Source organism: Medicago sativa, chromosome 2, assembly GCF_051527215.1.
Source record: "Medicago sativa cultivar Bolivia chromosome 2, Bolivia_mono, whole genome shotgun sequence".
Taxonomy (NCBI): domain Eukaryota; kingdom Viridiplantae; phylum Streptophyta; class Magnoliopsida; order Fabales; family Fabaceae; genus Medicago; species Medicago sativa.
In genome coordinates, this window is record NC_140750.1 from 20,824,074 (window position 1) to 20,964,725 (window position 140,652).

A 140,652-nucleotide genomic window follows, 5' to 3' on the forward strand; every position below is an offset into this window, starting at 1 on the left:
AGTCAGATATGCCTTTTAACTTTTTTATTTTTTTTATTAATTCTCCGGTTTTTAGGAAAAGGGGGATATATAGTAATTTAGAGTTCGGTCAAGAGGTGTGTAAATTTGATCAAGAAATGTTTCCAATATGACACACCTTTTAACGTACATTACATTGAGTTCATAGTTAGTTGATTACTGCTTCATCCGTTCTTAAATACATGTCGCAATTTCACGATTAAACTCATACAATACTTTTGAATTGGAAACAGAGATTTTTAAAGTTCATTGATTTCACCACTTTCAAACATACTATTGCTATACTCGTTTATTAACCAATGCTCTAAGGGCACTTTTTAACATTTTCCTAAACAAAATTGTCATAAAACAAATTAATATTAGCTTTAGATTATTTAACTCGTTGAACATTCATTACATATATAAGGTTGATTTGTGTTACGAATTTGGAAAGTGTTTTAACATATGGTGATTCAGAGCGTTATGTAAATGAAGAATAACATCATTTTTAATGATATTAGTTTTATAAAGAAAATTTCAAGATTTACATTAGATAAAAATAAGGTTTGAAATGATTTTACAAAGAGTGTAGCACTTCCTTTTATAAGTTGATTTCGCAAAGATTGTAAAGATGAATTAAACTCAATATAAAAAATCTAATATGATATTATAGTTTATCGGTCTGAGCCACCTATCATTTCTATCACGCACCAAATTCAATAAAATAGGATGTGAGGGGGTGTAATGTGAAAACTCAAGGTCCATATAAGATAAAGATCATGTCTTAAATGAGTTTATAAAAAGTAATACGACGACTTAATCACAATGTTAATTTTTTTTTTCTAGGTCAATTAGCTTAGTGGCTAGAATTCACCTATCAAGTGTATTGCTTTTGTGTATTTTGAATCTTTGATTGTTTGTGTATAAAGATTGGAATATCCCTTGTACTTTTATAACTACATTTTTCTTATTAAAAATTGTATAACTTCATTTTTCTTATTATTAAAAAGAAAGCAAAAAAAATCTTTCACTTAGAAAACAATCGGAATATCCGATACACACATGTAGTCATTATTACTATGAATGTACTTCAACTTTAAAACAAAATTAACCAATAAGAAGTCAATTATTATTCAAAAATCAATTAACATGGAAGTGGAGCATGCGTGGACAGGGAGCATCTATCTATCTATATAACTAACAAGTAACAACCATTAACATTGGTAGATATATTAGTGGATTAATATATCTCATCTTTAGATTGAGGTAATGTGATATATAGGCCCCATATACAATTTAATTGGTTACTCTTTACCAAATTCTTTAGCCATTATTCAAATAAATTGATCATCAAACTATGGTTGAAACTCATGGGGAGCAGAAAGCATAAAGATGTTAGTTGTTGGAATTTATCGATACATAAAAGAGAAATTGGGACCGAAAAAGGGCATTTCAATATATTGAATAAGACTAAATATTCAAAAACCATTTGAAGGATGTGACATTTGTATACGTTATCATTCATTCCTAGCAACCACTATATAATAGATGTTAACATTATATTGGCTTAGGAAGGTATAAAATCCCATCTTATGAGTTTGATATATATGCTAACTGTCGACAAGATTTTTTGTGGGTGGTTCCCCTCTTGCATTTGGTGCAACTAGATTTCACATGTGTGGTTCCATTAATGTGAGACAAATTTAAGAAGCACTAACACTTAATAGTATCTCTAATTAACACAACGGCAAGAGCATTACATCCACATAAACAAAAGCAGTGATAATATCCGAGATTTTGTATTTTAAGCTAAGTCCATAATAATATACACACACAAAGGTGTACATATACAAAAGATTTAATATCATTGAAATTATTAGCAACATTGCTTTATATAAGCGGATCAAAACCTAAGAGCGCTTAGATAAGATGACACAGTTCTCTTCTAACTTAATCAAGACCTTGAGTTCGAATCCAACCTTGTGCATGCAGTAGTGTTAAAACTTTTAGGAAGAACTTGCCGTCTATTTAGATTCCACAATGCTATAGGAATTAGTATCCGCAGTTGCACGCAGAGGATATCCGATTTACACCAAATACAAGCGGATCAATCTAATATATGTGTTTAATTAACACCACGTCACTACCTATTCTTGCTTTAAACCATGATGACTAAGATAAAACTTTAATATGTGGTCCAAGACCCTAACCAATTAATAAAAGAACACTAATGACACTTTTGTCCAGTATTCCACAAATTCTTAATTTGAACTATTTATAATGTAACAATTTTACAAGCGAGAAGTTCAGTCTATTTATAGAATTCTTAATAATAAAAAAAAGATTTAAAGACTATTGTAGATAGTCCCCAAGTCATGGCAAAATGTGGAAATTGATATGTCGGACATCATGATGGGTGTTTGAACCCTGACCACTCAACTTATGTGTGAACATTAATGGTTATTCGTCATTTCGTCTATCTAAAAAAACTACGGTAGACATGTAGTGTAAATATATCAATTAGTTTTTTCTTTGACACGTAAATATATCCAATTAGTTATGTAAATATTTAGTTTACAAAATTAAAAAGCTTAGTGATTTCATGTAGAGATCCGACTGGATAACATGTATATATAAAAATAGAATATGACTGAATGGATTAGAGTGAAATTCAAGAATAAAAATAAGCAGAGTCAAATTGGACCGAATAATTTTACAAATTGTCATTTCCATTTTTAATTGGTGTTTAGCTCTGTGCTTTGGAAGTACATTATGTATTTAATGAGCTCAAACTAAGAAAGAATTCGAAGAAACTGAATTCTAACCGAAAATTTTTTGAACCAAATTTTACTTATTCGACCGAACATCAGATTAACAAGGTCCCGTTTCACATGATACCGGAGATAAGTTTAGACTAAAAAGAGTATACTATGTATTAGAAAAAATTCCAGTGACACATTAGAAAAAAAAAACACCTAAAAAGAGTATCATCCATCACAAAACAAATAAGTTTTGTAAAAATGAAACATTGATTAAAAAAAACACAAATCATCAATACTCTTATAAAAAAACCCTACTACGTTGAGTTTGTTCTAGCTTGGCACATCTTGTGCTTCTGCTTGATTGTTACTGCTAATGCATTTTGGCTGATTAAAAAAAAAAATCATATGTGTGCGTGTATCACAACTCAGTCTGGTCATATATGTGTACCTAATTTGTTTGAGCTTGTTTTTTGTTTTATAAAATTGTAGAGAGGATCTAAGTGAAGTTATGTTGTTAGGCATATATCATGCAGACAGAAGAGACTGTTATTTGAACGTGTTTAGGTGATTGTTAGGTAAGTTAGAATGTAAATAGCAATCTAGATACTTATTATGATGTGAACTATACACTATAAAGGAATATATTATAGATCCTAATTGTAGCTAGCACGAGAAGTAAAAGAACTAAAAAGAACACGATCACAAGGAAAATTTGTTAAGAAAGGGAAAGAAATTGGCGAAATGTTTGACAATATGACTAGTACTTTTTGGGTGGCAACGGTGTAACATTGAATTTGAATCATAATGCATATATCTAAGTGTTAAAGTCATAAAAGGGTGAATTAATAGTCCTAAAGATCCTTCTAATTCGGCGGTCATGAAGTTTGAAAGTACATTTGCACGCCTAATTTCATGTGACTCAAATTTCAATATACTTACAAGGCTAGGGTAGCCATGCATGAGTTGTTGCTAGCTCCACTCACACCGTCCACGTTCTATATTGGGTTCACTAGTGTAAAACCACCTTTAATATGTCGCAAGCAATGTGTGCATGTAGGATCAACATGGAACACATAAGGACAAGGATGAGCTACAATAATTTTTCTAGTTTCCCACAATTTTAAATCTCATATTTAAACTTAAGATTGAGCTGCTCAGACTATACGTTCTATTTACATAACAAAGAGTGTATTGTGTTAAACGTTACTCATGACCGTGGTTTATTTGTAAGGAGGGTGTAAATAAGAATTCTATCTTTATAGATCCGTGAAACAATCCACTTTTTGTTTAACTAAAATAAGTTAGGGTTTTCTTATTATTGTTTCTCTTTTTTTCAAGGGTTCAAATATTTGTTTGCTTTGCACTTTTTTTCTTCACTAAGATTTTATCTCATTGGATTTTTCTAATAATATTTTTAAACTAACCCTTTGGTGTGCCACCCCATTTTAAACCTATGTTTCAACGGGTTAAATTGGATGAAAAATTTAAAAGATCGAGTTTAAAACTTCAACTCAATCCATCTAAAATAACGGCTTAAATTAAACGGATCGGTCTGATGGACTCCGTTCATTTTGCCACTCCTTTATAAAACTTAAATGACAACCAACTATGAGTTGATTAGCCCAAAATATTTGTTTAAGTCTAAATTGAAAATTGAGATAAGGATATCTAAAAAGCATAATTATTATAGTTGATGTAAATTTTGTTGTAACTATTGAGTACTTCAATCACATGCAATTTTTTTTAGTAGTTCATTGCTTAAAATTTTATACTGCTTTCTGGTTAAACATAAACGACAAAAAATTATGTAAGAGCATAAATTTGGAGGGATAGATTAATAAATAAAAAGTAAGAAAAAATTTGAGACCTAACTCGTTGCCAAGTGTATGGTTCCTTTTTTTTTTTTTTTTTTACGCAAGTGTGTGGTACCTTGCTACCACGTAAATGGAGAAGCTACAATATTTTTTTGGGGGGGTGGTGTGTTACATATACGAATTACAAGCTAAGGTGTAGTAACTTTTGAGGACAAGGTGCGTGCTCCAATAGGAAAGGTGGTGATGAGGTTTGATCAATTTTATGATTTTGGATCTACATCAAAAATATCTTGTTGCTTGGTGCATACATGTGATAAAAGCAATTTTTGCTTACGATACAATCTAATTTTATTACATTGTTTACTGATGTGGACTTGAAGGCCCTAAAACCGTAATGTTGTTAGTTTCAAAGGTCCTACTTGGTCGTAACTTAATGAAGTGAAGTGACCTCATACTAACAAATTAATTAATCAATGAATTATTATCAAAAGCCATGAAAATGGGAGTTTATGACCATCATTGCTAGACCAATGAATTCATATGATAAATGAAAGCTTTTCAAATAATATATCAAAATAATAACAAAGATGATTCTTAAATTGGGGTGCATTTAATATGGGACCTCTAAATAAGGGATTCACTTACCATTTTTAGTAAAATTTAATAAAAGGTCTTGTTAACTTGTACCCTAAAGGTATAAGATAAGAAACTAAATGTAAATTTATTTATTTTTGGTACAAACTAAATGTAGATATTTAATCTTGAAAATTGTGATTTATAAACTTAAAAGTTTAAAAACTTATATTTTCAATGCAAATATTTACTATTTTTTAATTCTAACTTATATTTTCAATGCAAATATTTACTATTTTTTAATTCAATTTTAGTTCTTTATCTTGTATTCTTAGGGCACAAGTTAGCATTTTCTTTGTTTTTTTTAATTCATATTTTCATTAAAAATGGTAAGTGTCCACATTTGACCCTTTTTGAAAATCATATTAGACAAATCCCTTAATTCATTGAAAACTTGATTCATTGAAAAATGAAGATATTTTGATATTTATATTCTACTTTTATTTTATATATTAAAATTGGTTTTCAATCTTGAATGTCTTCACCCCAAAAAAAAAAATCTTGAATGTGATAAACACTTTTCCTAAATTTTTTTCACTCTTTCAATTGTCATTATTTTCTTTCTTTCTTCTATAGACGAATTGGTAAACACACTTAAAACGCGCACACACATCAAGATTGCAGATTCAAACTTTTGCGAAGGTGGAACCTAATAATTTCGACAATGACAGTTAAGTTCACGATATTTTTATACGTCACATTTCATAATTTCTTCAAATCTATTAATCGAATTTCATAATTTACACAATCAATTATTTTAAATATTTCTTTCCTATGTAATGTAAAGCATTCAAAATACGGTTTTTTTTCTTTCTTTTTACCACACATGCTATACTTACTGTGCGAGTTTTTCTAAACATTCAAACTTTTTTTTTGGTACAAAAGATACCAATATTTTTTTAAAAAAAAATTATAAATACCAGCAAGTAGCCATATATTCGTTGTTTCCCAAAACACATATATAGACGAGTGTAGTATTAGCCCCCAAAATACGTACATCAACCATAGCCTCAGTAGCAGTATATAGCAATAGTCCTTCATCACATGCACAATTAATAGCTTCTTTTTAAACGTGAACATGAAATTTCTGGTAATACAAACATATATGCATTTCTTATGGGGCAGAGAAGATGCCTATGCTTCTACATATTTGGTAAAACGACAAAATAGGACAAGTAAAGAATAGAGCTTTTAGCACCCGTTGATAAATACATATATCGCACGGTTTAAATAAGGTCCTTTTTTTAATGACAATATAGAAAATTAGGGTTATGGATAATGGTATTTAGTAGGAAGAAAAATTTAAAGAGTTCTTGTATGGTTGATCACTTGATTGGTCAAATTGTCAAATATGTATGTACTTGATGAAGAACATGGTAGGGTGGGTGAAAATTAAGGGTTAAAATAGCCTTTATCTTTGTATTATTTGTTTTGACCAAATAGTACTAAAAAACATTCCTCTTAAGGTTATTGGTGTAAATCACTTTACCCAATTTGGATATCTCTTTAGGAGCAAGAAGAATAGGAAGATTCATTGTCTACCGTGCGGTCAATTTGGCTCCATCAAAATGATATCATTTTGAAGGGAAGAAGGTGACTTGCAAGGATGGGATTAAACATATAAAAGTTATTTCATGGTGTTTGATATCTCTCGAGGGGTGTCCGAGGTTCGAACCCCAACCCCTGCATATATTGTGCATTGCCATACCAAATGAGCTAAACTCACGAGGACATAGACTCTTTGCTTCATGTATGAGTTAGAGTAATCGTTCTACTCTGTTTTTATATCATTTAATTGAGTGTATAGACTCTTTGCTTTATCTATGAGTTAGAGTACTCGTTCTACTCTATATTTATATCATTTTTGCTTTACATATATGAGTTAGAGTACTCCTTCAACTCTATATCATTTTGCTTATCTAAAAAAAAAAAGGAGTATTTAATCTGATAGAATTTGTAATATCTAAAGAGTGCTTATCTAAACAAAAGAGTATTCAATCGGATAGAATCTTTAAGATCTAAAGAATAATGACTAAGAGGTAGTCGTCTAACCAAAGAAAAAGCTCAAACTCATCTCCTACATCGATATAGGTAGAATGTCCTTCCACATTACAAAAACATGGTTATGAATCCCTTACACTAGACAAAGAGCATTTGTGCTCTTACTCTTGCAAAAGTCGCGTCGCACATTCTTGAGGGAATACACTTTTAGATTTTATGTTATACTCAATATATATATATATGTGTGTGTGTGTGTGTGTGTGTGTGTGTGTGTGTGTGTGTGATCCTGATCCCATTAAACTCTATTGTGTTATTATTCACTCGAGATTGGTCTACCTTTACAATATATACATAATACTAGATTGTTCTACCAATGCTCTTCATTATTGTGGCTTATTTGTCCTAAATTCACGAATTGATTTTGGCCAATCTAGTATATGTATATTTTAGTGTTTTTTCCGTTTCTTTTTGCAACATAGCTTTGTCGAGTTTAGAAGTAACAAAAAGAATATTTGAATATTATTTTCTACGTGGGAACGCATTTGCAAAAGTTTTTTTTATTTGAGTTTTTTTTTTTTTTGACAAATTTTTATTTGAGTTTGAGTATCCCATGATGGAAACACTGATATAATAATGATTATTAGATTTCTTTTTCCATTAAAAAAAATTACATAATTACTTTTGGGCCTTTCTTTCAAAATTAAGAACTTTTTAAGGAGAAACTCTTGTGTGAACCAGGACCAAGAAATTTGGTTTGGTCACACATAAAGTTTTTGCCTTCTCTCTTTCTTCACAAATAAATAAATACTTTCCATTTTTTCTCTCTTCTCTCTTCTCTCTCTTCTCTCTTTGGTTGTGACCAAAGAAAATTTCTTGGTCCTGGACCACCTAAGAATTTCTCCTTTTTAAGTTTATTCTTGCACATTATTGTATGTAGTTGTATGCTTCAAATAGTTTGGCCTTTTGGAACCATTATCTCTTTTGATAATAATGCAACATAACTTTATAACTTCTAAAGAAGCCTTGCTTTTAATGTTAAGGAAAGCATATATATACACTTATACACACACCACCAAACTAGTGTGAAAAAAGAACAAAAGAAAAAAAAAAATTAAAAGTGATATGAGGGAAACAAAAGAGTAAAATAGAAAGAAAAAAGAGGTCCAAAAATGATGTAAAAGAAAGTGAGTGCGAGAATATAACAATTCATACACGTACACACCCCACCACCTTTAAATTCCTTATATAAAGATATATCGTCTTACTTATTGATCTCACACTCAATTTAATTGCTTGTTCTGGTCCCCTCTCGTATCACTTGTACTTGAAGGAGTGTCTTGTGGAGAAAAAAAGACATCGTTATCTCATCTTGTTTCTCCTTATTATATACCTCAAATCACCCACACGGAAACAAGATAGGAAAAGCTAAAGATTTTAAGATGGTTGCTCAAGAGAAATCCCAAAAGACATACCCGACAACTGCTGAGGTACGATATATACCATACAAAATCTCCCATGGTTTTCACATTTTTCATACATATCACTTCTTCATCCCTCATACTATATACTCATAGTATATACTTACATGGATCCTTTTTGCTGCCTCTCTCTCTGGTCAAATGTCATCAATTGCTGACATTTGATCAGAGAGCTGGTATAGCCGACCTTTAGTCGGAGGGAGCATAACATATTAAAATTCCATAGTTTTCATATGCCATTTCTTCATCAATATCATAGCATAGCATTAGTCCAAAAAAAAATATATATCATAGCATAGCATAGCATAGCTTAGCATATATATTAACATGGATCCTTTATGCAGCCTCACTCTTTTAAACTATGTCTTATATATACTTGTAAAAGTTCATATTGTTTTTGTTTTGTTTTTTCAGGTGGTGGACGAGCTAAAGAGAATGATGGACATAGGTTTCCCAATAGCAGCCATGAGCATAGTAGGATACCTCAAAAACATGATCTTAGTTGTTTGCATGGGAAAGTTAGGAAGCCTTGAGTTAGCAAGTGGTGCTTTGGCCATAGGCTTCACCAATGTAACCGGTTACTCAGTCCTTTCAGGTCTAGCCATGGGAATGGAACCTCTATGTACTCAAGCCATTGGTTCACAAAACTTCTCTTTAGTCTCTCTCATATTAAGAAGAACAATTCTCATGTTATTAGTAGCTTCATTACCCATTTCACTCTTATGGCTCAATCTTGAACCATTCATGTTATCCCTTCATCAAAATCAAGACATAACAAGAATAGCAAGCCTCTATTGTCGCCTATCGATTCCCGATCTTATAGCGAATAGCCTCCTTCATCCGATCCGCATCTATTTACGTAGCAAAGGAACAACTTGGCCATTATTGTGGTGTACTTCACTTTCCGTTATCATTCATATCCCTATCATCATTTTCTTAACCTTCAAACTTCACCTTGGTGTACAAGGTATTGCTATTTCAGCTTTTGTTGCCAATTTCAATACCCTTTTCTTCCTTTTATCATACATGTTCTACATGCATGTCTCACATGTTTCAATCTCCATACCTATCCCTAGTCCTCCCTTGTTATCATCACAACAAGAGAAACCAACAAGTGTCAAAACCCTAGGCAAAGAATGGGGCATGTTAATAAGGTTTTCCATTCAAAGTTGTCTTGGAGTTTGCTTAGAATGGTGGTGGTATGAGTTCATGACAATTCTAGCTGGTTACCTTTACAACCCTCGTGTAGCTTTAGCCACAGCGGGAATAGTAATACAAACAACATCACTTATGTACACTTTACCGACGGCACTTAGTGCTTCGGTTTCAACAAGGGTAGGGAATGCACTTGGAGCTGGTCAACCATCAAAGGCAAATTTGTCAACTATGGTAGCAATTGGAATGTCACTAGCAAGTTCAACATTAGGGTTATTATGGACAACATTAGGAAGAGAAAAATGGGGGAAGGTGTTCACAAATGATAAAGAGGTGTTAGAGTTGACAATGGCGGTTTTACCTATAATTGGTGTTTGTGAGTTAGCAAATTGTCCACAAACAACTAGTTGTGGAATGCTTAGAGGGAGTGCAAGGCCAGGTATTGGGGCAGGGATAAATTTTTACTCATTTTACTTGGTGGGGGCGCCAATAGGAATAGTGTTGGGGTTTGTTTTGAAATTAGGGTTGGTGGGGTTTTGTTATGGTTTGTTGGCAGCACAAATAGCATGTGTGGTATCAATTCTTGTTGTGGTATATAACACTGATTGGGAAAGAGAGTCATTGAAGGCAAAAAGCTTGGTGGGTAATGATACATGTGACACATTATTTGCTCATGTTGAAGACCAAACAGTCAAATGTGAGCAAGGTATTGTCTTTCTCAATGAGAACAAGTGATATCTTACACTTATATATATATATATATATATATATATATATATATATATATATATATATATATATATATATATATATATATATGTGTACATTGAAATATGGATGGAATATTGACAACATTTGATTATTTTTGTTGTGATCATTCTCTTGTGTATATGTAATTTGCATGTAACCCAAATATTTTACTTGTTTTTTTTCTTGCTGGCTTCGTGTGCAAGTTGGTCTTGCTTGTAATTCTATACCTAGCTAGTTGGTTTGGTTTTCATGGTCAGCAATTGTAATAGTTGGGTTATCTGATAAATTAAATATAACTGGGTCTCCTTTTCCCTCATTTCATTTTGTTTATAAAAGAGAACGAAAAGAAGATAAAAAACAATGAAAAGAGGCAAAGTTAAACTAAGTTCTAGCAAAAAAAATTATATTTGTATGATGATCAATATAAAAGACAATAATCACACATTTAATAATATTACATATAGGGATTTAAGATAGACAAAATCAAGCAGCTAACTACTAATAAAGTATTTTTTAAAAGCTTTTGTTGACAAGAAGTATATATATTTTAATTAAAAGTTGAAGACCAACTTTCTTTTAGTCAAAGTTGAAGACCAAATATCTTAGAAAGATACTCAATTTTTTTTACTAATATTGTTGATGATACAAGTGACTTTTTTTATGCGTAAAAAAGTCAATATATTTTACGATATTTTAAATTTAGACCTCGTTGAAAACGAGTACTATATCCATGACTTGTTAAGATTGGGTTGCCTATTTTATAAAGATTTGAGCATGTGCTACCATGTGTTATAGCCAAATGGAGTGTGCATGTGGAGCGACACATGCCAAGAGGAATATTATATTGTACCTTTGAATTTAACAAGGAAAACACCATTCTCTTCTAGGTCACTTCTATGTAATATTTTTAGAATAAATCACTAAAATGATTATTGTTTTTATAAGTCATTATTAAATTAGTCCCGACGTTATCAATATTTCAAACTAACATCTATCTCTGTCAAAAGTTTATTTATTAAGTCTCTATCATTATGTTTTTGTCATATGAGAAGAGACCTAAGAAAGTATTTCCTTGACAAAGACAAAAACTAATTTAAAATATCGATAGAAGAATTTTTTTTAAGAAGTATTTGTAATGAGACTATTCATTAATAGACTTCTTAGGAATGTCATGCTATATATTTCCATTTGAACATGTACTCGGGTACATGCAATGCAATAAAAGTTCAACTTTATACACGTTTATATATGAAAATAGAAAATAGAGAGGGGAAAAAACAAAAGAAAGTGTATGGTACAGTTTGATGTAGCTAACTCCCCAATGTAATGACATGTCCCCTCTTCCCCACCACATATCATTTCCATTGGAATGGACCGGACAATAGACATATATGAACAAGTTCGGCAGAAATGTACCAATTTGTAAGCAACCAGCATTTCTCTAGTAACTGTCCATTCCTAATAGCATAAAGTAGTAGTTTCTTTATTAATTATTTTGAGTGTGAGTCAATTAATAAATTAGAATGGCCAGCTAGCTGTGACCAATTTAGAACATGGGCAGCTTTTTGTATATTTTTGTTTGAGTAAACCGTCAAATTAGTCCCTGAATTTTCACGCGTCGGCCAACTTAGTCCCTCAATTATACGAAATTTCTAATTAGTCCCTGAATTTGTCAAACGTCGATCAAAAAGGTCCCTCCGTCAAAGTGCTCTGTTAGCCATGCTGACATGTCACCCTGCATGCTGTGTTGTCTTGTACGCGTGGCAAGAAGGAAGCCACGTGTTCTGGGACTAATTTGATTGATTTGGAAAAAGTTCATTTTTCACTTTTCAGTTTATTTTTTTCCTGCTTTTCCCATTTTGCCCCTGCATTACATATTCCTCCTTCTTCACATTTCAGTCAGAACCATCAAACACATCCTTGAACCTTCTCCTTCCCGCTAAAAATTTCTCCATTCTCACCCCTCCAAAATCATCATCATCTCTGGCGATTCTGACGTTGGTAATGAAGAGGAAAATGTTGGTGCTTCTGATGAAGATTTACGGTGGCTGGCTTTGTGACCACCAAGTGCTTGATAAGATGGAAAAGCTTTGTCGCAAACACTGCACTTGTGGTTCAACTTCACTGGTGATGGCGGCGACTGCAACGGTTGTTGTTGCTGTGAAGATGATGATTCGATTTGGTGATGAGATTCAGAGATGTTGATTTTTTCATTGGTGTTGCTTTGTGAGAGCATGATTTTTTCGTTAGTAGCTCCTGTTGGAGAAGAATTCAAAGCTTGCAACTCTAAAGCCACTAAGCAATAATCAAATGATTAATTGAGGTTAAGTATGTTTGGTTGAGGATAGAAAATGAGTTGTGTTGGTTGGGTAGTGTTGTTGTGTTGTGTGTTGATTGATGAATGAATATGAATGAGTTGGATGAATGACTTTTTCAAAGTCAAATCAAAACTAGTTATGTTAATGCATATGCTTTGCTTTACTTGCTACTACGTGATACGTCTGCGCTACCTTTCCTTTTTCTATCTCTTTCTAGGTGTATCATGTCATGAGTGATGTATGTGTGAACTACTACTAGCAGTAAATTTGTCTGTTATGTAATTTCAAGGATCTATTTGATATATGATTAAAAAATTCAGGGACTTATTTGATGGTTTTTAATATTAAGTAGGGATGTATTTGAAGGTTACATTTCTGAATCATCTTCAACCTCTTTTCATCACCATTAAACTTGGACATAGCTTGAGGAGTTTCATTGGCAGCAGGATTAGGCACTGTCTTGGCCTTTTTTACCTGTGTTATGCCTTTAGAATTGATATTTTTTAATCCTTTAGGTCTCCCCTGAAATAATATGAACACAATAATGCATAAGAAAATATTTTACATGAGCCATATCAGATAATGTAACACAATTTTGCACAGTTTTGCACATAGTTCTGCATAGTTTTACACACAAATTCTGCGCAGTTTTACACACGAATTTTGCACCATTTACATACAAATTCTGCACGTAGATAATCATCAAAATCTGCACATTTTTACGCATAATTCTGCGCAGTTTTGCATACAATTTCTGCACATTTTTATGCATAATTTTGCGCAGTTTTGCACAATTTTACATTTATTTTGCCCATTGATAGGTGTGATTCTTTCTTCATATCATTTCTTATAAGTATCTTTATGGTAATACCTTTGCACATAGTTGACAGGGTCGTCAACCTTTTTATGAATTGCCGAGACTGCATGCCGGCATGGTATTCCAACTAATTCCCAGAAATTGCATGAGCATGAATGTTTTTCCAGATCAACAGTGAAGCTATCAGTCATATTAACATGAGTCACTTGAAAGGATAATCTACCAGCATAATGCCTCAAAATTGGGTTGCTTTTGCTATGTAATTTCTCAGACTTATGACTTATGACCTATGCCTTTTACCTATATAATATTTCAGTTTCAATTTGTGTGTTCTGTAATTTCAAGGATTTGTTTGATATATGATTAAAAAATTCAGGGACTTATTTGATGGTTTTTAATATTAAGTAGGGATGTATTTGAAGGTTACATTTCTGAATCATCTTCAACCTCTTTTCATCACCATTAAACTTGGACATAGCTTGAGGAGTTTCATTGGCAGCAGGATTAGGCACTGTCTTGGCCTTTTTTACCTGTGTTATGCCTTTAGAATTGATATTTTTTAATCCTTTAGGTCTCCCCTGAAATAATATGAACACAATAATGCATAAGAAAATATTTTACATGAGCCATATCAGATAATGTAACACAATTTTGCACAGTTTTGCACATAGTTCTGCATAGTTTTACACACAAATTCTGCGCAGTTTTACACACGAATTTTGCACCATTTACATACAAATTCTGCACGTAGATAATCATCAAAATCTGCACATTTTTACGCATAATTCTGCGCAGTTTTGCATACAATTTCTGCACATTTTTATGCATAATTTTGCGCAGTTTTGCACAATTTTACATTTATTTTGCCCATTGATAGGTGTGATTCCTTCTTCATATCATTTCTTATAAGTATCTTTATGGTAATACCTTTGCACATAGTTGACAGGGTCGTCAACCTTTTTATGAATTGCCGAGACTGCATGCCGGCATGGTATTCCAACTAATTCCCAGAAATTGCATGAGCATGAATGTTTTTCCAGATCAACAGTGAAGCTATCAGTCATATTAACATGAGTCACTTGAAAGGATAATCTACCAGCATAATGCCTCAAAATTGGGTTGCTTTTGCTATGTAATTTCTCAGACTTATGACTTATGACCTATGCCTTTTACCTATATAATATTTCAGTTTCAATTTGTGTGTTCTGTAATTTCAAGGATCTGTTTGATATATGATTAAAAAATTCAGGGACTTATTTGATGGTTTTTAATATTACTTAGGGATGTATTTGAAGGTTACATTTCTGAATCATCTTCAACCTCTTTTCATCACCATTAAAGTTGGAGCTTGAAGATGAAGCTCGACTTTAATAACAGTTTTTTCCCATATTCCCATTTAATTAGAATGTAGATTGCATATTGTTTAATTAGGGTTCCAATTTTATACAATTGGGGAAGACAGATACGTTGGGGAAGAAAAGAGCTGTTTGGGAAGAAGCCAAAAAAATTTCTGCAAATCAATCAATTTAGTCCTTCAAAATGTTTGTTATTTTCGGCCAAATTAGTCCCTGCCTACATGGCGTATGACATGTGAGAGGTTAACGGCCACGTCAGCCCGTTAACCCTCCGTTTGGACAGAAGGACGAAATTGATTGACAATTTACAAATTCAGGGACTAATTAGAAATTTCGTATAATTGAGGGACTAAGTTGGCCGACGCGTTAAAATTTAGGGACTAAGTTGAGTATTTACTCATTTTTGTTTGTTGCGATTTATCCTTGAAAAGAAAATGAGACAAACTAGGTAGGCTTAATTGCATTTTTTCCCCTATCTTTTGTTAATGGTGCCATTTTGCATCTCCTCTTTTTTTTTTTGGCGATTTTGCACCCTATTTTTTTGCCTCCTTTTCAGTTAGATGAACCTTCTTGTGTTTAATTGCAATTTTGCCCCCTATCTTTTTGACAATTGTGTGATTTTTCACCCCCTCTTTTTTTTGAGCGATTTTGCACCCCATTTTTTGCCCCCTTTCCCCTCTTTTAATGATGATTTTGAACAAAACACAAATAACAAAAGATGGGGTGCAAAATCGCTTAAAATAAAAAAAAAAGGTGCAAAATCGCACAATTAGCAAAAGATAGGGGGAAAAATGCAACTAAGCCAACTAGGTATAATAAGTGTGATAAGTTAATATAAGAATCTTTTGCCATAATTAATCTCTTCTACATTTGTACTTTTGTAAGGCATTCTATCTACGCTTATACTTTTTCTTGATGGTTACATTTGTACTTGTATCTTGCTTTCATTCATAAACAAATCATCGTTTCAGTTTTATTTTAATAGAATAAGGTGCTTGAAATAATAATTTAATTCAATAGAATAGCATATCATAGACCTAGTCAAACCATGCATAACCCTAGTAGATAATGAGTTTTTACTAGCATCTTTCACCATGGAAGAATTTAGACGGGCACTGTTCCAAATGCATTTAAATAAGGCACCTAGACCAGATGGATTCAATCCAATGTTTTACAGGCGTTTTTGGCACATATGTGTGGCGGAAATTTATCACACCGGCGTGCTATGGTTGGATCTAGGCGAGTTCCCAGAAAAACTTGTTGAAACAAATATAGTGCTCATTTTAAAGAAGGACAACCCATAAACCAGTCGACATTTTAGGTCAATATCTCTATCAAATGTATTGTATAAAATCATATCAAAGGTACTAGCAACTAGACTGGAGAGGCTCCTTCGAAAATGTATTTCACAAGAGCAATTTGTTGTTGCGGAACACTGTTCTATTTTGGATAATGTGTTGGTAGCGTCAAATTTTTTACATCATATGAAGTGTAAGAGTTTGGGGAAGAAAGGTGAAGTAGCTTAAAGATTAATGCCAGTAGAGCATATGACCGAGTAAATTGATTTTTGTTCAAGGGATGATGCAGAAGCTGGGGTTCAACGAGAAGTATCAAGTGCTTGTGAATGGTGATGGTTTGCAATACCCCGGGAGAGTTCTAAGGCAGGGAGATCCACTATCTCCTATCATCATGTGTGCAAGGGGCCTTTCAAATATTGTGAAGAGACAAAAGGCTTACAATGATCTTTTTCAGCAAAAACGCGAATCAATGAGATGGTCAAAGGCATTATCCAGGTGTTAGAGAGCATTAGTACCGACAAGTATTTAGGACTACCATCAATTGTTGCAGGAAAAAGATAGCAGTTTTCAATCATATTTGTGACAGTGTATGGAGGAAAATTCAGATATCGAAAGAAAATCACCTGTCAAAAGCTGCAAGGGATGTACATATCAAATTTGTTGATCAATCTATTCCAATATATTGTAAGAGTTCACTCATCTTGCCGACAACTTTAGGGATGAAATTCAAAAAAAATTGAACTTGGGGATCGAATAGACAGAATGGAAAAAGGAATAAATTTGTTAAGATGGGAGAAGATGACAATGAGAAAGGAACACAATGGTAAGGGTTTTCGTCATCTGTATGGATTTAATTTGGCTATGATAAATAAGCAATATTGAAGTTTAGAAACCAACTAAGATACTATAATAGCGTGAGTCTTCGAAGCTAAATATTTTCCAAGGCGGAGTTTTGTTAATGCTAGGCTAGCTCATAACCCGAGCTTTTGTTTGTGTAGTATCCATGCTTCACAGTTAGTGGTCAGATGAGGTCTCAGATGGCGAGTACTGAATGGTTTGAAAGTTAAGGTGTGGTAAGGTCTATGGTTGTGAGATGGAGATATGGGTTTTGCAACAAGTTTGATAGCTATATGATCAGCGGACTTTGTTGTGGGTGATTAAATTGACCATAATACACATGTTTGGCAGACAAACATCATTAACATGCTACTTAATGTAAGAGATGCACACACTATTATTGGCATGCTTGTCATTGATGAGTTGGATGAGGACAAATGCATATGGAACTTTACACTCCATGGTGAATACAGTGTTAGCTCTGCATATAGATACATCATGGAAAAATTAGTTGATAACACGAACTTACGTGTAAAGAGTAACTGGGATAAACTATGGCATCTCAAAGTACCCAAAAAAGTGAAGGTTTTTCTATGGAATGTGACGTGTGGTTTCCTACCAACTAGATACCACATCTAAACATGCGCGGTTCGAGGCAACAGGTCGTATGAAAATGATTAACATTATTTATTTTGTTGTGGAAATTTAGAAGAAGTGTGGGAAGCGGCGTGGTTGTGCCATGTCATCAAAGAGAATTTGGAAGTAGTGGATAGTTTTGTATCCTTCTTCTTTCAACAACTCGAACAGCTAACTCATCAACCAATCCTAATATTTCTAATGACTCTATGGTGCATAAGAAAGATAATAAATGAGAAGCGTAGGAGTGATATAGATATGAATCATCGCATGTATGTGCATAGGGCACGTGAAACTTTGTTAAAATGGCAACAAGTTCGTGAACACACAACCCGCATGAAAGCAGGAGGGTGTAACTCTAACAGTAGAGAAACAAGCCATAACCATGGTAGGTGGGAAAACGGTTATGGGAGAGGTTAAGTGCAATATCGGCGTAGCAAGCTTTAAGGAACATGGTTGTTGTGGAATATGAATGTGTATCAGAGGAAAGGCTCGGAGAACTCATCAAGGAAAAAAACATCTAGGTTCTTGGGAGTACAACAACCATAGGAAGTGGAGGTCAGGTGACTAAAGGAGGCGATAAAATGGCTTGCCAATATGGGTCTATCAAAGGTGTCTATCAAACTCGATTTCAAGTAAGTGGTTGAATGACATTGCTAGGAGACTCAAGACCAACTCAATGTTTGGCGCTATTCTTGATATTTGTAAAGCTTCACTTAGCGTCTACCAAAACTTTAAGATAAGTTTCATTATGAGACAAACAAGTAGTGTCGCCCATTTTTAGCAAAGACGTCATTATCTTATTCTAGTTTCCACGTTCATGATCGTATGCTATATTGTATTGAGATTATTATTAATAATGAAATGAGTTAAGTTTGCTTCTGTCAAAAATTAAAAAAAAATATATGAAATACTTGACTTGTATGCAAGATCCCGCAAATAACATTGTTCCAAAGGTAGTATGAATCACGTATTTAGAGATGAGTTAATAGGGATTCCACTTGTGTACAATTAAGGTACCAATGGTATATACCATTGGCCAATTAGAGTGTGTCACCTACCAATGTTACTTTATAAATGCTTTATTTGATATATTTTTTAAAAGGTGTGCCACGTGGCACATTCTAATTGGGCAATGGTCTATACCATTATGGTACACAAGTGCTATCCGAGTTAATAGACATCCCAAATAACATAATCTCAAAGCGGAAATTGATTTTTTTTTTCTTCACGAAATTATGAGCATTTTGAAAAACACGTACTTGATATTGAATCAGATAAATGTGAAGCACAAAATCCAAGTCAAGGTGTCAAAAAATATAAAACCAAAATTTTGAAAATGCATGAGATGAAATGCTTGTTGTGAATCCACATATATTGATCTTCTGTAGTTTCCTTCACCAGGGAAATTTGTAGGATTGATATTTGTCTATTTGCAAGAAATTATATTAAAGATTTGTTCTACTCAACTATATCACCCACCAAAAGGTCACTAACCAAGAAAATATTGGGGTTGCCAACATTTACGGGTTAGGCTATAGTTTGTAGCGCACCTTCCAGTGGTTTTAATTAGTTGTTATGTATAACTAGAAGCCTTGACGGGGGTTTAGATATTCCTCGCAGTGATAAAAGGTTCGTTGGTTTCGACAAGGAGAAGAAAGAGCTTGATGCTGAGGCTAGCCGTAAAAATATCCATGGTGGACATGTTGCTTACTATATGAAGGCAAATGGGAAAATTGTACTTCGTTCTCCTTATTGTAGGTGTTGATGGAAGATGAACCAGATAAATACCAGTCACACTTCAGTGAATATATCAAGCATGGGACAGAGGCTGGTGGGATTGAGGAACGATACAAAAAAGGTGCGTTCTGCCATTCGTGCGGATCTAACCACAGAAATCTGAGAAGCAACCAGTCAACCACCAAAGGAGCACAAGAGGTACGTAAATACATCATGATCTTTTTGAATCCATCTTGAATCTAATTGAATCTATATAGAATTTGATACGACATATTGAAGGTGTGTTAGGTGTCCGTCACTCACACATGTTATATATCTCAAATTATATTACCTATGTCGATTTGTCAGTGTCGTGTGTGTTAATATCTATACTTCATAACTATTTGCTTATTTGATGTTTAGAAAATGTAATTGCTTGTTGCTAGGTGAGTGCTATTTCAGCTAACTTTCATTGGTTTTCTAGTAAGTTGTTATTGTGATTTTGCTTGACAAATGATCAAAAGAAAATTTTACTATAGAGGTATGAATTTGTCGTTTACCTTGAGCAGATACAACCTGAAGAACTCACGTATAAGGAGAGAAAGAGAAAGTTGATTGCACGATTGCAGGCTCTGAATTCTCCAGTTATAGCTGAAGATTATGAGGAAGATGATGATTAATTAGTGAAGTTGAATTGAGAATGCAGGCAAGGCTGCATCTCTCAATGTCACAACGTGGATTTTTATGTTTTCTTTAACATTTTGTTGCTTGTACTTAATTTATGTAGGATATTTTGAATTAACCGGGATTAAACCACCCTAGTTAATTATGATCAAACTTTTTAGGGTCTGCATGGGTTTAGAAATGTCTATAAATTATGTACCAATACAAAGACACGTGATTTGAAATTTTTATACTGTCATGTAGTATGAATGTATTCCCTAAAAAAAATGTAGTATGAATACATAAACTTTAATTGTTTATGATAATTGTTTTTAACTTGTTAGTGTCGTACACTTGAGGGACTAGGTTATTGTTAAGAGTTTATCATTGGAACATTAAGATATTGAGTGGTAAGTGTTTAGCAAAATGCTCCCACAACTTTCCATGATTTTAACCTTTGATATATGCTACGTTTCGTGGGAGCAAATATTGTTACCCAAGGTTGCTTGATTCAACAAAAGCAATAGGGAAGGTTGTTGATTTAAGCAGAGTTATCTTTGGCTTAATGGCTGCACCTTTATCAAGTTCCTTACTATCATTTGCAACTAATTTTCGTAACATGAGTTACATGACAAATTCAAAATCACTGCAACATACATTTGACGGGGTAAATGTTGTTTTTACATCATTACATGCATAATTCTCGAAACGAAAACACCACTGATTTTGGTGAAAACGATTGGGTTAAAAGCAATCTTCTGCTCAATACCCGCTCAACATGTCAAAACAAAGAGGTGATACTACACTCTCGTGGTAGACTTCTGCAACACCATATGTTGAATTTCTAGAGTCTTGAGAGTACCATCTATGGGATTGTAAACAACCAACTCAGATTGAAATTGGAGCAGTACTTTCCCATCCTCAAAAACATACAGTAACCTTTCATAAAAACAAAAACCATAAGGATCTTCCATGCTAGGAAGACGGAACAATTTAATCCAGAATTCATCATTTCCAAACTCCTTCAAAAGCCAAACATCCGAAAAAGTATTAGCAAAAGCAAGAGTGCACAAGCAATCCTTGAGCACCTCTAAGGTTGATTTAACCACAACCACCTCTCCGTAATAAGGCAACAATAGCTTTCTATAAGATTCCTTCTCCAAATCAAGAGAAACAATGACATGATCTGAATCATAAAGTGTCAGCCAATTAACAGATCCGCATACAAACTTTCCTGATTCATCAGCAGGGAGACCATAAGGGAAATCCGGAATCCTTCTCCATGTCTTAGTACCGACAGTATGAACCTTCACCTTAACTTTGAAAACCTTGCCATCCAAACTGCCACTACTATAGCCAGAAAAGGCAACAACCTTAAAAGCACCACTGAAATAATCATAGCCAAAGCCATATGTTACGTGAGCTCGCAGTCGGTGTGGATCATCCAAAGAGGAAGGCAACTCGGAAAATTTTCTTATGGAAGAGTTCCACAATAGAGTGAAACCTCGACCCAGGTCGAAACATATGATTCCGTGGCAAGACCCAACAATGAGATCAAGGTTTTGTTTGTTCGAAGGGTATGGTGTGGCAATGGCAGTAGGGGTTACTTCCGTGAAGACGGAAGAGAGAGGGTAGGTTGTGTGGAAGAACTCGTCAAGCGAGGGATTAAATAAGGTTAAGATGAGGTGGTGGGGCATTTTTGACATGTGAAAGTGCTTCATCGCAAATTTGGGATCCGAAATCAGAGATTAAAAGCGGCCGCGAAATCCGCTTTCTCCAAACTCGCCAAGGCGGAGCGCTGCATAGCGGTAGGCTGATTTTGGCCGCTCCGCACCGCGATAGCGCCGGTAGCGGCCGCTATTGACAACAGAGACTAAAAGCACAATATATTATTATGACCATAAGGTAATTGAAACTAACTTAGCAAGGCCTAATTACATATGTCCTTTATCCTTATTCTAGATTTAATGTCCTAAATTCATATACTCAATTTTCAAAAAGTTCATCTTCTATATTCATAGTCTATAATAAAACTTAAATAGTTAGTTCAAAGTCTTTATGCTTCCTTATTTACCAAAATTAATATTCCATTAATCTAATTTATACAATGATTAAAAAAAATGCGCCAACGGCGCAACCCGTATGTACGCACGGGTACAACACTAGTTTCTACCAAAAAGTGGCCCACACATTGTAATACATCAAGAACAATAACTAAATGTGTTTTCTCTACACTACACGTTTAATCTTAATTTGGTTTTGTTGGCTACATGTATGAATCAAACAATGCTAAATATCTTATCATGAATCATACTAAAGATGTGGACCGTTTAACACAGGAATCTTTATTTGGTTTTCCTCTAATTTTAAATCAAATTATTGATCAATCACTGCTAATTCATCTAACTCCAAACCAAACTAATTCATCTAACTCCAAACCAAACTCTAGAACAAAAACTGTAACAACTTAACAGAATCAAAAAAGGAGAAACATGAAATATAAATGGTCACTTTATGAGTGAAAGTTCTATAGTTTTTATTTACCAAAAAAAATTATCAACAATCAAACCATGAAGGTTTTAAAGTAAGAAACAAATACTACAAATGAAGCATCCTTGGATAAAAAAAAAGGTTCTAAAGTTTCATAATTATTCAAACATACCGATGAAGGTTTTTTAGTGGCAGAAGAGGATTCAATAAGCGATTGGGCGAGATTTTGCACATTGAGAGCGTTAATCGTTTTATTATTATCTGCAATTATTTTTTCCCGCTCCTCCTCATATGGTGTCATCTTTTTCACAAGGTTGAGGCTCCAAACACACTCACACTGCAAGCATTGATGATAAACAAGTCAAAACTATGCAAATAGCTAAGCATGATAGGATAAGAAAAAACTAGAAAAACAATTAGGCTCTATGCACAATGGAGTTAGGCTCTGTGCAGGTCCTTCAATATATCAAGTGTGCAAGTCCTTCAAGAAAGAACTGTGTTTAGGCTCTGTTCATGTTATTTGTATTTCTATTACACGAGCTTAAAGAACTCTCCCGATGTGAATCCCAAAAAAGAGATTGGGATTGAAATTCTAAACATGAAATGTTTACTGCTTAATTTTTGTTTGTAGAAAATCAACATTTGGTTATTCTTCAATCTTCAATGCATAAGATATTTACAATTTCACAAAAACCATATTTTCATGCAATGAAGTGATTTTCAAATACTTCTACAAGCCAATCCCACCTCACCTACACCACAAACCTTAAAATTGTATGTATTCATAGGAAGGTCCCAATAACAAATAAATCTGATCATCATCAATAATAACCAACATAATGAAATTCTATACCCTAAATCACTGTATCACTAATCCTGAAAACCCAAATAAGTAAACTGTAAAATAAAAGAAACCCTGAAATAGCAGCCATTGCTGGGAACTATGCTAAACTGTTGAAGACGGCAAGGGAAAGAGGAGTGTCGGAGAGGATGGAGAAGAAAGTGCAAATTTTGGGGAGAGATTAGTAGATTGGTAACAAAGAGAGAGTAAAACCCATACCTGAGAATCTTCTGAAGACAAGTTTTGGAAAGAGAGCTGTTGAAATTAATTTGGGGTTTCAAACTTCCTTCTCTCAAATTGATTTGATTTTTTAGGGATATATGATTACGAAGATGAAGAATACTGGAGTGAGATATCACTTGGCGAGGAATTTTTTACATTAGGCGGGATATGAAAACAAATTTTATCAATAAAAATTAAAATAAAAACTTTAGGTCCCTATGAATTCCATCCCAATATTTCCAACGGTTTTCGGACAAACTTACTTTATTTAACAAAATCCGTGCAAAATCTATTAGAAATGATTTTGATAGAATATGGTCTAAAAAATTCACACAATTTTAGGACGGGTTTGGGACAAAAATTGTGTTCTTTTAAAATCGTCCTAAATCTGTCTGAAAAATTAAAAATAGTTTGGACGGAAACTTATCCGTCCGAAAACACAATTTTTTTGGTAGTGAGACATCCTTTTTTTGTACCATTACGTAGAAAATTTAGTGCAAGATATCACTAACAAAAGACACACTCTGGAGTCTGGACATGTACACTAAAAATTTATTCATTTTTAGTGCCCTTAAATGTAGAGCTGTTAAAACGAGCGGCCCGGCCCTACACGGGCCGCGGGCTAACGGGCCGGTCCGTATTAAAAATTACATATTTTTATATAAAAAAAGTACTATAAAATACTCATATAAATTTTTTTATAAATAATATTTTTAATATGTTTAAATAATGTCTAGCACAAAAATAAATTGTAAACATTTTCGTACACCAGTCGTAAACTAAAACGGCGAGGAAAACAATTTTAAATAAATTAGATACGTTATGGTTATAGATATTTATATATTCAATCTTTAAAACTATAAATAACGAAACGAGTGAATATAATTTTATATTACATTTATATGTGTTAATTCCCTGAATTTTCACTTTTATTTTTTATTTTGATAATCAACTAAGTAAAGAATTATTTGAAAAATATATATAATTTATAGGATTGTTTTTGTTATGCGGGCTAACGGGCTACCCGCGGCCCGTTCGGGCTAGCCCTAACGGGTACCGGTTTTTAGGGCCGGGCTAAAAAGCCCTATTAAAATTCGGGCTCAATATTTAAGGCCCAAGCCCTATAATTAATCGGGCTAACCGGGTCAGCCCGTACGGCCCGGTCCGTTTTGACAGCTCTACTTAAATGTGTGAGACTGAGTGTGTTTTTCGTTAATGATATCATGCGTTAAATTTCATATAACACTGGGCACCTCTTGCTCATCGATTTCTTAAAACGCTTGAAATGGATTATGAATACGACGTAGAGGTATCAATACTATTTTTCTATTTATTTATCCATCAATTTTACGGTGTGTATGTTGATTTTTGTAGTTTCATATTCAGGCCACCGGAGAGGATTATTCAGTTGATGTTGGTCTTGTTAAGACCACGACTAACAATCGTGTTTTTGGTGTTCTCAATGCAGGGCCGTATTTGAGGCAGGGCGAAGAGGACAACCGCCTTAGGCCAAAAAAAATAAGTACGAAATTTGGGCCACAATAATTTATTTTTAGGCGTCTATTAGGCCCTAAAAAATTTGCTTAGCTTTTAAAGGAAGGTGTGTGCTTGTTAGTAATGAGTTTAGTTTCCATTTATTGTTTTGTATGAGCATTTGAATATTAAATAAAAAGTTCAAAGTTTTTTGTATCATGTTTGATATTTACATATATATTTATTAGTTAGGACCCAAATTGTAGGTTCGCCCTAGGCCTCCAAAAATCTCAGAAACGGCCCTGTTTCAATGTATTCAATGTTGTGCATCTGAATAGCTAGAATTGGTGGTATAGGGTAGAATGGAGTGAAATGAAATGGAATAGGCTAGTTTGTTGCGCTCCCGCAAGTGCTTTTAAATGGTTGTTATGGATTACGAGGAGCTTTGGATGGGGAATTTAGATATACCCTTCAGTGATAAAAGGTTTGCTGGTTTTGACAAGGAGAAGAAAGAGTTTGATGCCTAGGGTCACCGTAAATATATAGTTGGTGGACATGTTGCTTCCTATATGAAGGTAAGTGCAAAAGTTGTATTTTTAGTGCATTCTTTGTAAGGTTTTCTTGAAATTTTTGGTTACAATCTTTATACTTTATAGTATTTAACGTAGGTTCTGATGGAAGATGATCCAGAGAAATACCAGTAAGGTGCATGCTGCCATTCGGGTGGATCCAACCATTAAGAAGTCTGAGAACCAACCACCAAAGGAGCAAAAGAAAATAAATACATCACGGCGGTCTTTTTGAATCCATCTTGAATCTAACTGAATCTATCTAGCACCTACACGTCATATTGAATGTGTGTTTGGTGTACAACACATATTATATTTTTCAAATTATTACATATGTCGACATGTCAGTGTCGTGTTTGTGTTTGGTGTGTATACTTCATTACTATTTGCTTAGTTAATGTTTAGAAAATGCAATTGCGTGTTGCTAGCTGAGTGCTATTACAGCTAACTTTCATGGATTTTCTAGTAAAGTTGTTGTGATTTTGCTTGATAAGTGATTAAACGAAAATTTTACTATTGAGGGTATGAATCAAGCAGAGATCATTTTTTTCTTCTTATAGCAATTCCCAATGACTCACTCATGTCAAGTTCCTCATTCTTCATTCCATTGGGACGCTTCCAATCAAAGTGGTAAAGTAACACGGCAAGTGGCAACTCAACATTGGTACAACAAGGTGTAGTCTCAATGTTTCTTTGATGATAGACTTTAAGTAAGCCAATTGGTGCAACTCTATCTCATCCACACACCCTTTTCTATCAAACACCTTTCTTACCTCAACATGTGCTTCTTCCATCATCTTTGGGTTGTTTACCATCTCAGTCATTGCCTATGACAAACATCTGAAGATGTTTCACTACCAGCAGTGAACATGTCCTGCATATGAATTATCATTATCTATTACTATATATGTGAATCATCTTGGATTATATTATGTTCAATTCATACAACCCAAAATTTAAATTATTTGATTGCCATACATATGTTCGAATTTTTCATTTATTTTCGGCACAATTATTTTCGACAAATTTTTCATTTATGTTAGAATTTTTATGGGTAAATTTTTATTAGATCATAATTCAAACCTCCTCTTTTGTGATATTATTTAACTTCATGTGGTATCAGAGTCTGGTTTCAAGGTAACAATGTACGAGAAAAGGATTTAGGAGAAAAAGAAATGTCTAAAGTTAAATATATCTTAGAAGGAGAATCCTCACCCATACCTCCTCTCTTTCAAGGAGCTGTTATTATTTATGGAAAGGAAATATGAAATTATTTCTTCAATCACAGGGTTATAGTATGTGGTTTGTAGTAGAAACTGGAAACTATATTCCACGAGATAAGGATCTAAATACTAAGAAACAAGAAGATTGGACAGAAGATGAAGGTAAGGTGTTCTACTAAATTTTAAAGATAAATTATTTCTAACAATTGGCTTTGAGTAGGGAAGAATATGATAGAACACAAGAATGCAAAACTACAAAAGAAATTTGGGATACCTTAAAAACTCATCATGAAGGCACTAGTCATGTGAATGAAACAATAATTGATATCGCACTATCAAAATTTCAACTATTCAAAATGAAAGAAACTTAAAACCATAGATGAAATGAATTGCAATCTCATGAAAAGAATTTTACCACTCATGAAAGAGTATGAAAAAAACTTTTCCTAAAAAAAAAATTAGGCTAAAACCCACTTTTTGCCCCCTAAGTTTGCAAAAGTTACGATTTTGGCCCCCTATTAAAAAAAATGGCAATTGTGACCCCCTATGTCTACCCCCTTTTGCAAAACGTCAATTTTGACTTGGTCAAGCCTATGTGCCACGCCACATCACTTAAAAAATCGCCAGCTGTCTATTTTTTGAATTTAAAATAAAGGTAAATGCCACAAGTGTATTTGTAGAATTAAAATAATAAAAAATAATAAAAAAAAGGAAAGAATTATGGAAATAAAAAAAATATCAAAAAGGAAAGGAAAAAAATAGAGGGCACGTGATTCATTCCAAAACACCACCATGTTCATCATCCACCCAGCAAGTTCTTCTTTTCACCATCAATATTCATCATTTACCAAAAACACAAATCACCAAACACAAACTCATAAATTATCTTCTTAACATCTTCTTAATCATAACCCAAAAAATCTAGAAAGTACAACAACAAAAATAAATAACATCCATCAAATTTCACAAGAGGGTTTGAAGAAACAAAAGCACGCAGCAGCTAGGCATAGTGCAGGAAAAAATACAGCAACAGGGAAGTGGCCAAAACAGAGCCAAAACACCAAAAAACAAGATATACAAGACCAACCCAAGTTACCGTACCAACTAAGCACAACCTGCACAGACAGCCTAAAACCAAACAGAGCAAACCCCCAAAGCCAATCCAATAAAGACAGCGTCACCGTCAACTTCATCAACTTTTCCTTCTTCTCCGCAGCCGTCACCTTCTTCTCTGCAAAACCAGAATTTCGATTTTTCCTTCTTCTCAATTTCTCATTCATTCATGCATGGCATCTGAAAATTAATGAAGGAAATAAAACATGTTCCAAACTTTTCCTTCTCAAACATGACACGAAGGCTACTGATATGAACTTATAAAAAATGAAAGATGAAAGTGAAGAGGAACAACCAGAATTTATGTGCTTCGTGAATTGAATTTGGGTTGGATTTTAAGATTTGTTTGTATGAATTTTGTTTGGGTTGTGGTTGAAGATGATTTTTTGGGATTTTTCATGAAGATTGGTGTTGTTGTTGTAGTAGTGGAAATGGAAAAGGGTGTTGTTGTTGTTGGTATGAATTCACGTGCTCTTTCTTTTTTCTTTTTTTTTTTTTGCTTTTTGATTTTTTTAATTTCATTTATATATACATGGCATTTTTATTTAATTTTTAATTGAAAAAAACACATGTGGCGTGACACATAGGCTTGACCAAGTCAAAATTGACGTTTTGCAAAAGGGGGTAGACATAGGAGGTCACAATTGCCATTTTTTTTAATAGGGGGTCAAAATCGCAACTTTTGCAAACTTAGGGGGCAAAAAGTGGGTTTTAGCCAAAAAATTAAATCAAAAACCAAAAGTTGACAAAAGTTAAGTCATCTACTATGAATGATACATGCCTGGACATTACAAATTCGAATGACCACTTAACTAAAGGAAATCAAAAGAATTTCAATTCAAACAAAAATTCATGATAGCTACTTGGGATGATCCAGACGAACAAACAAACGAAGATGAACAAGCAAACTTATGTCTAATGGCAAATTCAGGTAATGAATAGGTAAATCTTGAAATATGTCCATCTTGTTAAAAAAAAACTGAACATCTATTTGATAAGGAAAATGCTACTTCTCAAGAAAAATAGCTTCAAGAATTTTTCAAGACACAGTTGGTAAATCTTAATTGGATGATTTATTTGTCCACTTCCTATTTTTCAGCCACACCTCCTTGAATTGTGGCAAATAGTACATTGTGATTGGCTATTCTTTATTCTTGAAGAATTCTTGATGTTATTTTTCTAGAGATATAGCATTGCTCATTTGATAATATTTTTTATAACTCTCAAATTCTTGAAAAAACTTGTGAAAGATTAAGAAAAGAAAATTCTGAACTTAAAAAGGAAAAAGAGAATTTGATAAGCATAAATGAAAATCTTCTTAAAATCATAAGAGATTCTCAATCAACAAAAATGAAACTTGTAAGTTAAATGAGATCATTAAAGAAAAAGAATCCTCTAAAGAAGAAAACATTGTTGTAAGGAAAATGTTATTCAATTAAAAATTACATCACCGATTTTGTAAAATCCACTGAAACTTTTCAAAAAATTATGGGATCTCAACCAAGGGTTATTTTTAAAGCATGTAGAGGTTTTAAAAGTAATCATAAACAAAAACTATACGAAAACTTTTTTTATCCTTAAAGAGAATATAAAAAAAGAATGAAAGGTACATATGTAGATATTGTGAAAAATATGGACATCTTTGAATCTTTTTGCTTTAAAATGAAGAAAGAACATGCTTTACAAAATTCAAGACATACTTATAAATTCAATTTTAAAACTATCAGGTTTCACAAAGAAAAATTTCCTAGAAACAACGTTAACCACCAAGGACCCAAAAAGATATGGGTACCCAAAACATTACTAACCTCTCTTGTATGAATGACTTATGACAGTAAGAAAAAAAGGACATGGTAATTAATGGACAATGGATGCTCAAAACATATGATGGAGATAAACAAAATTCTCTCTCCTTCGTGGAAAAAAAGGAGGCTTGGTAAATGTAACAGCCCGATTTTTCGCTAGATTTGTTTTATTATTTATTTATGTGTGTTTATATGTGCTCTTATGCGATTAATTGTCTCTGTGTGTATTTTTGGTCGGGAATTGTAGAATTCGGTGTTAGAATGGTATTTTAGTCATTTTGGACTCAGGGGTATTTTGGTCATTTTGTGAGTAGGGTAATTTAGTAATTTGATGAGGATTATTTTTAGTGTTTAGTGAGAGCCGTTATTACTTTACTAAGCATTAGAGAGTTGTAGTGAATTATTTTATAACCGGTAAGTGACCGTTATTATTATATTTTACCGTTAAGTGGGTAGAAACATTTTGAATTAGATTAGTAAATGGGTTAGGTTCATTAAGGCATTGTGAGTTGAGCCCAATTATGTAGAGCCTATATAAACTCTAGTCTTTAGAGAAAGTAGGGTTCCATAATCATTTTACACATTTTTTAGAAGAGATAGAGAGAGAAAGAGCAAGAGAAGATAAGGGTTTGAAGAGGAAAGCTAGAGAGAGCTAGAGGAAGGTAGAGGATTCAAGGATTGGAGCTAAAGTGAAGCCTTAGCTTGAGTTGTGAAGAATTAAGGTAAGGGGGTTAGATTTCAATCCTAATCTTTAGTTGTAGCTTCTTCCCTAATTCTATGCATAAGTGCTTAATTGAGATAAGTGATTATTATGAATTTAATTGATGAAATTCGTGCTTATGTTTTGATGTAATGTTTGGGTACAAGAATTTGTTGATAATCAAGTTGTTGTTGATGAAATTACATTTTCAATATATGTTTATGTGTATACTTTGTGGATTTTGCTCAAATTGGTATGAATTAGTGTTGTTGTGGTTGATTTGTGATGAATTCATGTTTGAATGAAGTTGTTGTTGAGTTAGATATGTTGTTGTTGTTGATTTATACCATGGGTATTCCATTTTGTGAAGTTGTTGTTTAGCTGGTGAAGTTTGTGCTAAGTTGTTCATGTGAAGGACCAAAATGAACTTTTGAAATATGAGGTTGTTGACTGAGTTTTTGATGTTGTTGGATGAATTGGACTTGGTAGAATTTCTGTTTTCATGTTGTGATTGTGTTAGTTGAGTCGTTTGGGAGAAAACAGGTTTTTCGTGTGAAATGTCAGTGTTTAAGCGTTTTTGCAAATAAGTGATTATGTGAGGTTTTGGAAAATGATTTTGGGGTGGTTGAAACTTGAATTTTTCTGTACATTATGATAGAGCTAAGTGTCAGGAGCGTGTAGGCAAAAACGACATCGAAATCCGATTAACGGTTTGAATTTTATGCGAGAAATGGTGAAAACGGAAAAACGAAGAAAAAGCTGTGTCGAGCACGGCCGTGCGTGTGCACGGCACGGGCCGTGCGTACACTCTGCCCTTTATGGCACGGTCGTGCACGTGCATGGCACGGGCCGTGCATGCTGACAGAACTTCGGTTTTTGCATTTTTTGTGCTTTTTCACCCATTTCTGTTTTGAATTGGCCTTTGGTGTAAACATAGAAGTTTTAGATAATTTTGTTAGCTTTCCAATGGCTTTGGTTTGACTTGAAAATGTTTTGTGGATTTTGAGTTATGATGAAAACACTCCAAGTGGGTCTTGGAGAAATTTTAAGGAAACTTAGCATAACTATTTCCAAGTCAACCCAAAACTTAGGGTTTGTTTCCAAGCTTCACAACTTGAGTATTAAGAGTCATATTGGGATGTTTAAGAGTAATTAACCTATGTCTTGTTGAATCAAACTTAGTTTTCTTTTGATAATGTTTTGGCTTTGCAAAATGATACGGACTTGTCGTAACTTTGTGATTTTGTTTATTTGGTCGTAGTTGGCCGGTAAAACGCACATGTATACTCTACTGCACTCATATGTGGTCTAGGTGTATACATAGTTGAGGCATTGGATCTTGTTTGATTGGTCTTGGTTTATTTGTTCAATTATTTTAAGTTGTAAATGAGAGACAAACTTTATAGAAAATAATCTTTAAGACCAAATGCTTGGCAAATCTTGTGTGGATAGTTTGATATGATTATATGAAGATGTGTGAATGGTTGTTAGGTGTTGAATATGATGTTTATCATAAGGTGTTGTATTTTCTCCTTTACTTGGATTGTGAGAAAGTGTATGGAATTGTTGAGCTATATTATATAGTTGATGTTGATTAATGGATATATGACAATTGATGTTGATGTTTGTTGATAATGTGGTGATAACTCTTAATTGAATTATGACTTGGTTGATTGTGTGGACGTAAATACTTGATAATGCAATTGTTGTTGAGTTGATCAATGTAAATAGAGGTGTACTTTTACATTATTGTTGGTGGATATATATGTTGGAGATTTTGCATTATTGGATTTTTGCTTGTATATCCATGTATCATAGTCATATTGAGTCATATGAGAAATGTAAAAGGAGGTGTACTGTTACATAGGTGAATTGTAAGAGGAGGTGTACTCTTACATAAGATGTTCTGTTGGCATCTTGAGGTGACAACCTTTGTTGTTGGTGACGGTACCGCATGCATCTAAAAGAGTCTAGAACATTGCATGCATTTGAATGGTTGATGAATTATCTCATAATTGAATATGTGATTTGATGAATTTGTACATTGGTGAAATTCGTTGAATGTTGTGATTTATGTGGATTAGTGTGTATGTACATTGGTGGACTTTGTTGATGGTTGTGAATAATTGAATTGTGCTCTAATTGCATGTTTTACTTGCTTGTGCTTATACACTTGGTGAATCTAATTGAAGATAACCATTTGGTAATAGCAATGAGGTGAGAATTGTATATGTGTGTGTGTCTATATATATATGATGTTGTGATTTCTTTGTTGATGATGATTGCTTGCTTATAACTTTAAAATGATGAATTGTACTTGTTGAGTTAAGTATGCTAAATGAGGAATGAGGTGAGTAATCCTTTCCTTGGTTGATGTTGATAAATGATGGGCTTATGTCGATTACTTGATTAGAGATTGAATATGCATGTTATGCTATGTTAGTAATGTGATAGCTTGAGGTGTTTGGAATGGGGGATAATAATCATGTGATGCTAGTATTCTAGGAGGGACGGTTATGTATATGTGTTATGCACGAAATCCTTGAATGCTTATGTTTGTTTATATTGATTATGATTGATGTAAAGCTAACCTCCAGTGGTTTTGACCGCCTACCTGTCTGTATGGATGGGTAGACGCTGTGCAGGTGTAGTTCGCTTTTGGTGAGTGCTTGGATAGCGGGAGCTAATCTCCGTTATCGTTTTGGAGTCGTAGGTTTAGGCTCTGATTAGGTTGTCGGTGTCTTTATGCTTTTGTTGGATTTATTTTATTATTGAGGTTTACCCACTTGTCGGGATTTGGAGGATTTATATGATGATGTATCTTGTTATCATGGCATGTATATTTTGGAGATGTATGATTTGTATCCGCTGCGACTGTTGAGATTTTATACATGCATGTTGTTGATTTGGGATTTTGTTGAGACGTAGCGTCTATTTCGTGAATATATGCTTTATTCGCATGTTTTATCGCTTAAATAGAAATAAGGCGTTACAGTAAACATTGATAATAATGAAAAAGCTCAAATAAAAGGTGAAGGTGTCATTGGTAAGATAAACTTTGCAAAAATTGAAAATGTTCATTATGTAAAAGGTCTAAAACACAATTTGATTAGCATCAGTCAACTATTTGATAGTGGTTTTGAAGTAACATTCAAACCTCACACTACGAAGTGAGACAAGAATCTTCAGGAAAACCTTATTCATCAGATCAAGAAAAATAAAAATGTTTATGTTTTATACTTAGATGAATTCTCATTCGAATCTTGTTTTATATCTCTTGAAAAAGATAAATTGGATGACATAAGAGGATAGGACATGTAAGTATGAAAATTATCTCTAGGATATCAAAACTTGATCTATTAAGAGTACTTCCTAAGATTAATTTTGAGAAGGATAAAATCTATGAAGAAATAAAACAATTTAAGTGGGGTGTCTGAGGTTCGAAACTTGAACAATAAAGACAATTTAAGCAAGTTTGATTGAAATTAAAATCATTTTATTAATTTTGTATGATATACTTTACATAAAGGAAGAAATAAAAAACTATATTCATTTTATTAATTTGAATAAGTGGGGTGTCTGAGGTTCGAACCTCAACTCCTGTATTTATTATGCAATGTTTCTATCAACTAAGTTAAGCTCACAGGGGAAATTGAAAAAGACTTTCTAAATGGGTCAAAAATAAATTAGACTTTTGAAGCAAAACCATTCGAGTAGACGAAAACTTGCGAGTTTAAACGATTTTACAAAGTTAAATTGCGTAAACGCATTTTCACTTGGATTTCATTCATAAACGATTTTAGGCTTAAATATGAAATTCGTCCTTGCAAATATAGTCAGTTTTGGTTTTGGTCCTTGTAAAAAAAAATTAAAAAACATCCGTGCAATATATTATGTCTTTTAAAAAAGCCCATGGGTCCACTATTTCGTTGAGTTGGCATGTTTCAGTCCACGTAATAAAAAAATAAAATAAAAATTCTGAAAATTATTTTTTAAAATTAAAAAATCTGAAAAAAGTTTTAAAAATAAAAAAAATTCTGAAAAAAGATTTCCGACAAAAGATCTGAAAAGCATTTAGAAAAAAAAACCGTCAAAATTATAATTTTTTCGAAGATACTCACAATTATATTTTCAAAAATTTTAAATTTTCAGATTATAATCATTTTCATATTTAATTTTCAAACATTTGTGGCCAGTTTTTTAAAAAAATCTAATTTTTATTTCATATTTTAAAATCATACAATCGAAAAAAATTTGAAAATTTATTTTATGATTTTTAATTTTAAAAAACAATTTTCAGAATTTTTTAAAAAAAATTAAGTTTTTAATTATGTGGCATGCCACGGAATCGCCATGTGGCAAAAGTTGCATAGTCAGCAACTGCCACGTGGCGAAAATCATGCCAAATTAGCCTAAAAGTAGGGCTAGTGAGAGTGACTTTTTTAAAAGACAATATTTTACAAAGGTATTTTTAAAAAAAAAAATACAAAGACAAAAATCTAAATTTATCATATTTGCAAGGTCGAATTTTATATTTAAGCCATGATTTTAGAGAGAATTACACGAAAAGATAGCTAGAAACCTAGAATCAATGAAGTTTAAGATATAAAAAAGGATTTTAACATGTGTGATTATTTTATTTTTTTAGGGATTTAACAACATCTGTGATTATTATTTTGACAATTGTGTTTTCAATAATAACTACATTATTTTATGGATAATTTTTTTATGGAAGATTTTAGCCGGTGACTTAGTATACTAGTTAGCATGACTTTTTTTTTATTAAATATTTTCTTAATCAGACTTAAAATACTACGCCTAGAGAAACTTTTACTCCTTTAACAAATAAAAAACAAACACCAAAGTTTGACCGTGTAGAATGACCCTTTGTTTTAACTAATGATGAATGACAAACCGAACTAATAAGGGTTATACACTTATATACTAATAAATGATTAAGAACTTTGTTTAAACAATGGTCATGCTAACTAATGTTTGGTAGTACTCGTCAAGGAAATAAAAAGAGAAAATTTTACATCAAAAATATTATTTTTTATACTTTTAAAAATTTAATTACACAAATTTCAAAAAAAATTGTTATATTTATCTCCTTAACTAGTGTATCTGAAACACTAATTCGCATTATATCATTTTTATGCAAAAGGTTTTTCATATAATTTCTCAAACATATTAGAGCAATTGTTATAAGGGTTAATTATGTTTTTGGTCCCTACAAAATTGCGACCTTGTAAGTTTAGTCCTTACTTAATTTTAATAGCATTTTTAGTCCCTACAAAAAAAAATTTACTTATAATTTTAGTCCCTGCTAAAATAAATTTTGTTTAATTATCCTTAAACTCTTAAATTTTTTAACAATTCTTTTTATACAAGTTTAGAACACTATGAAAGGTTCATTTACTAAAATCTACTCCCTCCGTTTCAAAATGAGTGTCGCTTTAGCCAAAAAAAATTGTTTCAAAATGAATGTCACTTTTGGTTTTCAATGCAATAATAAATTTTTCTTTTCAATTGTACCCTTCAATTAATACTACGTTACACTACTTCCAAAGTATTATTTTTTCTTTAATGAAAAACAAACCAATAGTTGATTAGGATAATTTGGTAAAATTGCTATGACATTTGACTACTTTATTCTATTTCTTAATCTGTGTGCAATTGGCTAAAGCGACACTCATTTTGAAACGGAGGGAGTATAATTTTTTAACATGAAATAAATTAAATATGAATTTTTTAAAACGACAAAAGTTTAAGATATAAGTAACAAAAATATGGACGTAGAAATCAAATTTTTGCGATATTTTTTTCGGAGGACCATTTAATAACGTTCTTAACACGCCTGTAAAAAATTGTTGAAAAACTTAAGAGTTTAAGCATAAATTAAACAAATTTGGATTGAGTAAGGACTAATATTGAGTGCAGAAATTTTTTGTAGAGGCTAAAAATGCTATTAAAATTAAGTAAGGACTAAACTTACAAAGTCGCAATTTTGTAGGGACCAAAAACATAATTAATCCTTGTTATAATATTGTCCTAATAATAACACATTATTACAACCCATGCATAGGGCTGGACAAAAGGCTCCGACCCGCCCGAAACCGGCCAACCCGCAAGAAAATAAAGGGAAACGGGCGGGTCCAAACGGGTTCGCGGAATCTAATTTTTTGTTTGTTCATTTGTTTCAAAAAAGTTAATTTTTTGTTTGGTTTACTAGTGTTAAGTGTTAACCTGTGTTATTGGAATTTGGAAACTTAAGTTGTTTCTTATTTTGTTACTAAGTTTTAACCTGTGTTATTGGAATTTGGAAACTTGTTCTGAACTGAATCATTTGTCAAGAAAGGTTGCTTTGTTTTTTATTTTTACTAAAGTGTCAATCTGTTTATTACTTGCTACTTAAATCTAATCTGTTAAGTTTTGTTAGGATAAGCTACTTGTATCGAAGCTGCACCTATGGAAGGGATTAGCGGAGCTGCAGCTGTGGAGGAAGTTAATGGAGCTATAGCTGTGGAGGAGGTTCATGGAGCTGCAGCTGTGGAGGAGGTTCATGGAGCTGCAGCTGTGAATTCGCTAAATGGAGCTGTTGTCAATCGTAAGTTACAACTTGTGTATATGTATGATTGTGCATACTGTAATATGGTTATAAATTTAATGTATGCTGGATATGATTATGGTGCAGCTGCTGCACCCTTGCAAGGTGATGCATTTAGGAAGGCAATTGTTAGATTTGTCATCCTTTCTAAACTTCCCTTTGGGGTAGTAGAATCTAACAGCTTCAAGCGCATATGTAACCATTTTTTATGGTCTAACTTAAAACAACATTATCCAAGGTTCTTGTTTCGCCATGTTGAAGCAGCAGCTAAAGCATGCAGCCTGTGCTGTTAAAGCCAGTTATTTTAATTTTTATTAAATTTCATATTGGATGAATGTAATTTATTATGACTTCTTAGTTTGAACTTCAGCAACTTATTACTGTTGGTTGTGTTGTGCCAGTTTTAATGGTTGCTTAAATATTGGCCATTCTTACAATATTATGGCTTTGACCTTGGTTGAAGCTAGTATGATATTTATTTTCTGTATGCTGCAGGTTAAAAATTTGTTTTAAGAATGTTCAAAATAAATTTTATGATTGCCAATAGCTGCAATTTTTTGTTGACAATCACATTTTATTGAAAAAATAATTTTATAGAAATAAATAGTTGGCCAACAAAGTATTGGTGTTTTTAATGGCCCAATTTCATTCTATTATTTACCCAAATTTTTTTAAAAAATAACGTTTTAAAAAAATTTCAAATCTGGTGGTCTTGGATAATTTTTACTAGAGTTGACCCGAAATACCCGCCCCGCCTACCCGATTAACCCGAAAACCCGTAACCGAACAAAACCGAACCCAAAACCGGACGAGTTTGGGGCTGGGTTCCTCACCCGCGGTTTTTGACGGTTTTGGGTTTTGGGCCCGAAACCCGCCCGGACCCGACCGCTGTCCAGCCCTATGCAGTACTGCTTCACCTAAAAGCCTCCAAAGTTAAATGAGACTCTGCATTGGATTGGGTCATTCATTCTTTCCTTTCTGCTTCAAACCAAAAACATTAACACAAACGACAAAACAAAAACCATAAAAATAAAATATAAAAGTAAAACTCCCATACGTGGCGTTTATATAGCAAAAGCAGTCAAATTACTGATTGTCCTTTCTTTTACTGCCCCAACCATAGCTGTATGGGACCCACCTCACTACTCTAACCCTTTTTACTCACTCTTCTTCTTTTCATTTCTCTCTTCACTCATTTTTTGTACTCTCAAATTCCTCATACACTTTCCATTCACTAGTAACTACTAGCCACAAAAAAAGTGATAGAATAAAAAAATGGTGGGTTTGAGTGTAGTGTTAGAATCTCAAAAAGGTGGTGGTATTAGCAATAGCAAGAAGAAGGAAACTCCAAAAGTGATTAACAAAACAATGATGCTTAGTAGCAACAACAACAAACAATCTTCTATAGTTTCCTTGAGTTCTTATTTTCATCATGAATCTCATTTTCAGGAACAACAAACAACGTTTCTTGAGCTTTGTTTTCTCTGTAGGAAAAAGTTGTTACCTGGAAAAGACATCTACATGTACAAGTAAGTCCTTCTATATTTTATAACCTATGTTATGAAACTTTATATTATTATTATTTTCTGTTGAAAAAACCTAGATCTTTGTTTTTATTTTTGTTCTGTCTAAAAAAACGTTTTTTTTATTCTATGTTTGAGTTTTTTAGCTCATTTTTGTGTTTATTTTTTTGTGAAGAGGGGATAGAGCTTTCTGTAGTGTGGAATGTAGATGCAAGCATATTGTGATGGATGAAGAAGAAAGTAACAATATTCAGAATGAGAACTGTTACCATGCTGCAATTTCTTCATCTTCTTCAGAAGCTTCTTATCATCATGAAAAAGGAAGAAGAAACCAAAACGGTGGTTTTGCTTATTGATACATGAATGAAGAAAGGAAAGTTAGATTAGAGTGAAAATTATATTGTGAGATAAAAAAAATGGTTTTTTTTTTTTTTTAGAAAAAATAGTTATGTTCCAGTTTTACCCTGCTTAATTAATGTTGTTAGATAAGGTCAAAGTGTTTTGTCTTTTGTTTCCTTGTATGAAGCTGAAACGTCCTTTCTACTTTTTATTTTATGGGCTCCATTCTCCAACCTCTTTGGTAATGTAGTGTGGTTTTGGTTATTATAATTATCTGGGTGGGATTTAGCATGGGAAAGGGAAGTTGTTTCCCACCATGGGAAAGCTAATTTTAACCATCAGATCAAGTAAGGAACACTGTCTTATTATGCACCATCAGTGTTAGATTATTTTTCCATCATCTTCAACCACTATCTCTCCTTCAATGCCATGTCACATTCAATCTTCAACTCAACAATTACAGAAATTAAAAACTCTTCAAAGTCTTCATCACCTATGGTCCATAAATCAAATTAAAATCCAACAACTCAAGTAAACAAAATCAGATCTTGGAGGCTAGCTAGAGTTGGCTACACGACAGATTGCAAGGACCGAAGATCCTATGGGGAACAACATTCATCATCACAGAAAGAATTTTCTTGAAAATCCTTTCAAACCATCACTTCAAAATATCTCACACGTTCCAAGATGATTGAAGATTAAGAATTGATGGTGGTGGTGGGTGAGCACGTTTTTTAGTTTAAGGAAATTTTTTAAGATTGTTGCTGGTGGTGGGCTAGTAGAGATGGAAGAGAGAGTGGTGGCGGAAGATAATTTTAAAAAAAAATCTAGTGTTGAGAAAGGATATTGACGAATAGGCTTCATATGATGATGAATGTTGTTATTGTTTTGTTATTGTTTTCAGATTGTTGATGATGTAGAAGAATTTAGTTGATGTTAATCATCACAGTTTCCTTCCTCAAATTTTTTTCGTCCTTTTTAAACAAAAAAAAATGTTTTATTTTTTGTTTGAAAAAAATTCTAGTGTTGAAAGTCCATGATAAAACTGTGCTCTCTGATTGATCTAGTGGTCTAAAATTAGCTTTCCCATGGTGGGAAACAACTTCCCTTTCCCATGCTAAATCCCACCTTTTCTTGTACTCTAAATCTTTCTACATTTAGTTTAGATGTAATTGATGAAAATTAGCTTTAATGCGCCTGTTTTTGTAAGTGGGTCAACTAATTGATCCTATTAATTGTTGTGTTTATCTTTATCATAAATTGAGTCTTTTTCTTTGAAGAGAGATCGAGAAGATCTTAACTATTTAGAGGTGAAACGATTATATGTTATAAATTGTATGATTTTATGTCTATGATTACTTTAGCTCTCAAAAAGTGAATTTAAACATCGACTAAATGATCCGACTAAGAGCATGTTGGCTTAATTTTATAGAATCAAGTTTATTCAATATCAAAATTGTTATCCCTTGGATTTTAAAAATTGACTCATAGGCACACAAATTTGTGTGAATGGTTGAGAGTGCTCATGTGTATTGCAAAGTAATATTGAATATGATCCTAGAGTAAGTATTTTATATTTAAATATGACTTCTCTAAGGTTTGCTAACAATTTTAGAGAGTGAAATAAATAATTTCAAGTGTTGATGATCACATTGATTATTGATGTGTTGTCGCGAAAATGTTTCACTTCACAAATGAACTCAATAGATCAGTCTAGGATTCAAGTTAGACCTTTAAGAGGGTTTTTAGTTGATAATTTTAAAGTTACAAGCACGTAATTATGAATCGAAGAAACATACGGCCTTAAATAGATAAAGTAAAAAGGAAAAAGAAAGGAAAATAAAGGCACAAAGCGTGCAAATGGAGAAATATAGTAATATAGATATGTTTGAGTTTCAAACCATTCGTTCAACATTGTCAGTAAGAAGTTGTCTTGTAAGGGCAAATGTATTATCTGTTTAGGCGTGTGATTTTATCGAACGGAAATGTACTCTTTTGCATGAAGTTTGATTTTACAATTTATAAACTGCAAAATAAACTAAGTCTCTACATGCATGGATACCATGTATCTTATAAAGTTCCATTAACTTTCCTTTGCAAGTTTTTTTGGTTTGAATTTGAATCTTTGAAGTGGAAAGACTTGTAAGTGATTGCTGGAAAGGCTTATTCAACACACTTGATAGGACTATTTTAGAAATTGTGTAACTTGAATTTTTTAGTAGCTCTAGTGGTTTATTGGTTAGAATTTCACCTATTAAAGAGAATAAGTGAGATGTTTGAAATTCGAAATCAAACCCTATATATAATGTCTCTAACCAATCGAGCTAAAGACTTTTAGCTTGTTTTCTAATCAATATAAAAATGTTGGTTAAATCCATTTCATAACTGTTTTAAAAAGTCCTCAGTTTGCAAAACTTCGGGTTTTATAACACGCGCAAATCGATTTAAAAACTCCAAAATGTACCTTAGAACTAAATATTTTGTAGTTAGGGTACATTTTTGGCATCTTCTTATTATTATGGTTGTGACTTATGTCGACCATTATTATTACCGCTAGTATAGGGTACATGACTCATGACTATATGAGTCCACTTTGTCGCCATCCTTAAAATTATGGAAGGGATTGTGGTGGTGGTGGTTTTACAAATAAGGGCATCACCCTTCCTCCTTGGTATTGGGAAATTGAATATTGTTTTTAACCAAAACGACAATGCAAAATATATACTCGTCATTATTGGTTGAGTTTTGTGTGACTAACATTTAAAGGAATATTTGTCCGGGCAAGCAAATAATAATGCAAGATTCGTTTCGCAGTTGGCGTTAGCATATATTACCACCAATCTATTTTTCATAGAAGCATATACTAGTAATACTTTAAAAGTGAAAAAAATAATTAATAGTAATATTATTACACATTATTCATTATATGTTATGCATGTATATTTTTATGTACGGGTTAGAAAGTCAATCCAACGTTCACACGTGGATCAAATGCCCACCGGACCAAGGCGCATCATCTAGAGGAATATGCAAGCAATAGTGGACCCTACTTTACTGGAGCACGTCACATGTCCTTCAATGGCCTCCTGATGAGGCGCCGCACTTCACGGGGAAGGTTATTCTTAAACACGCCTATATAAGGGTGACTTAACTTCATTCCCAGGGTATGATTCATTTTTCCCATACTTTTCACACATTCCATCTCATTTCCCATACTGACTTGAGCGTTGGAGTGTTAACGTGCCTGCAGACACCTTTCGCCCCATCGTAAAGACTCGTCGCTACCGTACTAGAGCACAATCGTCACTGTTGCCTCCATCAATTCCTCATTGGACCGGTCATATACCTATATGGTGTAGTACTGTTTCTTGTTTACCTTTCATTTTAACTAAATATTTACAATTTTATTAATTTTATAGTGCTTATTTAATTTTTTTATTCATATAATTAGTTAATCTCATTGTAATAGAAACAGTCTTGCTGCAACAGAAACATTATAAAAAAAAAGTTTAGTTTGATCTTATTTATAAAAGTCAATTGATTATGGTATACCTAAAAAGTATATATATACAATTAAAACGCAATAGAAAAACTAACGAACAAACAACAAGTGATCAGTGTATGTCTTTTTGTTGGTATTTCTATAACATTAATGAACTCATTTTATCATGATTCATGAATATATATATTAATTATGAAAATTACATATGTGGTCTTTTATCTTTCTTTTTCCACGTCAATTTACTCCTTTCGGTTCGTATACATATGAATTTTCAAACTGCAAATATGTTCTTTTGTTTTTCCGTGAGCTCTCAATCTTCAAACATATGGTCCTCCGCCCATGTTTAAATATGAATATCATATTGAATACTTGAAAATTCAAATACAAACGGAGAAAAGTGACGAAATTAACATGAAAAAAAAGACCAAATCATAATTATCTAAAATTAAGGAACCATAAATATAATTTTGTTTTTATTAACTAACTTTTGATATGATTTGAATATCAAAACATAGATAACATTACTTATTTCGATTCCAAAGATTTCATCTATACTTGTGTGCCTTAGGTGGCTAACTCTGAATAGAATATCTTGCAATGCCATGTTTTTTTTCCAATAGCTTCTTAAAGTTCTGCCAAGAGCCAAGATAACATGTTGGTTCACTCTAAGTTTGGATATTAGTAAACTTGAAAGATTAAACAGGATGCATGGTGAAATTATGATAACATTTTTTACAACAGTTTTAGCTTAGGAATTTACATTGGTAATTCTTAGTCCTGATTGTGTTATTTATTTAAAGTATATATTTAGAATATACTAGTAGTATATACTGCAATATTTATTTAATATTTCTTCAAATAATCTTTCGTTAAAGTTATAAAAACTACCGGCACAATCAATCCTAATTAACCTAATAGTCGTTTTCATAGAAAAGTAAAAGGACAAGTAGTTGAGTGCCTTCTGTTTTTATCTAGAACTAGTCTTTATGAAAAATACAAGAGTTGCGGTGTGTTGGAGAATATAGGTACATTATTAATGTTTTCTTGAATATATAAACTTTAGTAGTAACGTTTTAATAGTACAGGAAGCCAAAATTAAACATGGAATTAAAAAAAATATTGATATTTGTCGGGTTGAAACCAGTCTAGGTTTGCAAAGTGGTAATAAAAAACAATGGTTACCAATGTTGGGGGGTTTTTTTTTTTTTGACAAAACCAATGTTGGGGTTGGGACCGTGGCGATCTAGCTTTAAATATGTTGAGTTTGAAATCAATAATTTGATGTAATTTTCGTGGCTGAAATATGTTTTGTACGTCATTTATCATTTACTCAGGGCTCGGATACGTTAGATTTTCTAAGACCTAAGTCTGATTTGTAGTTTGTTATAAACTTAATTTTTAAGTATTAGATTGATTTTTTTAATGTTTGATATGATTTTTTTTTGTTGATCCTTCGATTCTTAGCAAAAATAAACTCTGATATTCCAAATTCCGATCGAAAGATAAGTAAAGTTTGATAAAAAAATTGTTTCACAAAAAATGAAACCGATGTACGTACTCCTGAAAGTTTAATATAATTTAATTTGTTAATGAATATATTGGATGAAGTCCATGTAAGTACTATACTCTGAAGATGGATCCCCCATAAAGTGGTGAGACCTACATGGATTTCATTCAATGAGAGAGTGAATGTTAGAGAAAATGTTAGAAAGAGTTCATAACATTTTCCAAATATATTTTATATGAATGTAGAGAACTCAATTAATGTATCAATAATCAATGAGATTAAAATCATTTTTTATATTTAACATCACACTTTAAAAACTTTGACTATATGCCTCTAAAAAAAAAAAAAAAACTTTGAGTATATGTGTACGTTATTAATGTTTCCTTGAATATATAAACTTCAGTAACGTTTTAATAGTACATAAAGCCATAATTGATCACGGAATTAAAAAAAAAATACCGATATTTGTCGGGTTCAAATTAGTGCAGGTTTAAAACAAAAGAGGTGTGTTATTTGAACAATCACTTGTGTGACAACTTTTTGTGACAACCATAAATTTACAAAGAAAAGTAAATAATGTCACAAAAATCAAAACAATAGAGAGATAAAGTAAAAACGTAATGTGAGCATGAAATAAAAAATATCACATAAGTTGTCACAAAATAGTTGGACAAATATCATTTCTCAAAAAAAAAAAAAAATTAGAGAAGGTCTAAAATGGTATCCATGTGTATTAATCTGTCGTAACTTTCGTGGTTGAAATATGTTTCCAGATGTCATTTATTTTTTACTCAAAGTCAGGGTTGGGACTGAGTCAAGCTACACTTTTTAAAATCTAAGTTTAATCTGTTAAAAACTTAAAATCTAAGTTTGATCTGTTAAAAAATTTAAAGTATAAATATGATCCATAGTTTGTCATAAATTTAATTTTTAGGCATGAGATTGGCTTTTTTAAATCCTGATATTATATGTTAGTTTGTTTATAAATCTATTTTATATTTTTTTTTATGGTGGCCGAGGTTTGAACCCCGGACCTTGCATATTACCATGTTTTACTCAAAATCGGGGTTGGGACTGAGTCAAGCTACACTTTTTAAAATCTAAGTTTGATATGTTAAAAACTTTAAAGTATAAATATGATCCATAGTTTGTCATGAATTTAATTTTGGGGAATTAGTCACTTTAGTCCCTGAATGGGGAACGATTCGTCAATTTAGTCCCTGAATGCAGATAAATTGCAAAATAGTCCCTGAATGTAGACTTTGTTAGTCAATTTAGTCCCTGAATGCAGACTCCGTTAGTCGATTTAGTCCCTGAATGTAGACTTCGTTAGTCACTTTAGTCCCTGAAATTGACCATGCAGGGACTGTTTTGCATATTATCTGCATTCAGGGACTAAATTGACGAATCGTTCCCCATTCAGGGACTAAAGTGACTAATTTCCCATTTAATTTTTAGGCATTAGATTAGCTTTTTTAAAGCCTGATATTATATGTTAGTTTGTTTATAAATCTATTTTATATTTTTTTTATGGTGGCCGGGGTTTGAATCCCGGACCTTGCATATTACCATGCATTGTCCCTATCAACTGAGTTAAGCTCACGAGGACATAAATCTATTTTATATAAAAATATTTAAATAAGTATTTTTTTTTGAAGGAAAAAAATAAAAAAAAATACTTATTTAAGTATTAGTATCTATATTTAAATAGACTAATAGATTAATATGCCAATGAGGTTATACTGCTTTATATATATATATATATATATATATATATATATATATATATATATATATATATATATATATATATATGGGGTTTGCTACAATAGACCCACTCATTTTCATGAAGGTCTATTTTAGCAACCAACACCTTTTTATTTAGACCAAAATATCCAATTTTTGTTTTTTGAACAAATTGAAGCACAAGGATAAAACTGTAATTTTCACTTTGTCCTTATTATTCATGGTCTTCCTCTCTCCCTGGTCTACGTCTCTCTCTCTCTCATCCTGTAAGTTTATTACCAGAAGCTCACTTAAAATACCCAGATGTCAAACACAAATTAGGATTAAACTTTAAGGCCAAAAATCATAAGAAAATAAACTTAGAACAATGAAATGGGTATCAATTATCAAGCTTACTAAAAATTCTATCAAATTCCACCAAATTATACAGATTGTTCCATGAAAACAAGAAATCAAATTAAATGAATTGTTCTTTGAGAATGAGAAAATAAACCCCCCAAATAAGGGTACTAATTCCAGCAAATAATTGTTAAGTTTTGAATATGGGGCTTCATTAATTTTGAATGAGTTTAGTGATTTGGTGCCTTACTTGAATTTTGAACCGATTTCTTGTTAAAAAAATTGGTGTGTTTTAACCACACACATGCTACACTTGATTTCAATGAATGGGAAGAGTAGAAGAAAACTCAGGAAAGGCGAAACAAGAAACACATAATAGAAGAAGATGTTGGTGGGAGAGTGCTGATGAAAGAGAGAGAGCACGTGAGAGATAGCACAAGAGAAAGAAGAAAGAGAACGGTGGACTGTACAGATCTCGTAAAATTAAAAAGAAAATCCAACATTTAATTGGAAATTACATTTGTATCCTTTAATATTAATTTTCTCAAAAAACAAAAACATGGGCATTTGTGTCCAAGTAAAATGGTGTTGGTTGCTAAAATAGACCTTCATGAAAATGAGTGGGTCTATTGTAGCAAACCCCTATATATATATTTAACATGACAATATAGAGAATTTGACTATATATGACATCCTATTAAAATTTTAATTTATAATTATAGTTAAATTTCAAAGTAAGTTTCAATATACAACAATGATTTAATTTTTTTTTGTACATTTCAAAATAAAATAAAAATTATTGTAGACAAATAAGCTTAAATTATTAAAAAATAAGTTACTTCAAAGTACATAATCTAATATAATAAAAGTAATGATTTTTTTCTTCATATTTACTTTAATCTGAAGAATCCACAAAGAATCTTAAAAAAAGTGTTTAATCTAAAGAACAAGTGGAGAGAGAGGTTTGGAGACTCTAGAATGTTATTTGCAGTTGATTCAGTAAGTTGAAAGGTGTGTGGGTATAACTATATATGGATAAGAGTGATAAGTGCAATATTTGTGGCAAAAACAACGACATAATTCAAATCACACAAGTATGCTTTGATTCAGACATGTAAAAAAGGATAAATCTTTAGTTACGAAGGTTAATACAATTCAAGCAATGTTTTGATAGAATCAAGTGGTTTCCAGATGAAGATTGATACGATTCAAATGAGCACGTGCAGGAAAATGAATCGATTAAAACCAACCCAGATGAAGGTTGATACGAATGAAGAAATAGTGATATGATTCAACAAGGCAAAACACATGACCAAAGAACACAAATGATACGAATCAACAACTTGTGATTTGATTCAAGCATGATATGAATCAAAATATTCATGAAACGGTTCATATTGACATGATCTCCAAAGGTCAAGGACAGAGAGAACAAATTATACGATTCAAATTTTAAATCGAATTAAAGGCTTGGAAAAAGAGTTTTGCCACACAAAAAAAGGAGTTTTCCCAAACAAAAAGAATCTTGACACACAAGACATATATGACACAATGTGAAACAAGGATTGTTATGTGCTTTAACATATTCTAATCATGAACTAATATGATCAATAAACATCATGAAAAGAAACTAGAATCCAGCCTAATAAAACATCATCAAAACACAAACCTAACACTAAGGGCAACTTCATTCTCCCCCTTTTTGATGATGTAAACCTAATGTTGATGATGTTAGTTTAGCTCCCCCTGAAACTTAGCATACAAGAAACCAAGCACACATGCACATATATCTATGTACAACTAAATCTCATAAAAAGCAAGCAAACAATATTTATAACCACATAAGTCATAAGTCATAAACCAAGGAATCCATCACAGTTATTGCAATCAAAGCAATTTATAACACTAATGGCAGGTCATCTTAAGTTATTCTTAGCATGTTTTTCAGTCATTTTCAGTAGATTTTACAAGCATAATAGAGGAGAGTTATATCAATTGCTTATGATTTCAGGACATTTGTAATGTTTTCTATATTTGAGTCTGTAATTCTATTCTTCCCGAAACATAGCAATTTTAGGGTGTTTTGTTGTAATTCATGAAGAAATCATGCATATCGGCAAAGCAAGACATCTGAAGATTTGTGAAGTCCTTGGGAAGATGAAGAATGATGATTTAAGAGGCCTTAGAAGACGTTACAGACGGAGGAATTCTGTTCTCAAATTTATTACATTTGAAGAAACTTTTGGCTCTTCAATAATACACAAAAGTTATTAGACTCGAAGAAGCTTCTGGCTCTTCAATACATATTCAAAAAAATCAATTATTTTTTCTTCGCATCATAATATATTGAAGATGACCCAACCAGTCTTGCCAACAACAAACTTAATATGATTTTGTAGATTTTTGGTTTATAACAATATGTACTTCAATCTCAATAATAAAAGTGTAGTACAATTCAAAGGAAAAAAGTATAATATTTTCACTACACTTATTTTATCCAAAATATGTCTCGTAATATAGAGATATTCAACATCTTCTTCGTTTCTTACTTCAATATGATATCCATTTAGAATGGTATCCTTGAAGCTTAATATATATATATATATATATATATATATATATATATATATATGAGACTTAGAGGAATATATTGTGCTCTCAATGTGCAATTATATTCCTTCATATATCAATATATTGATTCTTTTGGAACCTTCAATAATTTTCGTAGTGTCAAATGTAAAACTAAAATCAGTTTCTTTGTATCTGATGAGTCATTAATTAGTCTATTTTATTGCATTATTTAGTTTAGTTTTATTTAAGATTTGATTTTATTTTATTGCATTTTATTTCCTTTTTGAATATTTTACTTTAAATTGCTTTTTATTATATTTTAGGAACGAATATATGGTGGAAGGTGTCTTGGAGCAAAAGAAAGAGGACTGGAGCAAATACAGTGCGAAAATACGAAGATACGGGACAAAAATATATTCCCACATAGTCAGAAGCTTGGCACGGCCCGTGCCAACATGTGGCACGGCCGTGCCACCTCCCAGAAGTCTCTTTTGCTGCTTTTCTTCGAGCCCAAGTTACTCTGTTGTAGTTTTACTGCTTTGCCCTTGTAGTTGCTTAGATTTTAAGTCAATTGTAAAGCTATAAATAGAGTAGCACTCCATCATAAACATTCATCTTTTGTTCTAGGAATAAAAGTTCACTTTTATATTATTGTTCTTTTACTTTATTGCTTTCTCTCTTCTTCCCCCATGTCTACAATGAACATTAGTGAGTAGACTTCTTCGTCTTGGGATTGTTGGGAAGTCTAATGACATAATCCTAACGAACCAAGCTTTAACCCTAATTCTATGTAGCCGTAATTTCTAATTTAGATTCACCGTTTTAACATGAATTAACAATTATCAAACTGTGGAAGCGAAAACGGAGGGTTTGATAATTGTTAATCCATTATCCTAAACATCAATTCATAAAGCGAGAGCGGAGCTTTGATGTTAGAACAAGTGAATCTAGACAATAATTGCAAGACAGTGAAATAGTCCTTGCAATTATTGAGACACAGGTAGTTTCAATCCTTATAAGCATCTTCTAAGTAATCAAGTCAGCGAAATAGGCTTGGTTACTAGAGGTAAACTCTCACCGGACTTTCATCGGAAAGGTGAGGGGCTAAAGGGAAACCGGTCTTTAGAAATTAAGGTGTAAACCATGGAATTAGAAGTTAAAGTCTTGTCTAGTGAAAGATTTGTTATTATGATGAACCGATAATCCCAAGGCTCTTTTATATTATTGTTATTTACTTTCAGCAATTAAACCCCCTTTTTATAAACCTTTCTTCTCATCTAATCATTTTCTAAAAGTTAATTAAATTCATAACTCCCTAGCGGAACGATACTCTCTCTTACTACTATTACTTCGATAGACCGTGCACTTGCGGTTTGGCCTATCAAGTTTTTGGCGCCGTTGCGGGGGAGTTATTGCAATTTGGTTAATTTTTTTTAACGATTAGACTCTAAAAAAAAAATCTTTTGCTTTATTTTATTCTATTTTATTTTATATTTTTTCTTTTTATAGTTCTATCCAAATATATATATATATATATATATATATATATATATATATATATATATATATTTTCTTTCTATTTCTTCTTTTTCCTTTAACTTCTTGGGAAGATAATAACAATATGACTAAGGAACGCTCTCTCATAGAGTATGCAATCCCATCTTCAAATGAGTCATATGATGCTATTGTGTACCCAACGGTTGAGGATAATTTTGAAATAGAACCTGCACTTGTTCACCTAGTGCAGCAAAATCAATTTTTCGGATCACCCACTGAGGATCCGAATTTTCATATTTCAACCTTTTTAAGACTCAGTGGAACCTTGAATGCAAACCAAGAGGCCGTAAGGCTGCACCTCTTTCCTTTCTCCTTAGGGGGTAGAGCTAGTGCTTGGTTTCATTCATTGGAAATTGGTTCTATCTTTTCATGGCAACAAATGAAGCAAGTTTTTCTTGGCCGATTCTTTCCCTATTCTAAAACAGTCAATTAAGGAATCAAATCACACAATTCACTCAAAAAGATGGAGAATCTCTTTACGATGTGTGGGAGCGTTTCAAAGAGATGCTTAGACTTTGTCCCCGTCATGGTTTAAAGAACTGACTTATTATTCATACTTTTTATAATGGTCTTTTGCATCCCACAAAAATTTATGTTGATGCAGCTGCTGGTGGAGCTTTGATGAACAAAACATACACAGAAGCATATGCTCTGATCGAGGACATGGCACAAAACCACTATCAGTGGACCTACGGAAGGGACACCACTAATGTTGCTCCTTCGCCCTCTCAGAAAGAGGTAGGTATGTATGAAAATTCTTCCCTTGATCATCTAGCTGTTAAGGTTGACGCACTCACACAAAAATTTGATAAAATAAATAATAGTGCTGTCACACCTGCCCATGTATCACCTCTTTGTGACGCTTGTGGTGTTTTTGGCCATATTGCCATTGATTTCCAACTAGGTAGTGTTGTTAGAAGTCCTGAGCAAGTAAACAATGCTCAATATAATCAAGGGTTTAAAAAGAACCAATTTTTTTTTCAAACCCCTCAAAATCTTTTTGGACAAGAAACAACACCACTCAGTTATGCAAACAACCAAATAGTCCCTCAAAAATCCAGCTTGGAACTTTTTTTAGAAAATTTTCTTATAAATCAATCTGAGCAGCTCCAAGAACTTAAAAACCAAACTGAATTTTTGAAGGGCTCTCTTGCCAAACATACATCGAACGTAGACTCCATAGTTACTCATAGTAAGTTGATAGAGACTCAGACTTCTCAAGTACCCCAACAGGTGGCTACTCCCTCTCAAACCTCCGAAGTCCTTCTAGGCCAAACCGAAACCAACCCCAAAGACCATATAAGTGCTATTATTTTTAGGGATGGTAACCAATTAGAGGACCCCGTTGTGAAAATTAAGAACAATGAAGGAGAGCTAGGAAGTGATGAGCCTCAAAGTGAGAAAGCTATAGGAGAGAATGACAAGCCATTTGTTTCACCATCTCATGAGCCTAAAATTCCTTTAACACAAGAGTTTGCTAAATCCAAGTTAGATGAGCAGTTTAGAAATTTTATTGAAATACTTCCAAAGAAATTGCCACATAAACTTAAGGATCCAAAGAGATTTTCCATACCTTGTGTCATAGGATATAAAACATTTGAGAAAGCAATGTATGATTTGGGAGAGAATGTTAGTTTGTTGCCATTATCCCTTAGTGAGAGATTGGGTATAGGATAGTTAAAACCACCTTCCAACCGTCAAGCTAGTGACTCTAAACAAGCGCTTCGTGGGAGGCAACCCACGCATTTATTTGCCTTATTTTGTTTGTTTTCCTTTGTTTTAAGTGTTTTGTAGGTAATTGTCCGATTGTGATTCAAGAAAAACTGAAAATTTTTGAAGTCCCATGTCCAGAAGGTTGGCACGGCCCGTGCTAAGGTTGGCACGGCCGTGCCAGATTTCCAAAGCCAAAAACAAAGCCAACTTCCAGAATGTTGGCACGGCCGTGCCCGACCCCTATGCCTCTATAACCACAATTTTTCTCTTCTTCTTCCTCATTCTCACACACAAACCTCTTTCATCTTTCAAACTTCTCTCTAAACATCCATAACCATCCACCTTCAAACCTTCAAATCTGCCTCAAAACTTCACCAAACCAATCAACTCTTTAACCCAATCAACTCTTAACTTCATTCTACACAAAACCCTTCCATCAAAAACAACTTTCATCCACCCAAACCCATAATTCACCAAAGCCTTATTTCCCTAAAACCTAACCCAAAAACCACATACTCTTAACCAATCTCCACATCTAAACTCATAACCCTTACTTGAACATCAAACCCAAACCTAAACCAACCTTTCCTACCAAAATTCTTCCCAAACCCTAACCTTTACCCAAACCACACAAAGTCAACCTAAGGTTAATGGCTTCAAGAAGAGGTGGTAAAGAAGTAGCAAGCTCTTCTGGAGGACCTCAAGCAAAGAAGAAAGCACCGGCAAAGAATCATGGAATCCAATTCAAAGACAACACACAAAGGGATAGGTATCTAGTTCTAACTTCTAAACCTTTACATCCTTGTCGATATCCTGATTCTCATAGTTTGAATGTGCTAGGCATTAGAGATAATGTGTATAAGTTGCTAGGAAACTTAGGATGGATTGAGATATTGAAACCTATGAGAGGGTGTGAGAATTTCACCTATGAGTTTCTAAGTTCAATTGTTTTTTCTAAAGATAGGTTGAATTTTGATAATCCTAACCATAGAGTTTGTTTCCACTTAGGCTGTGAACACTTGTTTCTACTTGCTTGATTATCTTGCCGATGTAGGTAATAGACCTGCCGGAAAGGGGGAGATAGTAGTGGGTGGCATCATCACATACATAACTAGGCAATTTTGAGTGGGTGAAAATGAGGGGGTAAATCCAATTGAGGGAAACAATAGGCTAAACATAGAAACCCTCATTGCAATGAACTTCATAAAACATCATCCGCCCATGCAATATTCACTCAAGCTTAATGTGTCTATTTTGTTACTACTTCCTAACCCATCTCGGACTAGCATCGAGGTGGAAGCAAATTTGTTGTATGTTGATGATAATCAGGTACATGAAGAGAACAATCTTGATGAAGGAGACAATGCTAACTAGCACCAAGAGGAGGAGCACCATGGCCATAACACCGATAATCTAAATAAAGATCAAAGATGGACATGGATCCACAATGAGATTGAGAGGATGAGCACCGAGCAACAAAGGCAAGGTGTTGAGATCTTCGGGCTTCGAAATGATGTTCAAAGGGGCAACCGCTTAACACAAGAAAATAATGAAATGCTCCGCCGGATGATGCAACACCTTCATCTCCAAGGTCCTCCCTATGGACCTCAATGAACAATTGTGAGCTTTCCTCTTCCTCTCTTCCCTTATCTCTTCTTCTTCATCTTCTTCTCCTATTCTTCTTCTTCTACTTCTTCTTCTACTCCTTCTTCTTCTTCTCTTTTAATTTCTTTTTCTTTTGAATCATTGAGGACAATGTTTCACCTAAGTGTAAGGGGGCCTACTAAAGTGTCTAGAGTCGTAGTGTTAACAAACTCCCTTGAACTTTATTCTTTTGTTTTGTTTTTATAGCGAAAGGCATGACTAGTAGCTTGTTTTTAATGTAAAATATGGCATAAATTTTTTGTTTTGTCTCTTCTTTAAAGGTTGTTTCTTGTACATGAAAGTGGTTTCTTGTGTTTCTTGTGTTCTTGCTATACCCACATCTTGTTTTATTGTGAAAAATCTCCAATGAGAAAAGCACCCAGTTGCAATCTTTGAGTAAATGTATGAATAGGTATTTTAAGGAGCACGTTCTATCTTTAGTGTTAACTTAGACCCTTTAAAGTCTTCAGAGTAAAAGTAGTATAAGTTTGTGTGGAAAAATAATCAATGTTCTTAATTGTTATATGCTTAATTGTTAAAGTTATAATGGGGCGGGAGAATGGCACCAACATGTGGGGGAAAGGACAATCCCTAACTTCCTAATTGTGGTGGTGACTCCCTAATTTGAACTTAAAGTGAAACAAATTCATCAATGCTAGGGGGAAAGGACAATTACATCCAAAAAGACTTCCTACGCGGAGATGAAATAAATAAAATTTTGCAGCACTGCTTAGGGTGATTTTGAATCTAGGGGGAAAGGACAATTACATCCGAGAAGACTTCCTATGAGGATAGATAGCCCCTAAGCATCTGCAGCCCCTTGTGCTTAATTGTTAATCTAATCTAATTTTAACTTAAATTCCCATCACTCTTATATGAAATGAAGAAAGGACTTTTCTCGATTACTTTAGCATTAAGGATAGAACCTGTTCCTCATAATATCTGTCTTATACAGGAGCAAGAAAAGGGTTGGACTGCACACACACACACTCACTTGAGACTTGATGTTGGGTAGAATAGGTTCATGAGAAGTATTTGAAATTGTAATTAGTGTACTTGAAGCAAAACCTTTCTTTTGAGACATGTGTTCTTAATATTGCCATGAATAATCTTTTGTTGCTGCTATGTCTGTTGCCTTTTGCTTGAGGGCAAGCAAAGATTTAAGTGTGGGGGAGTTTGATGAGTCATTAATTAGTCTATTTTATTGCATTATTTAGTTTAGTTTTATTTAAGATTTGATTTTATTTTATTGCATTTTATTTCCTTTTTGAATATTTTACTTTAAATTGCTTTTTATTATATTTTAGGAACGAATATATGGTGGAAGGTGTCTTGGAGCAAAAGAAAGAGGACTGGAGCAAATACAGTGCGAAAATACGAAGATACGGGACAAAAATATATTCCCACATAGTCAGAAGCTTGGCACGGCCCGTGCCAACATGTGGCACGGGCGTGCCACCTCCCAGAAGCCTCTTTTGCTGCTTTTCTTCGAGCCCAAGTTACTCTGTTGTAGTTTTACTGCTTTGCCCTTGTAGTTGCTTAGATTTTAAGTCAATTGTAAAGCTATAAATAGAGTAGCACTCCATCATAAACATTCATCTTTTGTTCTTGGAATAAAAGTTCACTTTTATATTATTGTTCTTTTACTTTATTGCTTTCTCTCTTCTTCCCCCATGTCTACAATGAACGTTAGTGAGTAGACTTCTTCGTCTTGGGATTGTTGGGAAGTCTAATGACATAATCCTAACGAACCAAGCTTTAACCCTAATTCTATGTAGCCGTAATTTCTAATTTAGATTCACCGTTTTAACATGAATTAACAATTATCAAACTGTGGAAGCGAAAGCGGAGGGTTTGATAATTTTTAATCCATTATCCCAAACATCAATTCATAAAGCGAGAGCGGAGCTTTGATGTTGGAACAAGTGAATCTAGACAATAATTGCAAGACAGTGAGATAGTCCTTGCAATTATTGAGACACAGGTAGTTTCAATCCTTATAAGCATCTTCTATGTAATCAAGTCAGCGAAATAGGCTTGGTTACTAGAGGTAAACTCTCACCGGACTTTCATCGGAAAGGTGAGAAATGACCTTGTTTTCTTTCTCAGTTGAAAAGAGATGTCTTGAGCAATCGAAGAAGCACTTTGATAAACAGATTTGATCTTGACCGACTCAATTAAGGTATTAGTGTTTGTTCTATTAGACAACAAAGATCGCATTTTTTTCACTTCGTTCAAATAAGAGTTGTACCCGTACAGAATTTTTCTGTTTCTCAGTATGATCTCTATCATCATCTCTATTCCCTTTATCCACTCTCCTATCCTATCTAGGTCTATTAATTTATCTATCAATTCCATTACCTTATCCTTACCCATGAGGTTCCAACATTTGATCCCTAAAGGGAAACCGGTCTTTAGAAATTAAGGTGTAAACCATGGAATTAGAAGTTAAAGTCTTGTCTAGTGAAAGATTTGTTATTATGATGAACCGATAATCCCAAGACTCTTTTATATTATTGTTATTTACTTTCAGCAATTAAACCCCCTTTTTATAAACCTTTCTTCTCATCTAATCATTTTCTAAAAGTTAATTAAATTCATAACTCCCTAGCGGAACGATACTCTCTCTTACTACTATTACTTCGATAGACCGTGCACTTGCGGTTTGGCCTATCAAGTTTTTGGCGCCGTTGCGGGGGAGTTATTGCAATTTGGTTAATTTTTTTTAACGATTAGACTCTAAAAAAAAAATCTTTTGCTTTATTTTATTCTATTTTATTTTATATTTTTTTCTTTTTATAGTTCTATCCAAAAATATATATATATATATATATATATATATATATATATATATATTTTCTTTCTATTTCTTCTTTTTCCTTTAACTTCTTGGGAAGATAATAACAATATGACTAAGGAACGCTCTCTCATAGAGTATGCAATCCCATCTTCAAATGAGTCATATGATGTTATTGTGTACCCAACGGTTGAGGATAATTTTGAAATAGAACCTGCACTTGTTCACCTAGTGGAGCAAAATCAATTTTTCGGATCACCCACTGAGGATCCGAATTTTCATATTTCAACCTTTTTAAGACTCAGTGGAACCTTGAATGCAAACCAAGAGGCCGTAAGGCTGCACCTCTTTCCTTCCTCCTTAGGGGGTAGAGCTAGTGCTTGGTTTCATTCATTGGAAATTGGTTCTATCTTTTCATGGCAACAAATGAAGCAAGTTTTTCTTGCCCGATTCTTTCCATATTCTAAAACAGTTCAATTAAGGAATCAAATCACACAATTCACTCAAAAAGATGGAGAATCTCTTTATGATGTGTGGGATCGTTTCAAAGAGATGCTTAGACTTTGTCCCCATCATGGTTTAAAGAACTGGCTTATTATTCATACTTTTTGTAATGGTCTTTTGCATCCCACAAAAATTTATGTTGATGCAGCTGCAGGTGGAGCTTTGATGAACAAAACATACACAGAAGCATATGCTTTGATCGAGGACATGGCACAAAACCACTATCAGTGGACCTACGGAAGGGGCACCACTAATGTTGCTTCTTCGCCCTCTCAGAAAGAGGTAGGTATGTATGAAAATTCTTCCCTTGATCATCTAGCTGCTAAGGTTGACGCGCTCACACAAAAATTTGATAAAATAAATAATAGTGCTATCACACCTGCCCCTGTATCACCTCTTTGTGACGTTTGTGGTGTTTTTGGCCATATTGGCATTGATTTCCAACTAGGTAGTGTTGTTAGAAGTCCTGAGCAAGTAAATAATGCTCAATATAATCAAGGGTTTAAAAAGAACCAAATTTTTTTTCAAACCCGTCAAAATCTTTTTGGACAAGAAACAACACCACTCAGTTATGCAAACAACCAAATAGTCCCTCAAAAATCCAGCTTGGAACTTTTTTTAGAAAATTTTCTTATAAATCAATCTGAGCAGCTCCAAGAACTTAAAAACCAAACTGAATTTTTAAAGGACTCTCTTGCCAAACATACATCGAACGTAGACTCCATAGTTACTCACAGTAAGTTGATAGACTCAGACTTCTCAAGTACCCCAACAGGTGGCTACTCCCTCTCAAACCTCCGAAGTCCTTCTAGGCCAAACCGAAACCAACCCCAAAGACCATATAAGTGCTATTATTTTTAGGGATGGTAACCAATTAGAGGACCCCGTTGTGAAAATTAAGAACAATGAAGGAGAGCTAGGAAGTGATGAGCCTCAAAGTGAGAAAGCTATAGGAGAGAATGACAAGCCATTTGTTTCACCATCTCATGAGCCTAAAATTCCTTTAACACAAGAGTTTGCTAAATCCAAGTTAGATGAGCAGTTTAGAAATTTTATTGAAATACTTCCAAAGAAATTGCCACATAAACTTAAGGATCCAAAGAGATTTTCCATACCTTGTGTCATAGGATATAAAACATTTGAGAAAGCAATGTGTGATTTGGGAGAGAATGTTAGTTTGTTGCCATTATCCCTTAGTGAGAGATTGGATATAGGATAGTTAAAACCACCTTCCAACCGTCAAGCTAGTGACTCTAAACAAGCGCTTCGTGGGAGGCAACCCACGCATTTATTTGCTTTATTTTGTTTGTTTTCCTTTGTTTTAAGTGTTTTGTAGGTAATTGTCTGATTGTGATTCAAGAAAAACTGAAAAATTTTGAAGTCCCATGTCCAGAAGGTTGGCACGGCCCGTGCTAAGGTTGGCACGGCCGTGCCAGATTTCCAAAGCCAGAAACAAAGCCAACTTCCAGAATGTTGGCACGGCCCGTGCCAAGGTTGGCACGGCCGTGCCCGACCCCTATGCCTCTATAACCACTTGATATTAATCTATCCGTTCTTGTAGAACTATATCTCAAATCAATGAATATATATATATATATATATATATATATATATATATATATATTTGTTCTTTGAGCAATCCTTCAGGGATGCTTTATTATTAAAAGGAAAAAAATAGTTCTTCGAGAACTATATCATAAAGTATCTTCATTGTTAAGCAGTCTTTCAATGATTCTTCAATGTTAAATTCTTCCAAAATTTAATTAGAATAACAAATAAAAATATGATAATTATACAATTCAAAGAACTTTTCAACAAAATTCATGTGCAAAATTAAATAAAAATAATAATTAACATGAACCATATATTTTTAAGCTTCATGGATGAGAAGATAAAACTATTCCTTGCCTAATTATCAAAGTTTGTACACTGAGAAATTAAAAAGTTGTAGATAATTCACTCAAACAAATTCAAAACAAAATGAGAAATTAAAAACATAGAGATGTAATGAACCATTAGCAAACCTGAATCTTTGTCTAAAACCATCAAACATTCAAATTGCTTTTTTAGCTTCTTCAACACTTTTCACTGTAACAATTGTGATTGATCTTCTGCTCCTGTTTAGGACTAGATCATACTTATTATCATACTCAATCTATGTAATTGAATCATGATCTTCTGATCTAGTTTATGACTAGATCATTCAATCGATGTAATTGAATGAAACAAATGCAAAAATAAAAACAACGAAAAAAATAAGATGATATCATGATCAAATTATTAAACTAATCGATGCAAAGAAATGAGAAGAAGAGAAATTCTTAGAATATAGCCTCTAAGATAATTAAATCATTGCTTTGGTAGAGTAACGTGTTATGAAATTTATCAAAAGTATAACAATATATTGAATATATTACACAAGAATAGAGTGAAAGAGATAAAGAGAGAACAAAATAGTATATTATATTACTTCACAGGTGTATCTTTACATTGTAATATAGGTCCTATTTATAGGACACAAATAGGTAAAGTTAATGGATGGACATCCACTAATTGGTATTTTTATAACAAGTCAAGATATATAAATACATATAAACGAGTTGTTTTTATCCCTCTTTTTTGTACCAAAAAGATTAATTAAAAGAAAAAAGATATCTCAATGTACCAAAAAGATTAATTAAAAGAAAAAAGATATCTCAATTTTATCAGAGCCTGGTTTCGATCCAGGGACCTGTGGGTTATGGGCCCACCACGCTTCCGCTGCGCCACTCTGATTATTGTTATTAATTATTCTTTGATTATTGATTTATTTTTCATACACAACATACATTATGATGTTAATTTCAATGTTAATAAATTTCTTAACAATTTACCTTAAATTACTAAGAATATGATAATTAATAATAATATTTAACTATGCCCAATATCATTACACTTGAGTCATCAAACCATGAACTGTTGTCTTCACCAATTCAGTCGTAGATCTGGTTAATTAAACAATGCTTATACCAAATTATAATGGAATAATATTGTTTAAATTCATAAATCCTTTTTTATTTTATCCTTTTTTTTTGTTTACATTCATAAATCCTAAAGTAATGTGCATTTAGTTTATTTTCAGGTTAATTTTTCTTACTACTCACAATACTATCTCCTTATAATCTCTCTACTAGTATGGACACCCGTGCCAAGCACGGGCTAGAATTTCGTCATACTTAATAGAGATAATATTTAGATGGAACAAATGTCAGTTAAAGTCGAACGTTGGATAAAAGAGTGCAGGTTGAACAACAAATAAGTAAAAAATATCATACTTAAGCCTTTTGGATGGAGATGTGGTATCATTTTCACTTATGTGGTTTCTGTTTTTAAAACGTGTGGATCCACGTCAGTGTTGGCTCGCTCAGAATGCACAACAGTTGCATGATATCCCGGTTCAACATTTTAAGGGAGTGGGAGTGGTTCTTGGTGGTCGATCACGGGCACGGAGAGTCTGACACTTAATGGAGAGATGATAATGTGTCAAATGTGAGTTAAATTTCATATTTTATGTAAGAGTAGATGTTGAGAGAGATGTTAATGCGTCATGTGTGAGTTAAACTTCTACTTTTAATGCAAGAGTATATATTGAGCAACATATATGTGAGATGACCAATATACCTAATGTCTTCGGGTTTGAGATAGATATGTGGTGTCTATCTTACTTGTGGTGTTTCTCTTGTTCAAATGTGATGATCCAATCTATTGTAAGATCCCTCTGAAATCCAAACATTATAATGAATTTTTTTAGTTTTGGGATGTCATTTGGTTAATTTTGTTATATTAAATATAAGATTTTAGATGTCATTCACCTTCATGCAATATCTTTGTCTAACTTTTACTCCCTCCGTTTTAAAATGAGTGTCGCTTTAGGCTTTGACACACAGATTAAGAAATGGAATGAAATAATCATTGGATATAACACTTTTACTAAATTGCCCTTACTTTATAAGAAAAAGACAAAATTAAAGTTGCATTGAAAATTGTGTGAGAGAAAAGTTGGAGAGGGTAAAGTTGGAAGAAAAAAATTAAAGTTGTATTGGAAATGTAAAGTGACATTCATTTTGAAACAATTTTTTTTGGCTAAAGTGACACTCATTTTGAAACGGATGGAGTATTATTTTAAATTCTTTTGCTTTGGTCTTTGGTGGGATCACAATATAAAAAAATTGTTGATGTATTATGATTAGGTAACAAAATACATGCTTATTCGACATTTTCAGTGAATATGCGATGTCAATATCACTTGTGTGGTTGCTCTTAGCCTAATACGGTGATCCAACCTAATGCAGGCTTCATCTACCGTTCTAACATTAAGATGAACAACTTTGCTAGGGTTTGGATGTCATTTGTTTAATTATTTTATCAAAAAAATTAGTATTTAGATGTCATTCGCTTTCATGCTATTTTTTATTCAACCTCTATCATTTCAAACTCATTCATGTCTGGTCTCTGGAATTATTTGACAATGGAAAAATCCATATGATGTATGTTGATTTGACAAAATACATGCTTATTAAACATTTTAAAACGATGTGACATTTTTTTAATTAAGTTTAATTTTTTGGTAAAATAATTACCCAAAAATCTACAAATCCTTCATGAAACCACTTCCAGTCCACCTTCTTGAACACGTTGTGGCTCTGTTTGACCTTGTTTGACTATGTCACATAATTACAGGCACGGATGGTCGCACACTTGATTAAGAGATGTCAATGTGTCAAGTGTGACTTGACATTCTACATTAGATGGAAGAGTAAATTTTCAACAACATATAAATGAGATGCTCCATGTAGTTAATGCCTTAAGGTTTTGTGTTGAGATGCGGTGTCAATCTCACTTGTATGGTTGATATTGACCTAATATGAATATCCATCTCACTGTAGGCTGACCAGGAATCTCAATATTATGATAAACATTTTTGTTAGTTTTTGGATGTCATTTGCTTGATTTTTTTTATCTCAAATTTTATTTATTGGATGTCATTCGCTTTCAGGCTATATTTTTTATTAAACTTCTATTATTTTAAAATCCTTCACTTTTCGTCTTTGGTGGGATTTGACAATGGGAAATTGGATACGTGTTATGTTGAGTTGACAAAATACACGCTTATTACAGTTTTTACAATAATGTGACTTTTTTATTTTAATTTTTTGGTAAAAAATTTACCCAAAAATCAACAACTCCTTCAACAAACACGTAAATTACCAGCAACTACTTTATTCTCTATATTCTCACAGACAACGCACAAACCCTTTTTTTTCTTGTTATTTTGTTCATTTCAAATTCCTTTTATGCCTTCTTTGTTTTTCTAGTTTATTTTTTCTCTTCATTTCTCTCTTTTCATGAAAGGAACAAAAATCTCCCTTCATTAAATCACCACTAACCCACCTTTTTTTACCATGTTACACCTTCCCTAGTCTTATTTAGTTGTGTCACCGGATCATAGATGCAAAGAGTCTCAAACTTAAGGGATAGATATTAATATGTCATATATGACTTAAAGTTGCACATTAGATGGAAGAGCATAAGGTGATAAACATATAAGCGAGAAGACTCCATATACTTAATACCTTGAGAATTTGGATGTGGTGTCAACCTTACTTTTGTGGTTATCCTACCCTGTTTAGGCCCATCCGAAAGTACCAACATTGTGATGGACTTTTTTTTTTATGTCGTTTGCTTAATTCTTTTATCTTAAAATTTAGTTTTTGATGTCATTTGCTTTGATTCTATTTTTTTAATCCAACCTATATTTTTCAATTTCCTTTACTAATGGTCTTTGATGAGATGTGACAATAGCAATATAAAGATGTGTTAAGTGGAGTTAACAAAATACATGCTTATTAAACATTGTAAGCGAAGATGTGATATCAATCTTACTTGTGTAGCTGCTCTTATACAAATTTAATGATTCAATCCAGCATAGGCTCCTCCCTGAAGTATCAACATTATGATGAACTATTTTTTGAGTATTTGAATGTTATTTTTTTTTTTAAAAAAAAATTATCTTAAAATTTATCTTTTGGATTTTATTCAGTTTCATGATATTTTTTTATTTAACCTATATCATTTCAAATTCCGACATATTTGGTCTTTGATTGAAATTCTGATGTGTTATTCTAAGTTGAGAAAATACATTCTTATTAGACATTTTAAAAAGATTGTTCTTTTATTAAGTCTAATTTTTTTCCCTAAAAAAAAATTAAGTCTAATTTTTTAGTAAAACATTTACTCAAAAAACTCAAACCATGAAATTACCAGTCACTCAGTTTATTCTCTTTACTGTCACAGACAAACAACACACTCCTTATTTTTTTTCCATATCATTTATATCAACTTCAAATTCCTTCTTTATCTTTTTCTTTTTTCTAATTTCTTTTCTCTCTTTGCACGAAACCACTACCAACCCATCATTTTTAGCATGTTGTGCCTCTGTCTAATACTATTTGGATATGTATCTATATACCATAGATGCAAAAGGCTCGCACTTAAGGGAAATATGTTATCGTCTTAAGTGTATCAATCTCACTTGTGTGGCTGTTCTCGTTTTTGTGGTTGTTCTTAGCCTAATATAATGATACAACCATTGTAGGTTTTCTTGAAAATCTGAACATTATTTTGAATTATTTTCTTAGTTTTTTTCATGTCAAATGTTTAATTTATTTTATATTAAATTTAAGTTTTTCTATGTTGATGTGTTATGATGAATAACAAATTACATGCTTATTTGGTATTTTTAAATGATATGACATTTTTTATTTGAGTCTAATTTTTAGGTAAATTAATTATCCAAAATTTTCAATTTCTTCAACAAACCCATCAGCAAGAACAATTAAGAAGAGAGATGATTCAGGTATAAGGAATATGTCATTTATCATGATTAATTTGAAAGAAAAATCCACTTCCTAGTTCTTTGAGATTATCTACTGTTCGATGGTCAAGATAGGGAGACATGATATAATATATTAATCACATCCTGCTTAAATATCATGTTTGATGCACCAAAGAGACATGATAAAATAAACCATTTTCCTATCCTATTTCCTTTGTAATTTTTATCCTAGGTATATGCTGGATTAGAAACTATCCTGAATTTCTATAGAATTAGAAGATCATTCTTTATTTATTATAATGATATTCTACCATTTTTAAAATGTTGTCTTTTTTAAAATAATATATATATATATTTGTTATTATAAACATTTACATGTCATTTTTATAATATTTAATTAATTAATTATGAGATTAATTTTTTCATTTAATTATAATGATATCATGTGCGCATCAAACACATGATATGATTAATGTTTATCATGTCCATATAAGTCTATATCTAGTTTCATACCTTATCATGTATCTATCATATCCCTACCATCAAACATGGTTTAGTCTAGCAGTGTAAAGACATACTTTAGATTTAAAGGTTACAGGTTTTAAGCCCTTCGAGTATCTTTGGAGCTAGGTAAACGTAAATATCTTAGTGAGTGCTCTTTTATCTCTAAGATTTTTCCTACCTTATACAAAATTAACATTCATTCACCATAACCTTTTTTTCACCAAAAAGAAATTCATTGTTGTGACTTTTGTTTTTTTAATAACGACATTAAATATCATACCCAAGAATCATTATGGTCCAATGATCATTAAGAAGTTTTTTGTGTTAAAAGACACTTATGTGCATTATTATGCTATTAAAAGACGCGACATACATAAAAGACTTTTACTTTGCATTCTTATGTCAAATTTAGTAACTACATAACATCAAAGAAGTTATTTGTCCCAAATTTTTTATCAAGATGAAGTCCATATTTTGATCGATTCTCTTGTAATAATTTTGGTTGGCATACTTTTTTGCAGGATTCGATAAAAAGAATAACAATGAAATTAGGTCATGTCTCGACATCTTATTGTGTGAGTATAGGTGCTATATATTGGATCAAGACAACCCAAAAATTGCAACTTTAAATAATCATGAAAGATACATGAGTAGAAGAGCAATGAATTGATCTATCAAACACAATAGAAAGTCAATCCCATGAACATTAGTGGTTAAAAGTATGTTTGAACTTTTTGTACACAAATACTAATGGAAGAACGATTAGCACACATCTATGAACATTAGACAAATACAGGCATCAAACCAGCACTAACATGTCGACATCGTCAATAATCTAAGAAAATAAAATATTTGAATCCACTTACCTTGTTACACTTGAGACTATGATTTTCATCTAATTGATTTTTACTATATCATATCTTCGTGATTGAAAATATGATCGTGATTTAAAATATGCTACCTAACAACCGGAAGAGGAAAAAAAATGGTGTTAAAGCTTGGAAGAAACGTATGGAAAAGAAGAAGGATAAAAAAATATGTTCATTTTTTCAGGTTTGACTATGAAACAAATTAAAAAAATGTAATGAAAGTTAATAGCATTTACACGCCATTAAATCATCCATTTTTTAGTCAACATTTACGTTTTAATCACATAAAAATAAGAAGGAATATTCTTTGATGAGAGAGATGAAAAATGCTAGATGAATAACATTAAATGCTAGATGAAAAATATGATGCCAAGTGTACTATGGCTCATAGAAGTATCATTTTGTATTATATAAAGATTAGCTTATTTGCATTAAATGTATAATCTTGTAAGAGAAATGCTAATATCAGTTGCTCAGACACTCGCTAACCAACACACGCCTGTTTAATGGTGCCACGTGGTCAATTTTTTTTAACTCTTACCCTTTAACCGCTTCAGCCAGTAGTTAGTGTATTATTTTATTTATTTTTTTCAATTATTATTGTTTTGCGTCTCTCACTTGTTTATGATCTGAGATAAACTGCCACCGCCGCCATCGGCAGAGTCTTCCTTTTCTAAGATAGATTCAGTGGTCGCGGTTGTGATGTTAAATCGCTGAACATGGTGGCTCATGAAAAATACATAAGTGTGTCTTTGTTGTCATCGTCTTGTTATTGCATACGCCGCCGCAAGTGATGGGTTGTGAGCACGACGACGTTCTTCCTACAAGGTGGTGCAGTGGTGGATCAATGTTGTTGGATCTGTGATGTAAAGTTGGGTGTTGAGGTGTTCACGTAATAGATGTTGAAGGAATAAGGTGGACACAGATGGACTGGATAATTGAACTTGAATGGGTTTTCATGGTGGTTTTGAATGATGGTTGGAAGGAGAAGACCTTCAAATTACAATTGAGTTCTGATTCCCAAAGCTAGAAGACAGGACAAAAAAAAAGTAAAAAAATAAAAAAAATAAAAAAAGTAAACAAGAGCCGGTGACCAGTTCGTTTGTTTTAGAAATTGGATGACGTGACCCAATCAAATAGAGTGTGACAAAGAGAGAGTGTTGGAGCATCTGACCCTAGCATTCCTCAATCTTGTAATCACACGAGACTGCAGAGAATTCCTGTCCAACTACACTATTGAATTGATAATTTGAAAAGAAACACTTGACCATGGAAGCAGTTTTCCTGCTGCAAGATGTTGTAAGACATCTGAGCCGTCCAATCAAATACTAATAGTTGAGATCAAACTGTGTGAAAACTAGCCGAACAAATATGAACTGCTGGATCATTTTTCTATGGCCGAGATCAACTACTACGTGAAACTACGTGAAACAATTACAACAGAGAATCCAGGTCCCTTGACAGTAATATACCTCTCACTTTATTCCTATGTCACTACACTTGGCCTATTATTATTTCTTTCACTCTCTTGTTCTATAATTTGAGATATAATAACTTAATTAGCACGAATTGCTAAATAAATTAGAAATGCCATTTTTATAGCCATGTAATTTTGGGTGCGTTTGTTTCAGCTTTAAAAAAAAAAAATAGATTTTGAGTTGAAAGAATCTGAGATTTTTTGTTTAGAGATTTTCAAAAAAATCTAAAGCTATTTCTGTTTGTTTACTCTCATAAAAATCATTTTTTAAAATTTGAAGCTCTTACACTTAAGTTCCTTATGTTTAGAAAAAAATAGATTTTGGAAAAGCTACTTGAAATAGCTTTTCATTTTGAGGCTAAAAATGATTTTTTTAACAAAATGGATTTTTTAAAAATCTAAAACAAACACTACAAAATTAAAAAAGTAATTTTTTTAGATGAAAAAATATATTTTTTTTTTCAAAAAAATCCAAAACAAACGGGCCCTTTGTAAGTGCTCCGATTAAACATCACACATATCAATATTAGCGTACTTGCACGCTACATAGGCAAACTATATGCTAAGTTGAAATTTTGCAAAAGGGACTAAAGCTTGAAACATGCATGATCAAAATGGAACCTTTAATAGATAAGGAACCTAAACAAAACCTAAATAAACATTAAGCCAATAAAATGACATAACATGAACAAACATTCATCAAGTTAGTCTGGTAAACCCCATCCTTAATTACCATATTATTAAAATTATGAGTGTTGGACAAGTCACGTAACTTTCGATCCTCTTTTATCAATCACTAATACTCTTGTATCTGTGAGCAGGCCTGGCCCTGAGGGGGTGCAAACAGCTCAATAGAGCTGGGCCTCCATCAGCCATGGGCCTCAAGTTTTATTTTAATACTCACTAGTACTACTGCCCTCCAATTGTTTTTAATACCCCCAACCATTTTATGTCCTCTTGTTTTAGCCTTTTAGGCCTATTAGAATTACGTCCTCTTGCTTTTGGTGTTAGGTGGGGGTTCCTCATGTATACAGTAGTCATTTTCACCTTTAGGTGTACCGCACATATACGGCACCTTGTATTTATCTTTTAAAAAATATAAATAGAACATTGCTCTTTTAAAAAAAAAAAAACGTTTTAATTTTATCACTGGCCTCTTTTCATTCCTAGAGCCGAGCCTCCGAATTCTTAGGGACGGCCCTGTCTGTGAGATATGTGTAACACACGCAATACATGTAAGAACCAAGTTAGTTTGAAGAACGATAGGCTGTGAAGAAAGTCTACATCATTAGAACAAACTCTCTCGCATGAAAGAGTGAAAATCTAGAGAAATCCCTTCATCAATATTCAAGCACTTTGCAACTTTAAATACAATCATCATAAGTACAAGATATCAAGAGAAATCCCTTCATCAATATTCAAATCACTTTTATATCCATTCTCTTGATAGTAAACCTTTATTTTTCAAAACCTTTTAAAACTTGTAACTTACCCAATAGTGATATTAATCCTCAAAAAGGCATGACGGAACTAACCCAAAAGTTTTGAGAAGACTATAGTATATTCAGGTAAATAAAAGTATACTCCTCCCCGTCCCATAATAGATGACATATTTGACAATATACATTATTGACTTGACATACTTTGACAATATTTTTCTACTGATTCATAAAGATAAATAATATCATGTAAGATGTTGTTGGATTCGTATCGATGAATATTGTTAAAATATGAAATTTTCATAATTTTTTTTAGTAGAGAATTGAAGATATCAAAGATAAAACATATGCATTGGTACGTGTGTCGGAGTCAACTAGGTCATCTATTGAGGGACGGAGGGAGTAATAGTTTTGGTATGTGAGACTGTTAGTTGAAAATTTTTTAGGTTGAGGGAAATACTAATAAATGCTCCTAACAAGTGCCTTTAGGGCATTGTTTAAGCAACTAAAAGTAGTAATTTTCACGTAGAAATTTGTGTAATTATTACTTTTATATATGTTTGATTTATGTTTTCAAGATAAAATTTCTTATAATGGAATCCTTAGAGCATCCACAATGGAGACCCTCAAATTGAAGGTCTTAAGTGGGCCCCACTTGTACACATCACTTTTTTATTATTTTATAATAACAGTACCTAATAGGTACTTGGTCACTCCAATAGAGATCTTCTAACAAAAAGTCTAAATGGGTCCCACCACTAACTCTTAATCATTTAAATTCCACCACTAGCACATTATTTTAATAAAAAAGTGTGTGGGGACCACTTAAAGATGGAGGTCTTAAGTTAGACCCCATGTCATAGAAGACCTCCAAAAAATTTTCCCACAATGGGAGTACCTATTAGGTACTAGGTCTTAAATGGTGAAGACCTCACCATTGTAGATGCTCTTAAACAATACTCTTAGAGCACTTGTTAGCATAATCCTTAGGATTAAGAGACTTGCCTAACTATGAGATTGTTAGTGAACGGGTATAAATCTTTTGTGTTGATATTCTCTTTCCATATACTCTTTATTTAGTTTTACTAAGTTTTCATTATCGGTTAAAAAGAGTTTTTATACAGGCATTCTCTTTCCATATACTCTTTATTTAGTTTTACTAAGTTTTCATTATCGGTTAAAAAGAGTTTTTATACAAGCGTTTAGCTTTTCTAACTAAAGTTTAAAGAAAATATTTTAAAAACTCATTCAAAACCCCTCTTTCTTGTATTTTTCACTATATTAAGTACCTAGTAATATTCCCTAAAAAAATACATTGTAATATCACACCACCAAATCATATACACACAACAAGGATGCGTTATTCCTTCAAAAAAAAAAAAACAAGGATGCGTTGTCACAATACTTTTAAAATGAGTAAATAGGCAATTACCTCTCTGAAATTATAAGTTTCGTCAATTACCCCCTAACATTAACAAAACTTCAATTACCCCATGAAATTGCACAACGTTAATCAATTTACCCTTTCAGTCAAATTCTTCTGTTAGTCAACATGACGTTTTGCAAATAACCCCTGAAGTCTTGCACTTATGTGCAAAATGCCCCCCAAACTTAAAAATTTATATATTTTTTTCTTATCCTTGACACAAAAGATATTAAAGACAGACAATTAACAGTTAACTTTAATACTTTAAACTCTACAATATTACAATTCAATATTACAATTAACATTTGGATCCTTTATTACAATCCAATATTTTAGATAACAAAAAGCAAAATAATATTTATTACAATCCATTATTTTAGATAACAAAAAGCAAAATAATATACTAGTCCATAACCACTTTGTAATACTTTATTAGATATGGAAATCCAAACTCAATAATACTTCGTTTGTGAATACAATGAGCACGTGACAATCAACATAAACATTACCCTATGAAGCCTAACACTATTTGACAATATTGATGTGTGTTGACACCTATGTTGGGAGTCATAAGCTAGAATTCCAAAAAGAATTTCAATTCAACATTGTTTTGATAGAAAAAAAAAGCAGTTCAAAATACTCATTAGATAGGATTGCTTACATGGATACAAAACAGGATTAGCCAGTTTCTATCATGATAATTCAGAGAATGTGTCTTAAATAACTTAAATATTAAAGTTAACCGTTAATTGTTTGTCTTTAATATCTTTTAAGTTAAGTATAAGAAAAAATATATAAATTTTCAAGTTCAAGGGGAGATTTTGCAAATAAGTGCAAAACTTCAGGGGGGTATTTGCAAAACGTCGTGTTGACTAACATAAGAATTTGACGGAGGGGTAAATTGATTAACGTTGTGCAATTTCACGGGGTAATTGAAGTTTTGTTAATGTCCAGGGAGTAATTGATGAAACTTACAATTTCGGGGGTAATTGTCTATTCACTCCTTTTAAAATTCTCAAGAATTTTGTGTGTACTGTGATTTTATTCGGTTTGAGTGATTAATTTATTAAAAAAGTTTATATATAAAAATCAATAATTTTGTTAATTTTGTTCCTTCTATAATATTATAAAAAACCAATAATTTTGTTCCTTTTAAAGTTTTCTTTCCTTCTATAATATTATAAAAACCAATAATTTTTTTTACAAATAAAAACCAATAATTTTATTACCTTTGAAGTTTTTTTTCCTTCTATATTATCCTCACCTATTAAACAATATCTTATCCTTAAGTATTTAACAATATCCTATTTCACACATTTTTTCCTCTATGTCTGCAATAAATTAAATTATTAATCTACAAAAACTATATAGATAAAATTGAAGAGATAATTTACCATTGGTGGAAATTTACTGTCTCATAATACCAGTTGATTTCTTTCTACATATGGAGGTAAACTTACTATTTGGGGAAGATGATACAGGAAGTAAGTAACACGTGCAGTTCAGTGATAGTGACATTGACCGCCATTTATATCTATCCATTCTTGTTTTTGCGTACATATTTATACACATTCAATAACATTAATAATCTTTCCAACCAATTTTTGACTCAAACCAATATACAAACATCGTTTACGTCACTCTTGAAAAACAGGATCAACAGAATCAAATCAGAAGAAAGAAAATTCGCATATTCATTCATATTGAAGGAGGAAAAAAGATAACTGAATCAATGGCGAAAGGACACACAGTTTTGGAAGTTGGAGCTGATGGTGTTGCCATCATCACCATCGTCAATCCTCCTGTCAATTCTCTCTCTTTTGATGGTACTATTCTTCTTTTTCATAGATCTGTTTCCTTTATCTGATTTTATCTTATGTATAGTTTAGTTTTTACTTGATTCATGTTTAGTTTTATATATATGTTTAGTATTTATTTGTTGGAATGATCTGATTCATGTTTGGTTTTACGATGACGAGAATTGATTTTGAATGAATTGGTTTTTGTAATTTTGGTTTAAACTTGAATGTAAATTGGTGTTCAACAATAGATGTCAGACTAATAATCAACTAGGGAGTTAAAAATTTCAAATTCTACATAGAAGCTAGAGTCAATTATGATGGAGAATCAATTATATTTGAGAAGACTAATTGCATGATTGGATTCGCGGTGAAATTGACAAAGTCAGGGTGAGCCACCTAATTTTGTTAATAGCTACACTCCGGAGATTCAACGAAATCACAGTGCCATTGTGCCGCGATGATTTTTTCTAACTCACCGTTCATTCAAACATACACTAGAAATATGTTTCGTTTCACTTTTTCAGGATTCAAATTTGATTTCAGAGGTGTAAAATTGATTTTGGATGTTTTCAAGTTGAATTGAATTTGCCTCTAGAATTAATTCTAACTTGAAACATATCAGAATCAAATCAACTTTTGTCTCTAGAACTCATTCTAACGTTAGAATCAACTAGAATCACTTTTGTCTCTTTCAAAATTGAATCAAGCATGCACTTGCATGTTTGGATTAGATTAGTTTAGATAAATATTTTTTTTATCTTCTAAATTATTCTAAAACAAACTGCAAATTATCTGTCATGCAAGTTACGCTCAACATCCCTGAAATTATATTTCATTGGTTGAGTTACTTCAGAATATGCATTTCATGACTCAATTCCGTCTCAAACGTGAGGCAATTAATTTGATTAATAATATAATTCACATTCAGAATTCCACACACATGTAAGCTATGAAGCATTGATTGACACTGACATGTAGACATCGGAATTTAAGAAAATGGAAGTGTTGAATGTAATCTCGTGTATTAGTGCCATGTTCCGTTGTGTCGATGTCTGACACATGATACACCTTTAATTTGATGTCATGTAAGTTCAATATTTTATGATATAAGATTTAAGAGACTATCCCTCAAAAAAAGGATTTAAGAGACTAATATAACTACTTAAATCAAGTAACTCGTCTATTTACCTTTTATTTTCCATTCCTCAAGCTAAATTACGTTTGTTCATTTGTCTGTCACCCCCCTCTCGCCCTCTAGTGTTTCAGAGTTTAAAGGAGAGTTTTGACGAGGCTCACAAGAGAGAAGATGTCAAGGCAATTGTTGTTACAGGTATGCAAAGTGCTTCTGAAATAAACTGTTTATTATGCATGGAATGTTCAAAATTCGAACTCGATAGCAATCATTAATTTTGTTTAGTTAAACAATGTGGGTTTGGTAACTTTGAATAGAAATGTAGAGAGCGGCTATAAGGTGTTGTTTTGAAGTGGGAAATGGAAATGAATCATCGTTTGGTCCTGTAAAATCTCAACAGGGGAGAAAATAGGCATAACATTATCAATCAAAAGCTTTGTCTATGCGAGGTTGAGTATATGGATCATTGATCAATTATGCCTTGTTTAAGGGGGAGAAGTTGCATAGCCAATTTGAATAATTTTTAAATAAGAAAAGAAAATGTCATTGAGGCAACATGTTAGACAACAGTCACAATTAGGGCCAGTTTAGTTTCTAAAAACATTTTCAATTTTTACTTTGTATGTGAGTGGTTGGAGTAACATTTGGGTACAAATTTTTCTTTTTAACTGAGAAGATTAAAGCTTACTAGAGAGAATGCATTTCTAGAAAAAGTGAAAACAATGTTTTGAAAATTTTCAATTTATTTTTAAAATACATTTTCAAAGACTTTCACAATACCTTCTCTAATGTTTATTTTAACTCATAAGTCAACGGACCCTTAACTATTCGTCCTCGTGTTAGTTGAAGATAGACACATGTAGTCTGTATAAGAGAAAAACAATTATTTGGCCCACTTAAAGCATTCACCGGCAGGAAAGATAGACCATATGGAAAATAGTCCAATATGCCGAGGTAGAGAGAGACTGGAAAAATATAGGCCAAAACGTTGCAGGAGATTTTGATTTAATGTTCTATCACCATATTTGAGTTATGACTGGATATTGTGGCATAATTTAATCTATGTAGCCGACTCCACTTAGTGTATAGAAAGTTTTATCGACAGTAATTTGGGAAAAATCTTAAAACTTGGTTGTCTTTGTTGTTGTTACCCCAAAGCTCATTGTAGTTTTGATCTTTGACTGTTTATCAGAATCTTAATTATATAAGCATCAATCACCCAGTTTTTGTTTTAAACCTACAAGCATAGATTGTTCAAACTAGAGTAATTTTTACGGCATGCTTTTAACATTTTGAGTAATGCTAAAGTGTGTCTGTGAAGAGCTAAAGATAAGAAGAAAAAGAGGAAACGTATAATCAAACGGCACTGAAGTCGAGGTCCTCATACCTGAATATTTTGTTACTGTAACAGGTGCGAAGGGAAAATTTTCTGGCGGTTTTGATATTAATGCATTTGGCCTAATACAAAAGGGATTAGGTAATTTCTTCTGTTGTTTTATTGTTTTTCTGTTTTAGTAAATGTACTTACTTACACTCATTTTCTAATTCTTCCTGGCCATATACAGGGGATACAAAGCCTGGTTTGATATCAATAGAACTCCAAACTAATACTATAGAAGGTACAATTTCTTTAAAGTTTTCTTTGTAACTCATTTGTCATTGTATTCTGTTTTGATTTTAAATCTTCTCATTTCATCTTTTAGCGGGAAGGAAGCCTACGGTTGCTGCCATTGACGGCCTTGCCTTGGGTGGGGGTTTAGAGCTTGCAATGGTATAAGTTGTCCAGTGTTTAGAATAAGAAATTTTTATGTTTTTTTCTTTTCCTTTCTACAAAATATTATCCTTTCTTCCTATAACAGGCATGCACTGCACGGATATCAACCCCCAGTGCTCAGCTAGGTTTGCCGGAACTTCAACTTGGAGTAATTCCTGGAGGTGGAGGTATGGATGATCCGATTGTTAGTTGCACTAATTCCTCTCTAATTTTGTCATGTTTATTTATTAGAATTCTGTCCATATTACTTATTATTCTTTTCTTTTGACTCCACCAACATATTTTTCTAGTTTATTTAAATATCCAAATTGAATGTATTGAGAGTAAATGAAGAAAAAGTTGAAATGCATTATTAGTAGTATTCAAACCTAAATTATGCATCATTATGTCATAAATATTTGTATCATTATGTTATTTTTTGTTGTTATAGACCTGTATGTGGTTGTGTGTGCTAATTAAGTCCCTTACCAAAGATCATGGTGAAAAGTCTTATTATGTTAGTTAGGCCTTTCATAATCAACAACATTAAAATGGGTTAGGTCATGAATAACAATGCAAGACAATGCTCTTATCTTAAATAATTGAATAAAACTGGTATGAGGTACTAATTTTTTTTATTAAACAATTCCATTTTAACTCGCCATTTGTAAATTGTCTTAGGAACGCAGAGACTTCCTCGTCTTGTTGGCCTGGCAAAGGCACTTGAGATGATGCTGGTATGCTACAATTTATGCTGCCTTTTTCGTAGAAAATATGTAAGATGTAATTTCAGCACGCCTATCCAGTGGTTGAGATTTAACTTTTTAGCACTTCTTGATTTTTACAATGGAAGACCTCAAAGGCAATCAAAGCGGAAGAAGCTCATAGTTTGGGGCTTGTAGACGTTTTAGTGTCACCTGATAAGTTGGTGAGCACTGCTCGCCAATGGGCTCTAGATATCGTGGACCGTCGACGACCATGGGTTGCTAGTCTTTACAAGACTGACAAAATAGAATCCCTTGGGGAAGCAAGAGAGATATTGAAGTTTGCCAAAACTCAAGCGCAAAAGCGGGCTCCTAATCTTAAGCACCCTTTGGTTTGTATTGATGTTATTGAACATGGAATAGTTGCTGGTCCCCGTGCAGGACTCTTGAAGGTTGTCACGCGTCTGCAATTTTTCTTTTTACTATTGAAATTGCTGTTACCCAAATCTGGATGATAATGTATCTAACCTTTGCAGGAAGCTGAAGCCTTTGAAGGACTGGTGGCGTCGGATACTTGCAAGAGCTTGATTCACATATTTTTCTCTCAACGAGGAACATCTAAGGTTTGTAGACATTATTTGTCTGAGTTTTACCTGTTTCTTCTCCCCTTTTGAGAGAGGGAGAGACCTCAAGGTACTAGTTGTTAATTAGTTGTTAAGGAGGGGAAAATGTTTGTGTAATAGCTTATAAAAGCACATTTTAAACCTGGTTACACAGAATTCAAACTTGTCAATTTTCTGTTGATTTTTATAGAACTTCTGAGGTGAGATAAACTGTTTCCAAATCTTTAGATTTCCTTCTAATTTAGTTGTGGCCAGTCAAAAGGTCAGATAGATATTGTTGATTAAGGTTTATAAAAATGTTAAAAGCGAGAGACCATTGCAAGCTGTCACATTCAAAGAGAGCAACTGTAGTTCAACAAGATATATCATGTGTGATAGGACTCTTATTGAGAAGGTGAGCTCGAAGAGACAGTTAGCACATAAGTTGTTAAGGCCCATAGTATGGAGAGTTTTTGTTAAGAGAAATAGAGAAGCGAAAAATTGGAACGTCCATGTGACTGAGTGAGAGTAAGAGGAGAGAAGTGTGAATTGAATTGTGCAAGGGAAATTCTGTTATAAGGAGGTTGAAGGAAGAGAGAAAGGTATCAAGAAGAATCATACAGTTTGTTTTGGGCAGAGAGAATTTGTTCTCTGAAGGAGCTTAGTTCTGTGGACAATAGGATCTTCATTATATTGTATTTTTCTTTGATTTTCAGAAATAATACACTCTTTATCTTCCGTTGTTGCTTTGTTTTCTTCCATTTACTGTTTATGTAATCCGGGTTCGCATCAATGTGGTTGTTAGTTCATAGTTATTCATTTGATGCTTAAATTTATAGTATTGATGTTTTCGGATTTATAGTTCATTTAAACAGTTTCAATTTTTTACTGTTTAAAAACTTTAGAAATTGAAATTTGTGAATCCTAACCACTTTAAATTATGCCTGTAATGCATATCTTTAATTTGATTAGTAGAATTTTCTGGCTTGTGTTGGGGTTTTATAGTGTCAGTAAAGTAACCTCAAAGGTAGCATATTAATATTAATTGTGATAAAAAGTTAGAACCTGCTTAGCTATTCTGTTCCTTAGTACTTTCTTTTCAGAAGTTCTGTATATATGAAATTTTTCAACATCTCCTCGCATGAACAGGTACCTGGGGTTACCGATCGTGGATTGGTTCCTAGACAAGTGAAAAAGGTTGCAATCCTTGGCGGAGGACTAATGGGCTCCGGAATAGCAACTGCTTTAATTCTTGGTAACTATCCTGTTATCTTGAAAGAAGTAAATGAAAAATTCCTGGAAGCAGGTGTTAACAGAGTTAAAGGTGAGAAAAGATCCTTGTAAATTGGTTCTTGATGCTTAAATTTAAAAATATATAACTCATGTAGTACTTTTCTTTATGCAGCAAATTTACAAAGCCGTGTCAAGAAAGGGCAAATGACTAAGGAAAAATTTGAAAAAACCATCTCTCTTCTCAAAGGTACCATTGACTATGAAAGCTTCAAAGATGTGGACCTGGTTATAGAGGTACTTGAGGAGAAATCCTAATATTAATTTGTTTGTTGATTGTTGCAATTGCGCTTTATTCAGAACACCTTTGTAAATTATACGCTATTGGTTATGTTCCGACAGGCTGTTATTGAGAATGTTGCCTTAAAGCAACAGATCTTTGCTGACCTTGAAAAGTATTGTCCTCCTCATTGTATACTTGCAAGTAACACTTCCACAATCGACTTGAACCTGATTGGAAAGAATACTAAATCTGAAGACCGGATTGTTGGAGCCCATTTCTTCAGGTATTATTAGTGTTCACTCTTCATTAACTATTATATTTTGGATTTACTTGATATGCCTTGTCAGTGAAAAAAAAATTTTACACAGTCATTCAATTATAATCATTGGATACTAAATATGTTTGAATTTAGTATTGACTATTTTAAAAGTCAAAGATAGCACTGATTGTAATTGATTGACAATGTAAAAAGTTGTCCACTAACGGATTATAATTCAATGACGGTGTAAAAAATCTGTTCACTTCCATTGCATACCAATTATTTGTGTTCACTCTTCATTAACTATTATATTTTGGACCCCATTTCTTCAGGTATTATTAGTGTTCAGTGTTCACTCTTCATTAACTATTATATTTTGGATTTAATTGGTATGCATTGTCAGTGAAAAGATTTTTTACACTGTCATTCAATTATAATCGTTGGATCCCTACATATGTTTGAATTTAGTATTGCCTATTTTGAAAGTAAAATATACCACTGACTGTAATTGATTGACAATGTAAAAAGTTGTACACTAACGGTATATTTATGACTTAAAATTCTATGGTTGCCTCTACAGCCCGGCACATGTTATGCCACTTCTGGAGATTGTACGTACTAAACAGACATCTCCGCAAGTAGTAGTTGACTTGCTAGATATTGGAAGGAAGATAAGGAAAACTCCAGTGGTAGTTGGAAATTGTACTGGATTTGCTGTTAATAGGATGTTCTTCCCATATACACAAGCAGCCATGTTTCTTATTGAACATGGTGCAGATGTTTATCAAATTGATAAGGCAGTAACTAAGTTTGGAATGCCCATGGGACCTTTCAGGTATTAATACTTGGAAAATTTCTTGATATCCATATTCACTTCTCTAAGAGTTTAATATATCATACATCTTCTAATGAAGGTTGATTGACCTCGTTGGTTTTGGCGTGGGGGTTGCAACTGCCATGCAATTTATTGAGAATTTCCCTGAGCGAACTTACAAATCAATGATCCTTCCACTTATGCAAGAGGATAAAAGAGCAGGTAAATATAAAACTCTCATGCACTAATTACTTGTATCAATTGAAAATCTGAGATGTTGTGAAATATATTTACTTAACAATAACAAGCTCAGGCGTGTTTTGACTAAAAAGTCGTTGAGTTATGTGTGGAACTATTAACATGTGCTTTTAAACAGGTGAAGCAACTCGCAAAGGATTTTATTTGTACGATGATAAACGTAGGGCTAATCCTGATCCAGAGTTGAAGAATTATATTGAGAAGTCTAGGAACATTTCTGGTGTCTCTGTGGATCCTAAGGTATTTTACCCGGTCAAACTAATTTATACTCCCTCCTCTACTAGTCAACTGGTATTTTTTTTTTTTAAGGAATTTTTTGTGTATATATATATATATATATATATATATATATATATATTTATATATATATATTTGTTGTTTTCAAAGTTCAAAGTAACATTAACTGTTATTTTGTCAATAATACCCGTAACTGTTTATTCCAGAGAGATAAATAGATGAAATAAGATAATAAATACTTATTATTGGAAAAAGGCATAATTTCACCCAAAGTTAATAATTTCTTGATTTTCTTGGTATGTGTAAATAACCTTGAAACGGCGACTAAAAAGGAAGTGAGGAAGTCCGTTTTTACTTGACTGTTGTGTGGGAAACACAATTTGTGTTCTTCACAATTCCACTTGATCTGATTTTGTTAAATTTGGCGAACTGGACAGCTTGTAAAACTATCAGAAAAGGACATCATAGAGATGATCTTCTTTCCTGTGGTGAATGAGGCCTGCCGGGTCCTTGATGAAGGCATTGCAGTTAAAGCAGCAGATCTTGATATTTCAGCTGTTATGGGAATGGGCTTTCCACCTTACAGGTTTGTCTCATCCATTATTATTTTTTACCCTAAAAAGTTTGTGCTTCTTGTTCTGACTTTAAGGGTTAACTTAATTAGGGGAGGTATCATATTCTGGGCTGACTCTCTTGGATCCAAGTACATATACTCAAGATTGGCTGAATGGTCAAAACTATATGGAGAATTCTTCAAGCCCTCTGCCTATTTGGCTGCAAGAGCTGCCAAGGGGATTCCATTGGTAAGAAATCTAAGATCATGTGTTGTTTATTTAATTTATAGATCAGATACTTGCCTCTTAGGCTGCATTTTAGTACTGTTCACCCAACTGCATTGTCAGTTTGGTCATTGCTGTTGGAGTAGGATGGTCTTGCTGGGTTATTGTTTTGAGAATCATTTCAACAATGCATTGCACCTACAGATATAATCCCTTGTATATATGACGGATCTGCCCCTTTCTATTTAAAATTATAATCCCTTCAGCTGAGACCTTGTGTTTGAATAACTATGATATCCGAAAAAATGACGAGGTTTGAGGGGACAATGATGGCAATGACATCAACATGGAAGTTATTGCATGATTTTTGGACCCTAAGAAGCTTTCATTTGTACTGTAGATCAATTATATTTATACCATATATTACACCCTTTAATTGCATCTTTACTTTCATGTTGCAGGGTGCCTCGGTGGATCAAGCGCAGTCACGATTATAAGACTCATAGCACATTCAGACCAAAAAATAAAAAAGATTCAAAAGCACATTACATGTTTTTTTTATCAGATTTTCTTTCCCCTTTCAAAGGATAGGAACATAATTCAAAAAGATCCAAATCTCTTCCAAGAGATTAATCTGTGTTAGTTTCTTGTCACTAGCAGCAAGAGCTTAATAATGAAAATGAAGAAGAGTTAGATTAAATGATTTCTTGTTAGAGGTTTATGGAATTGCTAGTTTGAGTATCATTTCTTCATTGCTTCTCTAAGTTTGCTGTTGCTGAGAATTGTTATTGCGATATTTGATGATAATCCAACAATTATGCTTGTCAAAATCAAAATCCAACTTCCCTAGTGTGAACCATCAATTAATTATGCTCTCTTCAAGTAGAAGCTTTTTCACCCCACACCACACAATTGAACTTGCTGTTGTTGTCGTTGTGCACTCAATTGGACCCACTACTAGAACACAATGCCATGAAGACTTTCAACACATGGAGTCAGTCGAACCACGACTCTGATATCATTATTGGATCACGAAAGGAGTTCGTTGAAACATCCACATTGGACTCACAACAACCACACAAGTGAGCTAGACACCACACTTTTACTCCAACCTTTAAAGCAATAGATTTTTGGATCATTTTACTTATAAAATGTCCAACCTCCACTTTTCTATGAAATGTGAGACTTCTAACTCACACTTGCTACACAACAATCTTCTCCTCAAGTGTGAGTCTATCAATTCATTACCCCTCCTCAAACCGAAGCTTTTCATCCACACACACGCCTTGCCAGAAAGAGTTTCGACAGAAAGAGCCGATTGAATTCTTATTGAACAACGACTCTAATACCACTGTTGGGTTATAGAGGGTATGAGGGATCATCAACAATCGGTTTAGAGAAACCACACAAGTGAGTTGGGCACCACACTTTAACCCAAAACCTTAGACAATGAGTTTATGGGTTCACTACATTATAAAGTGTTCAAACTTCACTTTTCTACGCAAGGTGAGACTTCTAACTCACACTTGCTGCCCAACAATTGTAACTTTTTCTAAAGCGAATTTTTTAAATAAAGCTTCAAATGAAAAATCGTTTTAAATATTTTCTCATAAAATTATTGTAAGTATTTCATCCTTTTGGTACAATTTTTTTGGGATAATAAATTTCAAAAAAATGTTTAAAATGAGAAGCTATTTTTAGTAACTTACAAAAATTATTTTCGTGAGATATATTTTTGAAAAAATATGTGATTTTTTTTATGTTAAAATCTCTATCAATGAATAACTAGGTTTTGATGTGAAAATTACTATTTAAATTTATAACAAATAAGTTCAAAATAACTTATATTATTTTTGAGTAAGTTCTCACAAAAATTGTTTAGAAATACAAAGTAAAAAAACACTTTTTTTTTAATCTATAAGAAACATGTTTATAAATGAAACTTATCTTTATTCTTTTTTTTTTTTGTCCAATAGCCAATTGACTAAAAATTCATCTCTTAAAATGAAAAGTGGTGTGTTCGGAGTTTGAATTACGACCACCATATATATTATGTAATGTTCCTATCAACTGAACTAAGTTCACAAAGATTAATTTTTTTTTAATACAGAATTATCTTTATTCTTGTTCCACTGAATATGTATATGTGACATGATCGCATGAACCCAAAATACTCATTATATCAGGCAATCATTGTGTCAGATTTATTCCTCCAAAAAAAAATTGTCTCAGATCTATTAGATTATCATCACCTCACTTATAGGATCAATGTGCTTTATATTTAAAGGGTAAATATCATCTTCATTTCTATCATTTGAAGGGATATAACTCGAGTTGTATCATGTTTGATTTAAAAATTGGTCATGTAACTCAATAATATGTGAACAAATGTTTATTTTATCATTTAAAAAATACTAAAGAGAAAGGGAGAATATGTTAGTCGTTATTTTATCATTTAAATTGCAATCACAACGTCCTTCCTAACAGATTTGATATTTTTATTGATTGAGTTAGAATTTTTAGAAGATGTGCTTATTATTTTATCCAAGCAAAGTTACATTTATAATCTCTTAACTTAATTTCAGATAACAATTTGATCTTTTTTGTAAAAAAGAGAAAAAATAACAATATGATCTTTTATCATTTCTCATTGCAATTTTTCCCTTTCAGTCCATTTGCATATGAATTTTCAAGTTTCAAATTTAATATTTATATGCAAACATAGATGAAAAACCTTACATTTAAAAAAAAACTGGAGGCTATAAAAAAGAAAATCATGCATTTAAAGTTTAAAAATACATATGTAAATGAATCAAAGAAACAAAAATACAATGAAAAAAAGATAAATAACCAAATCATTGTCTGAAATTAAGTTAAAATCCTCCTTTATAATTTTTCTTTTATTCATGCTTGTTTCCTTAATCTTTTTGACAAACAAAGCAATAACAATTATTTATGGTAGGACCACCCTTTAAAACAAAATTATTTATGGTAGGACCATAGCATTTTCAATCAGGGTCAGGGTGGTTCACTGATCATTCGTTGCACGGATAACACGTGATAGAATAGAACCAAAAAAGAAAAATTTATTGACGTCTAATTAACAGCTACCTATTCTCTTTTTCTTTTTAGTACTTTTTAAATGATAAAATAATCTTACTTTATTTTGTACTCAATTACATTAATTCTTTAATTATTGATGATTTACAAGTTGATATTCTTAATTAGTAGATTTTAAAAAGACATTGTAAAAAAACACTTTTAAAGAGAAAATATTATGAAACATCTATTACTTTTAAAAAGACATTGTAAAAAAACACTTTTAAAGAGAAAATATTATGAAACATCTATTACTTTGATTTCATTTCATTTCTTTGAAATTCACATCTATTACTTACTATTAATAAAAAAAAAACATTATGAAACACTTGTTATTTTTAGGTGGTTGAGTTTTGATGTCGTTATGTATTTTTGTCGACAACCGTAGAAATTAATTAATCAAATCAGATAAGATTATAACGTGCGACAAAACTTTTTTTTATAAAGATTTAAAAATGTTACATTTTTATGATCGAATTTGAATCCATAACCTCTTGTGACACAAAAAGAAACTTGAACATCGAATCTCACCAATTACTCTTGTGTCTACCAAAAAAAAAACTATTTATTGCCACTAGTATGTAGTATTAATTAAAATTTTTGTTGACAAAAAGTATTAGGTTAATCTTCTTAATTAAAAAAGTGAAAGATCTGTACCCAATTTTTTTAAAAAATGGAGGATAAAAATTGAGATATATAAATAATATTTATAAATAGAAAGAGAAAATACATTGCCATTAAAAAAGAAAAAATGCAAAAATATCATTGCTTCTTTTGATTTCTGTCCAGACAATAAGAAACTCTTCTTTTCCACCTTATTCTCACTCTTCTGCCTAGCCATAAATATGCACACCAAAAGAAGAAATTGAAACTACTCATTCATAATCGGGAGTGGATCCTCTCCAGTGGAGATACCTCCAGTTTTCTACAGTGTTTAACTATCCACCTTTGATTATACTCTCTCTCCTTTTTATTGTTACAAAAACACTCTCTCACCTATTTAATAGAGGGTTAATGGAGGGCTTAGATTACACATGAGAGAAAAAAACTGGAGACAATCTCCTCCCTTCATAATCTTGTTTCTTAGTTTCCTCATGGCAGATCCAAGTTTCTTTGTTGGAGTTATAGGTAACACATGCATATGAATACCCTCCAAATATTCATTCCTTTTCACTCTTTTGCACTAACCTTAATGGATGGTACCAATCTTTATTGATCCATGCCCAAAAATGGAAATTTCATATATGGCTTTTTTTCTTAATTTGTTGCTACAGGTAACATCATCTCAATTCTCATGTTTCTTTCTCCTGTGTAAGCTCTTTACACTCTACACAACTTTAATTAATTATTTGTAAATTATTGTCTCAATTTTGCTAATGGATAATATTTGTCTTCTTAAATTATATAATGCAGACCAACATTTTGGAGAATAATAAAGCAGAAATCTACAGAAGAATTCTCTAGTTTTCCTTACATATGCACATTGCTTAACTCTTCATTGTGGACTTACTATGGAACTATAAAAGCTGGAGAATACCTTGTGGCCACTGTTAATGGCTTTGGCATCGTGGTGGAGACAATCTACATTCTTCTATTTCTCATATATGCACCCCCAAAAATGAGGGTACGAATATACTTTTACAAAATCAAATTAATTTATTAACATAAAAAATTAAATTAATTTATAATTTTGAAGTCTATGATACTTACAGATGAAATTAGAAACAAATTTCATTTTTTTTGTCTTTAACTTTTTGTTGTTACTTCAATTTTTCTCTCACTCTTATAATTTTATACAAAAATGAAAAAATGAGAAATTATTTTTTTAGTAAAAAAATGAAAAATTATTATTAGTTACAGTGATATATATTGTTGACATTTTACAATGTTCCGAGGATATTTGAACTATGTTGTTTGAATTTAGAGGTTCAAAGTTCAAACTCTTATCACTGATCTGACACTCGTGTATTCACTACCATACATCTTAAAATAATATTTTTTTTTTGACAATAAAAAAAAATAAATTATTATATTTTTCTCTAATTTGATTAGTGACTTTTTTATGAGGCTCATTTGATTAATAGTAATTAAACATATGTATATGTTTGATTAAATTCAGGTGAAGACTGCAATTCTTGCTGGGATTTTGGACGTGGTGATCTTGGCAGCAGCAGTGATTACTACTCAATTAGCATTGGAGGGAGAAGCTCGTAGTGGTGCTGTTGGTATCATGGGTGCAGCTTTGAACATTCTTATGTATGGCTCACCTCTTGCTGTCATGGTAAGTTTCTGGAGCTTTCTATAATTATTTAAGTTTGTCTTATCTCTTTATGATCATCTAGATTCATTAAAATAATTTATTAGACTAGCAAATCTAGCATCCTTAGATTATTAGTGAAATAAATAGATTTCATGTTATAGGCCAATCAAGGTGGTCTTAGATCCCTCAAAAAAAAAAAAAATCAAGGTGGTCTTAGTTAATTCTCTCGTATTAACTGGGAGGAGGACCAACTATAGATTGTTCATATATATCACTGATAAATTAATACGAAAAATTAAATTTGTATTCAATTTTCTATTTTGAGACGAAATAAAAAGAAATTTCATCTAAATTTCTGTGGCAAATATGATGGACAACCAATTTCAGGCTTCTTATAATCTTCTTCAATGTCTATAGAGATGCTTGAAAGGTCATGTTATGTATACCACTAATTAATATTATATAGTTGCATTTAATATCGAATTTAAAAAAGCAATATTAAGCTAATAGGAAAAAAAGAAAAAAAAAGAGAGTAATATTTGTGTCTGAATATGGTTGGATCTTGTCGCATACTGATACTTTGGTTCACGAATTCAAATAATTGTTTTTTTTTTTTTTGAGAGGGAACTCAAATAATTGTTGTCAATGGTAAGTTGGCTCTTTACATTACAAATATCTTTCCCCCAAATAAGTGGTTCTCGGGAACTTCATATCATAAAGAGTAATGATACATGAACAACCATTAGTGACAACTTTCACGACAACTTATTTTTCTTTTATTTCTATTGGTCAAAATAATATAGAGAGAAAAAGGAAGAGAGAAAATGAAAGCATAATATGAGTATGAGAGATAAAATTGTTAAAAAGTTGTTGCAAAATGGTTCTACAAATATCATTTCTCTGTCATAAATGGTAGGTACTCTATTAGTACTGTCCCACGGGGCACATTTTTTTCTCAAATAGTAGTTGTTTTGTTTCATGTTGACAATGCTTGCTTGATGGAACATCTAATCTAACACTTGCACATGCCATCCATCACACAGCTATGTAGAATTTAATCTTACACGTGTGTATTTAAAATGGTCGGTATACAAACAAGCATGTATATTATCTCCACCTATGAAGCCCGGATACTCCAAAATGGTGCCGTACCCGTGTCGGATACGTATCGGATACCGATACTCCGCGGATACTCCGGATACCGTATCCCAGAAGTATCGGAATTAATTATTTTAATTTAAAATATATATTTTATCGGATACTTAAAAGATACTCGACGGATACACACAGATACTTATAAGATACTTCACACAGACGTATCCAAAAAAAAATGAAGTGTATAAAAATGAGATTGTGTTGTGAAAATTTAAGATACGAATCACTATAATTACTTTTCAATTAACAAATTAAATATTATGATTTTGGTGGATGAAAGTAACGAGAGATGGGAGATTTAATCAATCAACATTAAACAAACTTTGTTTTGAGTTCTTTTATTGATACATTTGTTGATATCCTAACATATGAATGAAAATAGAATATGATTTATACAAAAACTTTACATTTTTTATTTTGATCATATGTATTTTTTTTTTTTTTGTAAATTGTAACTTTTATGATTATATAGTATGAGTAATCAATGTTTTTTTTTAAGTATTTTACAGGCATATAAATTTTAATATAAATATTTTGTTAACGTATCTTAGCCGTATCGTATCCTAAATTTTAAAAATTTCGCGTATTCGCGTACCCGTATCGTATCGTACCCGTATCGCACTACGTATCCGGGCTTCATAGATCTCCACACACAAAAAAAAACATGTATGTACAAACTCATTAAACATTGTGTTACTTAAAGTGTAATTTAATTTTGTAGTAGAGTTTATTCAGTTCTTAGTTAATGAGTAGACGGGAAAAAAGAGCATAATAAAGTGTCACAATTCATTAACTATCTACTAAATACAATTAAACATGATTTTTAAGTGTATATTTGAACATAAATCATATTTATTAATAATATTATGAATATTTTTTTTAGGGATATAATGTTATGAATATTTGAACGGTTAGAAATTACGCATATTTGAACACAATTAGAATGATTAAAGTTCAAATGTATTGGTAAATGTCGAATTGACTCGTGTACCGAATAAATTATGTTATTATTATATAACTTACAATCATTAATTATTTATTTATAGTTATACCATTTTTATTTGCTTAAAGGTAACGAAACAACATATAATTTTAGTTGTATAATGTTTGATTTGCAAATTGATGATGAATCTAGATAAAACGAGTGGCAAAGGATGGGATAAAGACAACAAATTTAACTCTTTTGCTAGCAACTTTTGTTAACAAGTACATCATATCTATTTTTTTTTTTTACCAAAGCATATCTAAAATATTAAAAATACCATGTTTTTTTACTCAAATAAGTATTCTCCCCCACACTACAAAGTGTTGAGAGAGTTGGTAACACCACTCTCTCCAAGAAAAAAAACTTGAGTTTGATTCTTTGAGTGAGCCATTTCAACTCCTATAAAAACATCGATGTCCCGTTCCCGGATCAAGAATTAGTCTTACTTATGTTCAAATTACAAAGTTATATGGATGCTTTAGAGCGTCTATTGGGTTAACAAAAAAATCACTCTCACACACCTCATTTATCTCTTGTCTATCTCTCTAGTTTTTTTATTCCCTTGTTAGTATATAAAGTGTGAGTAAGAGTCTTATATTGGTTGGAAAAGTGGATGTTGAACAATATATAAATGAGAGGATCCATATACCAAATATCTTAAAGTGGTATTTGATTCCACTTGTCTGATTGCTCATAGTCTAATATGATAATTCCTCAGGCTCCCCCATGACTCAACATTTTTCTCTGCTCTCTCTAATTCTTCTCATAACTCTCTCTCTCTCTATATCTCTCTCTCCCTCTATTGGAGCGTACGCACACACTTTGAGCCAAAGAGAGAACGAGAGAAACAGAAGAAGTAGGGAAAGTCTTTAAGTTCTTGGTTATACAACTTAACTTCTCATTCATAATCTCAATATGTACTTATACATCTTAGTATAGTTGGGTTTACAAGTCATTGGATAAGCTCAATACAATATAATCACCTTATTTAGTTAGTTGCTTGCACTCCAAGCAACCTAACTAACTTAATAAGTTAGTTACTTGTGGGTCAAGTAACTTAACTAACCTAACTAATTGATTGAATTACATCTAATTCAATAGTCATTATCCTCTCTCTCTCTCTCTCTCTCTCTCTCTTGCCTGTCTTAAAGTGAATGTCGTTGTATTGTATTTTAGTCAAAGTATTTGAAGGGATTGAGATTTTCCGCAGTCATTATCTGCATGCAATAAGTGATTGTGTGGCATTTCCATCGAAGTTAGATGGTTCAAATCTCAAATTCTCGATAATTTTAATTTCAGAAGAAAATCAAAATATGTTTGAAGTTGTTTGAACCGCTCGACCTCGATCGGACGGTGACACAGTCATAATTGCGTTGCAGTATATCCTCAATCTTGTTTTTGCATACCATGACCGATGTCAAGCAACAGCCACCTCCCCTTACCATAAAATAAAACAAAAGAGTAACAACATCCCTTTCTTTCATCACCCCCACATCCCTTAGTCTTTGGTTTTTGGCTCTAATAGAAAATCAAAATATGTTTCAAGTTGTTTGAACCGCTCGACCTCGATCGGACGGTGACACAGTCATAATTGCGTTGCAGTATATCCTCAATCTTGTTTTTGCATACCATGACCGATGTCAAGAAACAACCACCTCCCCTTACCATAAAATAAAACAAAAGAGTAACAACATCCCTTTCTTTCATCACCCCCACATCCCTTAGTCTTTGGTTTTTGGCTCTAATACCTTCTTATAAATTAAATTGTGGTTGAGCTTAACACAATCCTACAAAACTGACTTATAAGGTGATGAATATATCTCTTTATAAACTCTTATCAAGAGTCTTATTTATCCGATGTGGGACTAAAATGTGAAAATGCTTCATATTGCGGTCCTTCCAAATAGTAAAAAGAGCTGAAACCCAAATAATATTAAAAGACAAATGAGACTTGTTGGAGAAAACCCCAAGACCTCCAAACAGAAGAAAATGCTCAAATAAGCAACCTTGAAGAGCCATTGAGATGCCTAACCATCCGATATTAAAAGCCAGAGTTGACCATAAAATTAAAAGCACAAGAAAAGAACAAATGATTATGAACCTCAACCAATCCACAAGCGGTCAAACAAAAAGAATCATTATAATCCAAGATATTTCTCATAAACGGATTCATCTTAGTTGCTAATTTATTCTGGAACAAACGCCAAATAAAAATATTGATTGTAAGCGGAATTTGCTTAAACAATAAAACATGATTGCATCGGTCATTAATTGCCACATCCGAACTAATCAAATGATTATAAACACTTTTGACCATGTACATGTGAGAAGAACGAAGCTTCTAAATCCACTTGTAAGACACATCAACCTGCAAAACCACAAGTGAAAGCTGCTCCGTACACTCCCTCACAAACCCCTCCTTTCAAGCAAACAATCTCATTCTCCACTTCCACGTCTCACCATTAACCTCTCAATCCAAAGAGAACATCTATGCGACAGTGACTCATTTATCAAGAGCAAGATAAAAAATCTAGCATATCTAGAAAAGACAACATTTTAGTCGTTTATTGCTTTGATAAATGATTTTTCAAAAGAAACATGTTTCAATTTATAAGAATAAATTATAGTTGAAAGCTGCTTTTCTGACATAGAATACTTCCTATTGACACATGGAAATGACCAAAATACCCCCATCGGTTGTTAACTGCCGCTAGGAAACACGCCGGCTGTTAACTGCCGCTGGTACCCAGCGGTTGTTAACTACCGCTCACACCAGTTACAGAACCAGTGTAGTTTGTAACTGGTTTTGCCCAGGAAATGTGTCCTGTTCGACCTGTAATTTCAAACGGCAATTCCGGAGGAAATCAAACCGAAACAACAACATCCAGCAATCATAAACATCAACATTTAATAGTTTATCAATTATCCGGTTACATTACACCAAACCGATAATGCGTTAACGTTTAACAATTGTTTGAAATTCATCAAATTTTCCACATTATGCAAAACATTACAAGTAATGTACATTAATTACTAATAAATGCGAAACTCAAATATATTGATATACATATAAATAGTTAAAGGTTAGTTACATTATATCACCCAGAAAATTGGTCATTACATTATATATCCAAAAAAATACGTCGGCGCGTATCAACCAAAAAACGGATTAACACCGACCAAAAAGTGTCACATTTCATCTAATAAAAGCAAATCATCTAAATGTTCCAGAACATCTTCAAATTCGGTGTTTGCTTTAACCGGAGTGTCATCAAACATAATTGGATTGTCTTCATTTGTTGGCTCCTTTGGTGGAACCGGTCTCTCTTTGAGCTCAATGTCCATGAGTGTTTGGAAACGATCCTGTTGATCCAAAAATTCATCCTCCCATGTTGCCGCCTCTTCGCTCCTGTGATTTCTCCACTCCGTGCATGTTGGAGGTAGTGGGCAACCATCTTTTAATGAAAGAAGGACAAAATGATCTAGGATTAGACCAAGGCAAATCATGTTGCTTTTCGGGTTAACCAGAGGCCGTCCTCTAAGTGGGAAAAAAGTCTCGGAGATGTAGTCTTTCCATGTAGTCATCTCTAACACCGGCCTATTGTAACATGATGCAACGATGTGTCCCATATCCGGCAATGTCAACCATTTGTCGGGAGGTGCAAAGCTACTAGGATTTTTGGGAGGATACAATCCATCCAAGATGTAGTTGTAACTGTTCTCGCTCACATACACCTCAATGTATTTGCTCCTATGCTCTTTCAACTCTTGAATAAGTGCTCTCCGCACCATAACATGACTTTCTTGCGTCAAACCCAAGGCTTCCGCTATAGCCCTAAACCCACAATGACCGTCACCAATAACATCCACAACTCTCTCAATGTATGGTATCATGAATTTTGGCATGTAATACATAGGATTGGATGGATCATAACTTGTTGAAACCAAGCTAGGCTTAGGAACCGGAACCGGAGAAATGCCAATGGATTTTAACGTTGTAATAAAAAAAACACGTGTCAGAATAAAAAAAACCAGAAAAATCAATCAAATGCAATGGATTTTAACGTTGTAATACATGTTCTTTGATGCATTTTGTGTGTAGAAACGTCTTAGCAATCGATCAGCAATGATTTGGAAGCATGATTTTAACACAAAAATTTTGAAATGGGATTTTTTTTGGGTATGGTTTTGGTGAAAAAAGGTGATGAATGAATAGGTGAGGTAGGGGTTTCTGGTTTTGGGGGGAAAGACACCAGCGGTAGTTAACAACCGCTGGTTTCCAGCTGCAGTTAACAGCCGACGTATCTTCCAGCGGTAGTTAACTACCGCCAGAGGCTTTAAAGTCATTTCCATGTGTCAATTGGAAGTATTCCTTGTCAAAAAAACAACTCTCATTATAGTTTCTTAAAATTTGTGGACTAAAGTGCCCAATATTTCCAATTTATATTTCAAAATGATGATTTATTTGTTAGCAATGTACTTTGTTAAATTTTCTTTTATAGATAAATTGTATTTTTTTTTACCAAAAATTGTATTGTCTTGTTGGTAATATATGTACTGTATTTGGTTGTAACTTTCAGAAAACGGTGGTGAAGACAAAAAGTGTGGAATATTTGCCATTCCTTCTTTCGTTTTTCTTCTTTTTAAACGGCGGCGTTTGGTTGTTATACGCTATTCTTGTTCGTGATTCCATTCTTGGGGTAAGCTCTGGTTGCACCATGTGCTCTTATTATCTTGATGAAACCATATGTAAAGTAATTATATTACACCTATTTTTTTTCTTCTAAATGTTGCTTAATGACGTTAAAAAATGTGATTAATTCACTAGATTAGATATTAATCCAATTCATTGTAAAAATAGTGGTTAATTCAACTACATAATTATCTACAATTTCACAATTTTCATCGTAGTCTAAATTAATCATATATTCAACTTAACGAACCACAATTTTACATTTGATGTGCATGAAACATTTTTGTAATATGTATATATCTATAGATTTACTTTTACTTAAAAATGAAACACTAAAATCTTTCTTCAAAAATACTAATGAACATCAACATTGTAAATAATAAATAACAGGTACCAAACGGTACTGGATTTGTACTTGGAGCTATACAGTTAGTGTTGCATGGGATTTACAGAGATGGAAAACAAACGAAGCATAGTTCAAACAAATTGGAAGAAGGATGGCAACATGAGCATCTAATCTCATCCTCAACTACTCAGTCACATGATAGAGAAAACATACCTATCTAGTCATTTTGCTTTCAAGTTTCAAAGCTATATATGTTGGAGTATATGTCGCTATTGCTTGATATTTTTCTTTAGAATAGTCAATGAGTTTTCATTTGGTTATATGATGAAATTATAGTAAGTAATATGTATTTCAAATTATATTTGTGATTATGTTCTTGCTTTTCAAATTTGTAAATAAAACATGAATTTTTATTCAATCATTTGATGCATTACCTTATATGCCCAGATTTTAAGAGCCTTTGGTATATTTGAATGCAATAAAAAATGAATGATGTATATGACAATGACTCTATATCTCCAGAATTGATGTATGTTGAAGTCACAATTCTAAAGAATGTTTCACATCATAACCACGTATATACATAATTAATTATTCTGGCCAAATAGATGTTTTTTTTTTTTTACTGGAAACAAAATAGATGTTGTCAAGAAAGTAAATAATATAATAAAAGTTTAATGAATAAATCATATCCATTCAGATTTTAATCATCACTCTCTCCAACCTAGTTTTTTTTTTTTTTTTTTTTTTTTATATAAATTGAAAGCGCAAATTCATATAGAGAAGAAAAAAACGAAAAAGTCTGAGGGACCATAATATAGATTTCTAGAATACTATACAGAATGTTACAACTTGATGCTGGATAATTATAAAAATTGAGTCGAATTATATGGTAATTTTATGAATTCTAAATTCATAAGTTTCCCTAACAAAATCCAAACAAGGTCTTGAAGTCTATTCTTCAAGAACTAATCCATGAATCCACGACCACCTTCACTTGCTTATCTGAAAGACAAATAATATGCGATGAGATCTAATTATCTCAATGAGTTCCTACTAAACCATAAAGTGGCCTCTACCATACTTAATTTAACATTCTTGAATTATTAAACAATCCATATAATATAAATACTATAAAGAATGATATTCTGTTAAACTGAAATATTTAAAGGTGGATTAAACGATACATCTTGTTCATTTTAATTACATACGTGAATCCTATCGAGTGTGAGGGTTCGCAACAATATTCATCGCCGACAAATCGTTAGATATAACAAACTTTTTTGGGCAAAACATTGATCACAATATCATATTGTGTGTAAGTATCATCAAATGGATCCAAATTAGCATCAGCATGTTTTTAGAAAACAAAAAAAAATCACAATTTATTGTAGTATATAAGAATTATTAGAAAAATTCTAACTATACTTAAAAAAATTCATATAAAATTTATTTTCCATGGTGCAATCTTGACCACAGCTCCTTCTAATAATCAAAGCAGTCCCCCGCAAAACAATTAATCAAAGAAAACAACAAATTGAGAAATCAGATTGAGACAGATTTTGATCACCAATTCATAACTTTCTTGGTGACAGCTTTACACCTGACCCATATAAAGAAAACAACAAGGAATTATTTGATGACCCACATGCCACAAATAGTGTAATATGGTTGAATATTGAACAAGTATTTGGTTGATGGCAATAGCAAAATCACCATATAAGCAGTACTTGAGAGTGAACACAGACCACAACCGTCTCTACTCTACCATGCTTTGATTAGGAGAGGACCACTTTGCACTCTGATATTAGACATGTTTTGAAAATAAGAAAATAGCCTTAGATGTTCTTTTCCTCACTAATGCAACGACAAAAAATGTAGCGTAAATTGTAATTGAGCCAAACATGCTCCCACCCCCTTTGAAGAGTCAAGACTATGGCAAGATTAGTGGAATTACTTGTTCATACCTCCACTTCAAGATTAATGGAATTACCTAACCATATCTCTTATCACTTCGCTCAATCGACATGTCCATTTATCACTAACTATGAACTATACTCAACATATAGTTCATTGTTTCTATCAATTATCTAATGATGACTCAACACTTTGACCGAGTGAACCAATAGATAGTGTCTGTTTGATAACATTAACAAATCTAAAATGATAAAATCAGTTGTAATTTGAGAATAAATTTATTTTGATTTCTCGTTTGCAATTTAGTTGACTTACCCTAGGGTTTTGTGTAGGGTAATAAGGTTGAGAATTTTTTTTTCTTCTGCCCCTATCACCAAAAAAATTGATATGTCTACCCTTAGTTCAAAATTATTTTTACAAATGCCCCTGTTCTTCTTTTAACTTGGCGAGTATCACCATTTTTTCAACTTCTTCTGCAAGGTTGCAGGCTTTTTCAGAACTTTATGTAAGTTCTGCATATGGAATGGCGATCAATTCTTTTTTTAATTTTTTTTTCATGTTCTTGGATTGAAATGGCGAGCAAAGCCATTTTTTATTTGACTGCCATGATTCCATATTTAAATTGCCGAGCATGCCATTTTAAGTTCGTCTAATTTAATTTTTTTTTTTTTGAAAGAAGGTTCATCTAATTTAATGTATATGTTGTATTATTATTTTTTAATGGAATTGCGATCATCGTTTATCCTACATTGTATATAAATATTTTTAATTAAAAATATAAAAAATTATTAATAAATACACAAGTGAAATGATAATAATAATAATTATATTAAGATAATTCAGAATAAAATACATTACGAAGAAAATTAACTACTGATGATTAACAGTTGGACAATTCCTGCGAATATGACCGGTTGGATGTAGTACTCATGGGCACAAAATTAGGATATGATAAATGTAATAGATGTTTTAAGTTTGTAACAATGTTTCATTTTAATGTATTTTTGGTATATGCTTGATAAAAAAAAAATCATTTTAGGTTGTTTTTTTAAATTCAAGAAAAGTGGTTTTTTAATAAAAAAAATTGTAAAACAAAAAAAAAACAAAAGTTAGACCGAAATAAAAAAAGGAAAAAATATAGAAAAAAATGGCATTCGCCTTTGAAAATATTGAAATGCAATCTTTCAAAAAAATAATATAGAAATGGCATGCTTCCTAGTAAATAGAACACAAATTAATAGGAATGGCATGCTCGCCATTTTATAAGTAGAACACAAATAAAAAATGGCTTGCTCGCCAATTCAAACAAAGAACATGAATAAAACACTTTTAAAAAAACCTGCTCGCCAACTTAATTCAGACAGAACCTGCAAGTTGCAGAGAATTGTTAAAAAAATGTCATGCTCGCCAACTTAAAAGAAGAACAAGGGTATTTGTAACATTAATTTTCAACTAGGGGTAGACATAACATTTTTTTTTGTGATAGGGGCAGCAAAAAAAAATCTTCTAAGGTTGAGCCCAAATAAGAAATAAGTTGGGAGAAAGATGAATTGTTTCGAAATAATAGAATGAAGAACATGATACAAGTTGGGTAAGATACGCATTTATATAGGGATCTTAAGGTAACTAATATATCAAGCTTCCACCTAATCATAACTATCTTCAAACTACCTTAAACTTATTTTAACAAATCTCTAACTATATAAAACGGTCTCCGCAATTCAGAAGTCTGGGTTAACATTTCCAACTTAGAAAGAACAATATCATCCAAGAAAAAAAAAACAATGTATGAATTAATGGAAATTACAATAGAAAAAAATATAAGTCGTGATTACATCGGCTAATTAACTACTATTGATGACTATTCAAAAAAAACTACTATTGATGAAGAATCAAGATCCCATCACCACCTCGTCCTCGTGAGCGTAGCTCAGTTGGTTGGGACAATGCATAAAATATGTAAGGTCCGGGGTTCAAACCTCGGCCACTTTAAAAGAACCAAGTTGCTTGGGCTCTAGTGGCAAGGAGCTCCTTCTAAGGACGTACTCGGGGAATACCGGGTTCGATTCCCAAGGGGAACAACGCTTGGCCAATGTGCATGCCGCCTCTACACATGAGCCGGATTAGTCGCCCACCATTGGTGGATCGGAAACCGGTGCGAAAGCCAAAAAAAAAAAAAAAGATCCCATCACCACCTCCATATTTTAAGATGAATTTTAATTATCACAATTAACTTTTCCAATCCTTTAGCTCTGCCCCTTCCCTCTCTGCATATCCCTTCCTTGATATATCGACCGACGCACCTTGTCTCGTGGGGGATGCATTCCACCCTGCTCATCCTCACTTTGTCCTCTTGTAGGAGATGTCTTCAAAATCTACCAAATTTATTTGCAATTTGTAATATGTACATTTTCAAAGTTATAATGGATTTGATACAAGTGGTAGCTTTAGCAAAATCGCACAAGATCACTATGATTTTGTCAAATTCACCCCAAATTCAAACATGTACTCTTTCTTTGCTATCATTATTGTTACCATATTGAGTCTTTATCTCAATGATTTTCTCATTCAATCCTTTGAAGCATAAGGATTTGGATTTGGTGAAATAAATGTGTCAAGTAGTTTTTGATCTTGACCATTCAATCTCAATGGTTGATATCATTTATTTCAACATTAACAAGGACCCTCGTAATGTCATTAAATAATTTTTGTTTTCTACGTTGAGTATGGTAATATAATGATTTTAATATAATGATTTAACATTTCTCAAATACTAATAGTGCAATTTGAAACTTTTTAAAACAATTTATATAATCCATGTAATAAAACGTTGAGTATATCGTTTATGTTTAAAAAAATTCAAAAAAAGTATATTTTATAAGAATCATATTAAAAAATAATCAATATTCTTTGTTATGAGTAATAAAAATTCAAAAAAAGTATATTTTATTTTGTCGACGCTTTAGGTAAAAAAGATTTAATTATTATAATTATCAATGATACAAAATAATTTTTTTCTTCATAAAAAACAACTCATTTAATCATTAATTTAACGATTTGATGTACCGATACACTCAAATTTTTGGATGTATAGTAGAATTTGTCTTATTGAAATGTTTTATTTTAATTGGTTATTTTTATGGTTACGTGGCAGCAGACTTTTCAACTCACCCCGCTTTATATGGTAATGCATGTACTATTAGTGTCGTGATGCTTCTTGTGAACACATCATTAAGAAATACTCCTTCCGGTCACTATTATAAGCAAATTTTGACTTTTTCGATTTATTTAATAAATGATGTATGTGGTTTACAATATTGACCACATACATCATTTATTGAATGAATCTAAAAAGTAGAAATTTGTTTATAATGGTGACCGGAGGGAGTAGCACTTACTCTTTCCGATCACATTTACAAGAAAAAAACAACTTTTTAGATACATTCAATAATTAATGTATGAAAAATGTTAATGAGTGCCCCTGGGGCACTGGTTAAGGAAGCTAAACGAATAAAGTGAAAGTCAAAAAAGACACTTTTTAATCTTTTAATGCATTGATTACACAACTTTCAAGACAAATATTACTATATTTGCTTCCTTAACCAGTGCCTCGGGGGCACTGGTTAACAAGACCCTTAATGTATCTAATCCATAAATGTGATCGGATACATTAATTATTTAATGTACCTAAAAAGTCATTTTTTGTTTATAAATGTGACCGAATGGAGTATCTTATTCTTTTTGATGCAAGATTCACTAAAATGATCTTGAGTAAGGTAGGATATTTAGTATAGTACTCCCTCCGGTCTCAAATGTAAAAACTTTTCACTTTTTAGGTCCATTGAATAAATGATGTATATGGTCTAGATTATAAACTACATACATTATTTATTGAATGAATCTAAAAAGTGAAAAGTTGCTTACATTTGAGACCGGAGGGAGTAGTATTTTTGCTAATGACAAGCACAAGTACAGGGAGGAGACGTACCTTTGGGAGACATCAACGATATTGTAAAGTTACTAGAAAATTATTACCAAAAACAATTACTCCCTCCGTCCCGGAATAACTGACTCATTTTCTAAAAAAAGTGTCCCAAAATAACTGACTCATTTCAATTTTCAATACAACTTTCATCATTACCAATACAATATAACACTAAATAATACTACTTTTATCATTCCCAATACAATATATTCCACTTTCCCCTTTATTTATACACCCTCCGGTCACTAATATAAGCAAAAATCCATTTTTTAGGTTCATTCAATTAATGATGTATGTAGTCTTTATTATAGACTACATACATCATTAATTGAATGAACCTAAAAAGTGAATTTTTGCTTATATTAGTGATTGGAGGGTGTACATTTTTTTGGGACGGAGGTAATAGATTTTTGGTTTCCAACTTCTGATCAAGTTGACGGCTTGATCACAACCTATTGCAAGTAGATTTCATTGTAGGCCAGTCTGGCTAGTAGTGCTTTGTGTGATGTGTCAATGATCTCAACTCTCAAGTCAAAGTACCGTTTCTTGTTGCATCTCAAAGTAGATACTGTCTCCGTTTTAAAATGAGTGTCACTTTAGTCAGTTTCACACAGATTAAGGAATGAAATTAAATAATCATTAGATATAACACTATAAAGTAACTGCAGTTACTTTATAGGAAAAAGACAAAATTAAAGTTGCATTGAAAATTGTGTGAGAGAAAAGTTGAAGAGGATAAAGTTGGAAGAAAAAAATTAAAGTTGTATTGGAAATGTAAAGTGACATTCATTTTGAAACAAATTTTTTTGACTAAAGCGACACTCATTTTAAAACGGAGAGAGTAACATTTATAGTTTAAATATCTATTTTGTTCATTTAATTTTGACAAAAATATTGAGTTAGTTTTTTTAAGTTTTTTTAAATGTTTTTCAGACACAAATTCCTGACATTCTATATTGTATAAACTACTTTTTCATTTTTGAATCTTTATATTTCTCTTGTTTAAGATTCAAAACAATATAGCGTTCTAGTCTAGAGTGTATCGTATACGATGTCACGATTCTATGTCCAAATAACAACTCTTTTTTATTTTGACATATTCAACGAGTATTTACTTTAAATATTTATAAGCTTGCTACAATTTTTGTGCTTTGCATTATCGACGCATAAAAAATTATAGTCTAATTAACAAATTAGAGATAGAAAATTTATAAACCTTTTTTCTTTCTAATACATCATATTTAAGATCTTTAAGTTTCATAAGGGGCCCAAAAGTATATCTATCATCTATGCCTTAAACCATTCAAAAAAAAAAAATCCACTGAGATATTTAAGAAGATGTGTCCTTTACAAAATGTTTTCCAAAGGAACTCTAATACCTTCTAGGTGAAGGATCACATGGGAAGGTACAATCCCTTCCCATCATGGGAAAGTTTTTTTTAAACATGAGATTGAAAGGGAACACTGATCATACTATAGGCTGTACACACTATAATTTTTCTTGTCATTGTCTTCATCTTTTTTTACCAGTTTTCTTGTGTATCCATCTTCATCTTTTTTTGTTAGCTTCTGCTGCTTCCAGTTGTTTGTCACCTCATCATATTATGACCGTAGGAGAACATCAAGTTTTTTGTTAGCTTCTGTTAGCTTCTTCTGCTGCTATTTCAACACCATTCTCTCTCCTTCATCCCATTCACCCACCACCACCATCTTCCAACGTCCGAACAGCATCCCAATTTCCATGGATTTTATTTTCTTCTTCCCTTATCTATTAATTGGTATCGAACATTATGTATATAGATCTGTCTTTCAACCATTATGGGTTTTTTCTTCTCCTTAATTGTTCATAGATCCAAAACAAACAAACAACAAAATCAATGAAATTCTCATCCTTTCTTCGATTAATTAAATCCCAGCCTTCATTGCACATTTTGCAGTCATATATTGTGTTCATGAAATGAAAGCCACATTTACAATTCTTTATCAAAATTGTACACTGTAAAACTGCAGAACAAACCCAAATTGGAACCCCAGTTGTTAACGTTGTCTTTGAACAACTAGGATTTCAAGTAAAGTAAAGAAACAATTAAGAACTAATTAAGAACATAGATCTGTCTTTCAACAATTATAGGAGGAGTAAATTACAGTTTCTCTCATGGTTCAAATGTAAAAATTTAACTTACATGCAACAAATACAAACAACTGTAGTAAACATGAATTTGGAAGAGTGGGGATTTAATTAATTGAAGATTTTGTTTTTATGTTGGTGATTTTCTTAGGATGGGAAATGGGGGATTAATTATGACTGCAAAGAAGAGAAAGAAAGCGATGGACTGTGAGATGGAAGCAGAAAGCTAAGCGTGAATGACATTGGGAGGTTGATGACAATGAGAAAAAATATATAGTGTGTACAGCCTATAGTAAGATCCGTGTTCCCTTTCAATCTCATTGTTAAAAAAAACTTTCCCATGGTGGGAAAGGAATCAACCTTCCCATGTGATCCTTCACCTACTTTCTATTTGTCTTCTCAAGTCATTGCTATATTTTGATTGAGTTGGTAATTTATTAAGAACACAGTAAACTAGAATATACAACTGTCAAGTACTGTGCATGTGGAACACTAAAGAGAAAATGTCTAAAATACTATTAATAGGCCTGCCAGCAGTTGCATGCTAAAGCCTACAACAGTGAATGCAAGATCTTGTTGGTGAATGCAATCTAGGGGACCACTTTAACTCACTCTCCAACCATGTTCATCTATTTGACTCTTGACTATTCAATAATCATTTATAAATAAACAAATATAAATACTTTCATAAACAGAATAACAACAGCCACAAGTTACACCCTCCGGTCACTATTATAAGCAAAAAACAACATTTTAGATTCATTCATTTAATGATGTATTTGGTCTTTATTATAGACCACATACATCATTAAATGAATGAATCCAAAATGTTGTTTTTTGCTTATAATAGTGACCGGAATAGTAGGGAAACAAATAAACTGCTGCTCAAATTGCTTATATAATTAAGTTGCATAGCCATATAGTGTAGCATAGCCATAACATGGCCTAGATTGATTCCACATTGTGAAATTGCTGATAACATGTGTATGCATGTGAATATTGATTTTACATTACATAAAATAAAATTACATGTCTTTTTGCCATAGAACATTGTACTTCAAAACTGAATATTACAAGATGGAAGATACAAACCAAAATCCCAAATAAAACAAACCACATGATACATGATTACATCTGAGACTTCTTTTCTCCAATTACCCTCTCTCCAAAAACTACATACACATAACCCATAAAGGGTTCCATGATAACCACTATAAAATTAAATAAAATTGAGACAATAAATTTAAAAAAATAAAATTCATTTTGATCCATATATGTGTGAAACCGTGTCGCAATAATCTCTAAAGATATCTTTTGTAAGCAATTTTGTCAACCAAATTAACCAACCAAAGAATCAATTGAGGCCTAAACTAACGAAATAAATATTTGAGAACCAAACTAAATAGAAACTAAACACTGATGAAGCACGGACATAGACATCAGACACAACACTAATATATATACACCTCGACACCAATAAAATTTTAAAAAAATGACAATTTAATGTAATCACAAATGTGTAGTGTTGTGTTAGTGTAACATACCATATATGTCGGACACTGAGACACACCTTCAATCTGAAGTGTTTGTGCAACCGCAACATTGCTAAAGACACATTTAGATGTTCTTTTTTTAAGACATTACAATCAGGGACTATTGCAATTGCATCTCACACATTTAAAAATCAAAATGATGTTAATCTTCAAAGTATTATATTATTAATGAAAATTATGATCCATCCACAAAATAAACAGATTACAAATGTAATAGAAAGAGTAATTAACATTTAGCAGCAAGCAAATACTATGTATCAATTAATCAAACTGAAACACTATCACATGTTTTTTTTTATCCTTCTAGTTAATAATTAATTTACCACTTTAAGATTTATCCTCTTGCAGTAAGCAATGAAGGAACAGCTGACAAATTTGGTGTCTTCTCAGAAGTGCTTTTGTTATCTTTAGAACTGCTTTTACTGCTAAAAGCTCTCATAGGACTAGCAAGTGCCCAACCCCAACTACCCCTACTACCTCTTCCATCATCACCAAAATATGAAGATGAAGAAGAAGAAGAAGAATTCAGCATCATAAACCCACCAAATATTCCACCACACTTCACTCTTTCCTTCATGCAGTGTTGAATATTTCCATTTCCAGTAACTACAGCAGAAGATGATAATACTTTACTACCCTTGCCTTCACGTTGAGATTCCACTCTCCTTAGTGTACAATCTCCAAACCCAGTTGAGATTTTGTCAAAGAAATCACCAGAGAAGCTTCTGCTACCACATCCAACAGATCTAGATCTTGAAACCTTACGTTGTTCTTGTTCCAAACCACCAGAACCAGAACCAGAACTTGAACCAGAAGCTTCTTCTTCCTCTTCTTCTTCAACTACCATGTCACAGTTTCTTCCTACTGAAGAACAAAACTTTGGTTTCACAGTTGAGATCCTTGGACTACTGTTACTGTCAACCCTTAAGCTTTTATCTTCCATTTTCTTGTTGTAAGGCTTTGAAGAAGAAAGATGAAGAAAAGACCAAAAACGGTTTCTCTTTCTAGTATTTAAGTTTCCTTCTGCTTTATCATCATCATCATCAAGAAACTTGGTTCTTCTTGGTGTAGCTGTGGATTTGCTACGCTTGAAAACAATATCAGAAGTAACATTTGCAGAAGAAGATGAAGGTTTCATGTTCATGTTCATGTTGATGGAAGACGAAGGTTTGTTCTTGTTATTCTTCTTTGGTAAGAGAAAAGGTATGCGTGAACGGCTATGATGGTCACGTTTGGTTGAAGTTTGAGGGACAATGATGGAACTAAGAGAAGAAGATGAAGAAGATGGAAGAGTTTGGGATCTGAAAGAAGGTGGTGAAGAAGAAAGAGAAGAAGAAGATGAAGGAGTTATTATAGGTAAAGGAAAAGAAGAAGAAACAAGTTTACCAAGTTTTTCTTGAAGACAAAAAGCACATATACCACCAGGGTTTTTTTTGTTAGGATGGTTAATGCAATATTGTTGCATTGATCCATCATTGAATATTGCATCTTCTTCTTTCATTGCTTCCATGTTGGTTGTGGAATTTGAATGAATGGATGAATGAATGATTAGGGTTTGCTTTTAAGTTAGCTTCTTTTTGTTGGTGAAAAGGAAGATATGATATTATGATGTGCTTTTTGGTATAGAGAGAAAGGGAACTAGGGAAGTGAAAAGAAGAGAAGAATGAAAATGAAGAAAAGGGTATTGAAATTGAAGTTATGGGGTGAGTGTGAAAGGGGGAGAGAGTGTTTTTGAGGAGCACGTGGAAGACTGACTTGCAAATGAATTTAAAAAAATGTGAAAGAGACAAGACGAGCACTTGAGAGTTTAATGTGAGAGTGAGGGTGGACACAATAATCTATTGAACAATCTCCTCCATTCTTCCATCCTAATTTTTATTTTTTTTGTTAAAATGTTAACTAAGACATTGGTTAAGAAAAGCAATAATTTTTTAAACGGTTTTATAACTTGTGTCCTAATGGCACAAGATAAGAAACTAAATAAGGAAATTTAATTTTGGAAATTGTGCATTCATAATCTTAAAAGTTTAAAAACTAATATTTTCAATACAATATTTATTGTTTATTTCTATTTTTAGATCTTTATCTTGTATTCTAAGGGCACAAGTTAACATTTCCCTTTTTTAAAGGGTAGAAAATATTGTCTTTAATGTAAAATTTACTTTTTTTTGTCTTCTTAATTAATGTTTGATGGACACCGGTTATGATGACCATTTTATTAAAATTCCATGTAGCTATAACTAGACTCTAACCCGTACGATGTAGGAGTTTTGTTGAGTTTCATATGTAAAGTATCAAAGTGACTATGTTATTAAATTTAGAGTTACATTTAAAGTCATAAACAATCAAACTAAGTGATGATTGAGAGTGGTCGACATGCAAAATCTCAAAAAAGAAAATTAAAAACATTAGTTTGCATCACAAAAATAAATATGGAATCAAAGTCATAAATTAAATTATGTGAAAGTAATCAAACATTGAAACAAACACAATAAAAATGAGTGTTAATGACTTAAAAAAAGGCATTTAGGATTACATATCAATTTTAGAAGCAACAATATTTTAATAAAAATTTCCTCAAAAAAAAATATTTTAATAAAAATGTTAGTGGTCTAGTGGTAAAAGCTCTAAGTTGTTGTTATGGGTAGGCGGTTCAATTCCCAAAAAGGCGGAGATAAAGCAATTATAATTCTACAATTTAAATAATTGTTATTCTATAATTTAAATAATTGTTGTTTTATCTTTGTCTCTACAGATTTTTAAAAATATAAATAATTGTTTTATCTTTGTCTCTACAAATTTTTAAAAATAATTTTAATTAATATTATCAATTTATTTTAGAATATAAGAAATTAAATTGAATCTATTTATACATAGAGAGTGTCAGTAATAATTGTAGAAAAATTTATTATTTGAAAAACTTTTTTTAATACTTGTAACGGAAATGTTGTTTAAAGCAAGAACGTGTTTCACGAATCATCCCGACACACTTAAAATGCTGATTCCTTAATTTTTGGCAAATGTTGTATGGTTAGTGGGGCCTTTTTTTTTTTTTTATATTGCAATTGGCCTATCGGGATGTTTTCGCTACAAATTCTCTCGTGATGTTTAGCATCACTCTACTTGTAATGGTCATGCTAACATGTGTTTTGAAGACATAGGTTAAAGTTTTTACAAATAGTAAACATTTATTGAGAAAAATTAAAGTATCACATTTTCAATTATGTAATTTTTAACTTTTTGATCCTTGGCGTTTATTGTGAGATTTTAACTCAATTTTAGGAGCACTTAAACATAGAGGACATCATTCTCCTACAACAATGGCAATGAAAGACTTTCAACACTAGTTTAACTTAAATGATCTTTATCCATCTCTCTAGTATAGGAGCAACTTTCACCTGGTCAAATGGAAGAAGTGAACTTAGACACACTAAAATAAGACTTGATAGAGACATTTGTAATTAGATGTGGTTAGACTAGAGAGGTGATCATCAATTTCTTGTTCAACTCTCATCAATAACAGGTCGTACCATTACCTCATTTTATTTAATTTTCAATCCTTCGTGAAAGGGGATTTTGAAGGATGAATATTCTAAATGCAATTTAGTATTATAGAAATATTGCAAGGTTCAACAACACAAACATCACTTGAAAGCATACTATTTTCATATCATTTCAAAGTACTTGATTATTCCTGTTTTTCCACTCTGGGTACAAAAGTACTTGATTGAAGACTATATTATTCCTGTTTTTCCATAATGCTCAAACAACACCACCAAAAACAGTAGACCACTTTGAAGGGATATTTCCAATTGACTCATTTGAGAGGTTCCATGTGAACCAAGCTAAAGAATTTGTACCAAATATCATTTTTAAGGAACCTTTTCCCAAAAGGATTTAATATCTTTACAATCTCTAAGGACATGCATAAGAGTTTTAGGGGCAGACTAACAATGAGTACAAATGAAATCTTGAGACATATATGATATATCTGTTTTGTCTTTCCAACCATAGAGAAAATAAAATAAGGCTCTTCTGCATGGGCAAAGGGTGACTTGATATTATGATAATCATTTCTAAGAGAGAATCGACCATTACTTTCAAGAGACCAATTTGAAATATTTGGACCTCCATTAGAAGGATGATTTATGTTACTTATCATATCACATATAGAATTAGGATTTAGGAAGAAAACTCTTAATGACTTGTCAATTCCATACACCATTAGGTGCATAGCAAGCGACATGAAAATTCACTTGAGAGTCCAATTATTCTTCCAAAACCTCACATCAGTTCCACCTCGGATTACCCAAGAAATGGAAGAAGTAACATCCGGCAAGTTCTTACAATTAGCTTTCCAAATACTTGAAGAATATTGGTTTGAGTTCATATGCACGAGTTATCATAATCCACAATTTGTCTCTACAAGGAGTTAGTTGCCAAGCCAACTTGCGAATATGCTTGATTAAGAATTTTCAAATTAAGAAAACCAAAACCACCCTCATCCTTTAGGATTTTACTTCGGTCGGTGATATTATAGCGAAAATGTCACATGATTTTGATCAATCTAATTATGACACAGGTTAATTTAACTATTTTTCTCTCTCTCTCTCTCTCTCACAACTTTTTATGCTTAAAGAAATTACATTATTACATGTTACAATTTGATTGGTTAATGTCATGTGACATTAAAGTGCAATCCCTTTTTTGACATACATATGTTTTCCAAAATAAAATTGAAAGTATTCTTGTTGAATCTTTTGTGGGAGAGAGTAACACCCAAATAAATGCCAAGATCATTTGTCTTCTCAATGTTTAAAGCACTAGTGTGTGACCCGTGCGCGTACGCACGGACAAATTTATCTTCGGACAACACAAGTTAGAACAACATACAATTGTACTACAATGCTTGACAAAACGTGTATCGACGACTTACATTCGCATCTCAATTTTCGGATGAAGCATGTCCCAACAAATACATTAATATTAATATCAAATACTTTGATAAATATTCAAAGTAATTACTATTGAAATTAATCTTTAAGACAAAAATAACTACGGAGCTAATAAAATTCCAAAAACATATATACTATGACGTTCAACACTTTCAACAAAGGAGAATATTATATCACGAACATCAAATCCACAACACTAAGACTTTCTTACCAACGAAAACTAAAACATTCCCAGTACTTAAAACATCTTTAAAAACTTCTTCATGCATATCATTGGTAATTGAGGTCAACGACGTCCATCGTCAGCAATATTTAAAATCTTTATGATTTTGTGTTTGATGACCAACACATTCACAAGGGACACAATCTTCACCAAAACTTGTACAGGGAGGAGATTGAGAATCAATAACAATGTATTCTTCTTGTACAACCCCACCATCAACAACATCATCCGAAGCTACATCCGGATTACCTATGGTCATTTGTATCCCTTCATCAAAATGATCTAAAAACCAATAACTTGTTAATCTTTGCTGACACTGCATTTTTTTACCTCTACAAAAGCAAATAGAATATGAGTTCTAGATTCATATAACACAACTTATATTCTTCATTGACTTCTTCAAACTTTGAACATAAATAATTCCTTCTGGAATTTATAATTGGATAAAAAATACTTAAGTAAAATATACATGGAAAATTTGATCAAGAACAATACCTTATTAATTTGACGACTAAGCCATTGGAGAGCATGCAAAGACACAAATAGAGAAGATTATTTTGTGATGGGGTAAATTGGTAGAAAAAATATAGTAATTATTACTCAAGCCCATATTAATTTATTGAATAAATACGTGGATTTAGTTAAATTAGTATAGAACATATAATAAATTATGATAATGCATAATAACATAAATACGTAAATAAATACCCAAAGATTATTTAAAAATTTATTTTAAAACAAAGGACTTTAATGATAACAAAGACTTTAGAACCCCTCAATTATTCAAAATTTTCAAAACTAACAAAAAGTAATCATCCAGGCAAAGCCTAGTAATGGAAAAACAAACAACAAAATTACTCCTGTATAAATGTTTCCCAATTCTTCAAAATTTAAAACAACAATAAGTAACAATATCAGGACAAGTAAGGTGTGCAAAGAAGAAGAGATTTAGACATTTTGAATGTATCGATAAATTTTGAGAGGGTGATGTGAAGATTATAATTGAAGGTGTAATATATATAGAGTAGATTTTGTAAAATGCCTGTTACTATTAACGGTACAGTTACCGTTTGAGACACTATTCATGACCGTTGTTCAAACGTTCAAATCATTTTAAAATTCCATACAATTATTGTTTTATACCGTGGGTTACTTTATAATAATTAATTATCGTTGCTTACACTGTTCATAACCGTTGGTTACTTCACATTTTATGAAGAAAATAAAGATTGTAATGGATTCACCTTAATATTATAAACAAAGATTAAAACCCAATTTCAAGAGTCACAAAAAGGCAATTATAAGTATTTTATTTTATCATTTGTGTTCCTTCAAAAAAGTTTTTTTAAAAAATAAAATAATGTTATAACTGATTTTATTAAAAAAAATCAAAGCATAAACCATAGAACTTCTCATTTAAGAAGTTGAAAGAGAAAATGAAACATGCCAAGATTTAAGGTTTAGTTTTCCCTCAAAAAAAAAAGATTTAAGGTTTAGTTCAATGGTACCACTTCCACCCGTTGTATAATGTTAATAATAATGTATATTTCATCTTAGATTCTTTAAAAAATAAAAAAAATAAAAAACTCTATTACTTTTTACAACTGACGCACATCATTGAAGATGGAGCAATCTAAGAAGATAGAATAAACATGCTAAACTTCCTAACATTGAAGGAAAAAAAAAAAAAAGATATCATTCACTAACTGTTAGGGTACATAGAAGTCAATTTGAAAAGTAATACAACTAATTGATAGCAAATGTAATACAGTCAAAATATGAAGCTCATTTATCTTGCTTTCATCATCCCACATCCCACCATATTGCACTTTCATCTCATAACTACTATCATATGCAATGCAATCTTGTACTGCGCAAATCATGTGCACTGTCCACTTAACAAAAACACACAAACCAACAAACCAAATTACTCACATAAAGAAAAAGTGAAAGGGATGCTTAGCAGTAAGTATTTGAGACATTTAGGTAATTATGATCTTAGCTTAAACTTAAAGTTATGACAGCCCTTGATGGTTCAAAAAAGTGTTTTTTTTTTTGCACTTAGATAGCTCTAGATTATTTACCGAAATGTGTACGTTGTTTGAAATCAAATATTCCATGGATTTTGATAACGACAGAAAATGCCAAGAATTAGTATATTTGTCAAGAAAAAAAAATAAATAATGTGATTCATTCTTGAAACATTCATTCTTAATAGAACAGTAGTGACTATATGTTGTTTGTGTTAACATGAATCATTTGTAAAAGTAAATACTATAGCCATGAGCCTGTAACAGGAGAAACTTCAAAATTCCAATCCCCAATATCTCTTTTCTATTGGAAACCGTGGCAGCAGTTTATAAACAGAATTAGCATTTAACTCCAAGGCATATAGACCTTCTAAACCCCAAATTACCAAGCAGCCGAAGCCAACATTTATGACAGTGTTGTTCTATGTTCATACCCATAAGTAAAGAAGCCAAGTCTGCCCAGAAGGGAATATTTAATATACATAAATAAATAGTTAATTCCTTTCAAAAAAATTATTGAAGACATGATCCCTCTAAAAGAGTAAAACAAATGTTTGTTTAAATCCTAGAATAAGACTTACTCAACAACTTCTCAAATCTTTACAGGATTACAATCCTTCAAATCAACCAGTTGAGCGAATAAGTAGAGAATATTCTGGCACGTCAAATGCATCGCATCCTATAGTATTTCCACAGGTCCAACCTCATATTCTTTTGACAACTATCTAAATCCATGATAGGCTATTTTCACATACTTATGGCAACTTTATAGATCGCTAAAATCCATGTAGTGAATTTACCTTCACTGACTGCAATACAATGCAGCCTTAACAGACACTTCTGCACCAAACATTTTGGCTAGAGCCATCATTAATATTGAGATTTGTCAATGACTCAAGACTGTCAAAGTATGGATGATCAAGTGCTGTTTTGGCATATATTCTCTCAGCAGGATTGTACTTGAGCATTTTCTGCAGGTACATAAGTGCATCCAATTACAACCACAGTTCGGCGGAAAGAAAGTAAGAGACACACATTATTGAACATGGTGAAAGTGAAGGTGGCATGTTGTGAAAGAAAGTAAGAGACACACATTATTGAACATGGTGAAAGTGAAGGTGGCATGTTGTGATTTTATTTGAAGTATTGTGCTATATACACAATTTCCTATCACTACATGAAAGTAACCTCAGTTCAGATAACTATCGAGACTAAGATATACTACGATGTATCAATAGTGATCATCATCTTGTGAACTGACACTGATTAAGCAAGGAAAAGTAACATTGAGGTACAAAGAATTAGCAGAACACTCTTGTCACATGAGTCATAACCATATATCACCTGATTAAAATGCAATTTTTATGGCCAAATTCTGACATCTATCACCACTTGACTGTATGCTTTCTACATCTATCACACACACCCTGCACAAATAACAGCAATAATAAAAGCATATAGTCATTGGTTCCATGATCAAAGTTGACAACACACATATATAAAAAGGAACCAATCAGAGCAATGTGAAATCTCCAAAAGTTAGGGAGAAAAAATCAAGATGCATGTGACATGAAGATAGAATAGATGGAAGGATATAGTGAATAACATGCATTAAGGCAAGTATCTTGGTTCTAATGGGAATCTCAAGAGAATCACAATCATACATATAACTCCTTTACCTTTGTCTAATGATGCATTGAATAATTGTTAAAAAAAAAGAGTGAAATAAAAGATGTAAGAGGAGTATGAATATTAGAAATTGGAACCAAGAAAATATATCAATGTTGATGAAACCTGTCACCTAGCAATATGGTTTCTAGGCACCTGAATTGAATATAAATGATGAAATGTTCCCTGCCACTAAATGACAACATATAAGTTTGAGTCTTGAGGCTTAATTCCTATTGTGTGCAACAGTTTTGAGCCAGACTACCATAGCCCACATACAGTTCCACACCATTTCAGGATCACAATTTAATCATGATAAATTATATTGTTTTGAACTCTTGCATGTTAGTTGAAATTAGGTTTTTCTCTCCCTCTCTTTTCAAATAAATCCGATAAGCAAAGAAAAAAGAATGATAATTTATAAATTTACCAATCTATGTATGCGGGATATGAATTGGGCTTATGGCAAAACAAATCAAAAACTAATAAGCAAGTTAATTGAAATATTCATGAATAAAAAAAAGGAATGGCATCAAACCAGGTAATTATAATGTTGATGAGGATTCACTTCTGCATTTTATCAAACACATTGTGTGCATATATGAAACTGAAAAAGAGCAACATAAGATTAAAAGATATGATTAAATTAGATTTCAAATGCAGACACAATCAATATGAATAACATAAACATCAATAAGTGAATCACTAAACTATATATAGCTGATATGAAAATAAACAAAAATGCAAAATTTGAAGAGGATGCAACAATGAAAAATAAACACAAAACATGAGAAAAAATGGATTTTGATACCTTTGAATTAACAAAATCATATTCTGCAATTGATTAAGGGAATGAGACAAAGACGGAACTTTACCTCCTTGTTTGTGTTTGTTGCCAGTCATGAAGAAGTTTTGCAAATTCTTTTTGGAACTTTCCTACCCAATCTGTTTCAGCTTGAATAGGAGATGGGAAACACAAACAAATCAGATTTCCTACAAAAGTAGATAAAAACAATCAATCAATAAACAATAAACAAAAATCAAAACCATACCCACAACAAAGAATCAAGCGATTTCTCGACCAAGTTCACAAACACAAAACTAAAATGCAGAGGGATGAGACGATGGAGCAAACACACACAAGGCAAGCTTATATAGTAAATGAGAACCACACATAACTGCTACTGCCAAATTAAATAAACAGGGGAAGGAACACAATTATTCAATTGGAAACCCCACAAGCAAGAAATAATGCAGTTCGTGCTCATTGATCCGCCACGAAACGCGTCGACCCTCTGACAAACAGTATAATTTTACCGGGAAGGAGCGATAACGGTCCACCACGACTGTAAAGTGTAAGGATGTACCCTGACACAAAAATCTCCATGGACCCGCAAGAGAAGAAATGGATTTCACGAAAACGACAACGGGAGCCTGAAATTTGGACGCGAGCGGTGGTGGGTAAACCCTTGCGAAAACATCGATCTACAGGATCCTTCATAGAACAGTGAAGCCTTCCTTGTAAGATTTATTGATTATTAAGCAAGACAACATTATTGTCAAAAAAATCTAACCTTTTTCTATGTAAAAGAAAAAAGAGACATCGTTTCTTATCATGGATATGAAATCGGATCTCTAATTATTGATAATATTGACTAATATTAAATTTTTCATGTCAAAAAAAAAATATTGTTGCATAAAAACATCCAAAAAGACAAAGACAAATGCAATAACTCACCACACCATCACAGTGAAGTGTGTGGCATTAGTTTGTTGATATCATATGATGATAATTATTATGATAAGATAATAACTTGACCTTATTAAAGCAATGTGCCAAAACAACTTTTGCATTATTAAACCTTGTGAGGGAACAATCTGAACTCCTTAATTGCATGAAGATAAATTCCTCCACCAATTATAACAAAGAGTTTCACACACCCATATCCTACATTATTTGTATATCTTTTTTATTTTTCTTGCTGATACGACATCTTTGTAAAATTGATGGATGTGAAGCCCCGCCTTCCAATTTGATTTTTAATCATGCTACAAAATATCCATAAAATAATTGATTGATATTATAATCTACCTCTTCATAGAAAAATATTATAATCAACTTGCTTATTTATCACGTAGTTATGACCTCATCTTATTTTTTAAATTCAGTTTTTTTACTATAAATTCTTAAATTTAGTTAAGCTTCATGAAAATTGCTCTATAGGTGTGCGATAAGGCAAGTAGTTCGGAGCAGTCTAAGAAGAAGATTGCTTTTTAGACTTCAAAGATTGTTATCACACAGTTGAAAATGATTTTTAATACCTCCAACGACATTTAACTATCGTTTGCTGTTTAATTTTTCTTTTGAAATGAACGGTAGTTAACTATTGTTGAATGTATTTTGGTTATTTTTAGATGTGCAATAGCAAATCTTTTAGTGTAAACAGCAATCTTCGTCCAAAATTTGTTAGGATTAAAGGCCTATTCAAGTTCAGTTATAAAAAAGGCCCGTTTAGGTAATTTACATGACAACCAATTTACAAGCCCCCACATTGCTGCAAAAGCCCCTCATAATAGTACGGTTTCCATAAAATTTATATGGGAACTATATGCAAATCTTAAATAATAAAAGAGATTGCATTGAAAAGTGTCCATAAAAGAGAACAGACATTGTACTTGCCTAACTAAACGAGTCGAGTATAAGAACCTTTTAACACAATAATCAAAGCATATCGAACATCTCCAATGGGGGGTCCTTACTTAACAAGGACCACTCCCCATTAAGGACCCTTCATTGGAGGAAGAAAAATTGAGTCCCCGTTAAGGAACGGGCAACTATATAAGGACCCTCTCTCTCCTGAGTAACTAACGGGTCCCACGTTTTAAAAAGTAATAAAATGTGTACTACTTGGTCCCACTTGCATAAAGAAGTAATAAAATGTGTACTACTTGGTCCCACTTGTAAAAATGAGTAATAGATAAATTATTTTTGTTTAATATGTAAAGATAGTGGGACATATTTAAATACTTTTCATTGGAGTCCTTATTAGTGTATTGTCATTGGAGTCATTGAGTCCTTAATAGGTACTTTTATTAAAAAATTATAAATAAGTGATGTGTCACGTGGGGTCTATTTAAGGAGTCCTTGTTAGGGAACTACCATTGTGGATGCTCTAAGGTTGAGTATAGATGAGGGTATTAATTGGGAATCCATTCCACTCCGCCTGCATGTTTTGGCTGGCAAATTACTTCAGATGGGTTTCTTTTCATTTGTATTCAATTTTATTTTTGCTTACCATTGGTATAACTTGATTGATCCATGTACAAGTGTTTAATATACATCTCAACTATTTTTTATAGACAAATATTAGTAGATTGTTAGTGGTGAAGGGGAAATGTTAATTTTCGAGCATCGGACTTAAACCTTGAAACAAACACGCCTTAAAACAATCAAATGATTGGGCTTAAATAATTAATAAAGGGGTTAAATATGTTTTTGGTCCCTATAAATATGTCAACTTTTCGTTTTAGTCCCTCTAAAATTTTCCTTCAATTTTTAGTCCCTATAAAATTTTCAATATTCACTTTTGGTCCCTCTTTTAAAGTAAACCCATATGTAGAATTCATATTATTTAATAAAATTTTCCAGAAAAATTCAAAATATTATAAGAATCACTCCAAAAAAAAATCAGAATTTTTTAACAAAACATGAATTTAATATGAATTTTTATATTTTTTACGGTTAAAAATTCATATTTAATTTGTGTTTTGTTAAAAAGTTCTAATTTTTTTATAATTTTTTTTAGAATATTTTACATATTTCTGCACAATTTCATTAAAAAAATACAAAAATTAAATTAAAAATAGGGACCAAAAGTAGTGATTGAAAATTTTATAGGGACTAAAAGTCGAAGGAAAATTTTAGAGGGACTAAAACGAAAAGTTGACATATTTATAGAGACTAAAAACATATTTAACCCATTAATAAACTTTGCATATCTATTGGGAGGATTTGAAATCATTTTTTGGGTGAAACTATAACACCCCGTTTTTCCAACATAAAAATTTCGTAAAATAAATCAGAGTTTCCCAATCATAAACGGAGTGTCACATTCATTTCTTAAAAATCATAAACTGAATAAATAAATAATAATCCTTAAAAAATCCAACAACGTAATTCAAAAAAAAAACTTCACAGCGGAATTAATTCAACATCTTAAATGGTCTTTGGCACAAGGGCCTCAACATAAAATCTCATAATATCTTTGTTCAACAACAATTCTTAAAAGTTTCATAAGGTAATACGTAAGGAATAGAAAATAATGACAAAATTCTCATCTCGTTACATATCAGAGCACCTAAGACACACACTTGTGAGGAGTCCACTCACGACCGCAGCTAATCTTGGTTACCTGTAAGTTACCCATACGAAGAGCAACATTTTCAAGCAGAAGGAGTGAGATTTCACAAACAACAATATTAAGCATATAATTCATCAATCACATTTAACAACATAAACATCGTCGAAATATCATAATAATAATCATGTAACATCATAGCATCATCATAAACATCATCAACATATCATAATAATAATCATGTAGCATTATAGCATCATCATAAACAACTTCATAATCATTCATCAACATCAACTTCATAAATCAACTTAATCAACTTGACGACTTTGACTCGACTATGCAACTTCAACTCGACTATGCAACTCTTATCATCTTAAATCATCTCAATAATGCAAATGCAAGTGGTACCAATTCCAGGGCATCAAGCCCTCAACTTAATTGAGCGGAAAAAAGCTCCAGGGCATCCCAACATAATTGAGCAAAAACTCCAGGGCATCAGCCCCCAACATAATTGAGCAAAAGCTCCAGGGCATCAAGCCCCCAACGTAGTTGAACAAAAGCTCCAGGGCATCAAGCCCCCAACATGAATGAGTATACATGGACTAAACATCTTACATCTTAAACATCATGAACATCTTATATGACTCCAATAATTTGGAGAACATCTTACAACTTTACAACTTAGATCGACATTTACAACTTTATGACATTAATGTCAACAACAGCAAAACAGCGATATAGGCAGCATATAACAGTTCTTATATATCATATCATCATTAAAGAATGAACCACATCAACATAAACATCGTAAATAATACATATAGTACATATTTAACAACATCACATTACTAATAATATTAATCATCTTAATTCAGGCTTTCTGGACAGCTTCTAACATCATAAATAACTTTCATTCCTACCCCAAGGTCGTCTCATGACTACACGTGCGAAAGGTTCGCAAGACAACAATTCAAGGCAACCTACCACTAGTTTGACTCATCACAACATAGGTTAAATACTCTTAAACTCCTTAATTGAACTCATAGTACACAAACTTTGAAGTTTGGAGACAATCCATAAGTTTTGGTTTAACTTAGAAATAGTTATGCTGAATTTTCGTAAAGTTTTACGAAGACCCACTTGGAGTATTTTCATCGTAACTCAAAATCTAAAAATCATTTTTGAGCCAAACCAAGACCATTAGAAAGCTAACACAATTATCCAAAACTTTCATGTTTACACCGAAGGCAAATTCAAAACGGAAAAGGGTGAAAAATGTGAATGTTTTCTAGATTGGCCTGACAGAAAATCGGTGGCCGATTTTGACAAATCAGGGGCCGATTTTTGCAGAACTAAAACTGGAAATTCAGATCAGAAATTGGTGGCCGATTTTGACAATTCGGTGGCCGATTTTGGGCTTCTCAGCAGCTCAAAAATCAGTTTAACAATGCGTTTTTCACTTAGGAATCACTCTTAAATCCCAATTTTCATCAACCCAAATTCCAAAATTGATAGAAAACTCTACCTATGATTATTCTATGAACTGAACACCAACTGGACATGAATTTGATAGACTCATATTCAACTAACAACCTATAACGACTTCAAACCCTAATTCTCAAATTCTCACAAACTCAACCTACAACATGTTAGATTTAATTATTAGAATTACAGACTTAATAATACTGAATGTTAGTCTCACTCTTACCTTAGAATGATAAAATCGCAGCCCCTCTTGTCTTCTCCTCTTCTCTTGACTTTTTCTCCCTTTTCACCAAAAACTGATCATACGTACAAATGTCTTTCTAAACCTAACTTCTCTTATTTATAACCCCTCATCTAATTTATCTTATTCCTCTTTCTACCACTAAACTTTCTAATTTCACAAAATAACCCCACATCTCAATATTTATTTTATTTTCGAATCTTATTTTATTAAATAATAAAATAAGTCACGACATCTCACATAAATCATATAAATCACATAAATATAATCTAAAACTCATTAAAATAATTAAATAATTAGAACGGGCGTTACAGAAACAATTACTAGTCATACTTTACTTAGCTTTCAACCGAATTTTATATAAAAGATGGATTCTGATAGGTCCTGTGAGCAAATGCAACCTACCGGAATCTAGGTTCCGGTGGATGAGGAGGGGGATTCAAAGCAACCTGGGAGATTCAGCCACACCCATAACTTTTTGAGTGCAAAAGTTGTTCTTAACCTAATCTCATTTACTACTTAAAAAAAAATTATCTCATTTAAATGAAATGTCCTTTTTCAATGTGGATTAAATGTTCTTATCGAGGCAAAATATAGTTTGAACCGTCAAATACATTGCTCCAACTTACACCACCTCATAATAAATCATTGATATATTATAAATTTATTTTAACGGACCAGATCTTATGATGAAAAAGATGTTACAAGTTGTTATTTTAGTGGTGTAAGTTGGGGCATTCTATTTAGTGGTGTAAACTAAATGGCACCTCTTATCAAATGTGTTAAGGTATGATCACCTTTTTAGTGTTCTTAATTTCTTTCATGAGTCATGGCAGATACTCTAAGCTCCCATTAGGATGTTGTAACAGGGTATGGTTATCCAGTTTTCAGTTATAGTTAGTGCTAAAAGAATATCATAAAGAAAATAAAAAAAGTATATATTAATTTTTTTTCTTCGCAAATAGTCTTTCATTATCTAAAAATGCCAATATAGACACAACAAAGAAGACAATTTTCAGCTTCAAGTAGTACAATAGAAAATACTAAGCATACAAGAGGATATAACTTTATTTAATTGTAATTTTATAAATATCCTCCTTTGTAGATGTGTGGATTAATTAAGTTAAGGGAATGAAATGAAATCCTGATGGTGCAATATTGGCAAGAGTGTGAGCTCCAATACGACTGATCCCAACATATTTGAGAGTTGAAATGAGACCACCAACAGAAGGAAGTTTTGTGTTGCAATTGGAGAGTGGTGTAGGAACCATTAGGTTACAACCAGTGAGTAGTGAAGACAAATCATAGAGTAGAGGATTATCCATCATCATTGAAAACTTTCCATCACCATCAGTTGTTGCATTAGATAGCATGTTTCTTCCACATTGTAATTGTACTTGAGCATCTGAAATATTATATACACACAACTATATGATTATTGTCATGTAAAATTAAAATAGCAACATAAATATTTTAAGGTCTTGCTAACTCGTGCTCTAAAGACACATGTTAATGATTTTAAAAGAAGCAATTTTACATTGATATGAACACTTTTTTTACTTTTGAAACATTAAATAGGTGTTTCTTACTGCGTTTTTTCTTCCTCTAGACACGCGAGAGACAAGAAGCTACCTTTTGTAGCTTTTAAATTCCCACATTAGAAGTGCATTAGGACACAATATTCCTTAATTACACCCCAATCCAAACACGCTATAAGTGTATGACTATTAAGACAATATTATCACATTAAATTCCTTATAACATGTACATTTAGAGCCTATATGTTAGCATTCTCCATACTTTAATAATGAAATATGATTACATCCACACAAATTATTTAAAAAAAATAAATAAATCAATCCATTAGTAGAAGACAAATCCAGCCTTGTAAGGAGTACCATTCTCTATCTTAAGTATAAGTATTTGTTCATTCACATGTCTTGTTAAAAAAGTTAATATTTTAGGATAAAAGTCAAAATATAATAAGATGAATGGTTGTGAAAATTTTGGCCTTACTTGAAAAACCAGGAGTTGCAGCACCATTGACATCACCCACATTGTCCTTAGAAGTGCAAAGTACAGTTCCTTGGATATTAGCTGAACCCAAGAGATCATTGAGAATACCAAGCTGAGCTTTGTTTGAGGGAATTGCCATTACAACAATTAAGAGATATGCAATTAAATATTTCATAGTCATAGCTCTCAAATCAAATGTATTGATTAATTGTAACATGTTAGCAATGTACCTAAACAATTTATACTACAATGAAGCACCAAATTAGAATTTGCTAGTGCCTGTGATATGGTATGTGGCATGGTACCAATTTGACAATATTCTTTTTTTCTCAATTTGAACCTTAACGTATTTTAGAGTGTTGTCAATTTTTAATTTACATATGTAGTAAATGTTGATTACTTATAAGCAAATATTATAAGCACCATTTGCATATCAAAATAAGCAACTTGTTCTATTGTTCACAAAAGATTGACACATAACACAATCGTGATTCGCATATCATAGTACTTTTGTTTCCACACCGTCCATCACTTTGGTTTGTTCATCATTATTTTTCAGTGGAGACGTAAAGCGAAAAAATTACATGTACATTTATTTTAAGTCCGTTCATTCTTGCCTTCACTCACGTCCCTAAATTATTTTTTTATTTATTTTTTTACTTGATGTCGAACAAGAGATTTGGCATAGGTATCCAATGATAGTTCTTAATTGTGATTCTCTTTCGTAAGATGATTAATAGGAGTGATAGAATTTTGTCTATCAGTTGTAGGTTCTTTAACTGCTACAGTAGAGCGTTAAATATGATTATTTTGGGTTTTTTGCTATTAGATTAAAAAATATATGTAAATAAAGATAAAGACAAAAAGATAAAGGGATAAAATACCATATATACTTGATGTTTGATTGATAATGTGTTTTGAAAATTGTACAATGATGGGTATTTATAAGAAAAACTATTTCTACCGGACGAAATGACATGATATATAGTCTTTAGCCTTGCTCGGCTATTTGTGCAGTAGTGCGTTGATTTTCTCTTGTTGAGGGGTTGTGTGGCGTCCCACGACAACTCCTTTTCTTGGCATGATTCGTTGACAAGATCCAATATGAGTAGCTTTCTTGCTTAGCACTTCGTGCGATTATTAGCGTTATAAACAGAGAGTGTGGGTTGAGTACGTCATTGTCAAGTTATACTAATCCTTGACTTGGTATGATATCTTCAAGACCCACATAGTAGAGTCAAAAAAATAATTGGTTAACCCTTGTTCGATTGAATTCACGCTCAGCTAACCTTCCATTGGTTGAGGAGAAACTCACATATCCTTAAATCACATATCTGCCACAACTAACATGATTATTATTTCTAGGTGTAAACAAATGCCCTCCCTACATTGCATTATTGGTTAGTTATGAGTGACTAGATGATGCAACAAAAATTGAACTAGTCACGTACAAATAATATCATTATTGCGTCTTAAAAACAAGAACCTAATTGTTAGAAATATTTATTTGGCTTACGATTGGTTAAAAGCTAATAGCTTTCCAATTTGCTTGCTTCAATGGTAAATCATAATTCTCTCAACTTATTTGGCGATATCACTACCTGATCACAAGGTGATCCCTTTGTATAGCAACTTCTTTTACCTAACATGCCATTCCGCTCTTCACATTCTACTACTCTTTCTTCACGTTGTCTTGGGTAATTCATCATGGTGCATTTTTCCACCCCCAAATCCAATACTAGAAGGGGAGAAGAGAAGAGGTAAACACCTTTGCCTCGAAAAAGCTAGTTGACGGTTCACAATGCCCGAATAGGCTAAGTTACTTTCTTAGATAACTTCTAGAATTACTACTTTTAATTGTCAAATGGCTTCTTAATATTGTATTTCAAGCTACATAATGCACTTTCACCCGATCCCTAGAAGATTTTTTTTACTTAAACACTGAAATTTTGTAGACGTTAATCTTTATTTAATGCTTCAATGCTAAACTACGATCTTGACCTCGAGTTTTTGTTTCATTTAATGCCCTAGTTCAATGGTAAGAAGAGCATTATCAAGAATGGGCTTGTCGGGTACAAATACAGACCGCGTAACCGAAATGGACTGGTGAAGAATTCTTTTCAACCTATTCGCGAGAACATTTGAAACCAGTTTGTACAAAACAATACATAAGGCAATGGGTCACCAATCTTTCATTGTCTTCTGTTCACTACCTTTTGAAATAAGGGCTATGTTCGTGACGTTGAGAGATGGCATAAAGGTGCCCTCATTTTTGTTTTTTTGATAGGTCAAGAGATAAGTGGGGCATCAAGATGAATCTGATTAACAGATATTCCCCAATATTTGCCGCTTCCTCATAATATATTATTTAAAAAAAAGTAAAATATATATCCATGAGGGGGGCTAAACCAAAACCTAAAAAAAAAAGATAATAACAAGAAAAACAAAGAAATAATTAAATATCCTGACACATTTAAAAGTACAATACATTAATATGCATCAAGAAATGTTGGCGCACCATGGTGTGGAACGGGACCACGACCACCTAATGCCTGAAGAAGAAATAATTAAATGTATTGTGTCATATTAATAAATAATAAATATTTTCCTTAAAAAAATAATCATAAATATTTATTTCAATTATTTTTTTAAAATTTTTTAAAACTAATTCTATTAAATTAATAGAAAAAACAAAAAAGTAAATAAATAAATATGTCACAAGTCCCACTTGTGACCTACAATAAGGACAAAAAAATTGCAAATTTTGAGAGAGGGGTATGTCGCAATTGGGTCTTGTGACATAGGGGGTATGTCGCAAGTTGGAACTGTGACATAGGTAGGTCGCAAGTCCAACTTGTGACATAGTAGTCAACTCTGAAAAAGTAGGGTAGTTTTGGTATTTTTTTTCAACTAGGGCAGTTTTGGATTTTTGGTTTCAATATAGGGCAGAAAAAAAAAATTCCATTGCTTCTTACTAATTTTTGGCCTTATGTTCTTACCATTTGTTCACTTTGAAAGGCAATTTTTTTGTTTTTTAAAGAATCTCTCACCTACAATGGAAGTTTTTTCTTAATTGAAGCGGAAGTTTTGGTCCTTCTATGCAACAAAATCATTTTGAGATGTTGCAGTTAAGATGTGTTGATCAAAAAAGATGCAGAAAAAAATAAAGAAAATCAAAATTAATACGTTTAATTTGATTTAAATAAAATAAGATAATTTTTATTTTATTTTTTATATAAATTACCTTGATGTAGTTATTTAATTCGTTGAATTTATCTTTCATATGTCTTACTATTCCAACTATCATTATAAACTCATTCCAGGTTCCCACACAATGGAAGTTTTTTCTTAATTGAAGCGGAAGTTTTGGTCCTTCTATGCAACAAAATCATTTTGAGATGTTGCAGTTAAGATGTGTTGATCAAAAAAGATGCAGAAAAAAATAAAGAAAATCAAAATTAATACGTTTAATTTGATTTAAATAAAATAAGATAATTTTTATTTTATTTTTTATATAAATTACCTTGATGTAGTTATTTAATTCGTTGAATTTATCTTTCATATGTCTTACTATTCCAACTATCATTATAAACTCATTCCAGGTTCCCACAATTTACTTAGAAACCCTTATGCTTTAGATTCTAAGTAATTTTTCTTTCGTTGGTTCTCCATACATTGTTGTTTATAGGGAAGATTTAGTGTAGTTTCTGTTACTGATATAAATTTTGGTTGTCTTCTTGAGCCACGTAGGCTCATTGTTTATTTTTCCATTGAGGAGAATATCTTTTCTCCATTTGCTTTCTACTTTTATATGTATGTATTACTTTGAATTTTGTGTACTTGCTAATTTTTCCAGTTGCATTTGCTACTTAGTTATCAGCTGTCAATCGCCAGAATTTATTTTCAATAATCAGGCAGCAGCTTTGCAGAAATTAGTTTTATTACTAAATTATGGGTTTGAATACAAGTCAAGCTATTATAAACGGTGTTAAGAAGCTGGTGTTGTTACATTCCTTGCAACTGGTGCAACATAGTTTGGTGTCATTGAGTCTGCTAAAAATTGGATTGAGGATTCACATCCTCGCCTTGTGAGCCATTGGGCACTTTTCATTGCTGGGGTAGGAATGAAGGGGTAGCATCCAAAAATTGCATGTTAATAATTCATTTGAGGGGATTGGTTTTAGGAAGGATTAACTGGTGGTCTCATCTCAGCGCATATCTTAACCACTCCTTTAGAGTTTGGACATCAAAACCAGGCTGCAAGTTCAGGGTTCAACTGTGAGGTATAATGCTTAAAAGTGTTATGGTTTAGTCTCATTATTTCTCATCTGGATTTTTTTACAAAGATGGGATGATATATCTTATCAAATTTCTTAAATATACTCTTCTACTTCAGATTCCCATTCTTTCAAACATGCTGTTACAAAGAAACTATAGTCAAAATGCATACTTAAACTAAGTCTGATTTGGTCTGGCCCATTTTTTTATCATTCGGTTTGACTCATTTGTCGAACCAGTGAACAGTGACTTGGCAAAATTGGAAATTTAGCTTAGATAACAGCTTAAGGTGGTCATTTTAATTTGACAAGAAACAACTTATTGTATTTCATTAATGATTAAAGTCTCAATATAAGGTGGGACAAAACAAAAAATAGTGAGACCAGCACACAAATGAGATGCCCGAGCTAAAGAGTGAGCAACTCGACTTGGTTGTCTCCAAATGAAACTAATCTCTAAGTAGTTATTGCTAGATAATAGAGCCTTAGAAAATTTAACAGTTAGCTCACTATTGGCATCTTTCTTACTAGTCAAAGCTTGAATCACTTGCAGACAATTCATTTCAATCATAATTGATACTCCATTCGCGCTGCCATTCCAAAGCCACGAGCAGACCATAGGCCAGCTTCGGCTTCAGCAGGCCTGAGTAAGCCTCTGAACCAGGCCAAGTAAGACTGGAGCAAGAGTCGCTGTGCAGATACCCACAACCAAAAGCGTTTGAATCTGTCAATAGTTTAGGATCTGCATTGGTCTCTGTTTGGGCGACAACACTGCTTTGGCATGCTTGTTTCCATATTTATTTTTAGTTGATAATAAGTAGTGGTGTATGTACTTTACACATTCTTCACATAGTTTCATGTGAATTTATTATTGGAGAATATTACAGTATTTGGTTAAAAAAGATGGAGAATCTGAATATGTTTAGGATCTGTACCATTTAGAGACTAAAGAATGAATTTCTTGCATAGTATGAGGATTGCAGGTGATGCCAAAGGCGTTTGTACACATTAACATTGATAAAGGAAAGTGGCTCAACACAGAATTCTATTTTTTGAACATGAATGCCAACAATATTTCCCTTATCATACACCTAACTTTTCTACATGATATAAGGTGACAAATTGGTGAAATGGAATTTGCAAAGACTACTCACTGTCTAACTAATTTAACTATACACCTAATATCTCTATACAAGTTGGAAGTGTAGATTAGCAAATCTAGTTTTGGTTGTGGAACACAATGTAAGTAAAAAAGAACAATGACAAACCTACGATGTACTAAGGAACAAGTCGTAGTCACATGCTATTAAAACCGGACAATTAAGTCATTTTATACATTGCCGGTACCAGTTACAACAATTTAATGCGTGCCCCCTTTTCGCTTCTTTTAACCATCATCAAAGCAACAAGGATTGTAATCACTTGACGGTCTACTACATTGGCCACAGGTGATTGGGGATATTTGAAGTTGCAACCATACCGGTTGAAATCACTTGCTAAGAAAAGAAACTAGAAATTGAGTCCCCATTTCTATGGTCTCGACCATATAATCAAGCAAATTGGCCGTACTGCGTTTGAAGTAGCTTCTACAGTCATATGATATTAAAATACGCCATGCATTCCATGTTTTTGTTGAAGAAGACTTTATCCCCAACAGCCAACCTCAACTACTTCCACCTATGTTGTCTGAGGATCTCGGACTCCTAGTATTCCTTGGTGAACTCAAGGCCATCCGCAAGACAACTCAAGGTTCAGCTGTATGAGGAAAAACGCAATCTTGCATACACCAGGGACAAAATTTTGCATGTAATGATAAGATTTTTCAGGTATTTTAGCCTTAATACAATGTTAATTAAAGCTGTGAAATGATTTCTCCTTCAATATCTGCTTAAGAGTTATAATAGTTTTTAGGTTTACCTTCACTTCATACAAATTTGTTCTTGCACTGAGAAACTAAATATTTATAATATGAATGCATGAATCAGTTTCAACTGTTGTATCTTCTTGCAATCGCAATTTGACTTGAATGATTTGTTCCATTTTATTAGGTTCTTATTTGTTTTAAGGGACATGCCATTATCTTCAATTGTTTAACCATGTTAAAGTATAGGAAATCAGTTAACAACCTTGGCGACCGAACTTAAAGCGTATTTCTGGATCTTATCTAGTTTAGAGTCTGTGCTAGACTGTTAGTGTCCTGAATTACATGCTCCACACTTGTGTTGAAAGAAAGAACCACAATCTTTGTTCCACTGCTCACCATGGTATATACAGGATTATATATATATATATATAGACATCATCAGTTTTGAAAAAAGAAAATAATTATGCTAAACAAGTTTTTGTTTGGCAGAGAGGTGTATCAAATGCTAGTGATTATAATTCAAGGGAGCTTGCTTTTTTAAATTCCTCAATTTGACAAGGGAGCAACTAATTGTGCATGGTCTTAAGCATCAACGACATGATTAATAACATTTATCATCGGTGGTCTAATGCCTTCCTTTTTCTTGAGGTAGCCGCAACAAGAAAATACTATGAGTTCAAATCTCCTTCACGATACGGATGCATTTGAGTCCGGGTATGCTCCATTTAGGCTAAACTCCATTTACTCCATGTAGAGTTTGGATGCAAGACATGTGGTAAAAAAATATTTAACGGTTGAAATTTTAAATTAAAAAACAAATATTTGTTTAATAAAAATACATAATAATAACAAACAAAATCACGTTCCATTCTTCTCTCATATCACAACAACCTTTTATTGTTTTTTAATTTAAAATATCAACCGTTAGATATTTTTTTTTTGCCACATGTCTTGCATCCAAACCCTAAATAGAGTAAATGGAGCTTAGCCTAAATGGAGCATACCCGAACTCGATGCATTTTTGCTCTTTACCTCCAATACATTTCATCCTGCACAAGAAGATGTGTCATTCTTTTCATCAGATTTTAAAATTGCAGCTCCTTTTGAGCCCCTCTAATAATGAGCAAATTGATAATTTATTGAAAAAAGTTAAATATATTTTAGTACGCTATCAGGTTTTATCCGTAGAAAATTATTTAGCAAATATTTTTTTTTTTTTAGGGAAATATTTAGCATACACCATTTACATTTGTAACTCACATTGTCTCTGCCAATTGAGCTATCTCACGGAACAATTGTCTAACAATTTCAACAAAAGAAATGATATTTGTACAATTAATCTTAGACAACTTTTGTCACAATCACTTTTCCTCTCTTGTTATTGGATAAAAACAATAGATATAGAAAGAAGAAGAGAGAGAATACGAGCGATGGTTGTTCCAGAGTTGTCTAAATTGTATAATTATCATTTCTCTTTCGACAATTAGCATAAGTGATGACCATGACACCATTTACATTTGTAACTCACTAACACATACGTAACACCAGCCATTCAAAAAAAAAAAAAACGTAACACCAGCCACCGTGTTTCACATGATCATCACCTGCACTTCCGCCGCCCCGCCACCGGCACTTGAAGCCACCTAATATTGAAGTCGCTAATTACGCAGCTGGCAAGAATAGATTGAAGGTAACAAAAATTAATTAATTAATTAATTGTATTCATCTTCAATTTCCCTTTCAATCTGAATCCATTTTTGAAACTTCAACTCAACACTATGTTCAACTTCAATTCTTCATGGCGCCACAGAAGAACCCTAATCAATTATCTCAAGGGATTCACTACCCCTCTAACATCACAATCCCCAAACCCTAACCCTCTTTTCCACCATTTCTGCACCAACACTTCAGATTCAACCTCTCTTGCAGTCTCCTACCTCATCAACAATATTGGTTTTGACCCACAATCTGCTTCCAAACTCTGTTCCACCAACCATCTTCGTTTCGAAACCACCCAAAAACCTGAATCTGTTGTCACATTCTTTAGAAACTATGGTTTCTCTAATTCCCAACTACGCGATATGATTGCCAAGATGCCAGAGCTGCTTTCCTGCAAACCCTCCAAAACTGTGTTGCCAAAGTTTCAATTTTTTCTCTCCAAAGGTGCTTCTACCTCTGACATTGTTAACATTGTCACTAAGACTCCTAGAGTCTTGTATGTAAGCCTCAACAAACAAATAGTCCCAGCCTATGAATTGGTGTACAGATTCTTGCAATCTGACAAGGAAATTTTGGAAAAGTTGAATTACAGTGCAAATTTACTTTGTGATTGTACTGTGCAAAATAACATCACAATGCTGATTGAGAATGGGGTGTCTGACTCAAACATTAAATCATTGCTGAGGGAACAGACTCGGATATTCAAGAGACGTGACATGCTCAAGTCGGTAAAGGAATTAAAGGATTTGGGGTTTAATCCTTCAAAAACAACTTTTGGTGTAGCATTGCATGCCAAAACAACAGTAAACAATACCCTATGGAAAGAGAAAGTTGATGTCTTTAAGAAATGGGGTTGGTCTGAAGAAGATTCTCTCGAAGCATTTAGAAAGAAACCTTATTCTATGTTAACATCTATTGATAAAATAAATTTAGTGATGAACTTTTGGGTCAATCAGTTGGGTTGGGATGCTATGGCCATTGCCAAACAACCTTATATTTTGTCATTAAGTTTGGAAAAAAGGATCATTCCGAGGGCCGCTGTTGTGCAATTTCTTCTCAACAAAGGTTTGACAGATAAGAACGCAAGCTTAACTTATCCATTTGTAGTGACTGATAAGTTGTTTCTTAATATGTTTATAAAACGTTTTGAGAATGAGGCTTCTTATCTTTTAAAGTTGTATGAGGAAAAACGCAATCTAGGATAGACCAGGGACAAGACATTCATGTCGTGATTTCATGTCTTTTAGACTGAATATGTTATTCTTGTTCCATATTCTATTTGAAATGTGTTTGGTACAGACTGTGATACAATCTAATTTAGCTATGCTTAATTTGATAAATGCTAGTTTTGTATTGATTGATATTTCATCAAAATCTTATTGTTTATCAGTCTTAACAACATCAAATATTTTCCAGTACTACGTTTAAAAATTTAATTTTCTAGCATTTATGGGCATGGAATACTTCTTTTTGGAGTGTCATTTCTCCTTCCATGTTTGTATAGTCCAATAATCTATTGCATAAATTCAGCTATACCAGAATATGTCGTTGGATTTAAAATGGTTTCAAGTCATAGTTTAATCATGGGCGGCCATAGTGGTAACTGTCTGTGCACTTGTGGTTTCGGATTTGTGGACTACTTGCAGTTAGCATTATGCCACAGTCAGGGCAGATCTTACATAGCACTTAATTTCTTTACATATTGTCAAGTATGTTGTTATGTTTGCCTGTTGGCCAATTGATATGAATTTGGTTGAGTCATGTTTAAATATCAGCTGTTGTTTTCTTTATATACTGTTGTTGGCATTTTGTCCATGTTCAGTATTTTATGCGACTCAGGGGCGGATCTAGGTAGTGTTGAGGGTGTGCACCTGCACACCCTGAACTTCTGAAACTTACCCATATAATCCTATGGTTTTTGCACTTTGCACACCCTGAAAATTATCTCTTGCATCTCTGGTACACTCTTCCTCTCACAAAGAAGTAATAAACCGAAAGAGAAATAGAAGTGAAGTAAAAGTGATGCACGCTTGAACCAGAAGAATAACTACTATTTTGTTGAATCCTGTAGTTTTGAACCAGAGAAAAAGATGGTCTGTGCGGCTACATTCACCGCATTGCGACTACATTACGTTAAACGGTAGCTTGAATGGCTTGTTTTTAGTTTGTTTTGAGAGATATTTTCCTCAACTGCTTTTGGATATTACAGCCTTGTAGAGTAATTTTGGTATGCATGTAATGGGAATTTAACCTCTGAAGTGGACATACATATTTTTGGCCTTTATGGTCTTACCATTTATTCACTCTGAAAGGCAACTTTTTTTTAAGAATCTCACCTAGAATGGAAGTTTTTTCTTAATTGAAGCAATATGAAGGAAATTTTGGTCCTTCTATGCAACTAATCTTTAAGTAGTTGTTGCTAGATAGTAGAACCTTACAAAATTCAACAATTCTCCCTAGCTCCCTTTTGGTATCTTTCTTACTAGTCAAAGCTTGAATCACTTGGCAGACAATTCATTTCAATCATAAAATGATACTGCCTCCATTCGCGCAGCCATTCCAAAGCCACGAGCAGACCATAGGCCAGCTTCGGCTTAAGCAGGCCTGAGTAAGCCTCTAAACCAGGCCGTGTAAGACTGGACATGAGTCCCTGTGCATATACCCACAACCGAAAGTGTTTGAATCTGTGAATAGTTTAGGATCTGCATTGGTCTCTGTTTGGGTGAACAACACTGCATTGACATGCTTGTTTCCATATTTACTTTAAGTTGATACTAAGTAGTGGTGTATGTACTTCACACATTCTTCACATATTTTCATGTGAATTTATTATTGGAGAATATTACAGTATTTACAAGACTCTTATTGGTTCCACAAAACCACAATCTGTACCATTTAGAGACTAAAGAATGAATTTCTTGTCATAGTATGAGGATTGCAGGTGATGCCAAAGGCGTTTGTACACATTAACATTGATAAAGGAAAGTGGCTCAACACAGAATTCTATTTTTTGAACATGAACGCCAACAATATTTCCCGTATCATACACCTAACTTTTCTACATGATATAAGGTGTTAAATTGGTGAAATGGAATTTGCTATTAGAGATATAGTTTAGATACTAGTTAGTCTTGGACATATAGTAGTATATATAGTTGTAACCACCCCATTAGTGGGTTAATTCAATCATTTGTAACATTACTCTTTACTATCAATAATATACTTTCATAAGCTTTTCTCTCCTTCATCCATGGATGCCATGTTTCCTAACATGGTATCAGAGCTAATCTGGTATCCACCTTGAAGGATATTCTCCGCTGCATTTTCTTGAGAAAATCTAATTTTCTCTATTTTCCTTTTCTCTCTTGTTCTAGATTTTTTTTTTCTTTCACTCTCTCGAACAAATCCTTTTTCTCAGTTTTTCTTCCTTGATTCCGTGTTCAATGTCATGATCGATTCCGTGATTCTGTGATTCCGTGTTCTTTTCTTCTTTGATCGAACACTGATTCATCTCCTATCTTTTCGATTTCGAGTTCATTTTCATGAACGATTCAGTTTTCTTGCTCGACTTGATTTTCGTGTATATGAATCTTTGGATTTCACGATTGAGTTTGTTTCTGTTCTTGCAATTCTGTTTCCATCACACTTCGTTACAGTTTGCAATTTCGTAACATATTCGTTTACGTAGTTTTACCCCAATTTCTAGGGTTTAAGTTTTGTCTTTCATCCGAGAAAATTCCTTTCGATTCGATTTTGATTCCTTTTACTTACTTTTCGTTTTCTTGATTGGAATCTACTTTCGTGTTCAATTTAAAGATTCTTTTGATTCCTGAATTCGGTATCGCGGAATATGCTCTGTTTTCGTTCAACTTTGATTGCGTATTTTGGAATACGATTCGGTGTATCTTTCGTTCTTCCCTTCATTTTTTTCCTTCTATGAGTTGTGATTTTCAGTTTTGTGACTCTGTTTAGCAACTCGGTTTTGGAATTCTCGCGATTCCAATTGCGTTTTATTTCCTCCTTTGTTGTCAATATCTGGTTGTGGTTAGTGATTTCAGAGAGCACTCAAATTCGGTTTGAGGTTGTGATCTGTTTTGATGATTGTGAAAGATTTGAGGTTGTGATTTGTTGCAATTTGTATATAAATGTGTTGACGCTACGGTTGCCTTGAACCTCGCATTCATCGCTGCATTTTTTGGTACAGTTAGTGCCATTGAAGGATTTTGCAGCCGTTGTGCAACTCTTCTGCTGCAATCTATCAGATTTTGGTATGTTATCTTGTACCTTGTAGCAACTGGTTTATTCTTCGAGTTTGGAATATTGTTTGAAGTTTGGAGGATTGATCATGGAATGGTAATTTGGAATTCTCTGTTGTTGATTGAACTGGTTATTTGATTGCATCTGGTTTCTGCATCAGTATTCCTTTTTGGATGCATAATTGTGTTAGTTTTGGCATATAGCTTCTTGTAATGTTGATTTTTGGGCTTGGTAGCTTCCTTTAGTGCATTGGTTTCTCATTTGGTACATTGGTTTCTCCATTTGGTTGCGTATATGATGATCTATGAGAGGTATCTTCTTCACTTGTGGATTGTCAATTATTGGTTTTGATGAAAGTGCATTGGTGTATGGTATGGGAATTCTATTATCTCATCCACATCTTTGGAATTTTGATGACATCTACCTTAGCATGGGAAGCTACACCTGCATATGTTATAGGAGTAACAAGAAAAACAAGTGCTGCCATTGGAAAAGTTGCCCTATGGATCTCTAATGGAATTTTATTCTGATATGTTTTGACTCCCTGCTGCAATATTGTTGCTGGTGAAAATTTTCTGTTGAAAATTACTACTCTTTGGAGATTATTGTTTTGGTCTGATTGGAGCATCCTTTGATTGTTGTTGCCCCTCATCAGTTGGTACTTGTTGTTGGAAATTTGTGTGTTCTTTGACCTCTTGTTGGTAGTTCCATGAAGCTGGGCACACATGGCAACTTCTATTCTCTAGTTATTGGTGAATCAATTTTACCCTTTTTGGAGGCCCTAGTTTTGTGTATTTGTCTTAAGCTTGCTGCACGTGCACTTCTGAAGATTGCAGACAGTGCCTTCTTGACTTTATGTGTCGTTCATTGGTTTCAAAGAAGATGGTGATTGGGGTTTATATTACCTTCCTGTTTGTGGCCCTCTGATCCTGCTATTTTGACACCATTGCACTTGGTGTTTTTCTGGTGTGCCTCCTATTGTGAAGATTGCAGATTTTTTTTTTGGATTTTTTTTTTTTAGCTTCATCATTGGAAGCATTGGTTTTGGCCTATGGTTTGAATGCATCAACATGGCTTTGTTTTCTATGGTTTGAAAACACATACCTTTGGTGTGAAGTTTGTTCAACATATGACCTCCTTCCATTGAAGATTTCGGCCCTTCCTTGCACTTCTTTTTCTTTTGGATATCATCATTGATTTTGGGTATCCTTGTTTTTCTTGTCTTGTGCTTCTGTTCATGATGGATCAGCCATGTTGATAAGCTTCCGTCATGAATGGTTAAGCGTTGTTGTGCTTCTATCATGAGTGATTGAGAACTCTTGATGGTTAAGTGTTGTGCCGTTTAAGGCTTTGTGGTTGTTTGCTTCTACCGGATGGTGGTTAAGCATTGTTGCTATTCTCTTGGCCGATGTATTTCCGGCATCTCTCCTTGTATTTTCTTTTGTTTGATATACTATTGTATTGCTCATTCCAAGTTGGAAGTGTTGAGAACACCTTCCAACTTGCGGGGAACTATTAGAGATATAGTTTAGATACTAGTTAGTATTGGACATATAGTAGTATATATAGTTGTAACCACCCCATTAGTGGGTTAATTCAATCATTTGTAACATTACTCTTTACTATCAATAATATACTTTCATAAGCTTTTTTCTCCTTCATCCATGGATGTCATGTTTCCTAACATTTGCAAAGAAACTATACACCTAATATCTCTATACAAGTTGGAAGTGTAGATTAGCAAATCTAGTTTTAGTTGTGGAACACAATGCAAGTAAAAATGACAAATCTACAATGTACAAAGCAACAAGTCGTAGTCACATGCTATTAAAAACGAGACAATTAAGTCGGTTTATGCATTACAATTCCAACAATTTAATTCGGCCCTCCATCTCGTTTCTTGTTAACCATCATCAAAGCAACGAGGATTGTAGACGCTCTACTACATTGGCCACAGGTGATTTGGTGTATTTGAAGTCGCAACCATAACAGTTGAAATCACTTGCTAAGAAAAGAAACTAGAAATTGAGTCCTCGTTTCTATGGTCTCTATCATATAATCAAGCAAAATGTTTGTACTGCGTTTGAAGCAGCTTCTATAGTCATATGCTATTAAAATACACGACGTTTTCCATGTTTTTGTTGAAGAAGACTTTATCCCCAACAGCCAACCTCAACCACTTCCACCTATGTTGTCCGAGGATCTCGGACTCCTAGTATTCCCTGGTGAAGTCAAAGCCATCCGCAACACAACTCAAGGTTCAGCTGAAGTCCTTATTCAATGGCCAGATCTTCCAAATTTTTCAAGTACATGGGAATCAGTTGATGTCGTCAAAACACACTTCCCTTCATTTCACCTTGAGGACAAGGTGACTCTTTTGGGGGTTGTAAGAACTCTTTTTAAAAATGCGTTGTGTTAGTATTTGGACAGTTATTACAAACCAGTAGCTTATCTCTTCGTATATTTATGCACGTACATTTTGTTCACTCTGTAAATGAAAGATGTTTTCAAGAATCTTACCTACAAGGCATAAGCTTTTGTTTCATAAAAGTCATATGAAAAAATTTCGGTCCTTCTATTTAACAAAATCGTTTTTCAAAGGTTGCAAATTAGATGTGACTTGTGAGGAATCCTTTTGATTGGGAAGGATATCTTTTGTTCTTTGGTTATGGATTAATCATTTTAGGTTTAAATATGGTAACTACACACACTATTATTGCACCTGAGTTTCTGTCTTTCTAGTTGTCTTTTCTTGATGATTAAGACATATAAGTTTTTATGTTTACCTCCACTTTATACAAATTTGTTCTAATGCGAAACTACATATTTATAATATGAATGCATGAATCAATTTTAACTGATGTATCTTCTTGCGACCGCACTTTGTCTTGAATGGTTCGAGTCTTGTAATTTTTGAGTTTAACAAATTATAACATGTTCTTTTTGATTTAGGTTTGTTGCATTTTATTAGCTTCTTATTTGTTTAAAGGGACATGCCGTTATCTTCAATTGTTTAACCATATTAAGGAATAGCAAATCAGTTAACAACCTTGGCGACCGAACTTAAAACGTATTTCTGCATCTTATCTAGTTTAGAGTCTGTGCTAGACTAATGCTCCACACTTGTGTTGAAAGAAAGAACCACAATCTTTCTTCCACTGCTCACCATGGTGTTGTTTGTTGAGGTTGCAGTATAATTGAATTGAAACAAGGGCCTTCTTGGGAAGTCAGAAGTGTAAACTCCATTAGATTGTCCAAAGAAATGAGATTGAAGAAGTGTTGTGTTTGAGAGTGATAATGATACATTGTTTACTGATGCTGCAATCATTGTTCCACTGGGTTCCTGAGAAGTTTGGTTGTTCTGACAAGGATTATTAGACATGTGTAAACATCATGTCTAATAATTATATTTGATAGTTGATACTATTTTGGTTGGCTTTGTATACTTGGTCACAACTAACACATTTTTTTAAGACTTCCAACAATTATATTTCCTCAACTGGCATAGTCTACTTTCATTCACCAGGTAATTAACAAGTATACAAGCCTAAAAACTATGAGAAAAAGATGCATAGAGAAATTCAATGTTCAATCAAAATCAATATCCAATTAACAAAATCTATCAAAAAGGTTAACTTTAAGCACCAAAACTGGTTCGTTTTTCTTCTTGAAATTGGTTATCTATAGTTATAGTTCTTAACATTTTTCTTGCAGCAATGACTTCAGTGAAGTAACTTTGAGAGTTCATTTAATTAGTACATTTTCTATATAATCTAGTCTTATTGTATCAAGTACAAGTGAGACATTGTAATGAACATTTGCATCATGTATTCAATGAATTTTTCCATTTGTTAACATGTTTAAAATTCAAATTGATGAGTCATGTTTTACATATTGTGGAATCAATGCTGATTCCCCTCCTTTTCTTGTTCCTTACAATAACAGTTTAGTACAACTAGATTTTTGACCCGTGCTCCGCTCGGGTTTATTGTAAAGGGATTGACATACGAATAATAAAATGCAATATATAATAGGTAACGGTGAAAAAATAACACGTGATAATCCATAGTAGACAAAATAAAACACTTCATAAAATGTATGACATCTGAAAATATTATAAAAGAAAATTCGGTAATCCTATCAATAATTCAGGTATATATAACCAAGTTTACATGGAAATTAGGGTAGCCGAAAAAAAGTATAAAATAGAAGGCATCAAACGTGATCATTGATATGCTCATAGTTTCTAGAACAAACATGCAGCATCAACTAAGTGTAGAAAATATTTTCTTCAAAAAAAAGAAAAGGCAAGAGGATAAGAATGAAATTGGTGCGATGCATTTTTTTTAGATGGAATTTGTTAGGTTAAATAATTGCAAACCTAATAATGCAAATGAGCGGGAAAAAATTAGGTTAAATTGCTGCAGACGTAACAAAATTAATAAATAAGGATTTGTTTGAATGCTTTATCTGAAACTAGTCTTCTGCTTTCTATATCATGATCACTTTCCACTTCTCTGCACAAGATGACACCCCACAACCAGTTTTTTTTTGTCTTTTCTTTCTTTCCACATATCTATTGCAGTGAAATATGTGAATCTAAAAGTCCACAAACATATAATCTGAAACAAAGGAACATTAAAATAAAATAAAAAATTTGGTTCAACATTCAACAAGCAGAGGATAACACGTTGTCAATTAAGGCATGACAGAGAGTTTCAACCAAAAATATAGGAGTGCATTTTTACAATCATCCCAATCCCCTTCATTATCATACCCAATCTAAGGAACATATGGAACAAACAATTATCATAACCCACTGATCCAGAACCGGAAGCTTCATCACATATGAATGAGTCGTTGATATTTATTTTGCCACCTGCCAATCACTTATGAAAGAAAATGGAGATGTCCATTTGCTCTCCAAATGGAGAGGATCCTAACCCCTAGAAAGTCCTCTGGCTGTTTTCAATCTATTAAGTTGTTGATCAATTACAAAACTGATGCTTCTACCGGGGACCCTTCTTTCAATGGCCTGATATAAATCAAATAAAACTTCATTATTCAGATTGAAGTTTTTATCATAATAGAATTTAATAAAGTGAAGTATTAGTCAATTTTCAATTACCAAAATAACATGCTTTTATTTCCAAAGACTGAATATTTTCTTCATCATACAAGGTAAAGGAACTGAAAAACTGAATCAGGAAGTCAGCTACTAATTCTTACTCTTATTTCGTATTTTCTTATATGCACAAAAAAACTACAACGAGAAATGGTTCCATAAAAAGCATCTGCAGCAGTCACTAGTTAAATCATTCCACCATTGTCTTTGCTTCACATTTAACCAACATAGAATAAGAACATTCATATATTTCATATTCTTCAAAGATCAAACTAGCTCCAATCAAGTTCTGAACAAGTATTTAAATCCAATAAGGAACAAGACAACAAATTAAGGTTAAACACCTGAAAATTTAGTAATGGCATGCCAGCTTTGTCTCTTGTTTCTGCAAGATTCAGTTTTTCTTCATAAAGCTTTAACAGATAACGTGACTCCTCCTTAAAACGATTTATGTGTCAAGGAACAGCTTTAACAGATAAGGTGACTCCTCCTTAAAACGATTTATATATGTGTCAAGGAACAACTTATCGCTCATTAAAAAAGAAGCCCATTAAAAAAGAAGCGGTTAAGCTTGCATTCTTTTTCCACAAACCTTTCTTCAGAAGATATTGCACAACTGAGGCCCTTGGTATGATACTTCTCTCGAGACTAGAACCAACAATAACCCTTGGTACTTTGGCAATCACCAGAGCATCCAAACCTAACTGATTGATCCAAAAGCTCATTACTAAGTATTTTATCAATGGATGTTAACATGCAATGAGGTTGCTTTCTTAATGCTTCAAGAACATCTTCATCAGACCAACCCTATTTCTTAAAGGCATCATATTTTTCTTTCCATCAGGTTTTGGATAAATATGTTTTAGCAATCAATTTTGACATAATCTTTGACAAATGCCAAAATATCTAATTGTATAGGTTGGGACTGGGACTAATTGATTCTTCTTCAGGCTTACTTTCAGGATGGCGGTGGGGTTCTTACTGACAAGCTTAAGAATGTTAGAGTAAGTGGCACCTTTGAGGAGAAAAAATTGAAACTTGGGCAACACCCTTTTGGAGGGCTTGCAGGAAAGCAGCCATGGTGCCTTAGCAATCATCTCATGTAATTGGGTGTTAGAGAAACCATGGTTTGTAAAGAATGTGAGAACAGAGTCAAGGTTTTGGGTGGACTTAAATCAAACACGGTAGGTAGAGAAAAGTTTGGAAGCAAATTGTGGGAAGAACCCAAAATTATGGATGAGACGTCGCCAACTCGAAGGGGCTGAAGTTCGACGCAGAGCTTTTCGGTTGTTAATTTATAGCAGCACCGACCAACATCCAACAGCTCCAGTCCTTCTGGTTGGTTTGCTTGCACTGAAGTGCCTTAAGTATCCCTCGATGAGTCCGTTTATATCCATCTGAGCTTTCAAAGATATACCGACCATAGGTATCTTACTTGCCATCAGATACCGACAGTGTAGCAGCACGACGCTTTTATTGCTCTCCCACGACCCTGTTTTCACGGTTGAGACTGCTCGTATTTCTCTATGGTCTTATTCTTATTGTGCGCCTTGTGAGCGCGTTTGGATCGGCGAAGGCAATTGCTCGGGTGTTCCCCTAACCCAACCCAGGGATTGAATCGGGCCACAACTATTTGCGTTTTTGTTATTTGCAAAGCAATTAAAATTCCAACTTGCACCTAAAATCAGTTCAAAGACAGCAACCTAGTTCGGTATAGCTTAACTTATGCTATAAATTATTGGACTAAAGAAATGGTGAAGGAGGAATGACGCTGTCACAAAAAAGTATCCATGACCATAAATGCAAGAAAAGTTCCACTTTTACAAGTATTACAGGGAAATTAATAGGTATTATTACGAGTACGACCGATATACATCACAATTTTGAAAAACTATCAATCATAACAAAACCAATATTTGTCTGAGTGGGAAATGAAACAAGTTAACTGATCTAGCTACATTCACCGACTGTATGAAAAAGTATTCAAATCAAACACGGAACAAGATAACAAATTGAGACTAAAATACCTGGGGGGGGATTCATGACATGCCAATTTTGTCCCTGGTGTGTACAAGATTCAGCTTTTCTTCATAGAGCTTTAAGAGATAAGATGACTCCTCCTTAAAACGTATTATGTATGTGTTAAGGAACGACTTATCAGTCATTACAAATGGAGTGGTTAAGCTTGCATTCTTTTTCCGCAAACCTTTCTTTAGAAGATATTGCACAACTGAGGCCCTAGGTATGATAATTTTCTGGAGACTACAACTAATAACCCTTGGTACTTTGGCAATGGCCATAGCATCCCAACCCAACTGATTGACCCAAAAGTTCATCACTAAATTAATTTTATCAATGGATTTTAACATACAATGAGGGTCCTTTCTAAATGCTTCAGCAATATCTTCATCAGACCAACCCCATTTCTTAAAGGTATCGACTTTCTCTTTCCATAAGGTTTTGTTTATAGTTGTTTTGGCAAGCAGCGCTATAACAAAAGATGTTTTTGAAGGATTAAACCCCAAATCCTTTAATTCCTCCACCAACTTGAGCATGTCATGTGTCCGGAATACCTGACTCCAGTCCCGAAGCAATCTTACCATGTTTGAGTCGGTCACCCCATTCTCAACCAGCAATTTGATATTAAATGTCACATGACTCCTTCCAAAGAGAGTTGAATTTCGAATTACACAAGCAGTGGTGCCAACCTGAGATTGCAAGAATCTATAAACCAATTCATAGGTTGGGACTATATGATTTTCCAGGCTTCGAGCAAGAATCATGGGGCTCTTACTGACCAAGTTAACAATGTCAGAGGTAGAAGCACCTTTGGAGAGAAAAAATTGAAACTTTGGCAAAACCCTTTTGGAGGGGTCGCAGGAAAGTAGCCATGGTGCCTTAAGAATCATATGACGTAATTGGGAATCAGAGAAACCATGATTTCTAAAGAAAGTGAGAACAGAATCAGGTTTCTGGGAAGTGTTGAAGCGAACATTGTAAGAGGAGAAGAGTTTAGAAGCAAATTGTGGGGTGAATCCAAAATTGTGAATGAGATAGGACACAACAAATGAAGGTGAATCTGCTGAAGTTTTAGTGCAGAAATGCAAAGAAAATGGCAATGAGTAATGTTGCAAAAGGTTAGGGTTTGGGGATTGTGGGAAAGTTAATCCGTTGAGATAGTAGATTAGGGTTTTTCTGTTGAACTTGAACATGATGATATTAATATTAGATGATAGTGTTGAGAATCAAAGTGAAAAAGGGTTCAAATTTGAAAAATCAAATATTCAAAGGGATGAAGATGAATAGTTTGATACCTTCAAAATTCAAATTCAATCTCTTCCTCCGCCGGCGAATATTTGGTTGCTTATGGTTCAGCTGAGGTGGCTTCACGGCGGATGCGACGGTGGGTTTCAGAAAACCCAAAATCAGATGATCTGTAAAGTGTAAACTAGATTATAAATGACTATATACATGTTTTGTTTATTCGCCATGGATTTTTATCAAAGAGATATAGCATTTTTGTTATAATTTAAAATAAAAATTGTAATTTTTAAATTTTATGAGGTTTTATATCGGTCTCATAATTAAATTTTAAAATTGTAATTTTTGCTCAATTAACTCACTTCGGTGAGTCAAATAATTTTTTCTGAAAAATGTTTACGTTCATCACCCTCTTCATCATCAAATCTCAAACTCTACAAAATTCATCATTTTTCTCAACAAATTCTGAAAATTTTATCATCTTCAAATTTTGAGTTTAATTTATGGGTTTAATTTTATATTAGATGATGATGAAGATACTATGTTTGGTTTCATTTTTGTATTTTTCTGGATTTGATGACAAGATGATGATGATGATAAATTTTTTTGAGTTTGGTGATGAAGATGATGAAATGGATGATGAATGTTAACATTTTTACACTAAATTTAACATAAATAATTTATTTGATTGACAAAAGTGAGTTGAAGAGCAAAACGTAACGAAAATTAATTATGGAAACAATATGATCATAAATAGTTAAGAGTAAATTACATCCCCCTCACTTGAGAGATGCTACCCCCTCCTATTTTGAAACACACATTATCCTCCCTCAAAAAATTTAAGAAAAATTGTTAATTTAATTAATGTGTTTGTTTTGTGTGTTAATATTATCAAATTTTCTTTGTTTGCATGTGTATTGAATTTGATTTTTTATATTTAAGACAAATTAGTATTATTAATTAAGGGTGTTAAAAAAATGCATCTAGTAATTTGAAAATGAGTTTATATTGAGAGACAAATTTTTATTCAAATAGGTGCTTGGATATTGAGATGGAAGAAATATAAGATCATTTTGAGTTTTATAATAGCAAAAGAATTAAGAAAAATGTTTTTGTATTAAATTTGTTAAGAATATAGTACATGAAAATTATTTTTCGATTATTAAGAGAGAAAAATGATTTTCTTTTTAAGGATAGAGAGAAAAATGATTGATATATTAAATCTTTGACCTTGCTGGTCTCTTCCTATATAATTCTAGTTACACATAAATTTATTTAAAATTTTACAATAATACCAAAATTGTCCCCTTCATGTAAATTTCTAAAAACTCAACTTTTATGATCATTCTGAATCCTCACCCCCTTTCATCCACAAATCATCATAGAAGTGCAACCAAGATCTGAATCAACATCTTTGTCATTGATTTGTACTATATTCATAAAGGTTAGTGAATATCATGAATTTCATTTTCGATGAGTTTCTATTTGTTTATTGTTTGTTTTGGTATGAGATAAGCCTTTTAATTCGATTTTAAGTGAGATGATAGTGTAAATTAAGTTTACATATGTTGATGTAGGTTAATGTAAATTCA

The 140,652-nt window shown here is 32.7% G+C and overlaps 11 protein-coding genes, 4 long non-coding RNA genes and 3 other non-coding genes across 56 annotated transcripts; 8 read left to right on the plus strand and 10 right to left on the minus strand.

The window, feature by feature from the left end:
* The first annotated feature begins 8,289 nt into the window (after positions 1–8,289).
* LOC146945395 (MATE efflux family protein) lies at positions 8,290–10,772 on the plus strand. Its single transcript, XM_085743732.1, has 2 exons — positions 8,290–8,694; positions 9,100–10,772. The coding sequence occupies exons 1-2, from the start codon at positions 8,647–8,649 to the stop codon at positions 10,573–10,575; spliced, it is 1,524 nt and encodes a 507-aa protein (XP_085599858.1). The 5' UTR covers positions 8,290–8,646; the 3' UTR covers positions 10,576–10,772.
* Positions 10,773–13,232: 2,460 nt separating this feature from the next.
* Positions 13,233–13,971, minus strand: LOC146945396 (uncharacterized). The gene is made up of 2 exons (XR_015028169.1): positions 13,780–13,971; positions 13,233–13,430 (listed from the first exon to the last, which is right to left on the minus strand). It is a non-coding gene; the product is annotated as an uncharacterized LOC146945396 (long non-coding RNA).
* Positions 13,972–14,105: 134 nt separating this feature from the next.
* LOC146945397 (uncharacterized) lies at positions 14,106–15,471 on the minus strand. The gene is made up of 2 exons (XR_015028170.1): positions 14,653–15,471; positions 14,106–14,303 (listed from the first exon to the last, which is right to left on the minus strand). It is a non-coding gene; the product is annotated as an uncharacterized LOC146945397 (long non-coding RNA).
* Positions 15,472–19,517: 4,046 nt separating this feature from the next.
* LOC146945398 (uncharacterized) lies at positions 19,518–20,478 on the plus strand. The gene is made up of 2 exons (XR_015026295.1): positions 19,518–19,789; positions 20,140–20,478. It is a non-coding gene; the product is annotated as an uncharacterized LOC146945398 (long non-coding RNA).
* A 364-nt stretch (positions 20,479–20,842) lies between these two features.
* LOC146945399 (F-box/kelch-repeat protein At3g23880-like) lies at positions 20,843–24,024 on the minus strand. Of its 2 annotated transcripts, XM_085743729.1 has the most exons (3): positions 23,784–24,024; positions 22,896–23,060; positions 20,843–21,619 (listed from the first exon to the last, which is right to left on the minus strand). In XM_085743729.1, exons 2-3 carry the CDS (start codon positions 22,955–22,957, stop codon positions 21,034–21,036), a joined length of 648 nt encoding a protein of 215 aa, XP_085599855.1. In that variant the 5' UTR covers positions 22,958–23,060; positions 23,784–24,024; the 3' UTR covers positions 20,843–21,033. The 2 variants fall into 2 exon arrangements, with proteins under 2 accessions (XP_085599855.1, XP_085599854.1); XM_085743728.1 differs by having other exon boundaries at positions 20,843–23,060; positions 23,784–24,023.
* A 12,862-nt stretch (positions 24,025–36,886) lies between these two features.
* LOC146945400 (uncharacterized) lies at positions 36,887–37,569 on the plus strand. Its single transcript, XM_085748065.1, has 2 exons — positions 36,887–37,276; positions 37,364–37,569. Exons 1-2 carry the CDS (start codon positions 37,138–37,140, stop codon positions 37,567–37,569), a joined length of 345 nt encoding a protein of 114 aa, XP_085604191.1. The 5' UTR covers positions 36,887–37,137.
* Positions 37,570–38,453: 884 nt separating this feature from the next.
* LOC146945401 (FCS-Like Zinc finger 15-like) lies at positions 38,454–39,402 on the plus strand. The gene is made up of 2 exons (XM_085743733.1): positions 38,454–38,805; positions 38,975–39,402. The coding sequence occupies exons 1-2, from the start codon at positions 38,552–38,554 to the stop codon at positions 39,153–39,155; spliced, it is 435 nt and encodes a 144-aa protein (XP_085599859.1). The 5' UTR covers positions 38,454–38,551; the 3' UTR covers positions 39,156–39,402.
* An 11,384-nt stretch (positions 39,403–50,786) lies between these two features.
* Positions 50,787–50,893, minus strand: LOC146945402 (small nucleolar RNA R71). Its single transcript, XR_015029499.1, has one exon. It is a non-coding gene; the product is annotated as a small nucleolar RNA R71 (small nucleolar RNA).
* A 6,095-nt stretch (positions 50,894–56,988) lies between these two features.
* Positions 56,989–57,095, minus strand: LOC146945403 (small nucleolar RNA R71). Its single transcript, XR_015029478.1, has one exon. It is a non-coding gene; the product is annotated as a small nucleolar RNA R71 (small nucleolar RNA).
* Positions 57,096–59,721: 2,626 nt separating this feature from the next.
* On the minus strand, positions 59,722–59,793 carry TRNAM-CAU (transfer RNA methionine (anticodon CAU)). Its single transcript has one exon. It is a non-coding gene; the product is annotated as a tRNA-Met (tRNA).
* An 11,409-nt stretch (positions 59,794–71,202) lies between these two features.
* Positions 71,203–80,290, plus strand: LOC146945405 (peroxisomal fatty acid beta-oxidation multifunctional protein MFP2-like). The gene is made up of 18 exons (XM_085743734.1): positions 71,203–71,433; positions 72,668–72,739; positions 73,953–74,018; positions 74,107–74,160; positions 74,245–74,312; positions 74,401–74,482; positions 74,976–75,031; positions 75,148–75,450; positions 75,535–75,621; positions 76,750–76,924; positions 77,006–77,127; positions 77,233–77,396; positions 77,953–78,207; positions 78,287–78,408; positions 78,563–78,684; positions 79,119–79,267; positions 79,346–79,484; positions 79,922–80,290. The coding sequence occupies exons 1-18, from the start codon at positions 71,340–71,342 to the stop codon at positions 79,955–79,957; spliced, it is 2,166 nt and encodes a 721-aa protein (XP_085599860.1). The 5' UTR covers positions 71,203–71,339; the 3' UTR covers positions 79,958–80,290.
* A 3,336-nt stretch (positions 80,291–83,626) lies between these two features.
* Positions 83,627–92,436, plus strand: SWEET17 (Nodulin MtN3 family protein). The gene is made up of 6 exons (XM_085743735.1): positions 83,627–83,687; positions 83,834–83,870; positions 83,973–84,183; positions 84,679–84,840; positions 91,540–91,659; positions 92,043–92,436. Exons 1-6 carry the CDS (start codon positions 83,654–83,656, stop codon positions 92,217–92,219), a joined length of 741 nt encoding a protein of 246 aa, XP_085599861.1. The 5' UTR covers positions 83,627–83,653; the 3' UTR covers positions 92,220–92,436.
* Positions 92,437–101,723: 9,287 nt separating this feature from the next.
* LOC146945407 (uncharacterized) lies at positions 101,724–103,457 on the minus strand. Its single transcript, XM_085743730.1, has one exon. The coding sequence runs from the start codon at positions 103,089–103,091 to the stop codon at positions 101,916–101,918; it is 1,176 nt and encodes a 391-aa protein (XP_085599856.1). The 5' UTR covers positions 103,092–103,457; the 3' UTR covers positions 101,724–101,915.
* Positions 103,458–108,251: 4,794 nt separating this feature from the next.
* Positions 108,252–112,465, minus strand: LOC146945408 (uncharacterized). Of its 37 annotated transcripts, none has more exons than XR_015026322.1 (6): positions 112,277–112,465; positions 111,333–111,450; positions 110,996–111,064; positions 110,134–110,216; positions 109,371–109,760; positions 108,252–108,647 (listed from the first exon to the last, which is right to left on the minus strand). XR_015026322.1 is itself a non-coding variant. In XM_085743737.1 (4 exons), the coding sequence occupies exons 1-3, from the start codon at positions 111,956–111,958 to the stop codon at positions 110,138–110,140; spliced, it is 381 nt and encodes a 126-aa protein (XP_085599863.1). In that variant the 5' UTR covers positions 111,959–112,206; the 3' UTR covers positions 108,252–108,654; positions 110,134–110,137. The 37 variants fall into 37 exon arrangements, 4 of the variants coding, with proteins under 4 accessions (XP_085599863.1, XP_085599862.1, XP_085599865.1 ...); XR_015026320.1 differs by having other exon boundaries at positions 108,252–108,654; positions 112,277–112,418; XR_015026321.1 differs by lacking the exon at positions 112,277–112,465 and adding an exon at positions 111,825–112,206.
* A 5,067-nt stretch (positions 112,466–117,532) lies between these two features.
* On the minus strand, positions 117,533–118,773 carry LOC146945409 (phylloplanin-like). Its single transcript, XM_085743740.1, has 2 exons — positions 118,558–118,773; positions 117,533–117,946 (listed from the first exon to the last, which is right to left on the minus strand). Exons 1-2 carry the CDS (start codon positions 118,736–118,738, stop codon positions 117,660–117,662), a joined length of 468 nt encoding a protein of 155 aa, XP_085599866.1. The 5' UTR covers positions 118,739–118,773; the 3' UTR covers positions 117,533–117,659.
* A 3,310-nt stretch (positions 118,774–122,083) lies between these two features.
* Positions 122,084–124,833, plus strand: LOC146945410 (uncharacterized). The gene is made up of 2 exons (XR_015026329.1): positions 122,084–122,840; positions 123,388–124,833. It is a non-coding gene; the product is annotated as an uncharacterized LOC146945410 (long non-coding RNA).
* Positions 124,834–126,217: 1,384 nt separating this feature from the next.
* LOC146945411 (uncharacterized) lies at positions 126,218–132,335 on the plus strand. The gene has a single exon (XM_085743741.1). It carries the CDS (start codon positions 126,477–126,479, stop codon positions 127,620–127,622), a length of 1,146 nt encoding a protein of 381 aa, XP_085599867.1. The 5' UTR covers positions 126,218–126,476; the 3' UTR covers positions 127,623–132,335.
* Positions 132,336–135,294: 2,959 nt separating this feature from the next.
* LOC146945412 (uncharacterized) lies at positions 135,295–139,237 on the minus strand. 2 transcript variants are annotated; one of them, XR_015026330.1, is made up of 3 exons: positions 137,827–139,237; positions 136,144–136,503; positions 135,295–135,709 (listed from the first exon to the last, which is right to left on the minus strand). XR_015026330.1 is itself a non-coding variant. In XM_085743742.1 (2 exons), the coding sequence occupies exon 1, from the start codon at positions 139,009–139,011 to the stop codon at positions 137,839–137,841; it is 1,173 nt and encodes a 390-aa protein (XP_085599868.1). In that variant the 5' UTR covers positions 139,012–139,237; the 3' UTR covers positions 135,295–135,709; positions 137,827–137,838. The 2 variants fall into 2 exon arrangements, 1 of the variants encoding a protein (XP_085599868.1); XM_085743742.1 differs by lacking the exon at positions 136,144–136,503.
* Between the last annotated feature and the right edge of the window lie 1,415 nt (positions 139,238–140,652).

Bases quoted from the DNA above. Each gene is read 5' to 3' on its own strand.
- SWEET17 (XM_085743735.1), top strand. From the start codon at position 83,654: ATGGCAGATCCAAGTTTCTTTGTTGGAGTTATAG. The intron at 83,688-83,833 runs GTAACACATGCA...TTGTTGCTACAG, and splicing joins TTTCTTTGTTGGAGTTATAG to GTAACATCATCTCAATTCTC. The intron at 83,871-83,972 runs GTAAGCTCTTTA...TATATAATGCAG, and splicing joins CTCATGTTTCTTTCTCCTGT to ACCAACATTTTGGAGAATAA.
- LOC146945412 (XM_085743742.1), bottom strand. From the start codon at position 139,011: ATGTTCAAGTTCAACAGAAAAACCCTAATCTACTATCTCAACGGATTA.
- LOC146945400 (XM_085748065.1), top strand. From the start codon at position 37,138: ATGGAAGGGATTAGCGGAGCTGCAGCTGTGGAGGAAGTTAATGGAGCT. The intron at 37,277-37,363 runs GTAAGTTACAAC...ATTATGGTGCAG, and splicing joins AAATGGAGCTGTTGTCAATC to CTGCTGCACCCTTGCAAGGT.
- LOC146945409 (XM_085743740.1), bottom strand. From the start codon at position 118,738: ATGACTATGAAATATTTAATTGCATATCTCTTAATTGTTGTAATGGCA. The intron at 117,947-118,557 runs GTAAGGCCAAAA...ATAATATTTCAG, and splicing joins TGCAACTCCTGGTTTTTCAA to ATGCTCAAGTACAATTACAA.
- LOC146945411 (XM_085743741.1), top strand. From the start codon at position 126,477: ATGTTCAACTTCAATTCTTCATGGCGCCACAGAAGAACCCTAATCAAT.
- LOC146945395 (XM_085743732.1), top strand. From the start codon at position 8,647: ATGGTTGCTCAAGAGAAATCCCAAAAGACATACCCGACAACTGCTGAG. The intron at 8,695-9,099 runs GTACGATATATA...TTGTTTTTTCAG, and splicing joins CATACCCGACAACTGCTGAG to GTGGTGGACGAGCTAAAGAG.
- LOC146945405 (XM_085743734.1), top strand. From the start codon at position 71,340: ATGGCGAAAGGACACACAGTTTTGGAAGTTGGAGCTGATGGTGTTGCC. The intron at 72,740-73,952 runs GTATGCAAAGTG...TTACTGTAACAG, and splicing joins CAAGGCAATTGTTGTTACAG to GTGCGAAGGGAAAATTTTCT. The intron at 74,313-74,400 runs GTATAAGTTGTC...TTCCTATAACAG, and splicing joins GGGGTTTAGAGCTTGCAATG to GCATGCACTGCACGGATATC.
- LOC146945407 (XM_085743730.1), bottom strand. From the start codon at position 103,091: ATGGAAGCAATGAAAGAAGAAGATGCAATATTCAATGATGGATCAATG.
- LOC146945408 (XM_085743737.1), bottom strand. From the start codon at position 111,958: ATGAAGGATCCTGTAGATCGATGTTTTCGCAAGGGTTTACCCACCACC. The intron at 111,451-111,774 runs GTAAAATTATAC...CTACTTTTGTAG, and splicing joins ACCGTTATCGCTCCTTCCCG to GAAATCTGATTTGTTTGTGT. The intron at 110,217-111,332 runs GTAAAGTTCCGT...TTATTTGTGCAG, and splicing joins CAACAAACACAAACAAGGAG to GGTGTGTGTGATAGATGTAG.
- LOC146945399 (XM_085743728.1), bottom strand. From the start codon at position 21,954: ATGAAGCACTTTCACATGTCAAAAATGCCCCACCACCTCATCTTAACC.
- LOC146945401 (XM_085743733.1), top strand. From the start codon at position 38,552: ATGGTGGGTTTGAGTGTAGTGTTAGAATCTCAAAAAGGTGGTGGTATT. The intron at 38,806-38,974 runs GTAAGTCCTTCT...TTTTTTGTGAAG, and splicing joins AAAGACATCTACATGTACAA to AGGGGATAGAGCTTTCTGTA.